Raw genomic sequence first — 144,179 nt, 5'->3', positions numbered from 1 at the left:
GATTCAGCACACACCAGGTATTTTTTGATCGTGTGTATGCAAACATCCTTCGGATATACACTGTTTCTGTTAGCAAAAAGAACTTCAAAGTTGCCACATTGAGCAGCTCTTGTCGTGACGCACGTAAAGCAGGAGATGTGAAATTATGTGATCTTGTCATCTGTGTAGTACCAAAACGGTACGTTTCCGGACATGGGTTACTTATCAAAACTTGATCTACTAAGTTCCCTCTACAACCCCTAGAAGTGTGTAATAGGAATTCTGAACCAACCTGAATATTGCAGTAATTCACAAATATAACATATTTGGTTCGAAAACTTAAAATATGTAAATTATGTTATTACCTGATAATACGAGGGGGTGCTGAAAAGTTCGTAGCCCAACCCAGAAGGAGTGCACGTGGAATGATGAAACTTTACAGTTTTAAAGAACATATCTTGGTATGTACACATGCAAATTTTCATATTAATAACGGAATTGGTATTGTGGTTTTCAGGCCCCGGAAGTGATCATGTGTGCCCAGTCAGCGATTTTCACAAACATCGAGATCAGAGCAGTCATCAAATTTTTGTTCCACCAAGGAAAGTCGTCAAAACAAATTCATGAGGAAATCAGTGGAACACTACGGGACTCTCTTCCATCATATGCAGTTGTGAAGAAGTGGGTGGCACATTTTAAACGTGGCGATTTTTCAACAGATGATGCTTCACGTGCAGGAAGATCAAAAACAGCGACTGTCCACAAAATCGTGGATGAAATTCATTACCTTATTCTTAAAAATCGCAGAATCTCAGCAAAACGTGTGGCAGAGATTATGGGCATTTCTCGGGAACACGTTGGTACCATAATTCATAATGACTTGGACATGCGCAAGCTCTCGGCAAAATGGGTTCCCAAAAATCTGCCAGCAGATCAAAAACGTGAAAGAGTGAGGACATCAAGGTTAGTCATTGCCCATTTTGAACGCAATGCCGACCAATTTCTGTCACGGATATTAACCATGGATGAACCATGGTTTTACCACTACGATCCTGAAACGAAACAACAGTCAATGGAGTGGCGGCACTCAGGTTCCCCTTGCCCCAAGAAGTTCAAGATGAAGAAGTCGGCTGGGAAAGTGTTTGCAACATTCTTGTGGGATAAGGATGGAGTCGTACTCATAGACTACCTGCCCAAGGGTCAGACATTTAATGCAGAGTATTACTCTGCATTACTCACAAAATTGAAAGACAAATTGAAAGTGCAACACCGCGGAAAAATGAAAAAAGGAATTCTGTTCCTGCAGGACAATGACCCTGTCCATCGAGCACTGCAAACACAACTGACGTTGCATGATCTAGGGTTTCAATGTCTAGATAATCCCCCTTATTCCCCAGATCTAGCTCCGTCAGACTATTTCCTATTCCTCAAACTCAAGCAACACTTGAAAGGACGCCATTTTGGATCTGATAAGGAGGTGATAAGCGCTACGGAACAGTGGTGTGTGGAACAACCTTCAGAATTTTTTTTCACTGGTCTGCAAAAATTGGAGCACCATGCAAGGAAGTGTATTGCACTTCGGGGGGAGTATGTAGAATAACTGTAAAATTTCATCATTCCACGTGCACTCCTTCTGGGTTGGGCTACGAACTTTTCAGCACCCCCTCGTATGATATCTATCTATTTAACTATTTTCCAAAGGAAGGAAACAATTTACCTCATTTGTGTTATATCTTATAAGTAATTTATGTTTTTAAAAGTATAGTGTTGTGATTTCCATTTCTATTGAAAAGGTACTTAAAAATAGTGAAGTGTTAAAATTTGGGATTTAGAAACCTGAAAGAAATAACATTTCCAGCTTACATTAACAAAATAATACATGGAATTTTAAGACCAGACTTACGGAGCACCAGCAACTGGGGCGGCGAGAGGAGCAGCCCAAGAAGCGGCATAAGGAGCGGCGAGAGGAGCAGCCCATTGAGCGGCATAAGGAGCGACTACTTGAGCGGCGATGGGGGCAGCCAGTGGAGCACCAAGGGTCCTGTAGGTGGCGATTCCTGGCAGAGCAGAAATCAAACCGCCTGCAGAAGCGGCGGCCACGACGGCAAGGAGGACGATGAAGAACTGTAATAAAATTAAAAGATGCATTATGTGAAACGAAATTATTATGGATTTGTTGGCATTCACAGTCACTATGAAACCATATAAAATGTAAATATGTTGCTTCTAATTTGAAGTACAGAACGATATATTTGAATACTAAAATTGGTAAACGCTGTAAGTGCTACAATAATTCAAAAAACCGTTTTCCACCGTTGGCACTTACAATGTTTACCAATTTTAGTCCTCATTTCATGAAAGAGAACTGAATTAATTTTCTTGCATGTTGTGTGTTTTTATTATGCATTTCATGTTTATCGTCGTTTTCAATCTCTTTAGACTAATTGCAACGATGATGGTGAGTGATAATTAGATTAAATTCTTATGAGACATTCACAAATGAACTCTTACGCTTGATCTGGCACTTGAGATACTGTTTATTCGTGATAGCATTCTCTACATAAAGTGTGCCAGCCCCGTTGCGGAGTGGTTGGCATATCGCGCTACGACATCAAAGGTCCCAGGTTCGAATCCCGACCTGGGCATAAATGTTTGTGAGTGTCCATTCATTAATTGCATCATATCATCACTCACCTCCATCTTTGCACATTAGCCAAAAGTGGCACAAAAGCGAATTAAAATGAAGCAAACCAATCAATCAATCAAATTTAAGTACGTTAAAGTGCTACTTGAAGGTGACGAGAAAGAATTTCTATTCTCTAGTAACATAATCGCCGTTCTGGTTGCAAATATTTGCCATTTGGGGAAGCACTATAAAATTTGAATAAGTTTATGATGGTTCAAAAGTAAGTTATTGGAATATCCACAGCACGAAAAAAAATCCACAATCCTCTAGATATGTACGAGTGAACGCTATTACTCGTAAATAATGATGGGAAACAGCTTTCTCTAATCTTGTCGCAGTAATTATATTATTATAGTTATGATTCCTGTTACAATACAATTAGCTAATGCTATGGAAGTGTGCCTTAAACTGTGTTGGAACCGTGGACTTCTTTAAAAGTACACGGATACAACGTTAAGTGAGACAAATGAGGGCTTTTCCTTATAGAACTTGCATCTATATGCAAGAAAATTTTATATACAGAGCTTCCATATCAAGAAAACAAATAAAATATATGTTTTCGCGGAGGAGGATGCAAAATGAAGTAATTCTGTCACAATCAGAATCTTCATGAACATAGCTGCAATTTAAATTAAAAGTATTTTTGAACTTCAAAGAATCAGACCTGTTCTTCTAAGCTATTTTCTGTAGAGTACGTATGATCATATTCAAGAAAATACATCGGCAGATGGTGTAAATGTAACACTCAACGCAACTCTTACCTTCATTGTAAGTTTGATATTTTCTTCTATGTCCTGCAGTAGAACTGAAGTAGTGATCTTGTGTAATGCAACGTGTATATATAGGTGTTCAAAGAGAGTGTAAGAATGGCAAAGACCTTCAAAGAGCAAAACGCTCTTTATACAATCTAGTACACACCCGTTAGGGTGTTAAAGAATACTTGAAATAGCAGGAAGTTGTGGGTGTGGTCACAAAATAATTCATTCAGGAATGCAAATCATTGTTTGTTTCCTAGTAGAATTCACTTGGTTACCTCCACGATTCAGTGTATATCGTGACCACAGTAACTGATTTTAATGTTCTCCAAAAGCATGGTCAAGTTGTTGACTGATCTGAGAAAAAATAGATGAAATTAAATTATAATAATTGTTGCAAATTACAGTAAATAATATTTAAATTTCATATTTTTCCTTCTAATTGACCATGTTAGTTCGTTGGTTATCTAAGTTGTACTAACTTTGATACAGTGATCCTAATACTTTCGGTACTGTGATATCCAAACGTGGTGTCGCAGACCTCCGTGGGTGAATGGTTAGCACAGCGCGCTACGACACCAGGGGTTCTGGCTTCGAACACCGGACAGGGCATGGGTGTACTTAGTGAGTGCCCCTTCATCAGTTTAATCATACCATCATCAATCATCTTCATTAGCCAAGAAGTGGATGAAGAGAGACGTAAATGACCTAATTCAATCAATCAATCAAACCAAACTTTGTATCATTATTTCTATTATTTTATTTCGGTTGCTGTACGTTGCTTTATTTCATATTGGGTTACTCGCAACTATAAGAATGAATGATGAACTGATAAAACAGACACAATGATACGTACATTCCTAATGAGATTTCGAGCCTGGAACCAGAACTGGATGTTCTTCGTGTGTTTCCCTTCATTAATTTCATCCTATTATCACTCTTCCACATCGTTACGATTAGCAAAAATAGGCAGAAAGGCGACGTAAAATAACCTATTTCGTTTCGTTTAAGTGGTTAAGAAGAAATAAACACTCAAATTTAATGCACATATCTTTGTGTGAAAACCAGAGGGACGTAACTACAATTCATCAAATTTACAGGAGAGAATAAATAATGTATTCTTAGGAATATTTACAACTCTTAAGAAAGAGTCGGTAAAATAGAGATACTTGACTCCACTTTACTCGTAATAAGATTAGAAGTGGAGATATGTTGACATGATTCCAAATTCAGCTCTTCAGAGGACATATTTAAACAAAACTGAAAACCATATTTTTGGAGTTAGGACGAAATACACTACAATTAGAGAATACAAAAGATGAACAAAGTATTAATATATTGTAAAAAAAAGGTAAAGTGTTCCCCTGTGCATAGCACCACGCCATGAAGGCGTATAGGGGGTGTGGGGGTAACGCCCCACAATTTCTTGATCCGGTCGTGAGTGGGGGTGATGTGATCAGCATCACGCCCCTGACCGCCTTTACCCCCCAGGGTTTCCCCCAGGTACCCATGTTATTCGACGCTGGGTGGGCGCCGGGGCCGCTTCCATCGTTAGAAAAGTTCCCGGATTTGAACCGGCCGGGGATTAATATATTGTATATGTTGTAGAGATATGGAGACTATTAATCCGAGAAAACCTCGTCATGTTAATATTCACACTTGTTTATTTCCTGAACTTGTCCGACCAGCGAGTGATCCCAAGAATGCGCTAACTTGTAACTTCCGTTAAACCAGGAACTGGAAGGCAAACGCGTGGATCTAAACAAGATCCATCGTGTTCGAAAGGTTTAACAACCTTTCGACGCCTGAGATTATAAAAGCAAGCTCCTACCCGGAGCTCGCTCTCATTCGAACTACGCTTATCATCGACGCTACTCTCTATTAGAACTTGACACTCATCGACGCTACATGGATAATTAGTCTAATACTTTACAACACATTACACTGCTGAACTACGACGATGGAACACGGAGTTACCGCTGCCTAGCATGCTACAAGTCGCAAGGATCGCTCGGTCTGGTGAGCTGAGGGTCGCTGGATAGAACCTTGGCAACTGTCACGATTCGGTCTGCGAGAAGCATCAGGACAAGAGAACACACACACCTACCAGGTATGAACAAGCGTGAATAACCTTACACCAACTTTCCATATCTCTACCCTCCTAACGGAGCAGGTTCAGCCAACAGATATTATTAAGCTCTACCTAAATGTTTAAATGAAACTTCCCTGTGACCCAGAACAATATGTTAATTCGTATCAAGCTGTTTAAAATTCGAAGAAAATGGCTATATATAATTTTTGTGAGTGATTACAAATATTAATCTAATCTGTGCTTCAACAATAATATTTTAATTTTTTATCACATGTGGATGAGAAAAGGTGGTTATATTTCCATCACGGTTCCTAATAATTTTCACGTCATCAGCCATTTTACGAAATACACCGTAGATCTGGAACAGTTAATTAAAATTCATTCTAGGTTATTTTAAAATATTGTACAATTTATTAGAATATACCTCCGGAATAGACAAATAATTACGCATGTGATCGACCTTCATTTTTAAATGCTTCAACTACTGGAAAAATGTGAACGTTATACCACACTCAAGTTGTAATTTATGTTCTTCTCAAACTCTAAATGGCATTGAGAGTGATCATCTTGCACAGAGGTACAAGAGAATTTAACAAGTTCTTATTACATCAATTTGCAATTATAATGACATTCCCCTTTAATTTGTATTATAATGTTAACCCAGCTGGCCAAATTAACGAACGCAACTGGTGAATACTGGAAAAACAGGTACTGGCCAGCAATAAAACACACTACCTCAGATAAGAAAACATGCAAAACACTTGTGGCTTAATACAACTACCAGCAGTGGCAAAATAGAGTTGTGCGAAGCAAGATATAGAATTGAACTCAACTTGCTACTGAACATGTTAACAACTGTAGAGGTCTAGGCGAGACAGTACGAAGCCATGTTTATTTAGACAACACATTTTGCAAGACATTTCAAATGAAATGACAAAAAAGTTATATATAGACAGTATCACGTCGGGTTTTTTTCAACGGGTTAGACTATAAACTCAGCTTCATCATTTTCTTTGAACTTTATAGACTGTCTTTCTTACAATTGTGAGAATGTGGCTAGCTTGTTCTTCCGCTCAGGCTTAATGGCCTTTCTTTGTCAATATGTATTCCCAATATTCGTAAATTTTTTTCCGTAGTCTTATTAAGATAACTATACTATACATGTAGGTTCGTATGCTCATAACATGAACGTGGCTATTCGTAGGTTTTTCTTTCCTTTTTTCTTCTTCTTCTTCTTCTCCAACATTTACAGAGAAATATCTTCCGTTGTGTTTTCATCAAATGGATAAAATTAGGAAAGAAGATAAACTAAACCAAGCCATGAGTGGAAACATGATTTGAAAAACATTAATGCTAGATTTTGGAAGGTAATTTTCGTTTGCTTGTCCAGTAGATCGGAAATATTTCTTCATATTTCAGCACAATTGTTTCTCTTCATAACAAATTTCAGGTTCAGCTGAAGACAAGAAAAGTCTCTCCCGAAACGTAGTGTTAGAATAAGTATAGTTATAAGCACTACACAATGGTCAATGTTCAATTAATATTGCATGGTAACTGCGAAGGCGTTTGCGTAATGTTCAGCATCTCTTGCCATAAGATGAACGTCTCGAGTTCGAGTCCTGTCATGTTTGAAACTTTCTTCTGCATATTACGTGCTGAAAACAATCGCCAATATTTAACGATTAAATTAAAAAATGTAAAAAACCTAATTGTCATGTGCATGTATACAAAACAGGCTGAGAACATTGACCCGAACAATATAACATTGCGATACGCTACATAGCTTTGGTGGAAGAACGATAAATTTCCAGTGTTCCTAAAAAAATATGCCAAGATCTCTAAGATTATCGTCTAATGTGACAAAGTATGATAGTATATGAGCATAACGCGTGTTTTGTGTTTTTTGTTTTTAATAATGTCACTACATTGTTAACTTGTTTTCAATATGTCTGCACTATAAATTTTATTCGCAAGGATTTACTCATCTGGCAGTTCTATACCGTAAATTAAATGTGTTATAGTTTCAATTCTGTGATTAACCCTTGTTTGTTATAATTCCATTCTATATCCCGAGAGACTATTAGGACTGAATCTACAGTATCAAGTTTCAAGTATGACTAGTATCGTTTGGTATATATTCCCTTCGTGCATTCAACTTGGACCTACAGGATGATTCAATAAAAAAAAGTAACTGAACATGGTGTGTTTTGGATACTTTCAATTACCTTTTTAAAGCTTAAACTCAAAGTGAGATCCGAACTGCTATGTCTCTCCACTGTATATTGAACGCTTGACTTCTTGATTACAATGGGGCGATGTAAGCACTACACCATCGAGGAAGTACCCTGGACCTATTGATTACACTGCAACAACATTAACCACAACACTCTCAGGAAATTTGTGATTAGATTAATGTAGTGGATAAAAATGAAGTCCGTAAAACCAGTTACTTGCAATTTTAGGTATGATGCAACTGACATGATTTGAGACATGTATGTGTAAGGGGAAACGGAGATACTTGGTACTTTGGAACTGACAGTTTTGCAAGTTACTAAGATTGCACAAAGTTATCTCCTATCCTCTCTTCCTGTCACATTTCAAACCACGAGATTTTTGCTATACATCCTAATTATTATAGGATTAAATATATATCGATATAATAAATCCCCTTGGGAGCACGAACCTGCACCAATCCACATCACATTTGTACTATTCAGATGGTTTAGGGTGCCCTAATTTTCTACTGCAAACAAATGCGGAGTTGATACCTATAGTGTAAGAAACAGGCACTTCCTCCAAATACTTTGTCTTTTTCTCCCATTGCTATGTAACATATTCGTTACTGTTAACATGATAATAAAAAAATCTATATCAGTCCATCATCCTTATTGAAATTCAGAACAAGTGCAAAAAAAAAAAGGACTAACTATTCTGTATAATAGCTAACTTCATCGAGTTACTCCACGCCCATAACTTCCTACTATTCGAAACAAATCCTGTGTTCTGTATGCCTGGAAGCAAAGAGAAGGTCATTCATTACCTCTTTCAATGCCGTTTGCCTTTCGCACAGGTATATAAATGATTTCGCCAACTGGGATCGTTACTTTAGTTGGTTTCAGGAACACAGAAGACAATTTACTCATCAACAATGAAGGTAAGAAGGATATCGAGTATAGTTTGTTCGGCAAAAAATTGCAGACTTCCATTGGTGATTAGTAATCACAGAAGTCCCGGGTTCTTTGTGAGCATCATTTCATCAATTTCATCATATCATCACCAACCCTTATCGTCGCGATTAGCCAAAAGTAGCAGAAAAGCTACACTAAATAATAATAAAAAATTAAACTGGCAAAAATTAAAGAGAAATTCCTTAAAAGTTACGGACCTTCACTAGAGCTTTAAATTATTTTACAAAAATAATAATTTGTCAATAGCAATTAGACTGATGTGTCTTTCCTTGTCATATTATTGCAGGATCGTGATATCAAACGATTCTCCTTTATTTAGATAATTATCTGACTTATGGAAATACAGATGATCCAGACTTAGATGACCGAAACTCATAAAAAACATATATGTAGCGAGATTTTTCTTATTCTGGTCAATTCAAAATTGAGCAATTTTCTCTTACTTATACGCCTATTGAGCACACAATAAGATGCAACACACTTATATTTCCTTCTTGTAACAGGAACAGATTGAAACACAGGATTTCTTGAAGGTCTCGCATTTTAACTTGCTCTCTAAATAACACCCCAGAATACTTGCATGGGTACTTCCATTACTATGTAGTTCTGAACTTTCTGCCAACATTCAAATTTAATGGAAATTACTAGTAATATTTTCGATTACAAGTTATTGCAATTAAATTCATCAATCAATTATAGACAGTAAGTGAGAAACTTAAGACAAAATGTTCAAGTAATTAAACTTAAAGGAAGGTTATGATCAATGAGTCAAACTAACTATATTACACGAGTATAAAACAATAAAACTTAAACTGAAATCATAATAAGTCTGCACGTTCCACACGATATACCAAAACCTTAAGTAAATTGTATTACTGTATCACGTTAATCAGTGTAAAATGAAACAAAGTGCTGATATAACATTGTTCCATGCATGCATTTATTAATATTTAAATGCTATGCTTGTATAATTAAATATTCTACTGATACAACAAGAGAGCTTCGAAAACTTATTACTACGTTCTTTCTCCTCTTTACTTTCAGTTCTTGATTGTTCTTCTTGCCGTCGTGGCCGCCGCTTCTGCAGGCGGTTTGATTTCTGCTCTGCCAGGAATCGCCACCTACAGGACCCTTGGTGCTCCACTGGCTGCCCCCATCGCCGCTCAAGTAGTCGCTCCTTATGCCGCTCAATGGGCTGCTCCTCTCGCCGCTCCTTATGCCGCTCAATGGGCTGCTCCTCTCGCCGCTCCTTATGCCGCTCAATGGGCTGCTCCTCTCGCCGCTTCTCTTGCAGCTCCAATTGCTGCCCCAGTTGCTGGTGCTCCGTAAGTTTGTGTTGTTCATTTTTGATTGATAATATATTGAAAATATACAGAAATATGCAACGACAGTTATAGAGAGACTTATGAGGTATCGGTTCTACAGTTAATTTTGATAAATGTGTTTTCCAAGGAGGATAAAAGAGAAACCTAATCAATCCAAAGCTTCTTAACAGAATGCTAAAATACAGTAATTCATTTAGAGGAGAAATGTATACAGGTAAAATGTTATTCTTTGCCTCAACACAACAGTTGACTCAGCTGCTTAATTGAATTTTAAATAGACCCTATCATGTAAAGAGTTGTATTAATGATTTCCACTCCTAATCATTCCTTATTATTATGATCATAGAAATCGGTGGCCTTTGTCATGATGTAAGTATGAAAGTTATATTACAATTATCTATTTATTTACTATTTCCAGATACGTAGCTGCCACTAGAGGCGCTGTCCACACTGCTCCTCTTCCAGGACATCTTGTTGGTAGCACACACATCAACACTGCCCCTGCTCCAGGAACTATCTAAAGTGTTACTTTTGTTCTCTGTAATTGAATTGCAGTTGTAAGAACAACAAATATTCAGTGTGTAAATAAATAAATTATCGATCCCAAAATACTTCTATTTTCTTTGCATCCTTTCTTAAGTTGTAGATAAGCCAGAGATTTACGAGTAACTTCACTCTAAATAATTTCGGAATTTCTGAACTACCATTGAATGAAATACATAATGGATTCATTTCGACTCAATCACATTTTAGTGCATTTTTTGCACTGTCCATGTTATGATATTTATCAATTTTGAGTTTTAGTGTACAGGTATATATGTATACTCTCTCTCTCTCTCTCTCTCTCTCTCTCTCTCTCTCTCTCTCTCCCCCCTCTCTCTCTCTCTTAGACACACACACACACACACACACACTAAAAAGACAAACCCTAAAATCAACTTTAAATAAGAGGAGATCAATTATACTAAACTTAACTTTGGCCTAAACTCTCCTAATTTTAGAAAAGAAGATTTTTTTACAACATTGAAGAGAAGTACATTTTAGTTGAAAAAATTTCCATATCAAGAAAATTACGTATTTGTTCTGTCAATAAACCCTGAAAAGTATATTTTTTCAGATAAGTACATTGAAAAAACACATGCATATATATATTTTGGTATTACTTTCTACATTTTTACTTGCGTGCAAGTTCAAAATTAAGTGTCGAAACTGACAGAATTGGGATATCATTTGGTCATCATCTTGGTGTGTGAAAGATTCCAAAAATTTGTGTAGCTTAGGAGGCGTGTGGAACTTAAAATGTCAAATTCCATGTTTGTGATAACGATAGGTGACAAAAATTCAGATAATTTAAAACTTCAAGTGTCACATCTTAAATATAAGTGTCAAATAATATTACCAGCAAAATTCCATATTCAGAATGATGTGAATTAGGTAGGCTTTTACATGTGGAGAACATATAAAACAATTTAACTCGAATGTGATACCTGGGAATGTTTCAAAGAGAAAAGTGTCTCAATTTCGAAACCATACCATCAATAATTATAGTGATACACATGTTTAGATCGGAGCCTCCCCGATGGCGCAGTGGTAGCGTCGTAGCCTTGTAATCAAGGTGACCCGGGTTCGATACCCGGTGGAGGCACAAGTGGTTCGGATCCCACTTTAAACTGTAGGTCCAGTCCCGATTAGCCTAACTGTGCATAAAGTGGACTTAAAACAACATATCAATCAATCAACATGTTTAGATCAGCCTTTCATTAAAAGAAATTGCCAAAGCCAGGAAAAGAACCCATATCTTTTATATTATCAAGGTGAAACTCTAGCGCTGCACTACTATGTTCGTGCTTCAAACACGTATGTACGAAAATACTAATCCCTGACAACCACACGAAGCACAAGCTTCCAGAGACTTTTCAATGCATTTAACATATTTTATATTAAGATGATCTTTTTCAGTTAAGATTGCCTTAGTAAGTCGTAATCGGTGCATCTGTCAATTGTTAACACTTGTGGCCAAAAAAAAAAAATGCTCATTTTGAAATTTTGAAATATCAGTACATTTAGGGGTAGTCCCTGCCCTAAAAAAGTTCGAATAATTTCATATTCGTCAGCTACACCATCGTTTCAACTTCAGAGGTGTTAAGATGACCTTCCGACATCATGAAAAATATCAAATTTGTTCCCAAAAGTCGCAATAGAAATGTTTGAAAGAGAGCAAAAAACGTAGCGTGGCGCACGGGTGATGAGCTCATGCCCCGGCACGAGCTGTCTGCACTCAAACCATCACAACCTACGCAGCTCTCTCTTTGCTTTACGCCAAATTGTGTGTAAAACAACCCAGGGGCACTCCACGAGTACGTGACTGCATATCGTTTCCCATTCCTGACCATTCAACCACTGGGACACAATCTCTTTATGAGAATATTTATTTTCTTAGTGTAAAATTTTGATATGGACTTTCTGGATTCAATTTTAGTCGGTGTCGTGCCCTGTCAATCCTCATCTTTTACTATTACATTCCAGAACTCCGTAACAACCTTTATGTGGCAGGGCATGTCACAACGGATAAGGGCCTTTCCCCTCGAAATCATAAGTTTTCCCAAGTCTGGTGTTCGTCATAGGAAGCTTAGAAACAGAAAAAAAACTTATTTTTTCTGTGCCAAGACACCATACCATATTGGGTAGTCATTTGAGGAAAATTAAAAGAGAGTGTGACACACCCTCGAATATCTTCTTGTGACACTCTTCCTCCCGTCTAATATCTTATTTAGAGCCAAATTTCTTATACATTCTCTGTCATAATTGAGCATTACTAGGATAATATTCCCTGGCTTGGCACAATATACACTTTGCATACATTAACTTATGAAAAACCACAAGCGGACTTCCGTGGCGGAGTGGTTAGCATGCCTTGCTACGACGCCAGGGTTACCGGGCATGGGTGTTTGCGAGTATTCCTTCATCACTTTCATTATATCATCACTCATCTTCATGTTAGCAATTAGCCAACAGTGGTAGTAAATTGAGAAACAATTAAGCAAATCAATCAATCTATGAAAAACCACACGAAGCACATACGTACTGAAAGGGACTTAGAGCTCATTTTTCGTAAAGTGTTTTTGTTCCAGATGCGTTAATGTTAATGTTACCTTGAATCCTGTAGTTATCGTCTCAGATTGAAAGATACATAAATTTTGTGTTCACAGTTTGCAGGAAACTTTTGACAAATCCTTTGTATACGTGAGGCAATGTTTCCAACTGCGTGCTCCCATCGATTTCTTACCTAACGCACACGATGCATAAAAGGCTTCAAAATGTTGCTGACGCAATTAAATGTGACGCATTTTGCTACAATCTCTCTATAATTCGTACTACTATTTGTGTGAGGGGGTTAGCATTACTTCGACATCTGTTGCAATAATCATCAAGAATGAATTATATCATCAAGGGGATTTGCAATAAAACATTTTGCCAATCAGAATTTTCCTTCATGCAGAAAATATATGCCGCTGATTCAATAGGATTGTGGCTTTATAATAACAGACTCGGGAACACATAGTGTATATATAGATACTACACCTCAAAATCGAATAATGGCATTACATGTATAGTGCTACAGAAGGACTAAAATGTAATTCAGTCGAAATGATCCTTAATGTGTTTCATTAATGAAAAATCAGAAACTCGGAAAATCTTAATACATGGGTTAATTCAGTCTGTGGCTGTTGTACCACTTAAGGAAGGAATAAAAGCAAAGATATGATTCGATAATTTATTTATTTACATACTGAAGATTTGATGGTCTTACAACTCCAATTCAACAGCAGAAAGCTAATTTCACCATTTAAATGGTTCCTGGAGCAGGGGCAGTGTTGATGTGAGTGCTGCCAAGAAGATGTCCTGGAAGGGGAGCAGTGTGGACAGCGCCTCTGGTGGCAGCTACGTATCTGGAAAAAACGAATTAATACATAGTATTAGTACAATTTTCACACTGATAGAAATTGCGAATACTGACAATCTCTTGTTACTCAAAATAATTTGATATCCTCAGAATTGGAAATATACCTCCAAGTTGAACGGCAAAGTAAACTATCGTATTGCTGCAAAATATAAAAACTTGTATATTTCTTTCATAAATGAAATACTTTAGCATATTGGTAAATTTGCTTCAGATAGATTGAGTTTTTGTTTTATTTCTACTTTGAAAATATATAAATCATAATTAACTGCAGAACAGGAACGTCTCAACGCTCTCTTCATAAATTTCGCTGTATATTTCACACAATACAAAGAAAAATATATTAACGTAAACTTACGGAGCACCAGCAACTGGGGCAGCAATTGGGGCTGCAAGAGGAGCGGCGATGGGAGCGGCGAGAGGAGCGGCAATGTGAGCTGCATAAGGAACGGCGAGAGGAGCAGCCCATTGAGCGGCATAAGGAGCGACTACTTGAGCGGCGAGGGGGGCAGCCAGTGGAGCACCAAGGGTCCTATAGGTGGCGATTCCTGGCAGAGCAGAAATCAAACCGCCTGCAGAAGCGGCGGCCACGACGGCAAGGAGAACAATCACGAACTGAAAGTGAACAGTAAAAATGGCGTAGTTATTTATGCCAGAAGCTCTATTGAGAACACATTATATCAATACAATATTTTATTCTACAACCAAAGTAGAGCATTTATATATTAATAATTGCATGCAAGTAACAATGTTACAACAGCACTTTTTGTGAATTTATACTGAGTATCATGCAACATAGCAATGATTTCAGTACCAGTTTTACACTCATACACGTATAGTACAGCTAGTTGAGCTCATTTGATCATTATGGCCTTCCCGATGGCGCAGTGGTAGCGTCTTTTCCTTGTAATAAATGGGTGCCGGGTTCGCTACCCGGTGAAGGTACAATTGGTTCGGATCCCACTTTAAACTGTAGGTTCAGTCCCGATTAGCTTTTCTGTGCATAAAATGGACTTAAAACACCAAGTTAATCAATCTAATAAACATTCATCTTCATTGTAGCGATTATCCAGATTGGCAAAGAAGCAACATAAAGTAAGACAAGTACATGATTTTAAAATGTTTTAAAATTAAGAAATTGTATTGTCTTTTCAGATAATAGTAGTAAAACATTTCACAAACAACAGCTATTTTGAGAAATTTTCTCCTACCCCGCTAGCCTTTCTCTATCTTCGACTATGTTTATAAACTACCATTTGATCATTATCTTGCTCTAATTTTCTTTGCTCAAATATTTCGTCACAAGTTCCACACTAACCCTCAATGATTGATCAATGGATTTAAATTACTGCTTTAACATTGTCAGAAATATTAGAACTATATGCTATCATGTGTAATTTTGTGTTCCTGAACACATGCAAATATTCGGAGGAATTATTTATAGAAGGAGAGTTAAACTTGAAGATGTTCCTGAAATGTACTTTTCGATCTACTTATGTTGCATGGAGGATACAATGAAGTGAGACTTATTACGTGCTTAGTAGCGATATCAGTAATAGAAAAATTGTTGAATTTTGAGTTATTTTGAATTAGAAATGTCGCCATAAGTTAAATGTATTACTTTCAATTTTGACATCTTGGAATTCAATATTTTAATAAATATTATTAGTCAAAAGTAAATGTTAATAAAACAAACCGTGAAGTATTCATTATAATGTATTATATTATTTCTTATATGTGCGATAAATGAAGTCTGAAAAATGGAATTGAACGTTGAACCCTTTGTAACGAAATTTATTATTGTTTTTAAGGTATTTCATCATCTTCACTCATATAACTCTGAATCAATCATAATTCAATAAATCAGACAATTATGTATATAAAAGCTAATGGTTAAAAAAGTAGTTCCTTGTAGATACAAAGAAAACCACATCAATCTAATTGCTACTTACAAATTTTAATTAATATGTGTAAGAATTTGTAGCTCCAGTGAAGGTATGGTACTAGTAAAGAACTTCTACGTAATTGTTACTGGAGTGGCAAAGTATACTCAATATGTTTCTTACCTTCATGGCTAGTGAGTAAATTGTCTTCTGCGTTCCTGAAATGAACTGAAGTAATGATTCCAGCTGGCACAAGCACTTATATACCTGTTCACCAGACAAACGGCATTGAAAGAGGTAATGACCTTCTCTTTGCCTCCATCCACACGCTGGAGACAGGAGAATTTTTTGAATTGTAGGAAGTTCTGGGCGTGGTATTACGGCCGTGAACTTGGTTATTATACAGAATAGCCTCTTAGTTGCACATGTTCTAGAATTTCTATGCGGAAGATAGATTTGATAGAGATTAGCGAAGCGATAACGTGCTGAGAATATAACTATGTGTGTGAGTTAGCAAAGCCATTGTAAGGTAAAGTTCGTCGTTCATACAGTACCGTGCCACGAAGGCACATTTAGAGGAGGGGGTTATTGCCCCACATATTCTCGATCTCGGCCATTTTGGAGTTGATGTGATCAGCAGCAGGCTCCTGCCACTTTTATCCCCTAGGGTTGCCCTCAGGTACCCATTGATTTGAGGCTGGGTGAGCTCCAGAGTGCTTTATGCGGGGACAACGCCGGAAAAATTCCGACCTTAGGAATTTAGACACCCACCCCGGGAATCAAACCTGGGTCTCCCGCGTGGCAGCCAGACGCCCACCGCGGCTCCTGTTAGCAAATTCATGATTGAATTTATTTAATTTTGTACTATCATTGTAAGAGAGGTCAAATTACAGAGCTATGGAAAAAAAAGACAAGGCAGTTGGAGACGGTGTCCATTGCCATCCCCAACACCATGTAGTCACTTAAGACTGGAAATACTTAAAATTGAATTTTCTTGACTCCAAGCGAAATATGAAAATCGCACTTCGAAACGAGCGAGTATTAATCAGTGAATCTTCACACCATGAGAGCGGTACGAAAATATAAACCTGAAATGGATTAACTATTATTTGTACATTGTATTTGTATTAAAGTACACTGAAAATACAGTATCCTGAAAGAAACAAAAAAAAAAACAGTTTGAACATCAAAATCTTAAGTGATAGCAATGACGAATTATGACGTTCTCTTGCAGGACAGAGCAAGAGCGAAGAGGGGGAGGGGAGGGCAGTAAACTTTTTTTTTAATTCATTTGTTGTAAGTTATAATTTGAAGTTGCGTTAATTTACAAATCACTAGTTTAAAAAGTTTGGCTTGCGGCCAACTGATCATTTATGACCAAAAAGTAACTTAATTTCTACTTTTATGTGTACACATCGTCGGCTGAATGCAGTATCGTCGTATCTCCACTTTTCTTCGGAAATGAGTTGACATTGTGTTCCGTACATGTTAATGCATCACGTTCCGAAACGACGTATCTGGATGTCAAGTGAAGTGAATTATCAGCAATAATACAATGTTTGCGAAAATCGTATACAGCAGTGTTTTGAGAAAATGGCCACAAAATTTTCCTTACACAATCTTCAATTGTTTATTTTACCCTATAGGAATGTAATATCTCGTGTGAATGAGCCCTTCAAGACCTTTCTAACGCCGTCCAGATCACTTCTAGAGATGACCTGATTGCCGAAATATTACATTTCAAAATTAATAAGATGTTGAAAGAAATTGCCAAAATCAATCATTTTGCACCACTGTAATTTCGGAAATACAAAAGATATGGATCTACAACTGTGCAAATTTTCCTACCTCAGCTGACACGTCCAGTATCCCAAATTTCAAATGAATCAAAAAACGTAAAGAGCTAAATTATTTTGTCTGTATTGAAACAACACTGCAATCATTGCATCTATATGTGTGGGGAAGGGCAGTGAGGGGACGATGCGCGATTCTTTAAGGATTATCCATAATCAGTGCCGAGGTAAACGCACTCCACTGGTTATAACTTGCTATTGTCCAAATATGTTTATTATTGCTTTAATTTCAGTTAAAATATTAGCAGGAGTCTTTACAAATTATCCCCTTATATTATAAATTCTATACAATTAGTCCAAACAATACAAAAATCTGGAAAAACTATTGAGTTTACTTGTGTTAAAGCACATAGTAATATTACAGGCAATTACCATGTAGATGAATTTGCAAATAAAGCAGCATGCCTTTCAAATATTACGAACTTATCATTATATTAATACTATACTGATCTTTTCCCTAGAGTAAAGGAGAAAATTTTGAATGAATGGTTTGATTGTTGTCGAAATGAACTTACAACAGTTGTAGAATCATACAGACAGACCATTTGCTGAACTCAAAACACAAACCATGGTTTCATCATGTTCGTGATACGAGAAATGTAATTAATTGTATTAATTAATAGACTGAGATCGGGTCATTTGTGTAGAGTCACTCGGTGGAATACGCCCAATTTTTTTGGGCGGTTTATAGCTTCGCTGAATAAACGAGTGTCGCAATGAAAAGGATGTCAAATGAAAGCTATATGTTTTGTTATTGTTACCTATAAGTTTTATTACTGTAAGTCTTATAGCAAAAGAACCATAGAAAAATAAACAGATGAATGACAATTTAGGAAAATCACCCCCTGTTTACCATTAGGGGTAAAATGCCCAATACAAGAAACAATTGTTGTAATACTTGACATGACATATTTAAAGGAAAATAATACACAGCAGTAACTGGAAGATTATTAACGAATGTTTCGTAAACAGAACGTCATTTGTACAGACAAGCATAGCGTTTCTAACAAAAATTATTAATTTATTTTGAATTTACCATAGCATCTTTTACTGTTTACATTTGTGAGAAATTGCATTGCACGTTGGACACATGGACGTGAATTTGGTACATATTTCATGCATCCACATACTACAACGAATACACTGATCCAGTCACATTGTGGTCCTTTCTTATCATAATTATACCCATGGGCATATTGTATTTAATTTCTGTGGGCATATCACCCCACAGCTACAAGCAGAAAATTGAATCACTGGGTTGCCAACTCTGAGCACCATTTTTCAGATATGTTTCCCTGACTCTTGATATTTACACCAAATATAATTCAGTTTCTTTCTCTCTTGTGAATATTATTGCACACTGTTAATACAGCAACGTCCAAAAAATTATTACCTCAAAAATTGTCTTCTTACCTCATGAAATTAACCCTGGATGGCTTCAGATTTTCCTCACAAGCTAGAAACTTGCTGCCTCGTCTCACCACGGAGGGCGCTTTCAAACAAGAGTCGGAGAGTTGCTACAACATTATCGTTGCGCGAGATACGAGGGGGTGGGCATATTCCCCCGAGTGACTCTACTAGGCAATATTTATCCTGAATTGGAATAACGAACAATAAGAAATGTGAATGTAATGTAAAAAAGGCCCATTTACTCATATTCAACACGCTCAACCTCAACTGCATAAAGCAGGATCTACCATACAGAGGCACAGTGAAACCAAGCTGTTATCAGAGTCCATTATTCTAGGAAATTAGTTACGAATTCAAAACCAGAAACTTAGATCTTTTCCTTTTTATTTTAACAGTGCAAAGTACTTTTATAGAATTGTAACAATCAAAAAGTAAATAAATTCCCTTTCTTTATATATCCATAATCACACAACTGTATGATATGCAACTGAAATTTATATTCTACAACTTAAATTGACAAGTAATTAGGGGTCAATGCGTGTATAGTGAATGCGGCCATACGACCGAGAATTCTAAGAATAGGTTCCTCAATACCCAAACTAATATTAATTTAATTAGAAGTTAGAATAACAAAAACCTAATATAGGGTAAAGAAATGAACAAATAAACTATAGAATTTTAAAGGAACCACACTACGTAAATTCCCCATCATATCGCCACACTTACCATACACGTTTACAGTCAGAGCTACACCGCTCTTTCCCCAGTGACCGTCGCCTCAAGACAAACCGTGCTCGTTTTCTCCTGGCGGCTCTGAGCATAACAGCCAATCAAATCCAGGCATGACATCAGTTGCAATGTTACCAGCACATTCAATGCATTTGTGGGCAGAGGGTTATAACATGGCTGGGAAAGTGCAGATGCACAACATATAATACTGGAATGCCCAAAATATAATAGAGAGAGAAATATCTTGTATAAAACTTTAACTAACTCTCTAGCCTTCTTGCTCCCTAAGGTTCATGGCTGCAGCAACACAGGCCTTCAATCTATCCACTCTTTTCCATCCCTACCAATTTCCTTTAGGTCAATTTCAACATTATCCCTCCATCTTCGTCTTGGTCTTCTTACTGGTCATATACGGGTGGGCCATAAGTCAGTTGTCAAAAATGCATTTGGTTAAATAACACTAAACAAATGAAAATACAAATGGAAATACAAATGTAATTTACAACATAGGTATTACATCCTATACATGTAGTGTTCAATGAACCTACAAAAGGTGCTCAAAGTGGTTTCCATGCTGTTCTATGCAAACATTGCATCTGTTCAACACTGATGTAGGCCTACAAATTTTGTCGGAAATCTTCCTGGACTGTAGGTTTTCAAATGCTGATTGGATTCGTTCCTTCAGATGCTCAACATCACGAACCTTGCCGGGAAAACTTCATTTTTTAGTATTGGGATCGGCTTTTGGTCGGATTGTGTACAACTCGCAAAATTCAATACGCCTATCCGGATCATCTTCATTTAGGTCTTGCAGTAAAATTGGCCTATATGGTTTCAATTTCAGTGTTTTCTGCATCCTTCGTAGGCTTGTTCTTGCAATTCCATACTCATTGGACGCTTTCCTTTGAGATTTAGTCGGTGATTGCACAAAACATTCTCTTCTGTAGTGACAGACTTTGGCCTACCTGATCGAGGAAGCTTCGCTACCGACCCAGAATCTTCAAATCTTGAATTCAATTTGCGTACATCTTGTCGAGATGGAGGATTGATGTTTGGAAAATGTTCCACAAACATATCATAAACATCACTGTAATTATGGTTATGTTTCCACCATGCTTGCAAAACAAAAACACGCTGTTCTGTAGCTAACTTTCTATTCATTGTTTCTCAGATAACAACAAACAAAAACACGACACAACAAACAATCAATGTCACACAAAAACTCACACAAGACTCCAATAACTGCTAGTGTCGACTGACTTATGGGTAATACGCACTAGTAAAGTTCACAACTGACTTCCACTAGGCTAGGCAAAACAAAGTCTAACGATTGCTAGCTAGTGACAACTCACTTATGGCCCACTCATAAAACTTTATGTAATCTAAAGGTTCAATTTTCAACAAATTTGTCAAGTTTGGTTGTTAATCCAGATGTGGGGATGGGTTAAAGTTTGTTGTCATTTTTAAGGAAGTGTAGCGTACAATTGTAATGGGGGACGTTTATTTGTTATGGTTGTTTCTTAATCTAATATCTATGAATTAGAGGGGGAAAACGGATATTTTAAAATGTAAATTAGTAACGAAGGTTTCATATGGATATTGTAATGGACAAAAAACGGCATAAAAGCTGTTAGGTCCAAAATAAAGGAATGAATGAATAAAAGAATGAATAAAATATTAGCTCAACAGTTTTAAAAATTCCCGCTTTTAAATGTTTCTTTTAGTATTAAAAGAGATATTATCGATATTATACATGCATTTGCTACTCTGTTTTTAATATCTTTGCATTGTACCCACCTACGTAATTTAAGATTACTTGCTAGTTGGATGATTTTAGTTACCTCTGTGACTAAGACAATAAGCGATTAGCTTCCGATCTCACCACAAAACTCTTCTTTTTTAGTCCTGGTTTGGGTGTTCTTTCATGTTCTTTCATCCAGTTCATCTAATCAACAATTGTAATGAAGGGGTCCAGGGTTCGATACCCGTTGGAGGCACATAAGTGGTTTGTTCGGATCCCACTTTAAACTGTAGGCCCAGTCCCGATTAGCCTTACTGTTCTTAAAATGGACTCAAAACACCAAATCAATCAATCTAATAAACATTCATCTTCATTGTAGCGATTATCCAGATTGGCAAATAAGCAACATTGAGTAAGACAAGTGCATGATTGTAAAATGTTTTAAAGTTAAGAAACTTTATTGTCTTTTCAAATAATAATAGTAATACATTCCAGAACCAACAGCCATTTTGAAAAATTTTCTCCTACCCCGCTAGCCTTTCTCTATCTACGACTATCTTTCTAAACTACCAGGAAGGTTCGCTATGTTAAAAACAATCTTTCATATCATTTATATGTTTTAAAATATCGACTTCATATCTACGAATTTACGTCACTTATCGTTATGACAAAACTTTAAACCGGCCACTTAGATCACCTACGCCTCTCGAACTAGGCGCTTTATTCGAACCTTTCATTTACCAAGTTGGAGACAAAGTGATATGTTAATATTTTCTGTGAGTTTAGCCACATAAATTTAGAATTTGTACAATGGCAAAACTGTAAAAGATGGATTGTAACAAAAAAACTTACATCCTTTTTTAAAAGTTTGCTGTTTTTCAATAAATAAAGTGTTTTTCTGAGATTAATGAAAATACGTATATTTCCTGATTTAAATTTTCTCACGTAAATTATATTTGTAACTGCGGTATAATTATTTCTTAAACATTACGGAGAATATTTTAGGCCTAACTTAACTAAGCCCAAAATGATCGATTACGTATTTCATGAATGAGAACTCATGGTTTCTCTACTACTTAACGAAGGATATAAGGAAGAGAAAAAAATATGTGACTGGATATGTTATTTATTTATATTCTGAAGATTTTGTGTTTATACAATGCCATTTAGACAGCAGAAAACTAAATTAACCCCTTAGTTGGTTTCTGGAGTAGTGACAGTGTTGATTTGTGTCGTGCCAAGATGTCTCTAGATGTATAACTGTGACGTCTTATCATAAGTCGAGGGACTTACGAATATCGTGACAGCTCTGGAAAAAGTAAATAAATAGATAGTGGTAACATAGCTTTCACACTTACATAAATGACAAAGATCACCGGCTATTTGTCACTCATAAGAATTTGAATTCATTTGAAGTGGAAATCATTATTACAATTATTGCATACTAGTAGTGGGATTTACAATAGGTTGAGCACCACTTATAAGTGTAGAAAAGAAGAGGCTATTTGATTAAACAACCCGATTTGCCTACACTTAAAACAATGCCAAGAGGGGCTTATACCCCAATTCTTTAAGTGTGATATGCTTTTTATTTTAAGAAATTTTGATATCTAGTGTAGAAAAGATGAACCCTCCTCAGACAGATTTGCTTACACTTAAAACTATGCCAAGTTCCTATATCATCTTATTGTTTATAGTTTGTTTTTCTGTCAAAATCCCAGGAATCTTGAATTGATATAAAGCTCATAGCTATTGGGTTCTGAGACCCAGTAGAGTGTGGTGCATAGCTCCATGGTTTTTATTGGCTTGTAATCAGGAGGCTTCTGGGTTTGAGTCCTCATAAAATGTGAAGCCTCCCCTGATTGCAAAGTGTTAATATTGTTGCCTTGTAAACAAGAGGCTCGGGTTTGAGTCCTGATAAAATGTGTAAGATTGAAATACATGTGGCAAAATAATATCTCCACACGTGAGATTTTGAGAATAATTACTGCTAGTTGATATACAACTGATAGCTCCCAGATCTGAAACCCCCCCCCCTCTCCTCAGACAGATTCGGCCATGTGTGTAAAAGCTATATCTGTGTGATTGTTGTTTATAAACTTGTCAAAAATATGGCCCTTTTGATATTGTTTTTGGCCATATTCCTATGCTCTACAACTTACAGATCTAATTCAATACAAAATGCAAGCAAAATTTGAGCTGTTGCCTGCTTTTTTTCTAATCTCTGATCAATTCCATTGCTCGGGGTAAGCAATTATTTAGCTCGGAAATGCATGAATTGATATTAATCTATCAAAAGACTATTGTTTTGCTTGCATGCCTTGCCGGCACACAAGAGATATAATCTACACAGCTAGAAGGGAGCATTAATAATATTTCTGTGTAATTCACTGAAGGGGCCATTAATCTTTCTGTGCGACAGGGGAAAATTCTTAGTCATGCAAAAAAACACGTAAAAGTGTAACAAAGATCATTGAGATAGAGATACAAATTTTCTGACACAGTGGCAATGAACTGCCTTGCATGCTGAAACCAATTCTTATTCTGATAATACGAGCATAGGCAAGGCTTAGAGAATATTATGACAGTTCAAAATCCAATTTTGTCTGTATTAGGGTCTCAGAACCCAGTAAAATGTGGATATATTCCATATGGAGAAGTGTTAATATTGCTGCCTTGTAATCACGGGCTCTGGGTTTGAGTCCTGATAAAATGTGTAAGATTGAAATACATACAACAAAATAATATGCCCACGCATGAGATGTTCACTGCTAGCTGATATACAGTTGAGGTTTGAAACCTGGCAAAGTGTGTTGTACAACAGCATAATAGAGCAAATATCTTCTAGAATTGCTCCGTGACTCTCTCATTTCTTACATCATAAACATATGATTTTTCACCTAAGAGAATAACACTACATATGGTGTCATCAGGTAATGCCTCATGGAATTCACAGATAATTTTAATGTTTGTCCTGTCATTAACCACAACTTGTTTCCTTTTTGAAGTGTTGATTACAAACATGGGTCTCTGTGCTTTGAATTCATCTGGTGTGTAATACATGTCAGTATTGCCAGTAGTGACCCTTTTGAATGCCGAAAATGCCTCATATAATTTGAGGAAATCATCCTTGGACATGTCTAAATTATAATTTTCTCTAGGAAATACCTCATTTCTGCCATTTTTAAGATATATGTTTTTGATGTTGCAGTTATCAAATTTACTTGAATTTTTTTCCTGATTATTGTGTCTTCCAGTCTGAAACAATACCACCACAAAATCAGGCATGTCATATTGTATACTGGAGAATGAATTTGTAGCATCAAACTCATAATAGGTACCAGTTGCGGGCTTCTGTACACATTGATATGTATAAAATTGTAGAGGAATCTGTGGATTTTTTATTATATCAGCTTTGTATTTAAGAGCATAACTGGCCTCATATTCAACAACAGGAATTCTTAGCTCCATAGTCTGAATAATGCATTTGCCCTCATCAGGTAGGGTATTAGGCAGAGCTTCCCCTGTAGAGTTTAATGTGCTGTACCTCATCAAAGCATTATTATCATTTGCAGCTCTTCTAAATGTAATTCTTAAACCACCCTTCCACATAATATCTTTGTAATCTGAGAAGAATCCTGGCAATAGGCGCATGGGGAACAGCACTGTGTGGTTCTTAGATAATATCTTATCACCAGCCTCAAATCCACCTATTTTGTAGTAAGAAGCCTCGGTCTTGGATAATTTTAATGTGGCCAAAGCTGTGGAGGTAATGCCGGGATAATCCACTCTGTTTATAACAACACCATGTTTTCTGACCTCAATTTCAGAGAATAGATGTGGCACAAAATTGTCCACCAATCTTATATTTGAATTTGCCGGATAATCGGTACCATCGAGCTTTACAACATCAAATTTGATATATAGATCTGCTCTGTGGGGGTGTATAAAGCCATCCCCTACATCAAGATCAACCTCAATCTCTGTGTTGGGTTGATTTAAATTTGCAAATGTCCTCCTGTTTGGAGGGAATGATTGTAGCTCATAACTCTCAATATTTTCCATTTTCTTCTTGTATGTATTTTTATTTAAATATTAATCTCTATGATTGCAGTTGTTGTGGCTCCAGCAAAATCAACTAATTCTTGTTTTTCATTAGTGACCATCAATTCAATATAATCTATTCTATTATGGCACACAGGAAAATATAATGTTGGGGATGGATTGTAGATGATGGGCTCCATAAATTCAGAATTAGGTTTGAATGTTGCAATGATGCCAGTTTGTTTGTGAGTGCCTATGCCATTTGATTTGGTGATCATACCCTCAGCCACATTGCAGTGAATATTCAGAGTCTCTATGGCTAAGAATTTAGGTATATTAATAGCAGTGTGTTTGATGGCCGCTTCAAGTTTTGTGTTGTTCTCAAAGCCTAACAGCTCTCCTATAGTACCCAGATCCACTGTTTCTGTAGCAGATGCAATCTCTACTCTGTGAGTGACAGAATTTTGACTTAACACTACACCTCTGGGTAATTGAGCATTTAGAGTGGACAGATTATACTGCCCTGGAGTGATGACAATTTTTTCATCACCAACTGCAATTGTGTTGTTGTGGTGTGTAATATTAGGGATCAAGTACATGCCATAAAATGCTCTGAGAGCTATTGTTTTGGGATACACTATGTCATCATGTAATTTGAGTTTCAATATTGAATTTTGGCTGGTGAGATGGAATACCCCCATGATGTTTTAAATACCACAAGGCTTTTTGAAAATTTTCAATTGATGGTTTATTTATTTGAGACATATATCTAAGAACAGATAAACACAAATGTCCGCAATTAACATCTTTGAAATTTTGAACACGGGCATTATTGTAATAAAGATTAGCTGAATTTAGATATTTTATTACATTTTCAGGTGGAACACCTCCAAATGAATCAAACACAAATGCCTCATTGTTTAAATATTTAAGATAACAGATCCAGTGAGTGCCCTGATTTTTGTACTTATCCAAATTAACAATGCCACACTCTTTGTTGAGTGGTTGTTCCGGTAAAGAATCAGACATGTACACACCTCTAAAATGTTTGATGCCCAGTGGCTTGATTAAAGCTTCAATATCTTGGTTTGTAAGCGGCTCTTGTTTTTTTTAAACTTATTCATGGCTCTCTTAACACCTTTGCCTTGTTTCTCCATGGCCAGGTTGTGGCGCTTCAATTCATCTAATTCTGCCCTATTCTTCTTGGCATCTATTACTGTTTTTGCTATGGCAGCTGATCCCCCGGCCAAGCTCCCCACAGCCCCGAGAGCAGCTAAGATGGCAGGGATGGTAAATATGAATCCCCCCACATGTGATTTTTTTCTTGATTGCTGTAATTTTTTTAATTGGGGTGTACTAAGTAACAATTTCATACCATGTCCCTTGGCAAGACAAGAGCTTTTTTCGTGCGCTGCTTTTTGGTCAAAAGGCTATCAATAGGCCCAAGAGATTTGAGACCTGCATAAGGTATTTGATACATAACACCCTTGGCCTTCATTGTAGGTTTATTATATACATATTCACAGCCCCCACCCCAGTTTTTGTTTGGTGTTCATAGCTATGGTGGTCCCCAATGCTGCTATTTTTCACTTAAAGAAGCATCTTTGCTTACAAATCTACCAAATGCAGCCTCTTCTAATTTCTTGTCTGCAACATGTCTCTTGTCAAGATCAGAATGTGTGTTGTATGCTATGTCATGGTCTCTACAAGCAGCATCTAGGGGATTAACACCAGGATCCCCTCTGTTTAATCTATGGTCCAATTTTGTGCCTGGACCACAATACTGATAACCTGGAATATGTAATTCAAATGGCAGCTTGTTTATAATATCATTAACCAAGCCCCGACCCTCAGAAATATTCCAAAATTTGGGTGGTAGAGTATTAATAATTTTTATAAGATATCCAATCCCCTTAGTGTCATTCACTATAAAATTAGACAATTTGGTGCTTATCATGTCCATAATTCCAACCTTTTCATTGTAAAAATTGTGGTTGCCAGCATTTTCCTCCCCAGCTATCACCAAAAACCTATCTACAAGTTTCCTGACATCATCAACCCACATAAATTCTTTAGGCAGGGTGTTGTATTGTTTGATTCCACTCTCAGTCTTGATCTGAGACCATATGGGTTTGATTAAATTGTTGTATTTTGCTCCACTGCTAGACTTGACTCTTTTTTGTGTGGGATCATTGTTCTGGTATAGAGCATCTGATTTTATTAATATTTCTTTGTAATATTCATAATCTTGATCTGTATAGCTGCCAGGTCTCTTCCTAGTTATTAGTTCCCACAATCCAGGTGTTCCGGGGTACTTAACAAAAGCACCTTTTCCTCCAAGACGAGATTCTGAATATACAATCAGATCATCTCCCATAAATGTTACTCTGAAATTGCCAATTCTATGTATGACGCTACCATCACGCTCTGTGTCAGCATATAAGCCAAAAACCTCATCTTTATTGTCTTTAGGTGTGGTTAAATATTTTTGAGCAAGAAGACCCAATTCAATAGGATCCTGAGTAGCTTCAATTCTTCTAGGAGCAATAGGACTAGGTGTATGAATACTGGAAAGTGGGGTGAATGGATAATCTAATATGTTTCTTGCAGCTACAGGTACAAGCTCTGTGATCAAATTTTGATTTTGCTCTGTAACAGTTTTGATATTTTTACCTAATTCACCAATAGCATCAATTATAGGCTGTTCTGTTTGTTTGTGTTTTTCATAAATTCCTCGGTTCTCTGATTTCCATCCCTTAAATCTTTTTACAAGATAATCTCTTAATTTAAGATCATCAATGATTGGCCTTTTCATGGTTATTTATTTATGTTTCAATGTCTAGAAAATTGTTGATTTTATTTCTGTATTTGCCACTATTGGGTGTTCTTGTCATATCAATTGTGACAAACCCATAACTGTCCTGGTTCCAGCACCCACTGCAAAACTTAGAAAAATCATTGTAGCTCAAGTCCCCACCTACATATTCATCATGTATGTGTTTGAGGTTGGTATGATCTTGATGAAACACACATATAAAATTGCTGTTGTCTCGGATCAGCTGCTTGGGTATTTTTGAAAAAGTCTGTGCCAGGTAGAAGCAATCAATGTTTTTGTGTCGGCCCTGTGTAAAGAAATTTCTAACCTTGTTTTGATTATCCAGTATAATGTCATCAAACACAACAACAGAATTATCGAGACATTCATGGAGTGGCTTAACATCTGGTTCAAAAGTGGCTATATCTAATCCATCATATAGCTTCTTCAGCTGCTGATATTTTAATTGTTCCAAGCTTTTAGAGAAGATATACAAGTGCCTGTTTTTCCAGTCTAACCAGTTGGGTGCCAATAAAAAATTATCAACCATTAGTGTAGTTTTACCACAAGCAGATGGCCCAACAATAAGACATCTAATATTATCAGGCAGCAAGTTGCCATTTCTCTTATTCTGCTGTTCAGGTTCTGGCAGCCTCTTTATAACATCCCAGGCGCTCATATTATTATTTTGTTTGCATCGATCCAGCTGTGTTTTGGGAGTCCTAGCTATTTGACAAATAACTTGTTGCCTTTTCTGCGGATGATTTTTTCTATGAGATATGTGTCAGGCTGTTTAGTTTTGCTGAGCTCTTCTTCATAAAACCTGCCTTTGAGAATTTCTCCTCGGTGGTCTTTTATTATATATGTGTTAAGGGTCCCAGGTTTAACTTGAACCACTGTAAATAATTAAGTGCTCCAGTTTCTTGTAAAACCTCTTTTGAATAAGTGCTTATATTTGCTGATTCTTACTTGATCACCCACCTTGTATTTGGCTTTTCTTGTTGTTGGCTGATATTTAGGATAATAAACAATGCTGATCAATTTTTGCTCATCAGATGAAGTCACTTCAGAGGGTTTCATGTTGATTGTGGAATGGACCGAGTTGTTATATTTATGTAGAAGTTCTGGAAGAATATTAATCCATTTATAATTACCTTGGAGGGTAAATTGTTTATACATAAGATTTTTTAAGGTTCTGTTGAATCTCTCTACAATTGAGGCCTTGAGATCACTGTAACTCGAGTAATGTTGTATTGCCTGGCTTTTAATAAATTGTTGAAACACTAAATTATAAATTTCTTTGCCATTATCTGTTTGCAAATAGCGCGGTGATCTTCCACTCTGATTGATGATTGTTCTGATGGCTTCTGTAACACATTTTCCAGTCTTGGATTTGAGTGGCACAGCCCAGGCAAATTTTGAAAATGTGTCTATTACAGTGAGTAGATACTTGTAGCCCTTGTTTATTTTGTCTAAGTTTTTCAACTGTCCACTTGCCATCTCAATCAAGTCGCTCTGCCATAAATCATCTATGCCTTTTGTGACTACTGGCAGTCTCTTAAAATTATGTCTGGCTTGTCTGTGTAATTCATCAACAATAATTTGTCTAGACATAATATGTAAACAAGAATATTGCAACTATAGGGTGTTCAGCAGCTGACACTACAGGATTTTCTAAATATAATTTGTCCCCTATTTGTATTTTAAATTCCAGAGAGCCATCATCTTCAACATATGATGTTTCTAATGTATTGGGGTCTGTAAAATCCTCCAATTCTACACTGGTGATTTTTATTTTGTTATCAGCATTTGTTATTGATAAGGTAGGGTAGTGGTGTGCCTGTGGTTGAAGCCAATATTTGATCTTGAATGGTCTAAGTGTGCCCCCAACAAAAAATTGGTAATAAAATTGTGGAGGGGACAGCATATATATTTTGCCTCCTGGTGTAAATGGTGAATCATATTCTTTGTTGGGGATGCTGTACAATTCAAGAATTACTGTATGTTTAGGATTTTCAATTATGCCGGTTATTTCTTTTTCTGCTGTGAGCAATCTACTTGTTACAGATTCAAGGTGCTCATTGATAGTCCTAACAACATCATCATGGTCTGGCTTGATTTTTATGTCCACAACAAGTTTCTTGTATTGTTGCACAATTTCTTGTAGCTGGGTGGCAAAAACAGACAGAGCATTTGCTTGATTGGATTCCATGGTCCCTAGCTGTTGCTTGATATTAGCAACAATTTGCTGTAAATTTTCAACAACTGCCAATTTTGAATTTTGAGCAGTAAGATCATGGACCTGTCTTCTGATATCCTCAAACAGGGCATGCAGTTCATTAATATGTTGATTAGTTGGAAGAGTGGCCACTGTCTGAGTAAGTTGTTTGATCTCTGCCTGGATATTCTTGATATCTTCTGATTTCAATATGCGATTCACTGCTCTCTTAATATTTTTAAGTTCCTGTGATGTAGGCAGATTTGATACTGTATTTTGCAAAGATTCAAGTGCCAATTTTACATTGTTTAATTCAGAAGCATCAGCCACATTTTGCATAGCATTTTGGAGCAGGGCTATATCTGCCTGAGAGGGTGTTGATTGTTGTAAAATTTCAAGCTTTGTTTGGATATCATCAATCAAGTGATGAAAATGAGATAGCTCAGATTCAGTGTTGAGGTTTTCAAGCTTTGTGATTTGTTGCTGGACACTGACAAGGGTATCTACAATCCCAGGCAATCGGGATTCTAGAGATTCTTGTACATTTGTCAAATCACTTTGCACTGCTGCTATTGTACCTTCAAGATGGGTTATGGTACTTTGAATTTTTCCAAAATCTTCATGTTTCAAGTTGCAGCTTAATATTGGCAACATTCCGAGTTATTGCACTCAAAGCATCAGAAGATGGCAAATTGTTCATAAAATTTTCAAGTGTCTCAATTTTTTCTTTAACCTAGGCTATGGCATTGTTCAGAGGATCCAGATTAGGTATCTGGAGTGACTGAATCTGTTCCTTTAGAGTGGAAATCACTAGATCAAGATCTTCTTGTGATTTTATGCTTTTGACAATTGTTTGGAGCTGTGTCTAGACATTATTTATTTGCTCTTCCAATTGTTGTTTCAATTGCTCAGAGTTGGTGGCCTGGGTCTTAAATTTGACTTGAAGAGCTGCTACAGCCTCTTCCAAACTTTGAAAATTATCCAATGTGGCCAAATCAGTATATTTCTGAAGCAACAATTTGAGTTCAGAATCAATTTTTAGAAGAGGGTCCATGCATTGTGATTGCAAATTTGTAATTTCTAATTGAAGATTGGCATTGAGTGTAGTTTGTAAAGCTTGTAAATCACTTCTTAATTTCTTGACTCTGACATCAAGCATCAAAATCTCATCACTGTGATCTTCATGCCTTGTATGGCCAAATATATCATTGGGCATTTTTGTTTTAGTGGTTATTTATTATTGAATATCTGATTCTTAATTCTATAAAAAAGGGTATAAGCTTGTCATAGGATCCAGGGACCTCAATATATAAGCAGTCACCAGCAGAAACAGTATATACAGTGCCAGAAATCATGTTTGAGTGCTTAATTCTATAAATATTTCTCCCTACTGAAATTTTAACATCACCCTCAGGAGTTGTAATAAATTGTAATTGCCCACCTACAGGTAATTGGTAATGATTTAAATTATTGTTAAATATGTACAATATTTTGCCTGTTTCATCATCAACATCTGTGAGTATGCTGTTCAGATGAATAATTAACAAAGCACTTAGTTTAGATATCATATCAGAAGAGGGTTGTGGTGTTGGCAGCTCCATAATAGCCTGTTTTTTGAACCCAAATAAGTTCATAGGCATGTTTATTTATTTCAAATCATGCTCTGTGTTTGGGCATTGATTGCCATTTTTCAAATCACAATGACCCCATGGTAAAGTATGTATGCCACATGATAAAATGCATCTCTTATCATCATGTGGGTCCAGAGCCACTTTTCTTACAATATTTGTAGTCAACAAGTGATCCACACTCTGAATTCTGGATTCTGATGTTCTGATGGTGCTACATGATTTGAGGCAATTTTTGTAATCTTCAAATTGGAGCTCTTTTTCCACAGTTATTTTGCCAATGCCCTTGGCCTTTTTGGCAACAACACCACTACATGTTTCAAAACTGTACATCTTGGCCCTTAACCCAGCAAATGCCACAATAACATCACCAAGTGTCTCATCTTTTAACTTGCCAGGCATCTTTTTGTTGTGGGGTTGAATTTTTGAATGTTCACTGGTATCAAAATATTCAAGCAATGCAGGCTGTGACATATCTTTATAAACATCTTCTGTTTGAATATCAAGAACAAAACTATCAGTGTCCATGTACATCAATTTTACACGATCCTTATAAAAAGGCTTCAACACATCATAATACAATTTTAACATGTGTAATTTGGCCAATTCCAATATCACAGCCCCTACATAAATAGGTTTATCAAACTTAATCTGTGTTTTTTTCATGTTGAAAAGTGCCATATTTTCATCATAAATTCTTCTATAATTGAAATTGGGCTTTGCAACCAATTTTTTACTCAGGCTGGGGTCAGTAATTATTTTAACATCGGTATGTTTTCTGACATTTTCAATAGTTTTGCCATACACAGAATTGACCATCAATTTAAACAAGGCCTTATCAAATTGGCTTTTTGCAGATGTTCGAAGCTCTGTGTTTGTATCAATATATGGCTTCAACCATTTTAAGTGCCTGAACCTCAAAACGTTGCCAATTTTGCTCACTTGAACACCATGATTCATCAGGAACTGGAGGTTTTTGTAATATATGATATAACCCTGTTTTGGCTCCAGTGTCATCATCAATTTCTTCTGTTTAGAGCCAGGTGAGCACTGAACCTCAGGAATGGGGGGCAGATCAGAAAATGTGTTGTGTAAATTATCTGGCATTGTCAGATCAACCTCTAAGAAGAGGCCATAGTTACTGTCATCAAAATCCTTAAGATTCTCAATATTAAAATCTTCGACCCATTCAAGCCCTGCATATGGCAGTTTATCCATCATGGCATAACCATAGAGGCTGTTGGCATCTACATACAGTATATAATTTGATGGCCGTGCTGGATCATAATCAGGAATATATTTGTTATTTGCTCTGGCATATCTCTGAGAGCATTGCACCATGCCCCCTCTTATACATTGCTCCATAAACAGGTACATATCTTGATCCTGGATCAGATCCAATTGCATTTTAGTGTTTAAAAACATTGCAGCCCATGCTAGGCCCGGGGCACTGTAAAAATACATTGGATCCAGCTTATAATTTTGCATGGAAGATTTTCTGAATGCCTGCAATATATCAGCTAAGAGGGTCACATCAAGTTTTAAATATGCCATGTGATAATCACCAAATGTCTGGCATTTAAATTGTTCCACATCAACTGGGCATGGTGATAATCTTCATCAGTGATTCCAGATCCTCTGATTTTGCTGTAAAACTCTTGTTGTGGTTGCAGAGAACACTCATCAAATTTAGAAAAATCTGTTACATAGTCATATGGATATACACCCTTCCGCCTAATTAATTTCAGGTCCTGATTTGGAAACAAAGCACATGTGATTTTGAATTGATCATCAGATAATTGAGTGGCCAGTGTAGTCAGGCTAGCCGATAAAATTCTGTATGAATCAAGAAATCTTAAGTGAATAGGAACACCATTAACTTTAATTATTTTGCTAATAGCTATATATTTCTCATCATTTTCAGCTAAAATATTTAAATTCTGCTTTTCAAACCCCTCGTATCTGATCAAATGATGAAAATCATAATTGGATGCTCCATGGCAAAATATAGGGATAAATTTTGGTCTCTGGATCTTAATATTACAGCTATTACACAGTGCCATTTTGAATTTACCATCTGTATGAGAATGGTGTTTCACCTTGATTTTTGTATCTGAAAATTCAGAATCACATACCGGGCATTTTTCTGCATTGTTGAAATCTTCAATCTGTTTCTCTGTTAAAGGCAACATGGGTTTTGATTTTAATAAGATATTAGATGCTATGTTATGGCACTCATTTTCTATTCTATGTGCAAATTTTTTGATGGCATCTGCTCCCATGTATGAATCTTTTTTACTAACAACACCATCCTGTACAATCACATAACAAAAGCTGGAAGGTTCATGTAATTGATATGCTGTAATTGAAGATTCCTCAGGGTCTGGGCTACAGAATGCAAGAGGTTTGAGACTTGATTCAAAATCACAGACTATATATGCTGGGTGTTCCAACAAGGCTTCAAACTTTTTGAATTCTGTATTTTCACTTGGCATTGGCATCACCATATGAACAGGTTTATAATTTTTACAGTATTTTAAATGTTCAATTAACTTGTTTTTAGCAATTTCTGCATTCACTTCCCGAACCCCATTCACCATTTTTTGACCATCAAATACAGTTAAACATCTTCTGCACAACTTGAATATTGTATTGGATTTGTCTAGTTGTGTTCTCACTAAAGCTTCAAGATTATGTATCAGAGTGTAATGATATGTTCCATCCCCTTCAATTAAGAGCAGATCAATCGGAACAGTAGAATCATCATCAAATGTACTGATTCTGAGAGGTGCTATCGAGCAATTGCCACGGCCAGTAGAACAAGTTAATACATTAATAGATAATTGTTTACCATTAATATCCCGGGCCTTTTTTTTCAAATTTATCAATATTCTGAACAGACATTGGATATTCTAAACCCTCCATTGCTTCATTAAAAATATGTTCATGTTGTTTGTAATAATTTATTCTCTGAGGATTCCTTGAAACTGGAAACAAAGCAGCTAAAATACACCACAAAAAGCATTTATCATCATTATTTTCAATATTAACCACGGCTCTTTTGTTTTTAATATTGGCAGGTAATGGCAGATATGTAGATCCTTGTAATGGGCTGAATTCAGAAATATTAACATATAACTTGTGTGGAGAACCGCATAGGCTCCACCCAGACTCTTTTGCTGCAAATTCAGAGTGTTTAATGTTCAGTTGATCTATCAAACTGCTTATTATTTTGTCTGAATTTGCATTTGAGTATACAGGTACAGTTTCTGTTATGTGGGGCTGTGTAAATTTTGTGCCATTTGGTTTCTTATATTGTGTAAACAATTTGAGGGAGAGCTTATAAGAGCCGTTTTGTGCATTTAGAATTGCCTGCACATCAGGATTTACACTGTTCAAAAAATTCTTAATACCACATCTTGGCTCTGATACAAACCGATAATCTCTTAATTGGCCATTAAAACTGCTATGGATAGGTGGTGCATAGCGTGGCTGCTTTGCTGCTCCAGCATTAACAGGTGCTTCATGCTTTCTTTTCAGACCAGATGTAGATGGTTGTGAGGGCAATGTTGATGACTGTACATAAGAATTACACTTATGCCATTTGTAATATGCCTTGCTTAATATTTTACGGCATCTTGGACACATTTTTGTGGTTTTTCTGCATTTCTTAGAGTCACAAATATGCCGGTGCCTAGACCAATTAGAACTAGATATATTTTTATTACACTGATTGCAATATTTTTGTTTTGGCATTTTTGTTGTTTATTTATATAAAATTTCTTGGTCCAAGAAAAAGAGAGCTATGCCAAAAGAATTATAACAGCAGTTAATGGCTGAGCTGGTGCTTTTATACCCAAACAACAGCAATAACTAGGCTCGGGTGATTCCCAATATAAAATAATTTTGCTTTTTTATGCTGTTGTACAACACTCTTTACCAGGTTTCAGATTTGGGAGCTATCAGTTGTATATCAACTAGCAGTAATTATTCTCAAAATCTCACGTGTGGAGATATTATTTTGCCACATGTATTTCAATCTTACACATTTTATCAGGACTCAAACCCGAGCCTCTTGTTTACAAGGCAACAATATTAACACTTTGCAATCAGGGGAGGCTTCACATTTTATGAGGACTCAAACCCAGAAGCCTCCTGATTACAAGCCAATAAAAACCATGGAGCTATGCACCACACTCTACTGGGTCTCAGAACCCAATAGCTATGAGCTTTATATCAATTCAAGATTCCTGGGATTTTGACAGAAAAACACACTATAAACAATAAGATGATATAGGAACTTGGCATAGTTTTAAGTGTAAGCAAATCTGTCTGAGGAGGGTTCATCTTTTCTACACTAGATATCAAAATTTCTTAAAATAAAAAGCATATCACACTTAAAGAATTGGGGTATAAGCCCCTCTTGGCATTGTTTTAAGTGTAGGCAAATCGGGTTGTTTAATCAAATAGCCTCTTCTTTTCTACACTTATAAGTGGTGCTCATCCTATTGTAAATCCCACTACTCATACTATATAAATTTCTATTGCACTGCTGAGCAAACTGTTGTGTTGAGGAAAAATATAAAACTTTATGCAGTTCTTTCTTAAATGAATTTTTTCAGCATTCTGGTAAAGTGTATTTGGAAAAATATATATTTTTAAATTCTTCCTAAAAAAGATTTATCAAAATTAACCATAGAACCGGCATCTCATGATTCTCTATTTTTGCATTAAAAATGTGTGTATTTTCAATGCATTACAAATAAAAAATATATTAACATAAACTTACGGATCGCCATAATCTGGGGGAATCATTGGAGGGACGATGGGCGCACGGGGAGCCAAGTGAGCGGAGATAGGGGCACTGGGTAGAGCAAAGTTCTCAGTGTCTGCATAAGCGGCGGCCATGAGGCAAAGGAGAACAATGACGAACTGAAAATAAAGAGAAAAGGTAAACAGTATTAGTGCTGGAAACTCGCTTGAGAACAAATTATATAAAAAAATATATTTAGGTATACTACCACAAAAGAGAATCTAAATAAATGCATGCGTGTGGCAATGGCAATGTTATATCAGCACTTTACTTGAATTTCGCTCATTAACATGATACATTGATATTAATTACAAACGTTTGGATGAATTGTGAGAATCGTTCAGCATTATTATGATTTCAATGCCGATTTTATACTCAAGCAGTGCGGTTTAATGTAACTCATTTTATCACCATCTATATCTAGATATATATTCCATAACATTTTGTCTTCCATGATCGATGATTAATGAATTAAGTTGCAATAACGTGTAATGGAAAATTGTAATGAATGATGTTCAGCGAACATCTTCCTCCACACATTATGAGCAAACAGATCAGATTCTGAGTGGTATGCATTGTGCGTATGGTGCTGAAGTGATTCAAGTTATGTTCATCGTAATCATACAGGTATTAGGAATGTGTATATATATCTTACCTTTTCCGAATCCCTACAGAAACTGTTAAAAGTGTGCAAAGTGGTGAAATGCAAATACAATGCGTGATGATGTCAAGTTGAATATCATCCATTTCCATTAAAGTTTCAATATTGTCAGAAAATTAAGACTTCGCTTAAACACATGCAAGTAAGTTAATTTTTTTTAATTTAAGTTTTAAGAAATATTTTTTTGAGAGAACATTTACATAAAAAACCATTAAATTGATTTCCTAATTTTACTTTTATGTATGGAGGATAACTGAAGTCTGAAAAAGACTATAAAGGGCAAAGCTCTTGCTAAAAAAAATGTTCTTGTTTTTTAGTATTTTATCTGCTTCAGTCATACAACTCTGGATCAACTATTTTTTCCATAACTCAGATAATTATGTAAATAAAGTTTAATGTTTAAAAATGCTGTTCCCTGTAATAGAGAAACATACCAGTATAGTTACTATTGACAAATTATTATTTTCGTGGAAGAACTCCAGTGAAGGTTTGGTACTTCTAAATAATTTCTCTCTAACTGTTGCCGAAGTGCCAAACTATCCTTCTTACCTTCATGGCCGGTGAGGAATTGTCTTCTGTGCTCTTGAAATGAACTGAATTAACCAATGCAGTTGGTGCAAGCTCCCACTTCACACTTCACTCCGGATTATCCTATCAGAATATATAGCCTAGTAGAAATAAAAGAAACAAAATATGCATAATAACACAGTTCAAACCAAAACAAATTTAAATCACGATGTGGCACTCACTTCCAGGAAAAGAGCAAGCATATTGGAGTGATATTTGGAAAATTAACGCCATAAAGGCACATTAAAAATAATATAAAACACTTTACTATCATCGGCACAAGAGTGTCACACGCGATAATCTCAGGAATTCTAAAAGGAATATCCGTGACTATATTTTCTTATAGATTTGTCTTGGCTAATTCATGAGAAAAGGTGAATTATTTATTCTTGAATCCCAACACCATGTTGTCACGTAAGACTTGAAATACTTAAAGGGAGAAAATCAGGGAATTTGACTTTCACTTCAAGTATGTTACGTCGTTGCCTTCTAATCAAGGGGTCCCGGGTTCGATACCCGGTGGAGGCACATAGTGGTTCGGATCTCACTTTAAACTGTAGGTCCAGTCCCGATTAGCCTTACTGTGCATAAAGTGGACTTAAAACATCAAATCAAACCAAACCAATCAAGTATATGTGAATAACACACTTCAAAACGAGGGAGGACTATTCATTTAATATACCATGCAAGAAGAGAAACTTTAAATGACAATGTGTATTATTTCTTTTACAGATTAAATAATAATAAAAAAAGGAAACGGAGTAATCACATTGACAATTGGAACAAATATGCGGGTTCAATTGAAACACCGTAACAGGCAAACATTATCCAAGTGTTAGCAGTGACAAAATATGAAATTCTCTTCCAGAACAGGACCGGGTAGGAATACTAGCTTTTTATGTCATTCATTCACCTTCACCTCCTTCGCCACATTTTGAATGAAAATTTGTTGTACGTTGCAAATTTAAACGTCGTATTAATTTACAAAGTTTCGCTTACCGCCCCTTGGCCACTTAGGTCAAGAATAATTGAGTTAATTTGATATTTTATGTGTGTACGTATTGAATCAATGGACAACAAACATCGGACATTGAAACTTAGAAAGACCTGACATTTTATTCAACCCAGTTGCAGGTAGCAGATTGGAACAAAAGATAAATGAATGTATTCAAATATATTTTTATCTTATGTTCAGAGAAGGACAGGCAGATAAAATTATATTACCAATATTCGCTACAGCTCAAAAAAGAAACGTTTTCGAGATACTGGCTAAGCACACGAAAATTACCATTAAACATCTAGTATTCTTGTGGTTAAAATTACGTTCCCAAGTATTACTTAACATAGATTATCTTCTTTCCTAATTGTAGCTAATTATCAAAACACAGCGAAAAATATTTATCTCATAAATGTCGAAGTACTAAAATTCTTCGAATATTCATGTGAATTGTGCACGGACGAATCTACTTTAGTAGTATTGTTAGGTTAGTGAGAAGCGTGAAAGAAAAGTATTTCGATTATTGGAAAAAGACGTTGGCAGGGAAAGCGCATTTTAAAATAAAATCCAGAGTTTAAGAATTTTCTGTAGCTTGAATATATTATTTATTTTTTTAATTTTCGTTATTTTACGTCACTTTAGTATGATTATGATTTTGTTATTTTAAAGTCGTTTTTCTGTCACTTTTGGCTAATCGCAAGGATGAGGATGAATAATGATGTGATGAATTGATGAAGGGACACACAAATAACTCCCAAGTCCATGGTGGGACTCGAACCCGAGTTTTCCTGGCGTCGTAACGCGCTGTGCTAGCTACTCTGTCACTGAGGTCGGCTATCACTTTACTACATCTCTAGTTTAAATTACAACATTGTGGGTGAATGATGAACTGATGAAATAGGTGACACACAAGTTCACGTCCATGCCTTACGTATAACACTGAATGGTAACAGATCTATAATTTTGTGTAATTATTGTTCATTAGACAACTTTCTACTCTTAGCAACATACCTAGGTACACGCAAGTATACTGCAGAACTTTCAGTTATACCGTGCTATTGTTCAAATATGTTTATTATTATTTTCATTTCTGTTAGAATATTACTTCGATGATTTTGAAAATAAGCTTCTGGGTAGATTTGCGCTGATGCCACATGTTAGAAAAGAGATGCGAGAGCGGCACAAAAGTAGCTGGTCCCCCCCCCCCCCCCACTGTGTGGCAACGTCAACCGGGCTGCGTTTTTTAGTTTGAGCGTCAGTCCGACCTCTCTCCTGGCACTTTTGTTTCATCCCTGATCTTTCTAGCAAATACTGTCAGTTTGTATCATATGGATTACAAAGACCAACTCTACAACGAGATTTTCCATTCTCTGAAACCTCCCAACACATGGGGTTGTGCTCCGACGTGGAAACAGCGCAAACTTCTGCCACCCGCCTAATTTCGTAGCCGTGCGTTTAGTTGCATGATTGAGCGGTTGACTTCCTATCTCACTAACAAAGTTTACAGGTTCAAGTACTGGTTTGAGCCTGTGTGTATTTTCCAGTGTCCTATTCATCAAGTTCATCAGCAGATAAGCAACATAAAGTAAGACAAATTGTTGCATAACTTTTTGTATTAAAATTAATCAACTTTTAAAATAATAGCAGTGTGGGAGTACTTTATATAAGACTGTCAAGATTTCTTCATAAAAGGTAAGAAGAATTTTCAATGAACATATTAGAAATTATTATGAGGAAACCAATAAGCACTGTTTTACCTCTTTCTTGTGACAGTTTTATGTTTTCTTGAGTTGTTGCGATTGAAGTGAAGATACATCCTTGTTAAGGTATCTGTAAAAAACAGTAGACTATCGAAAAACGTACTATGTTCTTTTAAAAACACATAGGGTTTCAAAATTTGCATCATAGTTTAAAATCATTCCATGACATAATAGTGAATTTAAAAGATTTTTGGTTTAACATACAATGGCTGCATTTCTTGTATCTACAACTATACAGAAAGAGTAGTAAATCGCATCTGTTCGCTTTGGAGGACATTGTAACCTCAGGTTTTGATTTAAACTGAGAGATTAACATTGCTTCTACAAGTAACAAATATTTATAGACTACATATGTGTGTGTGTGTGTGTGTGTATGCGTGTTCGCGCGTGTCTGTGTATTCGTAATTTGGGGGTTTAAGGGGATATAGTAGACAAGAAAGTTTTACCCTGGACCAAATTCTCATGCAAATTCCACGACATATGGCTAATTTCTAAAAATGCCAAGCTTGTAGCTCTTTAAAAATTTTGCATGAACTAAAATTAATTGAGCCAAATGATACTTTCATGATTGCAAACTCTGAAATTCTGTACTTATGGGCGAAGCTGGTTTCTTCACCAATTGAGAAAGGAAACAAGGAATAGATAATTACATTAGATTGAATATTTTATTTATTTACATACTGAAGATTTTGTGTTCTTACAACTCCAATTCAACAGCGGAAAATAAAATCAACCCTTTAGATGGTTCCTGGAGCTGGGGCGGTGTTGATGTGTGTGCTGCCAAGAAGATGTCCTGGAAGGGGGGCAGTGTGGACAGCGCCTCTGGTGGCAGCTACGTATCTAGAAAAACGAAATAATACATAGTGTTAGTGCATTTTTCACAATTATGGAAATGTCAAATATTGAGGATTTCATGTTAAAATAATTTAATATCTTCAGAAGTGGATATCATTATATTCTATCTACATTTATTTTCAACCATCGGAACAAAGCATTTTATTAAGGCAAAATAAAATAAAAACTAATGTACACTTCTCTTCTAAATGAATTACTTCATCATGCTTGTAAATTAGAAAAATCAATTCTACTTTAAAAATACATTTATCAAGATTAAATGTAGAACCGCTCACTCATAATTCTCTCTTTATAACTGTCGTTGCACATCTGTGTATATTTTTAATGTATTAACAATAGCATAAACTTACGGGGCACCAGCAACTGGGGCAGCAATTGGGGCTGCAAGAGGAGCGGCGAGAGGAGCAGCCCATTGAGCGGCGTAAGGAGCGGCGAGAGGAGCAGCCCATTGAGCGGCATAAGGAGCGACTACTTGAGCGGCGATAGGGGCAGCCAGTGGAGCACCAAGGGTCCTGTAGGTGGCGATTCCTGGCAGAGCAGAAATCAAACCGCCTGCAGAAGCGGCGGCCACAACGGCAAGAAGAACAATCAAGAACTGAAAGTAAAGAGGTGAGAGAACGTAGTAATAAGTTTTCGAAGCCTTCTTGTTCTATCAGTAGAATTTTTAATTATACAAGCATAGCATTTAAATATTAATAAATGCATTCATGTAACAATGTTATATCAGCACTTTTTTTTTTTAATTTACGCTGATTAATGTGATGCATCCATAACAAATACATAAGGTTAGAGTGGATTGTGAGGAACATGAAAACATTATTATGATTTCATTGCCAGTTTCATACTCTTGAAGTGCAATTAGTTTGACTCATTTGATCACCATTTACCACACCACTACTTTCATTAACTGATAACATTTGTCATTATTTCCTCAATTGCTGATGATAGTTGGTCAAATTTTGAGTTACAAGAACTTCTAATATAAAGTATAAATTCCAACTATCTTACAACATTGGTTGAAAGTTTTAAACTTCGTGCTAACATATACGGTATATCTAATTTCTTGTTCCTGTACACATGCAAATAGTATGCAGGAGTGTTATATATAGAGATAGTAAAACGTTAAGTGGTTCGAGAAATGCTTTTGTTGCAATCTGTTCATCTTACATGAAGGAGAAACTCATTAATATTTATGAGGTAGAGCTTTCATTGTGCGTTCAACAGCCATATCAGAGACGCAAAATGGCTAAGTTATTAATTAACCAGAATTTAACATATCTCACTAAGTTAAAGATACTGTATTATCCCCAATTTTGACAAGATCGTGGAATTCAATATGTTGGAAATAATTTCATTTGAAGTAAATATATAACACAAACATTGAAGTAGATTTACTCTTTATAACTGGTAATATGTACGAAGAAATAAGTCTGAAAGTAGGAAGCCTTTGCAACAAAATTTGGTATTGATTCTTAAGGTTATTTGCATGTTGCTTAGACAAATAACTCTGCACTAATTGTATTTCTATAATTAAAGGGCAAATGGTAAAGAAAGTCGATCTCTATATTGTGTATAATTGGGATTGGCAAATTTTTATTTTACTTGGAAACATGTAAAGTTCCTCTGAATGTTTTAAGCTTCCAAAATAATCTCTCTAATTTTGCCTTAGTGACCAATTATCCTGCACAAACTATACTCGATATCCTTCTTACCTTCATGGTTGGTGAGGGTATTGTCTTCTGTGTTCCTGAAATGAACTGCAGTAACGATCGAAGTTGGTGCAAGCATTTATATACCTGTGCGCCAGGCAAACGGCATTGAACGAGGTAATGACCTTCTCTTTATTCGCAGACATCCTGCAGACGCGAAGACAGGATAATGTTTCAAATAGTTGGAAGTTCTGGGCGTGGTCTAACTGCAGTGAAGGTATTTATTATACAGAATAGTTAGTCTTTTGTCTTCCCTTGTTCTACAATTTCCATGCGGAAGATAAATTTGATTTGGATTAGAGGAGTGATGACGTGCAGAAACTAGAATGTTGTGTGTAAAAATCACGGGTTAGAGACTCTATGATTGAATTGGCTTTGTCATCTTTCTTTCCTATCATGTTAACAACGTCGGTTAGATTACGGACCGATGAAAGCAAAAGAGAAAGCAGTTGGAGGTGATGTCCGTTCCTTACCTTAAATGTACAGCCAAAGGCATAAGAAAAGTGATACCTACATTCTGAAATGCTTGCTAGCCAGCATGGCGTTATGTGTATTGCCTATCTATTGCCTATCAATGTGTGAACTTCGGTACAAAGACTACGACCGTGATGTTTAATGCAGCGTTCTCTTTACATTTACGGGAAAATCTAATATGCAGTGCGTTTCAAAAGTCACGCAATTCTAACTCTGAAAACTTCTAAATCGAAAGTTGTAAAACATATTTACCTTAGGTTTTCTATGTTTCGACGTATTTGTAGTAGTTTTAATTGCCAACGTGTGCCGTAGAGAAAACTCTAAGATGTAATTAATTAATGGAGGAAAATTTAGGATAAATATTTGTCCAGAATGATAATTTCGGGAGAGAAGAATAAATTAGCAAAAGGCAGTAATTCGAATTTGTGATTGACTTTATGGGTTCGGGAATAGCAATTTCATGAGCAAAGTGGCCACATTCCGCCATCTTGGAACTATTATAACGAATTTCTACGTCCCTTTCCACTGAGAAACACAAATTATATATAATTTTCTATAACGGTGCCTATTGAAATTGACCCATGTTTTGCAGATATTTGACAATTTACCCCAAATCTTGGGCGTTTAGCATCCCCCTTTCCAGTCTCAGTATTTTGTCAGTTTATTTTATGTTTAATGTCTCTGTTCTTCATCACAACCTACGAAGAAAATGGCACCAACTGCTGCTATATTCTAACCCAAAAGTGCACAAGAAAAAACGTCATAATTAGGAAGCGGAATTTTAGTTAAAAACATTTTTTTTTCACTTGCTACAGAAGTCGACCACATTCGGTAGGATTGCAGACCAATTGGCTGCAATGTAATATGCGAAGTCTTATTTCACATAAAAATGCATCATTTTACCTTCAGCACGTAACACATATTTTTAGGGAAAGAACTTAAAATGTACATATTTTAAACATTACAGACCTAATAAAGTTTCCGAATTACTTTGTGTAAACGCACATGTTGGAGTTAATGCATAAAATATGAATTATTTTGCGATACTTCAAGATTTATTAAAATATGGTTGTTTACAAAATGATTTGGGGGTTCTTATCTGCAAATCCAGAATTACTGGAAACTTTCACACAACTGCCTTGCAAAACAATGAAGAATCTTTCAGATATATAATCTGCGTGGATTTTGAATGGACTATTTGAAAATATGTTTGTTGTTGTTCGTTATAATCAACAGAATGCAACTAGCAACTAACGTGCCAGTGTCACTGGAATTTCACCGCGAATACGGGAAGACAGGAAGCGGCGCTTAGAGGGAGGAGAACCCGACCACCACGTCTACCTGGAGAAGACCACTAGCGTTACATTTAAAGGATTCGGCCCAGATAAAACTAACTAAAACTTAAATAAATTAAACTAACAAGCATGTTTGAAAATTTAGAGTTTCTTGGGATAAAAATGATAAATTAAACAAAGTAGCCACAAAAGTAATACAAATACATACAGACCCTCTATTTTTTCGTATTTAAACAAACCTCCCTCTTACTCCCGGGAGCTTAACTCCCGAAGAACCACAATACTTTTTCAATAGTTAGCACACTAAACTGGCATAAAACATCCCATACCTAATTGCTGCTGGATACCAGTTTTTTCCCAATACACTTAAACGCAAGTTATATAATGCTCGAATCTTATTGAAATACTTATCTAATTGAAAATGTATAATTAAACTGAGTAACCAACTAACAGTAACTTAATGTGTGTTCGTTGTATTTAATTCATGTAATTATTATACTGTAACTATTTAGTGTGATCATATTCTTTGTGTCATATCATTCTGCAATATTAATTATAATTTTATCTATTTAAAATCAGATGTTAATATCTTATGGAAAATGTACGTAAATAACATACACCCTTAATATTAAAAATATATAATATCAATTTGCAAATGACATAAAACAATAAATACGACTTGTTCGGGACACCGGAATGGTCTGGACAATCTTGGAGAGAAAGAAGAGACAGATAATAACTAAATAATATAGCTATGTAACTGAATTGTCTATTCTTATTATATATATATATATATATATATATATATATATATATATATATATATATATATATATATATATATATATATATATATATTTATGTTTTTCTTTGTTTGATGTACATGTATGTAATTGTATGTAATAAATAAGAAAACAATAAAGAAAGGAAAACAAAGTGGGGAACCGATAAATTCAGAGCAAAAGACGTCCTGGTCTATTTAAAGGCACCAGGACATAAGCGCATACCCTCGAATGTAGGCGGGTGGAGGCGGGCTGCTTCGGGGGTTCCCCTCTTTATTTATTCTATCGTTGCACATGTAATATTAATTATTTTTGAATTTGAATTTGAATTTAAAATTTTGGGTGCGTGAGCACTAACGCTATTTTGCACCCGTCACATTATACGGGGTCCAGCCCCTTATCGTTACAAATCACAACTCTAACGTTGCAGAACTAAAATCATAAAATATTAAAATGTTCTGACTTTCGTTAAAAGCTGAGGCTGCAAAGGGGCACTCAACACACATAAGGACAAAAGAAGAGAACAATACAAACAAAATTATACTAGCCATGGGGCCAGTCGCCAGAGCATCGTTAGTCTTCAGTCCAGGGTGTACTAACGTGGAAGTGAGGTTGACATTTGGGTGTTCTACGTGGAAGGTCACCCCTTACACTCCGTAATATTAATTAATAACAAAATTAATTAATTGTTGTGTAAATTATATTGATATAAACGTTTATGTATTCAAAATGCTTAGAATAAATAAAGATTATGTGTCACTGGTATCTATTTATTTGCTTCACAGGGATTTTGAATAAAAATAGTTTTGTATTTTAGCTACATAATATTTCCACTGTCTTTACAACATAAAAAGGTAATATTTTTCAGTTTTTTAGATCCTAAAAATCCGTTCCCTAGTCATTATAAATGCCACGAATATGCTTAGGATTAGGTAAAGTGATTATCATTATCATATGATTATCATCTGAGAGAGATACAGAGAGATATAAGAGATGCATTCCGCCGTTGTAGGAGCGGGTAAGGCCTGTCTCAAAAGCACGAAATACATTTTATACATTTTAAGGATCTTTCCAGTTGTGTTCATATATTTCTTCGTTGTTTCAAAGACAGGACGAAAATACTGATGAAATCTAAAAGTTTCAAACAGTGCGGTGTAGCGGTTTCGGAGCATTACTCTGATCGTGTGCGTCAGATTAGAAACGAGCTAAAACCTCATCTCGAAGAAGCCAGGAAGTGCGGTGACAGTGCGTTCCTTCGTTACGATCATCTCGTTGTTAACGGTGTGCGTTATTCCTTGCAACAGTGCGAAGAATATGCAAGATCGCGTTCCGTTGAAAGAAATATGGCAACGCAGGAAATTCCTGGAAATGCATCTGTGAATGAGAATATAAGTGTCGAACGTGAATCACGAGTGTCTGCTGCTATCCCCACCCCAACACCACGTCACCCCCGGCTATCGAACTGCGAGGATTCCAGGATGCAGCTGAGGAACCGAAACAAGTGAGTCCTGTGGAGTGGGAGATCGGGTGAAAGGGGAGGTAAGAATCCGTCGAGCAGTGACCTAGCATTAGAAACTATCACCATATTTCATAGCAACGTTCAAGGTTTGATATCAAAAGCGTCAGAGATAGATATATTTTTCGAGGAACAAAAAGAAAACAACAATGAAATTACTATTTTTTGTTGCACTGAACACTGGTTAGCGAAAGATGAAACAAAGTTTAATTATATTGATAATTTATGTATTGCATCTAGTTACAGTAGGCAAAATATAATAAGAGGCGGGTCTTTAATTTTCACTCAGAATGAACTTAAAAGTAACGTAGTTGAAATAAAACAAGCTGTTGAGTTCTCTGTAGAACAAGACTTCGAATGCGCAGTAATTGAAATAGCTATTTACAACTTATGCATAATATCAATATATAGAACGCCTAGTGGAAACATGGATGTCTTCTTAAATAAGTTAACATTATTACTAAATCTCGTAACAAAAAGCTCCAAAAAGAATATTGTTGTTTGTGGAGATTTTAACATTGATGTAGCTAAAGACACTGCAGAAAAAAATAGTTTTCTGGATGTAATGAACTCTTTTGGTCTGTTTCATACAATTACAACTCCAACTAGAATCACCAAAAAAACAAAAAGTACAATAGACAATATTTTTACCAATATAAACGTTAATAAATATTCAGTAGAAACTTGCATAGGTTTTTCTGACCATGATTCTCAGCTTATTAAGGTAAACGTAATAGAAGACAAGCGAAATCATAAACCACGCGCAAAATTCAGATTTGTCAGACCCACAAACAATGATGAGAACATTTCAAAATTCAGAAAAGCGCTTATATCAGAAACATGGGATTTTATAAACAATATGGCTGTACACGTAAACGAGAAATTCGAAAAATTTCTTGATACTGTAAGATACCATTTTAATAAATGTTTTCCCATAAAAAAAGCACGAGTTCACAACAAAAACAATTGCCTATGGATAACCAAGGAAATTAAAAATCTTAGCAAATTAAAGCGATCATTGCATAAACAGAGTAAATATGCAAACAGCCCTACCCTTAAAGATCATTACAAACAGTTCAACAAAAATTACAAGAAAACATTAAAACATTGCAAACAATTATATGTTGATAAAAAGTTGAATAATTCAGAAAACAAAACTGCAGAACTATGGAAAATAGTTAATCATATTACAGGTAAAAAAACGAACACGAATCAAGATATCATATTAGAAACAGGTAATGTAATAGAGACAGATCCGCAAAAAATAGCTAATACTTTTAATAATTATTTTGTTAATGTAGCACTTAACCTGCAACGTAACATCAGCGTAACGGACACATACAAAGAAAAGTTAAATAACGTCAAAAGATCTTTCACGCATTCTTTTTATATGACCCCTACTACAGACGAAGAAATTTCCAACATAATTCGAAATATGAAAAACAAAAAGTCAACAGGGCTAGATTCAATGCCGATTAACGTGATCAAAGAGGTTTGCACGTACATTAAGGAGCCCTTGGCTAAATTAATTAACGAGTGTATGGAAAATGGCAGCTTCCCAGATTGTCTAAAAATATCAAAAGTAATACCCTTGTATAAGAAAGGAAATAAAACAAAAATTGAAAACTACAGACCAATTTCCTTATTGTCAATTTTTTCAAAAATTTTCGAAAAATTAATCTATAATAGGATAATAAAGTATGCAGAAGATAAAAAGATACTCATAAAGCAACAAAATGGGTTTGTGAAATCGAAAACAACAAAAAATGCCATTTTTTATGTAATTGATAATATTCTTTCCTCCATAAACAAAACGTATTCTGTTGTTGCAATTTTTTGTGATTTATCAAAAGCGTTTGACTGTGTGAATCATCACTTGCTACTAGAGAAATTAAAATACTACGGAATCCGCGGTCTATCAAACAAATTAATAGAATCCTATTTATCGAATAGAAAACAGAGCGTTGCAATAAATAGCATATCCAATAATGGGACGCAAACAACATATTACTCCGAATTGAAAGATGTGGTTATTGGAATCCCCCAAGGATCGATACTAGGACCCCTGTTGTTTTTATTGTTCATAAATGACCTTCCAGCAAATGTTGATACCGCCCAAATTACTCTTTTCGCTGATGATACTACGGCTTTGGTAGATTCTGTTAACGATGTAACATTAATTCAAAAAACGGAAGAAGCTCTTACTGAACTACAAAGCTGGTTTTCAGCAAACAAACTTTCTATGAACAACGAAAAAACTAATATAATAAAATTTGGTGTATCTAGAGCCAAAAACTCTTCTATTAAGCAATATAATTTCACAGTAGGGAATGCCGTTATAACAGCTACTAACAATACAAAATTTCTTGGAATATTTATAGACCAGTGTCTAAACTGGAAAGTTCACATAGATCATTTATGCAAGAGGCTAAACACCGTATGTTACAAATTAAGAACCTTAAAAAATAGTTTCAATACAGTATGTTTGCTAAATATCTATTTCTCAAACTTCGAAAGTATTTTGAGGTACGGTATCCAATTTTGGGGAAACTCGGCTCAATCGCAGAGGATTTTTAAAATTCAAAAAAGAGCATTGCGTATTTTGGCAAATGCACATAAAACTGATACATGTAAACCGCTTTTCAAAAAATTACGTATATCAACACTTCCAAGTCTGTACATACTTGAAACACTTACTTTCATACACGAAACAAAATCGAACTATCCAAGGAACATAGACACTCACGATTACAATACCAGACAAAAAGATAACTTCCACATTCCAAAAGTTCGGCTAACTGCATTCCAAACAGGACCTTTTTACTCAGGCATCCAGTTATACAATATATTACCAAAAAGTTACAAAAATTTTGAGAGAACCACAATCTTTAAAAGTAAAGTGAAAAAATTGTTATTGGAATACACATTATATTCAGTTCAAGAATTTCAAGAATTAACTAACTTTATAAAATAAATTTAGATTGTATACACTATATAACATGTACTTTTACAGCACTAGTTCACTTCAACAAATAATTTGTCATTGTGTGTTTTACTATTATATTATGTTATATTATTATTAAAAAAATTGCCAAATTGATGTATAGATATATATATGTGCGATGTCAACATGTCTTTTGTAATGTACATGCACCAATGCCCCCAGGGGTACTATCGGTGTGAAAATTGCTCAATAAACTTAAATAAACTTAAATTAGTTTATGCCGCTGTAATAATTAACTATTTTTTCAACTCGAATAATCATATTTATACATTACTGGTTTCTGATATACTGTATTTACTATGTAAGTACGTACGTAATGCTCCGTGGTCTACTAACCAAATGTGGGTATCAGGAGGTTTATTGGTTATAGAATGGGAAATACTTTAGGTTTGAAACTATTGCCAACTCAACTTGTACATTTTTGACAAGAAAATTAGCATCCATGGAAGTTGAGCTCCACTCCAGTCTCATTCTCAACAAAATAAGATATTGGCCCTTTTAGATTTAAGCCTCAGAAATATTTGTGTGTGATTGAGTGTGAGTTAACATAGGCTTGTGCACGGGACGCAAGGGTGACAATTGCCATCCCTAATCATGGACGTCCGCAGATTTTTTCCAGGAAGGGACAAGCAAAGTATTCTTTCCGGGGTAAACGAGTCATATTGCCCCCATTAGAGTGTTGTCCCCTTAAAAAACACCATTTGAGTTGGAAATTATCAAGTTCCCGCATCCTCATTATAATAAAGTGTGAATTATGTACTTTTAGGTTGACGTTCATCCTTGCCTCCCCCTTCCGGACTTCCATGCCCCTATACACTTTCACCCAGAAAATTAGTGAAAAGGAATCTTATCCCAGTTATAAAATGATTATATTCTCTTAAAGAAAATGTAGTATTTTTAAGCCGGTAAAAGTTCCAAATATCTACGGGGGAGGGGTGTGAATTATTTCCTACAAAATATAACTATCCCGCTTCGTTCTCTAGCAAATTTCTTGATAATAACACTCTCAGATGCTTTATTCGTCAGAGTTATGCTCCTTCTATGTTCCTGTACTTATATATATACAATACGCCTAAAATTGCAAATCATGATTCTCGGTGTGTCTGGACACACACTACATACGCCCCTGTTTTGTACCCATCAATGCAATATCATAATGTGATGGAATGAGGTTTTCCTTCACCCGACTGAATTTTCATCAAGGTTTTTGATCTACGCACGCCTATGAGTGAGTGAGTGAAAAACATAGAACATAGAAAACGTACGTAGAACTTTGTAAGAAACAAATGGAACTTCCTTTGTGAAGCTTGCATTTAATATTCTTGTTGAAATCGTACGTATATGCCTATTTGTAAAGAATAAACACATTGGTACAGCGTGAGGAGTTGAACATATTTTTGCAGTTTCCAGTAGCTAAATGAATGATTAAATTCATATCCAAAAAGTAAAGATGAATGAAATTAAGAGTTAAAAAGCATTGTAGACAGTCTCGCATCCCTCCCCCTCCTCAAACCAGCAACAAGCACTCGGGTAGAGCAGGCTGTAATTTTCTGCTCGTCTGCTCATCAGCTGGAGAATGAATCATGCACCTTTGTCTCACCTTTCTGGCCCAGCGGGTGCTACATCTGACCAAGCTGCATGGACATGTTAAATTGTGGTTGCCAATTTCGTGACAAATTAAAATTTGTCTTTTGTAATCGTGTTTAGTTAGACCATGCAAAAAGCATGAGCCAAAGTAAGATTTGCTAGAGTTGCGAATTCTTGTTCAGTCTTTGAGAACACTTTTCTTCCTCCTTGTGAATCCGACTTCAGCGGCGCAGGGTAGTATGGTAAATCTTTTCGAAAAGAGATTTCCGATAAGCGGAAACAAGAGTGTAACAAAACAAACGCTGCGTGCATATTATTACACCTGGTGTTTAACACTTTTGATTGCTTTATTGAAGTTTACTTACTCTCTATTAATGCGTTGTCCGTATGTGAACGTGTAGACAGTTAAAATTATTTTGAAAGAAGATCTTACCTTCGTATATTTTCTTCGATGGTGATGATGGGGTAATTTTTTTAATACGGCGTGAAATATGAATATTATTAAATATATAAAATCTTAAGTTTTATATTTATTAGAATTGGAAGTGGTCGGAGAAAACCGTGTATTTTTAGAAAAAAACGGGAGTTTTTTCCGCGGCTTTTTTGCCTGGGCCTTTTTCGACTTTTTCCCAATTTTTTTCAAATCAATGAAAATACATTACTTGGTTACATTAATCATATTTTATAGCTTTCATTTATCTCTCTACTGTAAAAAGAAGACCATATCTAAATTTAAAGTACAACTTTCGATATGGAATTCATAGCTAGACATAGCTCGGATTCCTTTCCGGAAATCACCTGGCTGATTGCCAGAGAAAACCTCTTCAATAGACAAAGCAGTTTTCAAAAATTACTGCTTTTTTGAATGTATAGTTTTTACCAAATCTTATCTTCAAATTTCAGTGGTTTTCTTTTAAATATATCAACATACACACTCATATGACTTGAGTAGTGTTGAACGTATATTTTGTAAATACTTCTTTTAATAGTATATTATAATTTTCAAAGTTTGATTTTTTTATTTGAATTGTTGTTTTAATTCTACTTTATGCATGGACAGGATCATCGGGACTGGTATCGAACTCGGGACTTCTTGTTTATAATGGAACTACAAGCAAAAAAAGTCTGCGCAGACCCGCGACTCCTGTGCACCATACTCCCAGGTGGAGGGGAGGGACAGAGTGGAACATGCTTCCTTATGGGCCGAGTTGAACGGCAGGAGGAGGAGGCGCGCGGAGACTTTTCGCCGAAGGTGTGGTCGCTCTATACAAGGCCACGACGTTATCACTACACCATGGGGGAGACATGTTTGAATTTGCACATAAAGCAAAAGAAAAATAAGAAATTTTGCTACATCTTTTAACACAATCAAATGTATTCTTGATGAGACAGTTTCTTCTTGAACTATGACTATGAACGAAAATCTAATATCAAACTCCTTGACATTAGTATTAGCATACAATATTTGTATTCTGGCTTTCCAGTGTATTATGTATAATTTGACTTAATGGCCACTAAACTTGGTCATGGAACAAGATGTGGTGTATTTTGGCCGTCTAGTGTAGTGATTCTCAACTGTAGTTGAGACCACAGCATGGTAAATTCAGAAAAATTCTAATTTCTATAATTTTTTAAACTTTTACAATAATGTACACCCTTAAACTTAAGTATTAATAAACAATGGAATATGGTATGTGCCTAGGCTTGTTGACAAATATAAAATTGGGTTCAAAATAGTTGGCAATCATTTGATCAAATGAACTCTTATGGCCTGGTACAATTTATGCCAGGGCCCGATACTGGGCCACAGCCTGGCACTTGAAAGGCATTGCAATAGTGCATGGTGGCAACAAAACTGAGGCAGAAACTGAAATAGATTGGCCACAAGTGGCAATTAAAAAATAAAATCTGGCTCAGACACGTTAATTGGGATTGGATCTACAGCTTAAAATGGAACCTGAATCACAGTGCCTTTATTGGGTATTGAACCTGGAACCCCTTAATTACAAGGTGACAACATTACCTTATGCCATCAGCATTCCTGTTCATGGGGCCATGCACCCCTTCGAGCCATGAAAAATTTAAATGCGAGCCTATAAAAGCCAGAAAAGTAACCGGCGATTTTCCACATTTGTAAAAAAATTCGATTTTGTCCTTGCATAAGTGAATAGGTTTATTGTGTAGAGAGGCATGTTCCAGAAGTCTGCAGTCTGCAATATTGGTAGTTTTAGTTTTATAACCATTGATGCAAGGCTACCAGATGCCCCAATTTAGTTGGGACAGTCCATTCATTTTATTTCCTTTTCTGGCCTTTTCGTAGCAGTCATAATGATAAAACATATCTTTTTTTGGTTAACTCACATTTAGACACATTCTTTGTAATAATAAAAATTGTTATTACGTATAATTTCATTTTTATATATATTATTTTATAAACAAAGAATTATCATTGCAGGCCCCCGTGGCGGAGTGGTTAGCACATCGCGCTACGACATACGCCAGGCGTTCCGATTCGAATCCTGGTCTCGGCATGGATGTTTGTGAGTGTGCATTCATCAATTTCATGATATCATCATTAAGCCCTATCTTCGCAAATTAGCCAAAAGTGGCACAAAAAGCGAAGTAAAATAAAGCAAATCAACCAAATTATCATTGCTGTTCAATTATAGTGGTATAAATATTTTAAGGAAATTTAAAACCATTGTTAATTTGTGGAACACAATACTATTTGAAAACTTCTGAGAATTGAATGTAAACAATAAGCACCTACTCCGTGTGACAACCTTTGTCAGTAAGCGACTATATGTTGTTGATGATTGTTTGGTAGGGGGAATCGATTTCTTCTGTTTCTTTGGACCATCATGCTGCAACTATACAATTTTATGTCTAGCTCTAGTACCAACTCCAACAGAATTTTGTCGACCGCTGTGGCAGAGTGGTTAATAAAGTATGCTACAACGCCAGGGGGTTCCCAGTTCGAATCCCGGCCTGGGCATGGGTGTTGTTGTGAGTATGTTCCTTCATCAATTTCATCATATCGTCACTCATCTTCATCGTCATGATTTGACGTGGCAGAAAAATGATGTAAAATATCCTAACTCAATCAATCCTACAGAATTTTGGATCTTATCTTTGTTCCACATTGTAGGGTCTCCCCCCTCCCCAAAGGTCGTATTTCAGACCTATAGAATCCACCAACCCCAGAAAGACTTACCAAATTCTAAAATGAAATAATGAAAATATACTTGTTTAGCATTTGTTGTATAATTGAGGGTTATTTTCTTGCGTTGAATTTATTGGAAGGCAAGGAAGGACAGTATCAGATTTATGACGCTACTATTTATGCATAAAATATTAATCAGAAACTTTGCATTTCATCAACTGGATCTAATATCCTTATTTTGTTATTAAAAAAAATATTCAATAATATGTCTTTTTGACATTAAATTTCTTAACTGTACTGTTGTTTCATAGTACAAATTTTGGTGGTCTTAACCACACATAAGCTAGGTAATGAATATGTACAGTTCTATCTCTATTCATTAGCACATCGCGCTACGACGTCCCGGGATCGAATCCCGGCCTGGGTATGGATGTTTGTGAGTGTCCATTCATCAATTTCATCATATCATGGCACAAAAAGCGAAGTAAAATAAACAAATCAATTAATTAATTAATTAAAACTATTCTCATATCTTCTTTTTACCTAGTCACATAATAATAATAATAATAATACAATATTTATTAATTTATGCATTATGAATAGACCAATAAATTATGTTAACGTATTAATTACATATATAACATTCAATAAAAAATCTGGCCATTTTCCAACAACAGTACTTGCATTTACTCGTATAAGTAACTTTGGGCTCTAAATCTCCCTTGTAGTAGCATACTGATTTTAAATATTAAATGGAGTGTATATGCATGTAGTTGTTCTGCATACGTATTGTGAATAGTAAAGTTTTTAATTGTCCTTAAACATCTAATAGTTTAACATTAACATTTGCTTCATTTTTATGACATCACAGGAAAGCAACTTGAGTATAACAAAATTATTTTAAGTTTTTAAACGGTTCATGATATGATGACAATGGCACAAACACGTGAAAGTTTGTATTATGTTCATTTTGTGCTCAGATAGGTTAATAAGGACTGGGTCTACAGTTTTAAAATTGAATCCGAATCACTATGCAATATGTCCACTGAGGATCAAACTTGGTACCCCATGATTATAAGACAGTGTTACCACTATGCCATTGGGTAGGAAATACACAAACTCATATATGGCAAAAACAAATTAGTAACTAGCAGAAATGGCTAATGTGTGTCTCTTGCATGTAAAATTATTTAGGTAGTTCCAAAATATAACATTAGGAACCTCTAAGACTCTAAATTGACATTGGAAGTGAAATAGGTTAGCCGTAATTAGTAACAAGCCAAAATTTCCGGCTTTCTTGGAACTCTAATATTTATCAATCAGAGTTTTCATCAAATGCGAACATGGGAATAATGCCACTGCAGTTCTTGCTTTGTGCGTCATGCATTTAGATGAGAACGTTAATGTGAAAATTCTTAACAACCACGTCAGAAGTTGAGCTGTTATTAAAAGAAATATTCATTAAATTATGAATAGAATTTGTGCATGCATTTCGATGTTTTAAAATACATATCGAAAAAATATAGTGGGTAAGAACATATTAGGTTATGTAAGTCGAACGAAGTGGACAAAATGCTGACATTGAAATTTTGTTGTTAAAGGCGCGGTGGTCCAGTCGGTAGGGCGTCTGACTGCCACACGGGACACCCGGATTCGATTCTAGGGGTGGGTGATCTAATGTCGGAATTTTTCCGGCCTAGTCCCAACATAAGCGCCTCTGGGACTTACTCAGCCTCAAATAAATGGGGGTACCTGGGGGCTTTGAAATCATTGTTAATATGGAAATACAGTACTTTTCGACAGATTGATTGATTGATTTGTTGTTTTAAGTCCACTTTATGGACAGTAAGGCTAATCGGGACTGGACCTACAGTTTATAGTGGGATCCGAACAACTATGTGCCTCCACCGGGTATCGAACCAGGGACCCTTTGATTACAAGACGAGGACGTGGTACTTTTGAGATTGAATGTAAATAAAAACCACAAACTACGATGGTCACTATTTATATTTTGAGCCTTGGCAACACTGATTGAAGTTAGGCGCGATTTGACGTTTGCACGGAATCGTCAGGCATTATTGACCATAACGTACTTCAAATGTTTTGTCAATAGCTTCATTTGTGTTGTTTATGTTGCCTTGGAGATTGCGCGACAGCAATAAAATGGAATTAACTCGTGAACATTTTCGTGCGATGATTTTTTACGATTTCCAACGTGGATTATCAAGACAAGAGTGCATCGATCAACTTACTTCCACATTTGGTGATGAAGCCCCATCCTTTGCCACTGTGAAACGCTGGTATAACGAATTTAATCGTGGCAACCATTCGCTCACCGACGAGATTCGCGAAAGTCGTCCAAAATCAGTTATTGTTCAAGAAAACATTGATGCTGTGCAAAACCTAATACTGCAAGATCGTCATGTGACATACTTTGAGATTGAGGCAACCATAGGCATTAGTTCCACCAGCATATATAAAATATTACATGATCATTTAGCTGTGAGAAAGGTATGTTCTCGTTGGATCCTACACAATTTGACAAAAACTCAAAAAGACGCTCGCGTCAATTGGTGCAAACAAATGCTCAACAAATACAATCGTGGTGCTTCAAAAGACGTATATAAGATTGTAACAGGTGACGAATCATGGATATATGCATATGAGCCGGAACGTAAACAGCAGTCGACTGTATGGGTGTTTCAAGATGAACCCAATCCAACAAAAGTTGTTCGCGCTCGAAGCACATCGAAACAAATGGTCGCCTGTTTTTTCGGGAAAACTGGTCATGTGGCAACTGTGCCTTTAGAGGAACGTAGAACGGTCAACTCTGAATGGTACACAACAATTTGTTTGCCAGAGGTCTTCGGTCAAATACGGAAAACAAACAAACTCCGTCGGATCCTTCTTCATCAAGACAATGCTGTCACACATCTCGTCTAACAACCGACTTTATGAACAGTCAAAAAATCGAATTGATGGGTCATCCGCCGTACAGTCCTGATTTGGCACCCAATGACTTCTTCTTGTTCCCGAATGTCAAGAATAAATTGCGTGGACAACGATTTTCGTCGGCGGAAGACGCCGTTGATGCGTTCAAAAACCATATTATGGAGGTGTCTTTGACAAATGGTTCGAACGAATGCAAAGGTGTATTGACCATAACGGAGAATACTTCGAAAAACAATAAAGCAGTTTTCAATGCCAAATTCCTTTTTTTTCATTGTTAGCCTCAAAATATAAATAGTGACCCTCGTATACGCCGTGTGACAGCTTTTGTCTGCAAGCGACTGCGTTGCTGATGGTCGGGTTGGGGGAGCGGACTATAGCTGAGTTGAATATTTACCTTTACTTTGGACCATAATATTGCAACTCTACAATTGTACTCCCAACTGCAATACTACTTTAGCGTTAGAGTACGAAATCCCAGGGGGAACGAAGGGACTCCTCCCACCACGATCTTCTTCTAAAATTTTCCGGGGGAGGAGAAGTTTGTGTTGTGACAAGGGAACGGATTTTTAGGTGCTAAAAAAAGGGATTTCGGACTTTATAAACTCCATTTTAGGACTTTTAGGTGCTTACAATAAATTAATAGGCGTAATTATTAAATAATAATAATTTTATGAAATAACTGGTTTTAGATTCAATTTGTACACAAAAGTTACTATTTTAATGCAATAAATTATATTCTTTGATTATAAAAATACAAAATTTGTCCAGTGTAAATATCATATTTTGAAGTACTGCACCACCGTATGTTTTTCAATATTCTGGTGAAGTTCTTCCAGTTGTCCTCGAGTAGGCGCTTCTACAGTCACGAACACTACTGGGTTGTAACAATCCCATTAACTTTCAATGCGATCGTTACAACCCAGAAGTGTCCATGGAGAACCGTCTCTTCACTCCGCAGGAAGTTATTGTTTCAAACTTCATAAATGCAACTGCTGCTGATTGCTAAGGCAGGTTTGGTTCTCCCCGAGGCGTAGTGATAACGTCGTTGCCTTGTAACGAAGAACAGGCTCGATATCCGTTGGAAGCACATAGCAGTTGGGATCCCACTTTAAACGTTAGGTCAAGTCCCGATTAATCTATCTGTGTACAAAGTGTGCTAAAAAACACTGAACCTCAAAACTCAAACCACAGGCAGGTTCGCAGTAGTCTTCCCTCCTTGATGAACAGCTTCTATCCCAGGGCAATTGTAGTCAGGGTTGTTAAAGGTCCAGAAATTTTAAATAAATTCAATTCCTGTCCAGGAGAGAAAATCAGCAAGCGTAAATGGGTTCTGGACCGTAAAGAACTTTTTTATCTGTAAAGCATTTCAATTCGGTCCCGGAACCTTTATTCCGGAAGAATTTAAATACGGTCCAGGAACCTTTTTTCTAGATGAATTTAAATTCGGTCCAGGAACCTTATTGTCCAGATGAATTTCAATTCGGTTCAAGAACATTTTATTCTGGATCTATTTAAATATGTTCCAGGAACCTTTTTTCCGGATCAATTTAAATGCGGTCCAGGAACCTTTTTCCCGATCAGTTGAAATAGGGTCCAAGTTTCGTATTAAAAAAAAAACCGAAATTTTGCCGAATTTAAATTATGCGAGAAAAAAAAGTTTCGGGTACTGTTGCGTAACTCAATAGAACCCATTAGAATGTACCGTACCGTTAACATCCCTGCTTACCATTACGGACCTGACGAAAAACAATTATACACTTGTGAGCATGAAAGACTAATCCAGGTACTGGCTGTTTTGAGAATCTAAGGAGCAAGGTAGAAAAGGGGAGAAAGCAAGTGGGCGCTTGTCCATAATCAGTGCCGAGATGAACGCACGCCACTGGTTATAACTTGCTATTGTCCAAATATGTTTATTATTGCTTTAACTTCAGTTAAAATATTAGCAGGAGTATTTACAAATTATCCCCTTATATTATAAGTTCTATACAATTAGTCCAAACAATACAAAAATCTGGAAAAAACTATTGAGTTTACTTGTATTAAAGCACACAGTAATATTACAAGCAATTCCCATGTAGATGAATTTGCAAAGAAAGCAGCATGCCTTCCAAATATTACGAACTTATCATTATATTAATACTATATTGATCTCCATAGAGTAAAGAAGAAAATTTTGAATGAATGGTTTGATTTGTGTCGAAATGAACTTACAACAGTTGTAGGATCATACAGATAGGCCATTTGCTGAATTCAAAACACAAACCATGGTTTTATCATGTTCGTGGTACGAGAAATGTAATTGTATTAATTAATAGACTGAGGTCGGGTTATATGTGTAGAGTCACTCGGGGAAATACGCCCAACTTTTTTTTTTTGGCGGTTTATAGCTTTGCGGAATGTAGGAGTGTCGCAATGAAAAGGATGTCAAATGAAAGCTACATGTTTTGTTATTGTCACCTATAAGTTTTATTACTGTAAGTGTTATAGCAAAGAACCATAGAAAAATAAACAGATGAATGTCAATTTGGGCAAATCACCCCGTGTTCAGGGTAAAACGCCCACAGATTAGGGGCAAAATGCCCAATACAAGAAACAATTGTTGTAATACTTGACATGACATATTTAAAGGAAAATAATACACAGCAGTAACTGGAAGATTATTAACGTTTGTTTCGTAAACAGAACATCATTTGTACAGATAAGCATAGCGTGTCTAACAACATTTATTTTGAATTTACCATAGCCTCTTTTACTGTTTACATTTGTGAGAAATTGCATTGCACGTTGGACACATGGACTTGAATTTGGTACATATTTCATGCATCCACATACTACAACGAATACACTGATCCAGTCACATTGTAGTCCTTTCTTATCATAATAATGCCCATGGGCATATTGTACATAATTTCTGTGGGCATATCACCCCACAACTACAAGAAGAAAATTGAATCACTGAGTTGGCAACTCTGAGCACCATGCGGCAGTTTCAATCTGCAAATATGTTTCCCCGACTCTTGATCTTTACACAAATATAATTCAGTTTATTTCTCTCTGGTGAGTATTATTGCACACTGTTAATACAGCAACGTCCAAAAAATTATTACCTCAAAAATTGTCTTCTTACCTCATGAAATTAACCCTGGATGGTTTCAGATTCTTCTCACAAGCTCCAAACCTGATGCCTCGTCTCACCACGGAGGGCGCTTTCAAACAAGAGTCGGAGAGTTGCCATAACATTAACGTTGCGTGAGATACGAGGGGGTGGGCATTTAACCCCGATGGGCATATTCGCCCAAGTGACTCTACTAGCCAACATTTATCTTGAATTGGAATAACGAACAATAAGAAATGTGAATGTGGCTGGGAAAGTGCAGATGCACAACATATAATACTGGAATGCCCAAAATATAATAGAGAGAGAAATATCTTGTATAAAACTTTAACTAACTCTCTAGCCTTCTTGTTCCCTAAGGTTCATGGCTGGAGCAACACAGGCCTTCCATCTGTCCCTATCTTAAGCAAGATCTATCCACTGTTTTCCATCCCTACCAATTTCCTTTAGGTCAATCTCAACATTATCCCTCCATCTTCGTCTTGGTCTTCCTACTGGTCATATATGCAACTTTATGTAATCTAAAGATTCAATTTTCAACAAATTTGTCAAGTTTGGTTGTTAATCCAGATGCGTGGATGGGTTATAGTTTGTTATCCTTTTTAAGGAAGTGTAACATACAATTGTAATGGGGAACGTGTTTTTGTTATGGTTGTTTTTTATTCTAATATCTATGAAATCGAAGGGGCAAAACGGATAATTTAAAATGTAAAGGTGTAATGAAGGTTTCATAAGTATATTGTTATGTACAAAAACGGCATAAAAGCTGTTAGGTCCAAAATAAAGGAATGAATGAATAAAAGAATGAATAAAATATTAGCTCAACAGTTTTAAAAATGCCCGCTTTTAAATGTTTCTTTTAGTATTAAAAGAGATATTATCGATATTACGCATGCATTTGCTACTCTGTTTTTAATATCTTTGCATTGTACCCACCTACGTAATTTAAGATTACTTCCTAGTTGGATGATTTTAGTTACCTCTGTGACTGAGACAATAAGCGATTAGCTCCCGATCTCACCACAAAACTCTTCTTTTTTAGTCCTGGTTTGGGTGTTCTTTCATGTTCTTTCATCCAGTTCATCTAATCAACAATTGTAATGAAGGGGTCCAGGGTTCGATACCCGGTGGAGGCACATAAGTGGTTCGGATCCCACTTTAAACTGTAGGCCCAGTCCCAATTAGCCTTACTGTGCATAAAATGGACTCAAAACACCAAATCAATCAATCTAATAAACATTCATCTTCATTGTAGCGATTATCCAGATTGGCAAAGAAGCAACATAAAGTAAGACAAGTGCATGAATGTAAAATGTTTTAAAGTTAAGAAATTTTATTGTCTTTATAAGTAATAGTAGTAAAACATTCCAGAACCAACAGCCATTTTGAAAAATTTTCTCCTACCCCGCTAGCCTTTCTCTATCTACGACTACGTTTCTAAACTACCAGGAAGGTTCGCTATGTTAAAAACAATCTTTCATATCATTTATATGTTTTAAAATATCGGCTTCATATCTACGAATTTACGTCACTTATCGTTATGACAAAACTTTAAACCGGCCACTTAGATCACCTACGCCTCTCGAACTAGGCGCTTTATTCGAACCTTTAATTTACCAAGTTGGAGACCAAGTGATATCTTAATATTTTCTGTGAGGTTAGCCACCTAAATTTCGAATTTGTACAATGGCAAAACTGTAAAAGATGGATTGTAACAAAAAAACTTACATCCTTTTTTAAAAGTTTGCTGTTTTTCAATAAATAAAGTGTTTTTCTGAGATTAATGAAAATATGTATATTTCCTGATTTAAATTTTCTCACGTAAATTATATTTGTAACTGCGGTATAATTGTTTCTTAAACATTACGGAGAATATTTTAGGCCTAACTTAACTGAGCCGAAATGATCCATTACGTATTTCATGAATGAGAATTCATGGCTTCTCTACTACTTAACGAAGGATATAAGGAAGAGACAAAATTATGTGATTGGATAAGTTATTTATTTATATTCTGAAGATTTTGTGTTTATACAATGCCATTTCGACAGCAGAAAACTAAATTAACCCCTTAGTTGGTTTCTGGAGTAGTGACAGTGTTGATTTGTGTCGTGCCAAGATATCCTGAAAGGGGAACATAGAGTCTCTGGATGTATAAGTGTGACGTAGCATCATACGTCGAGGGACTCTAGAGGAATATCGTGACAGGCTCTCTGAAAAAAGTAAATAAACAGATGGTGGTAACATAGCTTTCGCACTTACATAAATGACAAAGACCACCGGCTATTTGTTACTCATAAGAATTTGAATTAATTTGAAGTGGAAATCATTATTACAATCATTGCATACTATATAAATTTCTATTACACTGCTGAGCAAACTGTCGTGTTGAGGAAAAATATAAAACTTTATGCAGTTCTCTCTTAAATGAATTTTTTCAGCATTCTGGTAAAGTGTATTTGGAAAAATATATATTTTTAAATTCTTCGTAGAAAAGATTTATCAAAATTAACCATAGAACCGGCATCTCATGATTCTCTATTTTTGCATTAAAAATGTGTGTATTTTCAATGCATTACAAATAAAAATATGTATTAACATAAACTTACGGATCGCCATCATCTTGGGGAATAATTGGACCGGCTATGTGAGGGGCGATGGGCGCACGGGGACCCATGTGAGCGGCGATAGGGGCACTGGGTAGAGCAAAGTTCTCAGTGTCTGCATAAGCGGCGGCCATGAGGCAAAGGAGAACAATGACGAACTGAAAATAAAGAGAAAAGGTAAACAGTATTAGTGCTGGAAACTCTCTTGAGAACAAATTATATAAAAAAGTATATTTAAGTATACTACCACAAGAGAGCATCTAAATAAATGCATGCGTGTGGGAATGGCAATGGCAATGTTGTATCAGCACTTTACTTGAATTTCGCTAATTAACATGATACATTGATATTAATTATAAAGGTTTGGATGAATTGTGAGAATCGTTCAGCATTATTATGATATCAATGCCGATTTTATACTCAAGCAGTGCGGTTTAATATAACTCATTTCATCACCATCTATATCTAGATATATATTCCATAACATTTTGTTTTCCGTGATCGATGATTAATGAATTAAGTTGCAATAACGTGTAATGGAAAGTTGTAATGAATGATGTTCAGCGAACAACTTCCTCCAGACATTATGAGCAAACAGATCAGATCGTGAGTGGTATGCATTGTACGTATGGTGCGGAAGTGATTCAAGTTACGTTATTCGTAATCATATTAGGAATGTATACTTCTTACCTTTTCCGAATCCCTACAGAAACTGTTAAAAGTGTGCCAAGTGGTGAAATGCAAATTTCCTCGCGGCTTACCCGAATCTGTTTACCCGCTATCTTCCCAGATTACACTGCGTGATGATGTCAAGTTGAATATCATACATTTCCATTAAAGTTTCAATATTGTAAGAAAATTTAGAACTTCGTCCTAACATATATATAATTATCCACGCTTAAACACATGCAAGTATTTAGGGGTGTTATTTACAGAGAGAGTACAACGTTAAGTGGTTCAGGATATGCTTTTGTTCCAATCTATCCATGTTACATGAAGAAGGCACTCATATATATTTATGGGATGGAATTACCATTATGTATTTAATAGCCATATCAGTAATAGAAATAATTCCATTTTCAATGAACCAAAATATTGATATATATATATATATATATGTATGTATGTATGTATGTATGTATTGGTAAGTTAAATGTAGTGAATTACTTCCAATTTTGACATGATCTTGGAATTCAAGTTTTAAGAAATAATTTTTTGATCGAACATTTACATAAAAAACAATTAAATAGATTTCCTAATTTTACTTTTATGCATGGAGGATAACAGAAGTCTGAAAAGGACTATAAAGGGCGAAGCTCCTGCTAAAAAATATTGTTCTTGTTTTTTAGTATTTTATCTGCTTTAGTCATATAACTCTGGTTCAATTATTTTTTCCATAACTCAGATAATTATGTAAGTAAAGTTTAATGTTTAAAAATGCTGTTCCCTGTAATAGAAAAACATACCAGTCTAATTAGTATTGACAAATTATTATTTTCGTGGAAGAACTCCAGTGAAGGTTTGGTACTTCTAAATAATTTCTCTCTAACTGTTGCCGAAGTGTCAAACTATCCTTCTTACCTTCATGGCCGGTGATGAATTGTCTTCTGTGCTCTTGAAATGAACTGAATTAACCAACGCAGTTGGTGCAAGCTCCCACTTCACACTTCACTCCGGATTATCCTCAGAATATATAGGCTAGTAGAAATAAAAGAAACAAAATATGCATAATAACACAGTTCAAACCAAAACAAATTTAAATCACGATGTGGCATTCCCTTCGAGGAAAAGAGCCAGTATATTGGAGTGATATTTGGAAAATTAACGCCATAGAGGCACATTAAAAATAATATAAAACACTTTACTATCTTAGGCACAAGAGTGCTTCGTCACACGCGATAATCTCAATAATTATAAAAGGAATATCCGTGAATATATTTTCTTATAGATTTGTCTTGGCTAATTCATGAGAAAAGGTGAATTATTTATTCTTAAATCCCAACACCATGTTGTCACGTAAGACTTGAAATTCTTAAAGGGAGAAAATCAGGGAATTTGACTTTCACTTCAAGCAATATGTGAATAACACACTTCAAAACAAAGGAGGACTATTCATTGAATATACCATGCAAGAAGAGAAACTTTAAATGACAATGGGTATTATTTCTTTTACAGATTAAATAATAATATAAAAAAGCAAACGGAGAAATAACATTGACAATTGGAACAAATATGCGGGTTCAATTGAAACACCGTAACAGGCAAACATTATCCAAGTGTTGGCAGTGACAAATTATGAAATTCTCTTGCAGAACAGGACCGGGGTGAAGTAGTAGCTTTTTATGTCATTCGTTCGCCTTCACCCCCTTCGCCACATTTGAATGAAGATTTGTTGTACGTTGCAAATTTAAACGTCGTGTTAATTTACAAAGTTTCGCTTACCGCCCCTTGGCCACGTAGGTCAAAAATAATTGAGTTAATTTGATATTTTATGTGTGTACGTATTGAATCAATGGACAACAAACATCGGACATTCAAACTTAGAAAGACCTGCAATTTTATTCAATCTTTTTCAGTTGCAAGTAGGATATTGTAACAAAAGATAAATGAATGTATTCAAATATATTTTTAACTTATGTTCAGAGAAGGACAGGCAGATAAAATTATATTACCAATATTCCCTATAGCTCAAAGAAGAAAAGTTTTCGAGATACTGGCTAAGCACACGAAAATTACTATTACTTACTATTAAGTATTACTTAACATAGATTATCTTCTTTCCTAATTGTAGCTAATTATCAAAACACAGCGAAAAATATTTATCTCAACAATGTCGAAGTACAAAAATCCTACGAATATTCATGTGAATTGTGCACGGACGAATCTACTTTAGTAGTATTGTTAGGTTAGTGAGAAGCGTGAATGAAAAGTATTTCGAATGTTGGGAAAAGACGTTGACAGGGAAAGCGCATTTTAAAATAAAATCCAGAGTTTTAAAATTTTCTGTAGCTTGAATACATCATTTCTTTTTTTAATTTTCGTTATTTTACGTCACTTTAGTATGGTTATGATTTTGTTATTTTAAAGTCGTTTTTCTGTCCCTTTTGGCTAATCGTTAGGATGAGGATGAGTAATGATGTGATGAATTGATGAAGGGACACACAAATAACTCCCAAGTCCATGGTGGGACTCGAACCCGAGTTTTCCTGGCGTCGTAACGCGCTGTGCTAGCTACTCTGTCACTGAGGTCGGCTATCACTTTACTACATCTCTAGTTTAATTACAACATTGTGGATGAATGATGAACAGATGAAATAGGTGACACACAAGTTCACGTCTATGCCTTACGTATAACACTGAATGGTAACAGATCTATAATTTTGTGTAATTATTATTCATTAGACAACTTTCTATTGTTAGCAACTACCTTGGTAAACGCAAGTATACTGCAGAACGTTCAGTTATAACTTGCTATTGTTCAAATATGTTTATTATTATTTTCATTTCTGTTAGAATATTACTTCGATGATTTTGAAAAAATGCTTCTGGGTAGATTTGCGCTGATGACACATGTTAGAAAAGCAAAGCGAGAGCGGCACAAAAGTAGCTGGTTCCCGCCCACTGTGTGGCAACCTCAACCGAGCTCTGTTGCCTAGTTTGAGCGTCAGACCGGCCTATCCTCTGGCACTTTTGTTTCATCCCTGACCTTTCTAGCAAATACTGTCAGTTTGTATCATATGGTTACAAAGACCAACTCTACAACGTGATTTTCCATTCTCTGAAACCTCCGAACACATGGGGTTGTGCTCCGACGTGGAAACAGCGCAAACTTCTGCCACCCGCCTAATTTCGTAGCCGTGCGTTTAGTTGCATGATTGAGTGGTTGACTTCTTATCTCACTAACAAAGTTTACAGGTTGAAGTACTGGCTTGAGCCTGTGTGTATTTTTCGGTGTCCTATTCATCAAGTCCATCAGCAGATAAGCAACATAAAGTAAGACAAATTGTTTCATTACTTTATGAATTAATATTAATCAACTTTTAAAATAAAAGCAGTGTGGGAATACTTTATATAATAAGACTGTCAAGATTTCTTCATAAAAGGTAAGAATTTTCAATGAACATATTAGAAATTATTATGAGGAAACGAATAAGCACCGTTTTACCTCTTTCTCGTGAAAGCTTTATGTTTCCTGGAGTTGTTGCGATTGAAGTGAAGATACATCCTTGTTAAGGTTCCTGTAAAAAAACAGTAGACTATCGAAAAACGTACTATGTTTTTCAAAAACACAGAGGGGTTCAAAATTTGCATCATAGTTTAAAATTATTCCATGAAATAATAGCGAATTTAAAAGATTTTTGGTTTAACATACAATGGCTGCATTTCTTGTATCTACAACTATACAGAGAGAGTAGTAAATCGCATCTGTTCGCTTTGGAGGACATTGTAACCTCAGGTTTTGATTTAAACTGAGAGATTAACATTGCTTCTACAAGTAACAAATATTTATAGACTACATATGTGTGTGTGTGTGTGTGTGTATGCGTGTGCGCGCGTGTCTGTGTATTCGTAATTTGGGAGTTTAAGGGAAGATAGTAGACAAGAAAGTTTTACCCTGGACCAAATTCTCATACAAATTCCACGACATATGGCTAATTTCTAAAAATGCCAAGCTTGTAGCTCTTTAAAAATTTTGCATGAACTAAAATTAATTGAGCCAAATGATACTTTCATGATTGCAAACTCTAATATTCTGTACTTAAGAATTTGAGCTCAGTCTGTGGTTTCTTCACCAGTTAAGAAAGGAAACAAGGTAAAGATAATTACATAAGATTGATTTTTTTATTTATTTAAATACTTAAGATTTGGTGTTCTTACAACTCCAATTCAACAGCGGAAAATAAAATTAACCCTTTAGATGGTTCCTGGAGCTGGGGCGGTGTTGATGTGTGTGCTGCCAAGAAGATGTCCTGGAAGGGGGGCAGTGTGGACAGCGCCTCTGGTGGCAGCTACGTATCTGGAAAAGCGAATTAGTACATAGTGTTAGTGCATTTTTCACAATTATGGAAATGTCAAAAACTGCGGATTTCTTGTTACAATAATATAATATCTTCGGAAGTTGATATCATTATATTCTATCTACATATATTTTCAACTATCGGAGTAAAGCATGGAATTAAGACAAGACAAAAATAAAAATTAATTTACACTTCTCATCTAAATGAATTGCTTCATCATGCTTGTAAATTAGCTTCAGAATTATTTTTTTAAAATAACTTTCAATTCTTCTTTAAAAATAAATTTATCAAGATTAAATGTAGAACCGCTAACTCATAATTCTCTCTGTCATTGCACATCTGTGTATATTTTTAATGTATTAACAATAGCATAAACTTACGGGGCACCAGCAACTGGGGCAGCAATTGGGGCTGCAAGAGGAGCGGCGATAGGAGCGGCGAGAGGAGCAGCCCATTGAGCGGCATAAGGAGCGGCGAGAGGACCAGCCCATTGAGCGGCATAAGGAGCGACTACTTGAGCGGCGATGGGGGCAGCCAGTGGAGCACCAAGGGTTCTGTAGGTGGCGATTCCTGGCAGAGCAGAAATCAAACCGCCTGCAGAAGCGGCGACCACGACGGCAAGGAGAACAATCAAGAACTGAAAGTAAAGAGGAGAAAGAACGTAGTAATAAGTTTTCGAAGCTCTCTTGTTCTATCAGTAGAATATTTAATTATTCAAGCAATGCATTTAAATATTAATAAATGCATTCATGTAACAATGTTATATCAACACTTTTTTTGAATTTACGCTGATTAATGTGATGCGCCGATAAAAAATGCATAAGTTTATTGTGGATTGTAAGGAACATGAAAACATTATTATGATTTCATTGCCAGTTTCATACTCTTGTAGTGCAATTAGTTTGACTTATTTGATCACCATTTACCACACTACCACTTTCATTAACTGATAAAATTTGTCATTATTCCCTCAAATGCTGATAATAATTGGTCAAATTTTGAGTTACAAGAACTTTTAATATAAAGTATAAATTCCAAGTATCTTTCAACATTGGTTGAAAGTTTTAAACTTCGTGCTAACATAATTATATATCTAATTTCTTGTTTCTGTACACATGCAAATAGTATTCAAGGGTGTTATTTATAGAGATAGTAAAACGTTAAGTGATTCGAGAAATGCTTTTGTTGCAATCTGTTCATCTTACATGAAGGAGGAACTCATTAATATTTATGAGGTAGAGCTTTCATTGTGTGTTCAACAACGATATCAGAGACGCAAAATGGCTCAGTTATTAATTAACCACAATTTAATATATCTCACTAAGTTAAAGATACTGTATTATCCCCAATTTTGACAAGATCGTGGAATTCAATATGTTGGAAATAATTTCATTGGCAGTAAATATATAACACAAACATTGAAGTAGATTTTTACTCTTTATAACTGGTAATATGTACGAAGAAATAAGTCTGAAAGTAGGAAGCCTTTGCAACAAAATTTGGTCTTGATTCTTAAGGTTATTTGCATGTTGCTTAGACACATAACTCTGCACTTATTGTATTTCCATAATTAAAGGGCAAATGGTTAATAAATTTGATCCCTATAATTGTGTGTCAAAGAAAAATACATAGTTTCTTTGGGATTGGCAAATTATTATTTTTCTTGGAAACATGTAAAGTTTCTATGAAGGTTTTAAACTTCCAAAATAATCTCTCTAATTTTGCCTTAGTGACCAATTATCCTGCACAAACTATACTCGATATCCTTCTTACCTTCATGGTTGGTGAGGGTATTGTCTTCTGTGTTCCTGAAATGAACTGAAGTAACGATCGAAGTTGGTGCAAGCATTTATATACCTGTGCGCCAGGCAAACGGCATTGAACGAGGTAATGACCTTCTCTTTACTCGCAGACAACCTGCAGACGCGAAGACAGGATAATGTTTCAAATAGTTGGAAGTTCTGGGCGTGGTCTAACTGCAGTGAAGGTATTTATTATACAGAATAATTAGTCTTTTGTCTTCCCTTGTTCTACAATTTCCATGCGGAAGATAAATTTGATTTGGATTAGAGGAGTGATGACGTGCAGAGAGTGGAATGTTGTGTGTAAAAATCACGGGTTAGAGACTATATAATTGAATTGATTTTGTCATCTTTCTTTCCTATCATGTTAACAACGTCGGTTAGATTACGGACCGATGGAAGCAAAAGAGAAAGCAGTTGGAGGTGATGTCCGTTCTTTACCTTAAAGGCACTGCCAGTGGCAAAAAAAGTGATACCTAGATTCTGAAATGCTTGCTAGCCAGCATGGCGATATGTGTATTGCCTAACTTTACGACAATGTGCGAACTTCGCTACAAAGACTACGACCGTGATGTTTCATGCAGCGTTCTCTTTACACTTGCAAGAAAATCTAATATGCAGTGCGTTTCAAAAGTCACGCAATTCTAACTATCATAACTTCTAAATCGAAGGTTCTAAAATGTATTTGTAGTACTTTTAATTTGCCAACTTGTGCCGTAGAGAAAACTCTAAGACGTAATTAATGGGTGAAATTTAGGATAAATATTTGTCCAGAATGATAATTTCGGGAGAGAAAAATAAATTAGCACAAGGCAGTAATTCGAGTTTGTGATTGACTTTATGGGTTCGGGAATAGCAATTTCATGGGAAAAGTGGCCACATTCCGCCATCTTGGAACTATTACGTACTAAAGGAATGTATTTCAGTACCCACCACCTTAAGTATTTTGATTATAACTTTTGTTAAAGTGAAAGAACTGTGAATTCCAAAACAATTTTCTATTCTTCCAGAATTCCTTTGCTATAAAAAATATATTATATGTTTTATACTTACTTATAAATAGATACAAATTGAGAAAAATAAAAATGTATTATTTTCGAAAGACTGTAAAATGTCGTCCAGTACCGACCACCAAATATGGACGACAGTGAAATACAAAATAATTATTAAAATCAATAAAACGAGAAACCTTTTACATTAATAATGTCTGCCCAATAACTAATAACTATATTTTGTAATACTGTGATATGCAATAATTAAATTGATGAGATAGCTTTAGATGCTCTGCCAAATCATATGCGAATGTTAGGAATTCCTTCACCTACAGCCGCCTTCATAACTGGTTCCGCCCAATTTCCTATTTTCCTGTTCTTCGGTGTTGCCATTTTCCTCTGTAATGATTAAAAGAGGCTCTGACCACTATCTTCAAATTAGACCACATTTTCTTCTACAATTAATATTGGCCGGTACTGGACGACGATGGGGTGGTCGGTACTGGACGACACACTTGTTACCTTGCAGGTGATGGCTCACCATGCACGCGTAGTGAATATATTACATAACTTTTACCATAAACATTGACCTAACACATGTATCTTTCACAGGCATTGCAAAACACATGATGGTGTCCTAAAGATAACTTTTCTCACTCAAAATATCGTGAAACTTATTCAACGCCTCGCAGTTCCCTCACTACTGAACAAAAGACATCGCGCCCGAACTATGTGCGGTATGACTACAGCATCCCTCCACGTGTCAGTGTAGTACCCTGCAATCTATCAGTGGAAGTGAGAACTGTAAGCCGGTCGGTACTGTAAGATGGTCGGTACAGTAAGACTTTCCTCTACGTCCCTTTCCACTCAGAAACACAAATTATAATTTTCTATGACGTGCCGATTGAAACTGACCAAGGTTTTTAATAAATAGTTTTGCAGATATTTGTCAATTTACCCCAAATCTTGGGCGTTTAGCCTCCCCCTTTCTAGTCTCGGTATTAGTTTATTTTATATTTAATGTCTCTGTTCTAAGTCACAACATACGAAGGAAATGACACCAACTGCTGCTATATTCTAAGACAAAAGTGCACAAAAAAGAACATCATTATTAGGAAGCGGATTTCTAGGTATAAAACATTTTTTTCACTTGCTTCAAAAGTCGACCACATTCGATAGGATTGCAGACCAATTGGTTGCAATGTAATCTGCGAAGTCTAATTTCACATAAAAATGCATCATTTTACTGAAGCCACGTAACATATATATTTTTAGGTAAAGAACATAAAATGTACATATTTTAGACATTCCGGACCGAATAAAATTTTCCGAATTACTTGTTGTAAACGCACATTTTGGAGTTAATGCATAAAATGTGGATTATTTTGCGATACTTCAAGATTTATTGACATATGGTTGTTTACAAAATGATTTGGGTGTTCTTATCTGCAAAGCTAGAATGACTGGAAACTTTCACACAACTGCTTTGCAAAACAACGAAGAACCTTTCAGAGATATAATCGGCGTGCATTTTCAATGGATTGTTTGTAAATCTGTTTGTTGTTGTTCGTTATAATCAACAGAATGCAACTAGCAACTAACGCGCCACTGTCACTGGCATCTATTTATTTGCTTCACAGGGATTTTCAATGAAAATATTTTTGGGTTTTAGCTACATATTTCCACTGTTTTTAGAACATAAAAAAATATTTTTCAGTTTTTTCAAACCTAAAAATCCGCTCCCTAGTCATTATAAATGCCATGAATATGCTTATGATTAGGTAAAGAGATTATCATTATCATATGATTATCATATGAGAGAGATACAGAGATAAATAAGAGATGCATTTCGCCCTTGAAGGAGCGGGTAAAGCCTATATACATTTTAAGGATTCTTCCAATGGTAGTCATATATTTCTTTGTTGTTTATTGAATTAGTTTCTACCTCTGTGATAATTAACTTTTTTTCAACTCAAATAATCATATTTATACATTACTGGTTTCTGATATTCTGCAGAGTTGTAGCTGCATTTACTATGTAACTAGGCACGTAATGCTCCGTAGTCTACTAATCAAACGATGTTCATATAACCAGGTTTATTGGTTATAGGATGGGAAATACTTTAGGTTGGAAACTATTGCCAATTCAACTTGTACATGCCTATTTGTAAAGAATAAACACATTGGTACAGCGTGAGGAGTTGAACATATATTTACAGTTTTCAGTAGATAAAATGAATGATTAAATTCATATCCAAAAAGTAAAGATCAATGAAATTAAGAGTTGAAAAGCACTGCAGACAGTCTTGCATCACTCCCCCCTCCTCAAACCAGCAACAAGCACTCGGGTAGAGCAGGCTGTAAGATTCTGCTCGTCTGCACATCAGCTGGAGAATGAATCATGCACCTTTGTCTCACCTTGCTGGCCCAGCGGATCCTACATCTGTCCAAGCTGCATGGACATGTTAAATTGTGGTTGCCAAATTCGTGAAATATTAAAATTTGTATTTTGTAATCGTGTTTAGTTACACCATGCAAAAAGCATGAGCCAAAGTAATGTTTGCTAGAGTTGCGAATTCTTGTTCAGTCTTTGAAAACACTTTTCTTCCTTTTGTGATCCGACTTCAGCGGCGCAGTGTAGTATGGGAAATATTTTCGAAAGGAAACATGATTTCCGGTAAGCGGAAACAAGAGTGTAGAGAAACAAACGCTGCATGCATATTATTAGACCTGATGTTTAACACCTTTGATTGCATTATTGAAGTTTACTTCCGGTCTGTTAATGCGTTGTGCATATGTGAACGTGTAGACACAGTTAAAATTATTTTGAAAGAAGATCTTACCTTCGTATATTTTCTTCGATGGTGATGATGGCGTAATTTTCCTAATACGGCTTGAAATATGAATAGTATTTGAAAGGTAAGTACTGTTTTTATACCTAGTGTTTTGTCAATTTGGTACTAGTTTACTATTGTTCGGACAGATTTCTTCATTTTTACAGAAGAAACTACTTACCGTAATAAGTTCCTGTAGTACTGTCTAACATCGGGAAGGTGTTTTGTGTGATGTGGGAATGTATGATAGGGGAAACACATGTTCTTTGTTGAAAATTAATTCTCCGACGGACAATAGCCTTTAGCGCGTACACGTTCGTAAATCATCACGCGTCGTGATTGTGTTTTGTTCATGTTCATTGGATATCCAGTGTTTCGAACTGTCTGTGTTTGCAACAAAAGTTAGAAACATGACGTGTCGTGGATGCGTGGTGAAATTTGTACCGGGTGTGGAAGATCCAGTGTTTTTTTAAATTTAATTGAACACGGGATCGTGAAGAAAGGAAAGGAATGTCAGAAATGTGGCAGTGAATGTAAGCTACTCGTTAGAAGGAATGGGCTGTGGGTGTATGCCTAATATGACGTGTCGTGGATGCGTGGTGAAATTCAGGTAAGTTTTCGGTATCATGGAAACGGATTTCCCCAAATTTAAAAGTTTGGGGCTCATTTGGGGGCAGGTAACTCCGGCCAATTTCTAACATGCCTTTAACAGGGACTCTATAGATAAATCCGGGTAGCCGGAGCGGAGCGGAGACGGGGCCGCGGTAGCGGTAGGGGGCGGTAGGTCAATTACCCCAGGGGCGGAGCCCGGAATCGGTGGAAAATTTAGACTCAAAAATTTCAAACGAAAATATTTTTTTAGTTTAAATTTTTCACCGATTCCGGAACGGATAGCCCCAAAAACCATTCACGGATAGCGCCACAAAACATTACAATTTTCTTCGTAAAACAATGCGAAAAAGTTAAAAAAAAAAATTGGTCAGATCAGCTTTCTTTACGGGTATTTCTTAGGTTCCGAAGGTTGAAACACTGCATAACGAATGAAAATCGACAAAACACAAGCACGACGCGCGATTATGTAGGATGGTGTACCCGCCATATTGTCTCAGGCAAGCGAAAAGACTACGAGAAAGAAGTACTCGTAATGTGAAAAATTGCAATTACATTGATGAAAAATACATCAGTACACCTTAAGGAATGTTCCGCGAAGCAGATAGGTAAGTACGAATGTCAAAAATTGACGAAACGAAGAAGTTATAGGTGTCCGAAGGATAGTCAATTTTTACCCTAAATTTAAAGTACAACTTTCGATATGGAATTCATAGCTAGACACATAGCTCGGAAGCCTTTCCGGAAATCACCTGCCAGATTGTCCGAGAAAACCTCTTCAATAGACAAAGCAATTTCCAAAAATTACTGCTTTCTTGCATACATAATTTTTACCAAATGTTATCTTAAAATTTCAGTGGATTTTCTTTTAAATATATCTACATACTACGATATATACACACTTATATAACTTGAGTGTTGTTGAACGTATATTTTGTAAATATAATTCACAAAATATAGATTATAATTTATAATTTAATAGTATAATTTTCAATGTTTGATTTTTTTAATTTGAATTGTTGTTTTAAGTCTACGTTATGCATGGATAGGATCATCGGGACTGGACCTACAGTTTAAAGTGAGATCCAAGCCACTGCACATTGTTCCTCCACCGGGTATCGAACTCGGGGCGACCTGATTATAGTGGAACTACAAGCAAGAAAGTATGCGCAGACCCTCGACTCCTGAATGTAAATAATAAGCACAAACTATACGCCGTGTGACAGCTTTTGTCTGCAAGCGACCGCATTGCTGATGGTCGGGTCGGGGGAGCGGACTATAGCTGAGTTGAATATTTTCCTTTACTTTGGACCATAATATTGCAACTCTACAATTGTACTCCCAGCTGCAATACTACTTTAGCGTTAGAGTATGAAATCCCAGGGGGAACGAAGGGACTCCTCCCACCACGATCTTCTTCTAAAATTTCCCGGGGGAGGAGAAGTTTGTGTTGTGACAAGGGAACGGATTTTTAAGTGCTAAAAAGGGATTTCGGACTTTATAAACTCCATTTTAGGACTTTTAGGTGCTTACAATAAATTAATAGGCGTAATTATTAAATAATAATAATTTTATGAAATAACTGGTTTTAGATTCAATTTGTGCACAAAATTTTCTATTTTAATGTAATAAATTATATTCTTTGATTATAAGAATACAAAATTTGTGCAGTGTAAATATCATATTTTGAAGTATTGCACCACCGTATGCTTTTCAATATTCTGGTGAAGTTCTTCCAGTTGTCCTCGAGTAGGCGCTTCTACAGTCACAAACACTACTGGGTTGTAGCAATCCCATTAACTTTCAATGCGATCGTGGCAACCCAGAAGTGTCCATGGAGAACCGTCTCTTCACTCCGCAGGAAGTTATTGTTTCAAACTTCATAAATGCAACTGCTGCTGATTGCTAAGGCAGGTTTGGTTCTCCCCGAGGCGTAGTGATAACGTCGTTGCCTTGTAACGAAGAACAGGCTCGATATCCGTTGGAAGCACATAGCAGTTGGGATCCCACTTTAAACGTTAGGTCAAGTCCCGATTAATCTATCTGTGTACAAAGTGTGCTAAAAAACACTGAACCTCAAAACTCAAACCACAGGCAGGTTCGCAGTAGTCTTCCCTCCTTGATGAACAGCTTCTATCCCAGGGCAATTGTAGTCAGGGTTGTTAAAGGTCCAGAAATTTTAAATAAATTCAATTCCCATCCAGGAGAGAAAATCAGCAAGCGTAAATAGGTTCTGGACCGTAAGGAACCTTTCTATCTGTAAAGCATTTCAATTCGGTTCAGGAACAGTTTCTCCGGATGAATTTAAATACGGTACAGGAACCTTTTTCCAAATTAATTTAAATTCGGTCCAGGAACCTTCTTTTCCGGTTGAATTGCAATTGGGTTCAAGAACATTTTTCTCCGGATCTATTTAAATGAGTCCAGAAACCTTTTTCTTCCGGATCAGTTGAGATAGGATCCAAGTTCCGCATTAAAATGAAAAAAAAACAATCGAAACTTGGCCGAATTTAAATTATGCGAGAAAAAAAGTTTCGCGTACTGTTGCGTAACTCAATTTAACCCATTAGAATGCATGGGTTCTTCGTTCTTGTACCTTTAACATCCCTGCTTGTCATTACGTACCTGACGAAAAACAATTATACACTTGCGAGCATGAAAGACTAATCCAGGTACTGGGTGCCTTGAGAATCTAAGGAGCAGTGTAGAATAAGGGGGATGCAAGTGGGCGAGACGTAAACGCTGCAGTCACGTTACTCCTCTCCATGTAGCCCCATTCTTTCTCGCGCGTTCCTTCCCTTGGTTGAGATCTCTCGAGTCACTACTTGCGCACGCACTTCTTTTCGCTCGCGACAGAGTGCAGTATAATATGCCCTAAACCTGTCTTGATTTGTTTTCTAAAACAGCCACGTGTGAGCAACAGTTAATATAGAAAACAATTGCAGCCGTCATTGGCGTTCGAACTCACTGGCCACTATCTCAAAGCCGAGTGTTAGACCAATGACTAAGGCAGATTTCATACCGATGCGTCAGGCGACAAGCAACACGTGGAGCTTGGAAGCTAACCCTCAGTATTTATTGCAACCTTTCGAACTAAAGAGAGACGACAAGCTGCACGTGCCGCTTGTCGCTTGCGTATCACTTGGACTGGGCCGTTTCCTCAATACCGTGCATCGTGTAGCTTCGTTCTGTTGTTCAAGCATGCGCAGTGAATGTTTTGCTTCAGACTGAATGGGCTCGTTACGCTTGTCGCTTGGGTGTGAATACTTCGTGTCGCCTGCAGTTTGTCGCTTTGTCAAAGCTCTTGAACGAACGACTTGGACAGCAGAAGAATATTAGTTATGGATCCTTCAGCACCTACAAACATATCACCAAGAAGCCGGCAACTAGCAGCGAAACTGGGTCTAAGACCTCTTGACTTCGTACGGAAAATAGTTCGATACCCGGTGGAGGCACAAGTGGTTCGGAACCCACTTTAAACTGTAGGTCCAGTCCCGATTAGCCTTACTGTGCATAAATTGGACTTAAAACAACAAATCAAATCGTACGAAAATATTTCCATTACGACCCCAATAACAAGAAATCAAGATGCCTATTCGAGGCTGCAATGCCGTAATTCAGATAAGTGGATTATTGTATGTCACTCCCCTTAATCGGACTTCTTTGAGCTTAGCAACGAGAACCAGCACATTACCATACTTTACAAGCGTGTAAGAAAGCTTAGGTTAATATTCCTAGTCTAACTATAGGTTAGTCGTTAACCACGGGCTCTCAAAAATGCGTCATATAGTTGAACTCTTTGTGATCAATGGCACGGCATTGTATTGTGTTGCGACCACGTGTCTGCTTTCCCCCGGTTTTCGTGTTTTTTCTGTCAATGTGAAATTAAAACTGTTCAGTACAATGAAGAAAGCGATAACTCTGATCGATAGAGTGGTTTGTTGTTTTATGTCCACTTTATGCATAGGTAAAAAAAGCTAATCGGGACTGGACCTACAGTTTAAAGTGGTATTCGAACTACTGTGACATATGACATCGGCTGGTAACTCTGAGAATTAGAGGTTGATTGTGGAAAAATGCTGTACATGGGAATTTCCGTGTAAATGAAATCACAACTCAAGGCTTGTTTTTGTTGGTTTGTACGCGTAAGTAGTTTTTGCAGCGAGTAGGAGGATGCTATTCTCGCAGTTAGGATAATTTGCATACTGGATTGCCTCCATGTTAATCCACACAAGCATCCTCCCTACTAGGAACTTATAGTTCAAGCACTGGATACGAGGTGTTTGTTTTGCGGAGCCACAGTTAATAGTATTCCAGAAGAGCAATACATATCACACGTTTCTCGACAAGATTAAGTCAGCAGTTCACTTAGCACTCAATATTCCAACAGTTTGACTAGTGAATCATTCAGGCGTGCATCCTACAGGGCCAGGCAGCATTCAACTAAGGCTGCCTATTGTCATGTTCCTACCCTGCACCAGCTCTCTCTGAAGCAAGGCGACGCTAGCGGTAGAGAAATGGGGGCCATCGAATAAGCAGAGCGAAGCAGTACACGCTGCTCGAGGGCTGGCAACTGCAGTCGCTTTCTTATGCCCCCCCCCCCTCCCCTTCACGCAATACCGTTCCATCTCGTGTGTTCAATGGTAGAGCCGTCTCGCGTCACTACTTGCGCACAGACTTGTTTTAGTTCGCTTGCTCCAGAGATTACCGGAACATAGTAGGTATACTTACATAGACAGACGCTGTGCACCAACCACGTGCCCGTTTTTATCTTTTTCTTGTTTTCTTTGTTCATGTTACATACTTTTTTTTTTTAACGTGCGTGCCTCATGAGCCAGTGCCCTAACCACCGATGATTTTTTACGTTCCATTATTTTCGAAAACTAAAGCTTTTCTAAACACATTTCTATTATCGATTTACACGAGAAAATGTTATCTTCGTTGAAAATAATGTTTGACTAGCCATCCCATCGCGCTGCAATGTAAAGCTTAGGGTAACGAAGTAACGAGCGAATTCTTCAGGGACACGACAGGGGCGGAAAGTTTGGTATTGAACAGCTCCATTTGCTCCGAATTTCCATGCATAAAGGACAATTTCCCTTCATGTAGCAACACTGCCTGTACCTGCTGTGGTAATTTAGCAGCTGGGAGTACAGCAGCCTCACGTGACCTCATCGACGGCTCCTATTGGCTGCGGTTCCTGAATCGGATGCCGGAGGAATAAGACTCGGCTGGACCTTTGGCATGCGAATGGGTGAATTTTTTCAAATTTTCCTCTCCAATCGAAAAACCTCTTGGATATTTCAAAACATGAAAAATTACATACGCTTAGAATCCCTTCTAGAGCATTGACGTGAATTTTCGTGTAGTTGTCTTTCATTGTTGTCTAGATATTATCAATAGTTTCGCGATTACGTAAGTCTATTAAACTCGACAACTTTTAATCGGTCAACCCTGGTCGAGGAATTGTAAATAAATCCAATCCCGCACTGGGAGAGAAAATCAGCAAGCGTAAATGAGTTCTAGACAGTAAAGAACATTTTTATATTTAACCCTAGAACACTAGCGTGTTCCCATATTACAGTTTAACTAGCGCTACGTAAATTTTACGTACATGATTGATTTTCAACACACCTCTACATCATGAAAACAAAATGACAATTCTTTTTGAACATTATGTTGTTTATTTTCCTTATATTGGGGTTTTAATCTTCATTTTTAAATGTATAAACGTGGATTTATTAAACATAGAAAGCTTTAAAAGAATGTCTTGATTCACAAGCCTGTACGTACATTAAGAATGAAGACAAAAAGTTCAAACAATGAAAATCAAACAATAATAATATTCATAACACTGTAAATAAGGAACGAATGTAATTTTAAAGTCTGACAAGAAAATAGTGCATGCTTCTAAACTTTTTTCAAAATCTAACTATTCAAGTCGAATTTACGAACGTCAAAATAACGAGAAAGATTCTTTTCGTGTTACTAGAGCTACGTAAAATTGACGTACAGTGCACAACATAACAAACAAAATTAAGACGATCGGCGCTTGCACCCTCCTTTCCACAGTGCTGCCTTATGGTTGACAGACTGCTCCAGGCACTGCTAGGTGGACGGGTGAGTATAGGTGAGAGGTTGGAGGTAGGGAAGGGAATTAAGGGCACTCTTGGAGATTTATCTATAAAAGTAACCATGTTTATTCTTTCTTTATATATTTTATATTGCATATAGCTTCAATTGTTTATTTGTGTATTTCAAATGCCTTAAGTAACCTGCACTCCCATTGGGTAATTCAATCTTAGCGCGGTGTCTAGTTGCCGCCATTTTAGCGCGGTAGTTACTTCCAGCCAGTGTGCGTAGAGAGGCCACTCGGGACACAGCCAGAAACCGTCGCGTACAATTATGGATACAGTAAGCCCAACGTGGCTACGTTTCATTAGTGGCGCGTTGTTGTAACACCAGCTGCAACTTCGTGTAAACAGTTTTCCCTAGACGGGAGTGCATGGGAAGTGTAATCAAGTGTTATGTGCATATACCTTATAATACATAGTTATAATTATCAGTGTGTGTGCCTGTGTTTTCTTTACAACTACCAAGAAGATCGCGGTGAACTCAGCTCTATGGTGATACCATCCATACCAGAGAGATGTAAGTGGTACCTACCATTTCACTTACATTTAGATCCTACCGGTTCGGATCATCATTCATTTCTGGTCCTTCACAGCCGGACAGGTTCTACATTCAGTTTTGGTCCTGTACGGTCCGGAACGCAAACATTTTGGTCCTCCGCAGGCCGCGATCTCCTTTGTATTGAACATGAGGTACGTTACCATCAGTGATTTTAGTGACATTGTGTTGTGCAAACTTTATTTTCAAGTACAGTAACTACAAGTTATTGACAGCATTACGTCATTCGTTGTAGCGCGCGAGATATTTTCCACGTGGCTGAAGGACACGCCCGGTACTTCCCCGATCGAGAACGCTCGCGCTGTTCGCTTGTCAGCGACGTGACACACTCCGCTCCCTTCTCCCCTCCCGCTGTGTGAGGAACAGTCGGCGACCAGTGACATGACGTCATACACCGGTGGTGTGTCGCTGAGTTATTTTTAGACTGCAGTTTTCTGTTCCCCCGCGGGGTTGGCTTTTTCGTTCGTTTTCGTGCGGGAAACTCCTAGCGAGAAAAAACGTATCGCGGAGAAGTGCATACTGCATAGTAGCCCACGCGTGCAGACGTGACATCACTATAGCAACCGTGCATCAGCTGTTCGAGTACCCGCAGTGTTGCAGCCTAACCAGGACTTCAGATGCCCAGATGGTCCAGTGAATGCCAGATCGGTGAGTACAACAGTGTTTGGTTCAATATTTCCTCACTTTTTCCTTTCATTTCAATACGCATTGCTTGTCCCTCCCTCCTTGAGGCATGGCAGACTTAGCACATCTTCTAAAGCAACGTGCCGCCTATCGGGGGCAAATAACGAGATTGCAGTCGTACATTAGCAGTGTTGATCCAGAGGCGCCGAACGTTCAACAGATCAAGGTTCGGCTGGAGCAACTGAACACATTATGGCCCAAGCTAGAAGAAATTCAGGTTTGCATTGAATTTGAAGCCACAGACGATGAACACACGGCAGTTCGAGAGACAATCGAACTTTCATATTTCGATCTCAAGTCGCAGATGCTAACATTAATTGAGGGAAATCATTCAAATACAGACGGCGCGGAAAATGAACACAGGGCTTCGTGCAAGTCTCAAGTCAAGTTGCCATTAATAGAACTTCCACATTTCAGTGGAAATTACACCCAATGGGTATCATTCAAAGACACATTTTCTTCGCTCATACATGATAATTCGGATATTTCAGATATTCAGAAATTCCAGTATTTACGTGTCGCACTGAAGGGTGAGGCATTGCAGATCATTGAAAGCATACCAATTACAGCATCCAACTACGGTGTAGCGTGGAAACAACTCCAAGAGCGTTTTGACAACAAGCGTCTCATAGCTGCTTCACACGTCAATGATATTTTGCATATAAAACCAGTGTCGAGAGAAAACGCAGAAGAGTTGCGATCGTTCACAAACACAGCAATCAGTTCCATCTCAGCGTTAAAATTATTAGCAGGAGATAGTTCACTATCAGATATAGTGTTAGTTCAACATCTTACCTCTCAGCTTGATGCCACCACACGGAAAGCTTTTGAATTAGAAGTGAATGATTCTGAATTCACCACTCTTGACAGTTTGTTTCAATTTCTAGAGCACAGAACCAAGGCTTTAGAGAAATTCAAACCAATTTCCAATGAAAGATCAACATTCAAATCACAGTTTAGTGGCAACACCAAACAACAAAGTTACAAATCTGCGCATCCTTCTCCTTCAAGATCGTATGTTTCTACTGTATCTCCTTCATGCCTGTATTGCAAGGATACTATGAAGAATAATAAGCATCCGCTGTTTGCGTGCAGTTCATTCAAAGCAGCTACGATAGCTCAGAAGTACAAATTTCTTCGAGAAAACCAGATCTGTTTCAATTGTCTTGGACAGTCAGATCACCAGGGATTTAGGTCAGGATGCAAGGCAGGATCTTGCAAGTATTGCGGCGAGAAACATAATTCCCTTCTTCATGAAGATAAGAACAACAGAGAACGTCAAACACAGAAGCAGCCCAGTAAATCCAGAAGTAAATCGGCAGTAGGCGATGATACTCGTTTTCAGGATAATGATGCCCAGACTAAAGCAACATATTGTTCTGTCAAGAACAGAGAAACTTCGCAAGTTCTCCTAGCCACAGCAGTCATAAAAATCAAGAACGCATACGGCGAGTGGCTCCCATGTCGTGCACTTTTGGATGGAGCCTCGCAGAGTAATATTATGACAGAGCATCTTGCTCAGCAGCTACGCATCAAGAAACAAAAACGCCGAATTCCAATCCAAGGGATAAATGAAGCTACAGTGCAAGCCTTTCACACCATGGAGACGCAGATTAAATCCAGCATAAGTGGATTCACCATGGATATATCTTGTTCCATCTTGCCAAACATCACAGGTTCGATGCCAGCGCAGAGGCTCGAAACTTCCACATGGGGAATTCCGAGTGACATACATTTAGCAGATCCTAGCTTCCATACACCTGGCAACATTGACCTACTTCTGTCTGCAGATGTGTTCTACACGATTCTCAAGCCAGAAAAACTTTCAAGAACAGGAAACTATCCAGCGTTGCAAAACACTGAATTTGGGTGGATTGTAGCAGGAAGGATTCCCAATGCACCATCTACGAACGGACCTTCGAAGTCATTCTTTGTTCGCACAGAAGATACAGTCAATTTCCATTTACAGAGATTTTGGGATTTGGAGGAATTCCATGATAAGTTGCCTTCGCCAGAAGAAATCGCCTGTGAAAAACATTTCCAGGAAACTACATCTCGTGATCGAGAAGGTCGATACACAGTCAAACTACCCTTGAAGAAGGACAGATCCGTTCTTGGGGATTCTCTGCAAACAGCGATTTCACGATTTAACCAATTAGAAAGAAGACTTGATCGGAACATGGAATTGAAAAGAGAGTACACAGAATTCATGGTCGAGTACCAACAACTGAAACACATGCAACCAATTGGCACATTGGAAGATGTATCCAGAGACAAGGAGAAAAGGTACTACATTCCACATCACTGTGTGATCAAGGAATCAAGCAAAACTACACGTTTAAGAGTGGTTTTTGATGGAAGCTCGCCCACAACTACGGGGGAATCGTTGAACAGTATACAGATGATTGGTCCCACGATACAAGAAGAATTGTTTTCAATCCTGCTCAGATTTCGTAGTCACAAAATCGCACTGACTGCAGACACGGCTAAAATGTATAGGCAAATTAACATGCATTCAGAAGACAGACCACTTCAATGCATCTTATGGAGAGCATCACGTGACGAACCGATCCATGTTTACAGTTTGAACACAGTCACTTATGGATTAACTTCAAGTTCATTCTTGGCCACAAGATGCCTCAAACAGTTGGCAGAAGATGAATCATCAAATTTCACAGTAGCCACTCATGTCTTGACACATGACTTCTACGTTGACGATTTTCTGGGAGGAAATCATTGCATTGAAGGTGCAATAAAGCTGCGTGAAAGTCTCACAGAATTAATCCAGAAGGGAGGATTCAATCTACGTAAATGGTGCTCCAATAGCAAGGCAGTGTTGCAATCTATTCCAGAAGAATTGAAGGCAGTACAGGATCTAGTGCAATTCGACACAGAAGGCACAAAAACATTGGGAATTTCATGGCGCCCATCCACGGACGAATTTCTCTTGGACAGCAAGGTCGCCACAACAGTGGATGTAGGCTCGTTGAAGATCTTCTCAAAGCGCCAAGTTGCCAGCATAATTGCACAAGTGTTCGATCCAATCGGACTAATATCGCCAGTGGTGATAACATACAAGTCATTCCTGCAGCAGTTATGGCTCCACAATGTAGGATGGGATGATCCGCTTCCTATAGATTTGCAGAAAACATGGCGTCGTCTTCATTCGCAGCTCACATGTATTAACGAAGTAAAAGTACCACGCTTCGTTTTGGCTCCAGGAGACATCCATAAAGTTCAAATTCACGGTTTCTCTGATGCATCAGAGAGAAATTATGGCAGTGTTCTCTTCGTAAGATCAATTGATTCAGAGGGTCACATAAGTGTGAACTTATTGTGTTCAAAGTCCAAGGTGGCTCCGGTGAAGAGAACCACTCTTCCACGTTTGGAATTATGTGCGGCAGTTCTATTAGCCAAACTGGTACACAAAGTATTGCCCATACTGCGTCTATGTATAGACACCATTCACCTATGGACAGACTCAAAAATTGTCCTAGCTTGGCTGGCGTCACCAGCCAGTAAATGGAAACCTTTTGTTGCCAACCGGGTTGCTATGGTACAGGAACTCACACAGGTCAGTGATTGGAAGCACGTTCCGTCAAAAGACAATCCTGCAGATCTGATCTCACGAGGAGTCGATGCAAAAACTATCAGATCACTTCAGCTTTGGTGGCACGGACCCACCTGGCTCCAAGAAGATGAGACACAGTGGCCATCATCCAGTTTAGCATTCCGTCCAGACGACAACACTATTCCAGAGCAGCGTAAGGTAGCAGCTACCACATTGCTCGCTCATGTAACAACTGAAGAAGAAATCATATCTAGATATTCAAGTTTATCCAAGCTACTGAGAGTAGTGTCACTCTGTAAAAGGTACATCAGCAATTGCAGAAACTCAAGAGAGAAAAGGAGTGAAGACCTTACCACCTTTGAAATTCAAGGCGCCACACTTGCCTGCATCAAGATAACACAACGTGCATTCTTCTCTCAGGAAATCAAAGATTTGTCTGACAAGCAGCAAGTACACAACAAAAGCATTTTGAGGAACCTTCATCCATTTCTCGACAATGAAAAAGTAATTCGTGTCGGAGGAAGATTGGAAAACAGTGAATTGGAGTTTCAAAGCAAACATCAAACTATTCTTCATCCGAAGAGTCATTTCGCGAAAATTCTGATAGCATCAGAACACAAGAGACTTATGCATGCTGGTCCACAGCTTCTCATATCATCACTTCGTGAGAAATACTGGATACCTCGCATACGACAGGTGGTCAAACAGATCATTCACCAGTGCAACATATGCTATCGTTTGAAGGCTTCAGCTGCCCAGCAGCTGATGGGGCAGTTACCCTCCAGTAGAGTGAGACCCAGCAAGGCATTCCATCACGTAGGCGTTGATTACGCAGGGCCATACCACATCAAGAGCGGAGCCGCAAGAGGCAGATCCACAAGAAAATGCTACATTGCAGTTTTCACTTGTCTTGCCACAAGGGCAATTCATCTAGAGATTGTCTCAGACTTGACATCGCAAGCCTTCATCGCAGCTCTACTACGCTTCACCGCGAGAAGAGGAAAGTGTGCAAGTATTTTTAGCGACAATGCTACCACGTTCCATGGTGCTAAAAATGAATTGCGGGAATTACGTAAACTCTTTCAATCACAAGAGTTCAACAAGGACATCAACAGATTTGCAGCAGAAGAGAATTTCCAATGGAAGTATTCTCCACCACGCAGTCCGTCATTCGGCGGGATTTTTGAAAGTGCAGTGAAGTCTATGATATACCATCTTCGCAGAGTAGCAGGAAACGCCGTGCTAACATACGAAGAACTAGTAACTCTGCTATGCCAAATAGAGGCCTGCCTCAACTCCCGTCCTCTTTCCACACTCCCTGATTCTCATGATGACTTCAGCTACATTACCCCTGGTCATTTTCTTATTGGAGGTCCTCTAACCTCATTTCCTGAACCAAACATTACAGATCTGGCTGCCAACAGATTATCCAGATGGCAGCGCATACAGCAGTTCCAGCAACGAGTGTGGAGGAAGTGGTCTCAGGACTACCTGCATAGTCTGCAGCAGCGACAGAAATGGACAGCCGTTCAGTCGAATTTGAAGCCTGGCACACCAGTGCTATTGAAGGAGGACAATATTCCACCACTCTCGTGGAGAGTCGGCGTCATCCAAGAAGTGTTTCCGGGAAGGGATAACCTAGTGCGCGTAGTCACCGTTCGTACTAGAGACGGAGTCTACAAGAGAGCATTAAGCAAAATTGTGCCTTTACCACATTGGGAAGAAGACGCTCCATGAGCTAAAACCTTGACAATGTATCCCCTAGTGTTAGGTTGGATGTGAACATTCCAACGGGGGGGAGTATGTTGGAGATTTATCTATAAAAGTAACCATGTTTATTCTTTCTTTATATATTTTATATTGCATATAGCTTCAATTGTTTATTTGTGTATTTCAAATGCCTTAAGTAACCTGCACTCCCATTGGGTAATTCAATCTTAGCGCGGTAGTTACTTCCAGCCAGTGTGCGTAGAGAGGCCACTCGGGACACAGCCAGAAACCGTCGCGTACAATTATGGATACAGTAAGCCCAACGTGGCTACGTTTCATTAGTGGCGCGTTGTTGTAACACCAGCTGCAACTTCGTGTAAACAGTTTTCCCTAGACGGGAGTGCATGGGAAGTGTAATCAAGTGTTATGTGCATATACCTTATAATACATAGTTATAATTATCAGTGTGTGTGCCTGTGTTTTCTTTACAACTACCAAGAAGATCGCGGTGAACTCAGCTCTATGGTGATACCATCCATACCAGAGAGATGTAAGTGGTACCTACCATTTCACTTACATTTAGATCCTACCGGTTCGGATCATCATTCATTTCTGGTCCTTCACAGCCGGACAGGTTCTACATTCAGTTTTGGTCCTGTACGGTCCGGAACGCAAACAGGCACACAACACGTAAATTTGACGTACACAAGTCTTCTAGTGTTAAACCATTTCAATTGGGTCCAGGAACATTTTTTCAGAACAATTTAGATACGGTCCAGGAACCTCTTTTCAGGATGAATTTAAATTCGGTCCAGGAACATTTTTTCCACATGAATTTCAATTCTGTCCACGAACCTTTTCTCCGGATTAATTTAAATTGGGTCCAGGAACCTTTTTTCCGCATCAAATTAAATACGGTCCAGGAACCTTTTTTTCAATGAAACAATACACAACTTGGACCGAACTTAAATTGTGCGAGAAGAAAAGTTCCGGTCCTGCAGCGGAACCCAATAGAACCCATTAGAATTTATGGCTTGCTGGATCTTTAAAAACCCTGGTTGTAGTTTCTGGCGCAACCCCCCCCCCCCCTTTCACATAACTGTTGTGTCAATGGGGGAAATAGTCGACGTGATTCGTCGCTTGTATGGTTGCCTTTCCTACTCGTCACAGCATGCACCCGAAACAGTCAATCAGACGGGCATATTCTTCAAATCTTCCCGCGCTCTTACATTGTTTGTGGCCGCGAATAATGCAAGCCCTGTTTTAACAACTGAATGATTTTGTAGCTACAGTCGGGTCGCGGTGTTAACCGGTGTGCAATCACAGCACAGAATAGTTATTTTGACAAAATCCTGTTTCCCTACTAGCTGGTTTGGGGAGGGGGAACCTTAACGTTGTCGGTTCTTGCAAAAGCGGTGGGCCTAATTGGGTGTTTGACCGCGAGTTCCTTCGCAAGTAGACACGGCAACACAGGGTCGGTCATTGCCATAAAGGCTGTCTCCGCGCCGGTTCCTGGCCCGGCGTACTCAAAGTAAGTATATATATAGTTGAGAAAGTAGCGCAGTCTTCCCTCCCGAAGCTGAAAAAAGAGGGTCGTGGGCGGTCCCAACCCTGACGTCACTCACAGGACAGGGGTGACTCTGTCACTGACCTTTCCGCTTGTTATAGGATCTGCATTTGTGCGAGAGAGTGTGAAAGTGCCTTGTTTTTCCTTTTTCTGTAGCTTGTGTGATAGTGGAGAATTTTTTTTTTGCAACAACAATAACATTTAAGGAAGATGCCGTGCAATTGTGCTGTTGCTTTGTGCCCGAACAACGCAAGAAATACTGTAGGTGTAAGCTACTTTTCGTTCCCAAAGGATCCGATTACGTGCAAGATATGGGTTTCAAAGTGTAAGAGGTTAGATCCTGTTAACGCCAAAACAGCGACAGTGTGCTCATCGCATTTTCTGGGTGCTGATTACGAACGGAACTTAAAAGCAGAACTGCTGAGCATTGCCTGTAGACCGCAACTTAATAAAAACGCTGTACCAAGTTTAAATTTGCCTGGTTGTGTGGTGAATTGTAGTAGTGTGCAACAGCCAAATGACATAATTGATCGAAGTGGACGTGCCAATAAACGTCAGATTAGAAAGCGAGCATTGGAAAAACTTGAAGAGTTGTCTCCTCGCAAAAGAATTTGCATGGCACATAATTCAGAGACTTTGAGTACTGGAAATATATCCAATCTGCAACAAGATAGTGAGTTCGAAACGCTGACAAAGAAATTAAAATGTGCTGAAGAACAAATAAAGAAACTGCAGACACTACATGATGAAAGTGCTAAGAAAGTAAACAAAGTAAAGAAACAATGCAATCGTTTATTACATAAAGTGAAGAATTTACAAATTAGCAATAAAAGTTTGAGGCAACAGTTAGTAAAACTTCACAAATCAAAGCAATCTGCTTTCAATGTGTCTAAGAAAGTAAGGGAAATTCTTCGACCAGTGTTTTCCTCCAACCAAATCGAATGTCTTCTTAGCCACAAAAGCAGACCGAAACTGTGGTCGAGAAGTGATATTGTAAGTGCATTAGCACTTAGGCATGTGTCAAGAAAAGCTTACACCTACATGAGGAAAAATATGAAAATCCCTCTTCCAAGCATTTCCACTTTGCGTCACTGGACAAAAAGTTTCAAGTGTAGACCAGGCCTTCTGAAAAATGTTATTGATGTTATGAAGAGTTATGGAGAATCACTTCAACCACACCAAAAGTGCTGCGTATTATACTTCGACGAAATGAATATATACTCCAAAGTTGCGTACGATGCTGAGAGTGACACTGTCATGGGACCGTTCAAGACTGCACAGGTAAATAATTTATTACTTTACTTACAAGTAGAATTAACAAGTTATTTATATAATGTTAGAACGTAGCAGAAGTCAAATTCTAGCATAACGAATGAGCAAGTAATCATTTTCATTCATTCATCATTGAGAGCCTTTCAGATGGCGCAGTTCTGGAGTCGTCACCTTTCAATCAAGTGGTCCCTGGTTTGATTCCCGGTGGAGGCACATAGTGGTTAGGATCCCACTTTAAACTGTAGGTCCAGTCCCGATTAGCCTTACTGTGCATAAAGTGGACTTAAAACACCAAATCATTCATCATTGACTGCGGAGTTTTTCCGCTGCAACCTTCATCTTTTTCTATCTTGCGTTAGCGTGTGCGCGCGTGTGTATTCTTACTGTGTTGGAAATATGAAAAGATATAAGGTAAAATATGAATAAAATTGCTAGGGTGTGTACACCAAAACTCAGCGTTAATTTTTTGACTGAAGTTTTTCTAATAGAAGTAAACTACTTTAAAGTCCTTAAAAAAGTGTTACATAGCATAATTAAGAATGAAAAATACATATTAAAATTTGGAAAGACACATCTCGATAGACTATGTTATCAGGATGAAGTACTAAATTTATTAGTAGTTCATAATGAGATTATTATCAAGTATTAATACCGTAATTATTATTGCTCGAAACTCAACATTTTAATGACAAGATTTTAGAAAGTTTTTTTTTTTTTTCTTTACAGGTCATTCTGGTTCGCGGGTTGTACGCCCCATGGAAACAAACTGTATACTACAACTTCGACACACAAATGACTAAGGAGATCTTATATTTAGTAATATCAGCAGTGCAAAGTGCGGGCTATGAAGTTGTTGCGTGTGTTTCCGACTTGGGAGGTGGAAATATAAGGGTTTGGCGAGAATTAGGTGTCGCTTCGAGTCATCCTTCGTTTGTGAATCCGAATGATAAGGGACGGAACATTTGGGTATTTGCAGATACTCCACATATGCTTAAATTGCTAAGAAACCATTTTATTGATAAAGGTTTAGTCTTGCATCGCAGAATGTCGTAACAAAAAAAGTCATACAGTCAGTGTTAGATAAAAATGAAAGTGAACTTCATTTGCCTTTATCGATAACGGATGCACACATTTGCGTATCAGGTCGCGAGAGACAAAGAGTATTCTATGCCGCTCAGTTATTTTCTAGAAGGACAAGCAGTGCTATATGTTATTTATTCCCAAATGAAGTTGAAAGTGCAGAATTTTTCGCATTAATTAACAACTGGTTTGACATAATGAATTCACATGTTAAAGAGAATTTTGATGTTAAATTAAAAAGTGCTTTTGGAGTGCATCTTTGACATAAAACCAAGGTGTTAAATGAAATGAAGCAGGTCATCGAAAGTGTTCGCGTGAAAGGACATGGAAAATTGTTGCCTTTTCAGCAAGGAATGATACAATCTATCAACGCATTATTTGGGCTCTATCAGGATATGAAACAGAAACACAATATGAATTTTTTACTGACTGCAAGGTTGAATCAGGATGTAATTGAAAATCATTTCTCGCGTCTTCGTGGCATGGGAGGTTTCTATGATCACCCTCTCCCTACAGAATTTAAAAACCGACTTAGGCTGCTGTTGTTAGGAGTGAATATAGGACAACTTCCCCTAAAAATGCCAACCAGGGATCAGTGCGAGAATAATGAATTACACAGTAGGACATACAATAGTGTTTTTAGTACGATGGTGTCTGACCTTTTACTTGACAAAGAGGAAGGCGAATCAAAGACGAAGGATAACACCGATGGCAGCGAACTCCAGTTTCCAACAGAGTGCAGTGACAACGAAGTCCACGACTGTTCCAAGGAAGGTTTATATTATATCGCAGGTTTCATTGCGCAAAAGTGTCGGCATTTAGATAAAGATTTGGGTTCTCGTACGGACAGTCTTCCTCCCGTTCGTCAAAAAGAGAAAAAATGGGTTGACATAGTGTCGCGTGGTGGACTGTATAAACCTACTGAAGAATTTTTCCAAATCATTGAACAAATGGAAAATGCATTTTGTTTATACAATCCTCCTGGTGATTTAAGCAGGGAATGTGGAGTAATGAAAGCAATGAGGAAATTATTACTTTTCAGGTTTGCTATGATAAAGAAGGAAATTATAGATTTATTTGTCAAAACTCGGACATACATTCGTATCAGTCATTTAAATTCGAAAATTAAACACAATCGAAGTCTGCTCAAGAAAGGTAAAAAATGGTTGTTATCTAATTAATGCCAACCTGTAGTCAGGTATGACTAACTTTGGAGCGGGAACTTGTGATCTAATTTACATTAATGTATATTTGACTTTGAGAACAAATGAGAAACAAGTACTCAATATTTTGTGTGTGTTGACGCTTCACGGGATATAAAAAGCCATCTATCCAGACTCTGAAATGAAGCATGAACAGAGTGTGAAGTGAAATAACAATAGTGTTTGGATTATTTATGTTTGCTACATGTGCGCAGTGCAGTGTGTGTGAGTAGTATCGATCTGAGATAAGGACGGTCGCTATTTAATATTCGCAATTTAATTTGCACGTACTTATAACTAATTTGCACGGGTTTTAATTAATTTGCATGTACTTAGAAATCATTTGCACGTACTTAGAGTACTTTACATTTATGTATTTGCTTATTTATAACTTTTGATAAATATATAATTATTTATTTTATGAAAAATATGTATATAGAAGGTAATTAGAGGTAGTAAACGCTATGCATATGGTTTTATATTCATTACTGCAAAGTATGTAACGTATCAATCGATAATATTAATGTCTATAATATTGACAATAAGAGTTTATGGTTCATGAACCGCTATGAACGGTGGTAATGGTACGAAAGTAGTGTAATTGGGGCGGTTCAAAGTAATACTTTGTAGGTATGCATTTGTAGCCTCTTTTTTTATCAATTGAATATCAGTTTTTGACATATTTTGACAATTTTTTGTCGATGTTTTAGCGTTTAGCGATGTTTTAGTAAAATTTCCCTTTTTTTCCCTATTTTCCCACTCATACTTGGTAGGTATATCACGATCTTACGTGATACAACTTAACCTATCTTTTTTCTCTTAAGATTTTTTAATTTTTTTACGATCCTAAGTGATATAACTTAACCTATCATTTTTTTTATATTTACGCATCGAACTAACCTACAAGGGACTCTATTTGTTTTAATATTTCAGTATTTTAAGGTTTTCACAAATTTTATGTAACCTAAAATGTGTTGGATGTTGATTTTTTTTTTTTAGTATGTGGCAATTTTTTTATCAATTTTTAAAACTGCTCCGTCACCCTCTCGTTCTTCACGTCTTACGCGAAGGACTTCTCTGCAATGAGGATGACGCTGCACAGAGTATCGGCAGGCAGCGCATCGTGGAACTCGCAGACGACCTTGATGTTGGTGCGATCGTTGACCACCACCTGCTTCCTTTTTGTGGTATTGATGACGAACATGGGTCTGTGGGTTTTGAATTCGCTGGGCGCGTAGTACATGTCCACGTTTCCCTCTGTTACCCTTTTGTAAGCCGTGTAAGCTTCGTAAAGTTTTAGGTAATCGTCTTTGGTCATGTCGAGGTTGTAATTCTCGCGCGGGAACACTTCGTTCCTACCATTCTTCAGATAAACGTTCTTGATCTTGCAGTCGTCGAATTTGCTGGAATCTTTTTCCTGATTCTTGTCCCTCCCGGTCTGAAAGAGCACTACGACGAAATCTGGCATGTCGAACTGTATGTTGTTGAACTGAGTCGTGACGTCGAATTCCATGTGACTTCCCGACGCTAACTTCTGCACGCACTGGTAACCGTGAAAGTGAATCGGCACCTGCGGACTCTTCAAGATTTCCGCTCTGTACTTGAGGGCGTAGTTCGTTTCGTATTCCACCACCGGCATTCTCAACTAAATGCTCCGGATGACGCACTTGGCTGCTTCGGGTAATGTGTTGGCTATCGGCGTGCCGTCTGCGTTTAAGTTGGTGTATCGCATCAGTGCGTCGTTGTCGTTGGCCGCTCGTCGAAACGTGACGCGCAATCCTCCCTTCCACATGATCTCCTTGTAGTCCGAGAAGAATCCCGGAAGCAGACGCATGGGAAAGAGCACCGTGTGACTTCTCGTCGATATTTAGGTTCCCGCTTCGAAACCCCCCGCTTGATAGTATGCTGCGTCCGTTTTGGATAATTTCAATGTTCCCACTGCCGTCGACGTGATGCCTGGATAATCGATTCTGTCGATGACGGTACCGTGTTTCCTCACCTCCACTTGCGAGAACAGGTGAGGCACGAAGTTGTCCACGAGTTTCAAATTGGCATTGGGCGGAAACGCTTCTCCGCTTTCCTTCTTCACCACGTCGAATTGAAGGTAGAGGTCCGCTCTGTGAGGATGAACGAACCCATCACCTACGTCCACGTCGTATTCGATCTCCCTGTTCGCTTCGTTGAGATTGGCGAACGTGCGACGGTTGGGAGGAAAAGATTGCAATTCGTAACTTTCGATTTGCTCCATTTCACTATGCGTGTTATTTATTATACGTTGATCTCCACGATGGCAGTGGTCGTTGCACCTGCGAAATCCACCACCTCTCCTTTCTCGTTCGTCACCACCAACTCTATGTCGTCTATGCGGTTGCGACATACTGGAAAATAGATCGGCGAAGAGGGTGTGTAGATGATCGGTTCCATGAATTCGGAACTGGGTTTGAACGTGGCTATGATTCCCGTCTGCTTGTGACTTCCCAACAACCCCCCTTCGGATTTCGTGATCATGCCTTCCGCCACGTTACAGTGTACGTTCAAAGTCTCGATGGCCAAGAATTTAGGAATATTGGCTCCCGTGTGCTTGATGCCAGCTTCGAGTTTTGTGTCGTTCTCGAAACCTAAAAGTTCTCCTATGGTGCCCAGGTCCACCGTCTCCGTCGCGGATAGGATTTCCACTCTGTGCGTGACCGAATTTTGAGAAAGGTACGTGCCTTTGGGTAACTGAGCTTGCAAAGTAGAAAGATTGTATTGGCCTGGCGTGACGCCGATATGTTCGCTTCCGACGCTAATTTTGTTGTTGTGCTGCGTGACGTTAGGTATGAGGTACATGCTGTAGAATGCACGCAGAGCTACGGATTTAGGATAGACGATGTCGTCGTGCAGCGTGAGTTTCAAGATCGAAGATTCGCTCGTGAGATGGAACACGCCCATTGTCGTGATGCTGTTTCAGGTTCCACAATGCTTTCTGGAAATCTTCGATCGTAGGGTTATTTATTTTAGAGAGAAACGCCAGCATGGAGAGGCAGAGATGACCGCAATTCACTTCTCCGAAATTTTGAATGCGTTCGTCGTTGTAGTATAGGTTGTTCGTTTTCAGATAATGAACTAAATTTGTAGGTGGAATACCTCCGAAAGAATCGAAAACGAATGCTTTAATATTTTTGTGGTAACATATCCAATGCGTGCCTGGATTTTCTTGACTGTCCAAGTTGACTACTCCACATTCTCTATTTTTAACGGTTGAAGGTAACGAGTCGGACATGAAAACTCCTCTGAAGTGTTTGATTTGTAACGGTTCGATCAGAGATTCAATGTCTCGGTTGGTGACTGCTGCGGTTTCTTTTTTTTAAACTTTTCTCATCACGCCCTTCCCCCCTTTCTTCTCCATGGCCAGGTTGTGACGTTTCTGTTCTTCCAATTCCGCCTTGTTCTTCTTCGAGTCGATGACGGTTTTCGCGATGGCGGCGCTACCCCCAGCCAAACTTCCAACGGCCCCCAATGCTGCCAGGATGGCCGGGATGCTGAATATGAAACCTCCGATCTTTTGCTGTTTCCGCGAACGCTGCAAGCGTCTCAATTGTGGAGTGCTGAGAAGTAATTTCATTCCGTGTCCTTTCGTCAAGCAAGAACGTTTCTTCTCGCGTTGTTTCTTGGTGAGTAACCCATCAAGGGCACCTAGATTTTTAAGATTCGAATATGGTATCTGGTACACCACACCCTTGGGCTTCATGTTGATGCTCTATATGTTATTTTCACGGTATGTTATTTATATATATAAATGTTCTGAGATTTTTTTTTGTTTCCCTCTCGTGTAACTTTTTTTTTTCAAGGTATGTTATTTATATATATATGTTCTGAGATTTTTTTGTTTCCCTCTCTCGTGTAATTTTTTTTTCAAGGTATGTTATTTATATATATGTATGTTCCGAGATTTTTCCCTCTTTCGTGTAATTTTTTTTTTCAAGGGATGTTATTTTATATACACTCCGCGCAGCCCCGTTAAACAAATTCTATTACGTGCTTTGATTTCTTACCAAGAAGTTCCTTTGTCCCCTTGTACACGATTCGAGTTTTGTTCTCGATTAAGATAGATAGCTTCTCGTCGGATAACATGTTAGCGTATCGATCTGGTAAAAATAGACTGTATTGTCCGTCGAGCAACAGACGCACCTTGGGACCATACTGGGTAGAAACGATTGAACCGGAAGTTATCGTGTAAGGTTTGCCGACTTCCAATTCCTGAATTTTTACATACTCGACTGACAAATTTAGCATTTGTTTCAATGCTTGGAGGTCACTCATTTTTTCAGTCGTCATATCGAAGAGAAATTTCAGGGTGTTAGAGAATTTTAAATTTTTCACAATGTGTTATTTATATATACCGAAGAATTTTTTTTTTGATCTCGTAGATTTTTTTCACGATGTGTGTTATTTAAATATCAAGGTTTTTTTTTACTTGTACATTTTTTTTGGCACGTACATTTTTTGTCTTGTACATTTTTTTTGACACGTATATTTTTTCTCATATATTTTTTTGACGTATATTTTTTTGACACGTACATTTTTTTTTGTTGCACATTTTTTTGACAACTTTTTTTGTCATATTTTTTTTGACACGTACAATTTTTTTTGACGTATATTTTTTTACACCTACATTTTTTTTCACATTTTTTTTGACAGGTATATTTTTTTAACACGTACTTTTTTTCTTGCACATTTTTTGACAACTTTTTTTTTGACGATAAAAATTTTTTACGATAAGGCAACTTTTTTTCTGACGGTGATAATTTTTCCACGTTAACTTTTTTTGACGAGACAAATTTTTTTTGACGATAAAAAATTTTTACGATAAGGCAACTTTTTTTCTGACGGTGATAATTTTTCCACGTCCTTTTTTTTTGGCGTGACATTTTTTTTTGACAATAAAAAATTTTTACGATAAGGCAACTTTTTTCTGACGGTGATAATTTTTCCACGTCAACTTTTTTTTTGAAGACAATTTTTTTTTGGCGATAAAAAATTTTTACGATAAGGCAACTTTTTTTCTGACGATGATAATTTTTCCACGTCAACTTTTTTTGACGAGACACATTTTTTTGACGATAAAGAATTTTTACGATAAGGCAACTTTTTTTTCTGACGATGATAATTTTTCCACGTCAACTTTTTTTTGACGACAAATTTTTTTTTACGATAAAAAATTTTTACGATAAGGCAACTTTTTTTTCTGACGGTGATAATTTTTCCACAACTTTTTTTTGGCGTGACAAATTTTTTTTGACGATAAAAATTTTTTACGATAAGGCAACTTTTTTTCTGACGATGTCCACGTCAACTTTTTTTTTGACGAGACAACTTTTTTTGACGATGAAAAATTTTCCATTGCAATTTTTTTTGACATGTACATTTTTTTACGTATATTTTTTTTGTCTCATTTTTTTGACACGTACATTTTTTTTACATGTATAATTTTTTCACGATTTGTATCGAAGATTTTTTTGTGTGTGTGCGTTAGAGGAAGATAGTTCGTGCTTCGGAAAACGCGATCATGTGCGTGATGATATCTTCGGTCTCCTGTTTAGACTGGTGCCAATCATCCGTGTATCGTCTTCTCCCCTGCCTCGCCTCGTGCAGTTCGTCCATTCTCTCGTTTAATTTTTCCCCTGCGGCCGAAAGAAGTGTGTCGAGATCACCGCACCTCATTCCACTGATCTCCCGAAGATAATTCTTGATAAGCGTTTCACAAGGGATACGAAATTTCGGAGTTGTTCTTGCTATGTTTAAAAGTTTCCCTACATCCCCACAATCTCTGTTTACTGCGTGTTTGAATATGATGCATAGCAGTTCGGGCGGTAAGTCGGTTATACAAGACATGATGTTTTTTTTACTGTATGTTATTTATTTATACACCCCACCCAAATTTTTGTTTCGTGTTCATGGCGATGGTGGTGCCCAGTGCTGCAACTCTTTCTCCCAGCGATGCGTCTCTGCTGACGAACCTCTCGAAAGCTGCGTGCTCTAACTTTCTGTCTGCTTCGTGACGTGCATCCAGATCCGTCTGCGTGGTGTTGTAGGCGATGTCGTGATCTTTGCATGCGGCGTCCAACGGATTCACACCCTTGTCTCCTCTCTCCAATCTTTTCTCGAGTTTGGTACCCGGTCCGCAGTACTGGTAGCCAGGTAAATGCATCTCGAAAGGTAACTTGTTGATGATGTCGTTCACGAGTCCCTTTCCTTCGGCCACGTTCCAGAATCTCGGAGGCAGGGTGTTGATGATTTTAATGAGGTAACCTATGCCCTTGTCGTCGTTCACGATGAAGTTGGAAAGTTTCGTGCTGATCATGTCCACGATGCCAACCTTCTCGTTGTAGAAATTACGATTGCCTGCATTCTCTTCGCCGGCTATCACCAACAATCGATCGACGAGCTTCCTCACGTCGTCCACCCAAACGAATTCTTTGGGTAACGTGTTGTAGATTTTGACGCCGCTGCCTGTTTTGACCTGGTTCCATATCGGCTTGATGAGATTCCTGTACTTCTCGCCGCTGCTGGATTTGACGCGATTCTGCGCAGCGTCGTTGTTCTGGTACAAGGCATCCCTCATGATCAAAATTTCCTTGTAACTCTGGTAATCTTCGTCGGTGTAATCTTTCGGCTGCTTTTTGGCAACGAGTTCCCACAGTCCCACCGTACCCGGATACCTGGTCCAACTATCCTTCTCTCCTTAATTAACTTTAATGTCGTTGCCTTCGAAGGTCACCTTCGATTTTCCAATCTTCCAAACCACACCACCGCCTTCGTTGGTTTCCATGGTGGGATACAATCCGAACACTTCATCCTTGTCGAATTTTCCCGTGCTCAGGTAGTCTCGTGCCAAAGGTCCCAACTCGATCTTATCCGAAGACATGCTGCTTATGGCTTGACGTCGTGGTACGTCCTTCAGTTCGAACAGCGTCGAAGGAATGCTCGAAATGGGCGTGGGTACAATGTAACTTTTAGCTGCGAGTGGTACGAGTTCGTTGATCAAATTTTTATTTTGTTCCGTGACACCTTTAATTTCTTTACCTAGATCGCTGATGGCATCGATCACAGGTTGATCTTGACGTTTCTTCTCTTCGTAGAATCCGCGATTCTCGGATTTCCAACCTTTGAAGCGTTTCGCGAGGTAATCGCGAAGCTTAAGATTTTCGTCTTCGATTTTTCGTTTCGTCATAACGTTATTTATACACGTCGTTTCTCACAACGTTGCAACGTTTAGAAAGTCGTTGATTTTGTTTCTGTATTTTCCGTCGTTTGGTTTCCTCGTCATGTCGATCGTCGCGAATCCGAAATCGTCACTGTTCCAACAGTGGGAGCAGCGTTCCGAAAATTGATTGTAGTTCATGTCTCCGCCTACGTAGTCATCGTACGCGTGCTTGAGGTTGGTGTGATCTTGACGAAACAAACATATGAAATTAGCGTTGTCGCGTAGTAACTGTTTTGGAATTTTGGAAAACGTTTGAGCTAGGTAAAAGCAATCCATTCCTTTGTGACGACCTTGCGTGAAAAAGTTGCGAATTTCATTTTGATTTTCCAGGATGACATCGTCCAACACAACGACTGAATTTTCACGACAATCGTCGAGTGTTTTTATTTCCGAAGCGAAAGTTGCAATGTCCAGACCATCGTACAGTTTCATCAGTTGCTGGTATTTGGATTGCTCCAAACTTTTCGAGAACACGTACAGGTGCCTGTTCTTCCAATCTAACCAATTAGGTGCGAGGAGAAAATTGTCCACGAGCAGTGTCGTTTTCCCACACCCCGAAGGACCTACGATTAGACAGCGGATGCTGTCGGGAAGCAACTCGCCGTTCTTTTTTTCCGTTTGACTTTCCGAATCCGGTAGACGCTTCACCACGTTCCACGTGCTCACAAGATCACTTCGTTCGCGTCGATCCAACTCTTTTCCGGAAGTCCCAGCCATTTGACAAACAGTTTGTCACCTTTCCTACGCAATACTTTCTCGATGAGGTACGTGTCGGGGTTTTTCGTTTTAGAGAGTTCCTCTTCGTAAAATCTTCCTTTCAAAATCTCGCCGCTACTATCTTTTATTATATACGTGTGTCGGTTTCCGGGTAAAACTCGAACCACCGTAAAAAGTTCCGTGCTCCAATTTTTTGTGAATCCCTTCTCGAAGGTGCGTTTGAATTTGCTGATCCTCACCTGGTCTCCAATTTTGAATTTTGATTTTTTGGTAGTCGGAGTGTACTTTGGACAGTAAACGGTAGAAATTAAACGCTGCTCGTCAGATGTCGTAACGTCAGCTGGCTTCATGCCTATCGTTCTGTGTACTGTATCATTATAGGTGTCGACGAGTTCCGGCAGGATGTCGACCCATTTGTAATTTCCCCGAAGCGTGAATCGTTTCCACATGTGTGTTTTCAAGGTTCGATTAAATCTTTCCACGATGCTGGCTTTGATGTGACTGAAAGTCGAATAATGTCGAATGTCATGTTTTTGAATAAACTTTTGGAATACGGCGTTGTAATATTCTTTACCTTTGTCTGTTTGCAAAAACCGAGGTCGTCTGTTGCTTTCGCGAAAAATTAATTTGAATGCTTCCGTGACGCATGTTCCCGTTTTGGCTTTTAAAGGTAGAGCCCATGCGAATTTCGAAAATGTGTCTATGACGGTGAGGAGGTACTTGTTGCCCTTGTTCAATTTATGTACATTTTTCAAATTTCCGCTGCTCATCTCCACGAGGTCACTTTGCCAGAGGTCATCGATTCCCTTGGTTACCACCGCCAAACGTTCGTAGTTGCGGCGTGCAGGTTTATGCAATTCTTCGACGATGGCTTGCCTAGACATTTTTTTTAGAGATTACGTTTGAAGAGAAGCACCAGCGTGATGGGATTCAAAGAGGGTGGCACCTCGCTCGTGTTTTGAACGATCAGCTTATCGCCGGCACTCACGTCGAAAACAGTAAGATCTTCGTCTTCGTGTATTTCATATATGTTGCGCGTTTCGTTCCAACGTGCCAAAGGAATGTTTCCTGCTTTCTGGACACCACGATTCGATATCAAGGTCATGGTGGGAACGCTAGCTTCTTCTCTGCTGATTGCGTACGCTGTTGATTTCGATGGCTTGCAAGGTGAACAATTTGGCGAATTTAGTATCGACGCCGAGCAGATTACTGTGAACGTGTCCGAGTTTATTTTCGATGGGCAACAAATGCTCGACTATGGTATCCGTTACGGCAGAAAATGAAGGTTTGATTTTCACCTCCACGTTCAACTGCTTGTAGTTTTCGTTCAGTTCTTGCAACTTGGCACCGAAAGAGGCCAGCGTCGATTCCTGCGTGGATTCCAGCACTCCAACTTGATCTCTGATGTTGACAATGTTCTGAAGGTTCTCGACTTGATTCAATTTCGAACTCTTCTCGGTAAGATCGTTCACGATGCTTCGCATCTCGGTAAACTGCGTGTGAAGGTCGGCGACGCTCTGCGAAGAGGGCAGCGTCGACACCAGCGAAGCAAGTTCGTCTCGAATCTGTTCCACGTTCGCCGTTTCCGTTTCCAGTCGTTTCAGCATACGTGATATGTTCCTTTTCAAAGCGTGCAATTCTTTGGAGGTGGGGAGATTGGCCACCCTACTCTCGAGATCGCTCAACGAACTTTTGACGTCGCTCGAATCGGATAATGCCGTCACCGCCGTTTTCTATTTTTCCAAATCTTCGCTCGAAGGCACGCTCGTCAGTAAAGATTCCAAGTCACCCTGTATGTTGTCCAGCACGTGATGAAAATGAGCAAGGTTCGTTTCGACGTTCAAATTTTCCAAATATTGGATCTTCTGCTGAACCGTGCTTAACGTGTCTTGAATGCTCGTCAACGCACTTGCTTGAACTCTAATATTTTTAATTTCTTCGTTGATCAACTCCAGAGACGCCTGAAGCGTAGCGATGGTGGTTTGAATGTGTTCGAAATCTTGATAAGCCTCCAATTGAATTTTTATGTTCGCGACGCTTTTACCGATGACCTGCAGTTCGTCTGACGATGGTAGGTTCGTCATGGTATCTTCCAAAGTTTGTAACTTGGATTTAATTTCTTCCAACGTGCCGGTGAATTCTTCTTGTAATTTGGAAACGACGACATGCAAGCGTTCTACATCAATATCCTTCACGACAGTTTGAAGTTCAGAGAAATTCTTTTCGATTGCGGAAGTTCGTTCTTCGATTTCGAGTTTCAATTTTTCCAAATCTTCATTTTTCGATTGAAATTGCTGTAATTTGAGCAAATCATTTTGAAGCGAATCCACGCTCAACTGTATATTTTGAACGTTGTCGTAAGAAGGTACGTCGACGTAATTTTTTATTAGTGTTTTCAGTTCGGAATCGATTTTCAGAATGGGATCGAGACATTGCGTTTGGAGCGTAGCGATCTCGGACTCTAAACTTTTGTTTAAGGTCTCCTGCAAAGCGATCAAATCGCTCCTCAACTTTTTAATTCGGACATCCAACATGAGAATCTCTTCTGCGTGGTCCACACGCTTGGTGTTGCCGAAAATGTCGTTAGGCATTTTTGGTTAACGGTTATTTATTAAAGGATAGACGATTCGTAATTCTACGAAGAGAGGAACGAGTTTGTTCCACGAATCTCCGAGGAGTTCCACGTAAAGACAATCTCCTGCTGAAACATCTTACGCCATATTAGAAAGCATCTTGTCATGCTTCATTCGAAAAATGTTCTTGCCGGTAGGTATTTTGATTTCGCCTACGTTTTCCGGATTCACGGTGATTTGAAGTTTCCCGTCGATCGGAATCTCGTAGAAATGTAAATTGTTATTGAAGACGTAAAAGTTTTTGCCCACATCCTCGTCCAATTTCATCCAAATGCTGTTGAGGTGAATGATCAACAGACCGTTGAGTTTAGGTAACACGGAAGGTAAGACTTCATGATCTGGTATGGTTTCCATGATGATCTGTTTTTTTAAACCGAACAAGTTCATAGGCATGCTGGTTATTTAAGGATACGGTCAAAGTTTTATTTTGTAATGACAGTTTTTTTTTTACTGAGTAACAATTTTTTTTTTTGAGTTAGTGAAAATTGTTGTGTGTGGTGGTGAGTGCTAATTATTTGCACTGTGCGCAATTCTTATTTATTTCTAAACGACGATGTCCCCAAGGCAATGTGTGAATACCACACTCGAGGACGCACCTCTTATCGTCATCGGGATCCAGCGCAATTTTTCTAACTTTGTTTGTGGTGATGATATGGTCGACGCTCTGGATTCTTTGTTCTATACTTAGTATCGTCGATTGTGAGTAAAGGCAATCGATGTAATCGTGGAAGGTGAGTTTGTTCTCCACCGTATTTTTGCCCACACCTTTTGCTTTCTTCGTTACGCTACTCTCTGTTCTCATGGCATACATCTTCGAACGCAAACCCGCGAACTCGACAATAATATCACCGTTACATTCATCTTTCACTTTACCTAGGACTTTTTTGTTGAGGGAAGGAATTCCAAATCTGTTGGGTTGAGGATACGCAGAAGTATCGAAATACTCAAGCATGGAAGGATTTTTTATGTCTTCGTATAGGTTAGGTGTTTGTATGCTGTAAATAAATCTGTCGGTGTCCGTGTACAAAAGTGATATTTTATCATTGTAGAAGGGTTTCATCACGTCATAATGAAATTCGAACATGTAAAGTTTTGACAAGTCGAGAACCGTTGCGCCAACGTAAATTGGTTTTCTGAATTTCATCAATTTTATATCTAAATTGAAAAGTGCCAAATTCTCGTTGTAAATTTTTCTCGACTTGAATCTAGGATCGGCTATCCACTTCCGACATTTATTCTTATCGGAAATTATTTTCACGTCTACGTGCTTTCTAACATTCTCCATGGTCTTTCCGTACACCGCATTGTTCATTAATTTAAAGAAGTCCTTGTCTAAATCGGAAGTGGCAGCTGTTCTATGTTGTGTGTTAGTTTCTATGTAAGGTCTTAACCACGTGGAATGTTTAAACTATAGTATTCTTCTAACATTTACTATCTGAACACCCTTCCCAATCAAAAACCGGAGATTCTTGTAGTGGACGACGTATCTCTGTTTAGGGTCCAATGTTAACAAAAGCTTGTCTTGAACCGAGTCGGGTGGACATTTGATTTCGGGAGTCGGAGGCAAATCCGAAAACGTGTCGTGCAGGTGGTCGGAGAATTGGAGATCTACCTCTGCGAAGAAACCACACTCGCTATCGTCGAAATGAATAATGTCTGTCGAAGTGGGATCTAACCATTCGAATCCCCCGTAAGGAAGTTTCTGAACCATGGCATGTCCGTAGAGATTATTAACGTCGGCGTAGAAGATGTAATTCGATGCTCCATTTGAATCGTAATCTTCTTTCATGTGTACGTTATTAGCTTTTGCATGTCTCTGTACGCATTGCACCATTCCACCTCGTATCCCTCTTTCGATAAATAGCAACATGTCAACGTCCGATATCAGTTCCAGCTTGACCTTTGTCTGGAATAACATTGCCGACCACGCTAATCCCGGTAGACTGTAGAAATACGCTGGATCTAATTTATAAATATTCGTTGCCGTTTTCCTAAACGCTTGAAAAACATCCGCGAGTATCGTCACGTCTAATTTTAAGTATGCGTCGTGGTAGTCTCCGAGTGTCCTACATTCTAATTTCTCCCACATGAGTTGCGCGTGTTGGTATTCTTCGTCCGTGATTCCTTTCTCTCTGAGTCTGCTGTAAAATTCTCTTGGAAGTGGAAGAGCGTCGTCGTTAAATTTAGAACCATCACTAACATATTCGTAAGGATAAACCCCTTTACGTCTAACGAGTTCTATGTCTACGTTGGGAAAACTAGCTCTAGTTATTTTAAATTGATCGTCGGTGAGTTTGTTCGCTAAAGCATCCAGACTTGCAGAGAGAAATCTATACGAATCCAGGAAGCGCATCTCGATTGTATTTTTCGTTCCCGGAATCGACACTTGCTTGCTGAGACTAATTTAGCGTTCTTCATTCTCGGCCAAGACACCTATACGTTTCGGATCGTAGCCAAGATGTCTCACCAGGTGGTGAAAATCATATCCGCTTCCGTTGTGAAAGAATATGGGGATGAATTTAGGTTTCTGGATTTTAAGATTGCACGTGTTGCAAATTCCACCTATGTAGTTTCCGCTGAAATGATCGTGGTGGAATATTTTTTTGTTCTCATCAGTGAAACTTTGATCACATACCTGACACACCTCAGTGGAATTGTAATTTTGAAGTTCATTTTCAGTTAAAGGTGCCATCGGTTTTGATGTAAGCAGTACGCTACCAATTACCTCAACCTCCTCCACCATTTTTTCCAGGAAGTGTTCGATTACATTTGGTCCGCGGTATATATATGCTTCATTTATTTTATCACGTCGCACAACAACATAGCCGAAACTATTAGGTTGATGAAGCTGGTACGGCGTTGTGGATGAAATTTCAGGATCCGGTTCGCAGTAGGAGAGTGGTTTGAGGAACGCCTCGAAATCTGCGACGATGATTGCGGGATGTTCTAACAATGCCTTGTGCATTTTGAATTCTTCGACTTCGTTCGTTTCGGGCATCAACATTCTAGCCGGTCTGTTGTCACCGCAATAAATTTTATGTTCGGCAAGTTTCTCGATAGCAATTTGACGACTATGAAGATTTTGATGATCACGTCGGTCACGATCGTCGAACGTGGTTAGGCATCTCGGACAAACTTCGATGCAATGTTCATGCTTGGTAGTTTGACTTCTGACCAAACGTGGTAGAGAACGAATTAGCGTGTAGTGATGAACATCCTCGTTGGAAATGAGAAGGAGATTTATTACACAAGCATCGTCATCGTCGATATCGCTTATCCTGACGGGATGCACGAGATATTTATCTGACGTGAAGGAATATACATTAATAGCGATGCGTTTTCCTGCACGATTTTCGAACTTTGTTATATCCGACAATGTCACCGGGTATCCGATGCCAGACATTACACTTTCAAACTCGGACTCGTATTGTTTGTAATTAGAAACCTGTTCTGGATTATTTGACCAATGAATAGGATGCAGTGCAGCCAATATACACCAAAGGAAACATTTTTATCGCTGTTCTGTATATTTAACACAGCCCTCTTGTGTTGAATGTTCGGTGGAAGTGGAACGTAGCTGGAAGCACGAAGAGGCGAGAATTGGTTCACGTAAACAGTTAACGTGTGAGGACTTCCACACAGAGACCATCCCGACCCTTTAGCCTCGAAATCGTCATGTTTCTTAACCAGCTCGTTGGAAACTTTATAATAGAAGTTGTCCAAATTTTCGACGTCAGCGAAATAAAGTGTCTGGTTTTTTGTACGATGATAAAAAATACTCGTTGTACCATCAACTTTCTCGTATTCAGAAAACAGAACAACGTATACTTTTATAGAGTTGTTTTCAAGTTTATCTTTCAAAATAGTTGGTACAGATGTTTTCGTTTCGTCCAAGAAACTAAGGATGTCACGGCCTGGTTCTGACTTAATTGAAAAATCCTGGAGTTGGTCGTTGAATGCAGATCTAATTGGCTTGCGTTTATTAGATAATTTAATTTGCTTGGAAGTGGAAGCTTCCGTATCTGCATTATCGATTTTCCTTTTCGATGCTTGTCCGGTCGATGGTTTGCAAATTTTGAGGTGTTTACTTAAATTTGCAATGCTGATCATCTTTCCGCATCGAGCACAAGGCTTAGAAGGTAAGGAACGATTAATTCTCGAACCTGTTTCGCTACATCTTGCCCTGTGTACCGATAAATTGTTCCTTGAGATTAGCTTCCCACAAGTGACACATTCAGTTTTATCATTTTTACGATTGAAACTGGTGGTGGATGCCATTGCTTTTTCGAAAATCACAGAAATCAAAAAGTCTAGTATATAGCGATACAATTTTCAGGTATGTTATTTATATATAGAATTTTTTGGGGCAAATACAAAACTCAAAAATTCAATGTACTGTGAATACAATTTTCAAGTATGTTATTTATATAGAATTTCTTGGGGGTGAATACAAAACTCAAAAAATTCAATCTACTGTGAATACAATTTTCAAGTATGTTATTTATATAGAATTTCTCGGGGGTGATTACAAAAATCAAAATTCAACTTAACGTGAATATATTTTTCAGGTATGTTATTTTATATAGAATTTCTTGGGGTGATTACAAAAATCAAAATTCAACTTAACGTGAATATAATTTCCAGGTATCTTATTTTATATAGAATTTCTCGGGGCGAATACAAAACTCAAAATCCGAGACAGTTCAGTTTTAACGTATTCATATTTGAAAAAAAAAATGCAAAATACCCCGACAACGTTTCAGCTACTAGGACCTCATTACCATGAGCCTAATCCTAGTAAGCCACATACACACCTGTTCTTCGTATCGCATATGCTAGTAAGTCAGATGACATCATGGAAGAATCACATCAAGATCAACATATACATTACACAACCCCGATCAGAATCCGAAGATTCAACACTTGAGAAGTAAATATACACGCTGATCAAGACTCCTAGACACGCTGAAAAACTTTCGACCACGACCGGGTTCGAACCTATAGGCCACACGTAGAACGAACAATGACAAGAACGAGTGAACGCCTTAACAAGCACGGCTACGGAGGAGGACCGAGAGAGGTCGTGTATAATTGTTCTTTTATGCATCCACGCAGTGTTGCCACATGCCGAGATTTTTAGCCAAAAAGGAAATTTCGATTAAAAATACCACAATACCGCAACTGCACCACCGCTAGTAATGCTGCTTTTACTACCACAACTAATTATTATTCTATTATGTCATTTGCTTAGGTGAAGGGAAAAAATGGTCCAAAAAGGGAAATTTTGCCCCTTGGGAAGGCCCTCATAGTGTGGCAACACTGCGTCTACATCGCCGGTGGCGACATCTAGTAGCAAACACTAGAACATGAAGACAATACCTGAGGAAATAATTCTAGTGTTTGCTACTAGATGTCGCCACCGGCAATGTGGACGCGGTGTTCTACTAGAACTATTTCCTCAGGTATCGTCTTCATGTTCTCTATTTTTCTCGACTGAAATATTAAAAAAAACAGAGTCCCTTGTAGGTTAGTTCGATGCTTAAATATAAAAAAAATGATAGGTTAAGTTATATCACTTAGGATCGTAAAAAAATTAAAAAATCTTAAGAAAAAAAAGATAGGTTAAGTTGTATCACGTAAGATCGTGATATACCTACCAAGTATGAGTGGGAAAAAAGGGAAAAAAGGGAAATTTTACTAAAACATCGCTAAACGCTAAAACATCGACAAAAAATTGTCAAAATATGTCAAAAACTGATATTCAATTGATAAAAAAAGAGGCTACAAATGCATACCTACAAAGTATTACTTTGAACCGCCCCAATTACACTACTTACGAAAGAAGACGGTCCCGGTATTCGAACCCGCGATATGTAATATTATTAATTAGTACTATGTAATAATTTCATTATATTATGAAACACGGTGGTCTCAGACGCTAGACAGAATACTGTCTCAGAATCTCGACTCCGCTCTGATGCCAGACAGAGAGAATGAATTAATATTCAGCGCAGGTAGAGGAGAAAGGAATTTGGGGAGTGTGCGTTCAAGGTCAAATGACGTCAGAACGCCACAACAAAGAAAGAACGCGAGAACCCGATTGACCAATCAGAACCGGTTTTTTCAAGGTTAACCAGTACGCAAGAACAGGGGAAAGCTATGCAATACTGTAGGGCAGGGGAGAGATTCAACCAGACAACAAAGGATGTCTGAGAATGCGCAGCAAGGGTCAAATCTCTGAAGCTATGCGTCGCTTGTAGAACCGGTTTCCGCCGCCAATTAATATTCCGCTCAGGGTTGCCCCAAGGCACAGGACGCTTTAACGCAGGTTTTTTTTTTATCTGTACTATGAAGAAGGGAGAGCTATTAGGGACGGGGCCTACAGTTTTCACCATTTGCTTTTATCACGGGGTAACGAACCTAGGACCCTTTGATTATTGATTTAGGTAGTAAATGTATGTTACTGTGTGCTATTTAATTTAATTTTGAGTTTATTTTTTACCAAACTTTGACTTTATGTCAAACATTTTCACAGCTTATCCTTATTTTTACAAAAATAACACTATTTGTACTATTCAGGCAACATTTTTTTATTAAATTTTGGACTCGCAAAGATATTTTTACAACTTTTTAACTTATTATTTTACAATTTTATATTAATTTTTTACCAAAATAACACTATTTGTACTAATCAGCAACATTTTTTATTAAATTTTGGACTCACAAAGACATTTTTTTCAACTTTAAACTTATTATTTTACAACTTTAAGTTAATTTTTTACCAAAATAACACTATTTGTACTATTCAAGCAACACTTTTTATTAAATTTTGGACTCACAAAGACATTTTTTTTCTACCTTTAACTTATTATTTTACAACTTTATATTAATTTTTTACCAAAATAACACTATTTATACTAATCAGGCAACATTTTTTCATTAATTTTGGACTCACAAAGACATTTTTTCAACTTTTAACTTATTATTTTACAACTTTATGTTAATTTTTTACCAAAATAACACTATTTGTACTATTCAGGCAACATTTTTTATTAAATTATGGACTCACAAAGACATTTTTTCAACTTTTAATTTATTATTTACAAGTTTATGCCTATTTTTTTTACTCAAATAACACTATTTATACTATTATGGAAAGACTTTTAGTTATATCTTCGACACACAAAGTATGTGTTCTCAACTTCTATCTGTTTATTTCACAAGTTTAGGCTTATTATTACCAAAATAACACAATTCAATCTGTTCAGGAAAGACTTTTAGTTACATTTTCGACACACAGAGTGTGTGATCTCAACTTCTATCTGTTTATTTCACAAGTTTAGGCTTATTATTACCAAAATAATACAATTCAATCTGTTCAGGAAAGACTTTTAGTCGCATTTTCGACACACAGAGTGTGTGATCTCAACTTCTATCTGTTTATTTCACAAGTTTAGGCTTATTATTACCAAAATAATACAATTCAATCTGTTCAGGAAAGACTTTTAGTCGCATTTTCGACACACAAAGTGTGTGTTCTCAACTTCTATCTGTTTATTTCACAAGTTTAGGCTTATTATTACCAAAATAATACAATTCAATCTGTTCAGGAAAGACTTTTAGTCGCATTTTCGACACACAGAGTGTGTGATCTCAACTTCTATCTGTTTATTTCACAAGTTTAGGCTTATTATTACCAAAATAATACAATTCAATCTGTTCAGGAAAGACTTTTAGTCGCATTTTCGACACACAAAGTGTGTGTTCTCAACTTCTATCTGTTTATTTCACAAGTTTAGGCTTATTATTACCAAAATAATACAATTCAATCTGTTCAGGAAAGACTTTTAGTCGCATTTTCGACACACAGAGTGTGTGATCTCAACTTCTATCTGTTTATTTCACACGTTTAGGCTTATTATTACCAAAATAACACTATTATGCTATTCAGGAAAGACTTTTAGTTACATTTTCAACACACAAAGTGTGTGTTCTCAACTTCTATCTGTTTATTTCACAAGTCTAGGCTTATTTTTACCAAAATAACACAATTCTATCTGTTCAGGAAAGACTTTTAGTTATATTTTCGACACACAAAGTGTGTGTTCTCAACTTTTATTTGTTTATTTTACAAGTTTAGGCTTATTATTACTCAAATAACACTATTTATATTATTCAGGCACCATTTTTATTACATTTTGGACTCTCAAAGACACACACACACACACACAGAGAGAGAGAGAGAGAGAGAGAGAGAGAGAGAGAGAGAGAGAGAGAGAGAGAGATATCTTTTCCAAGTTTACAGGATTATTCTCCAAGTTTACTCAAATAACACAATTTAATCCAGTCAGGAAGGATTTGTTATTATATTTTGGATGCACAAAGAGATGTTTTCTTGCGTACTTCCTCAGAAATATAGTTCTTGCTACATTTATATAAATCGAAGTCTAGTTAGAGTTGGCCTGTAAGTACTTCTGGTACATGTAGTTACTTGAAAAGCAAATATTGGGTGTATAAAAGATAGCATTCTTGTGAAACAGTAAAAAATCAACCTCATTTCCTCGTAATATTAGCTGTAAATGCTTCTTGCAGATTAACAAAGCTCTGGCGTGTGGGCCTACGTCACCTATAATCCTTTGTAAAGTTCGTGTTGTCCTATAAATTGTCGATATACATACTAAATCCCTAGTTACAGCCTAAGCTTTTAGTTTTAATCAGAGGATTTCAGTGTTCACGTAGTGATTGTAGCCTCGTATAATAAACAAATGGAAATAACCCAAGTGTTGAGGCACCCAAAAACCAGTAATACTTCAAAAATACCTTGAAAAAGGCTATAAGGCTAAATTATTCTTCTAGCATAGAAAAAAAAATAGCAAGTGGACCTATGGTTCATATAGTCAGTCGTCTGTGAACTTCGTCCTGTCCAGTGAATTGTCAATATATTGATAAATGGTTATATATTTTTTTTAAAAAAAAATGGAGTAATGTTGGTAAGCGTCCAGTTGTGGACCCTTCGGTAAAGGGATTTCAGTCTTGATAGACACACAATAATTTTCGTTACACTAAAAATTTGGCCTCGTATAAAGGCAAGTAGTCGAAATGATAAACATTTCGTGTACTTTATTCAGTAAGCCTTAGCTAGAAATACAATAACAGCGTTACAGATATAAAAATTAAGCAAGCTTTGATATTCTAGTGGCACATAATAAATATAAAATATCCTTTAAAATACTCTGACAAATAGTTGTGGGTTATCTGAGATCAGAATTTTCAAGCCCTCTCTCCTGCATAAATAGGCTCTAGAATTCACTAAGCCTTCAAATAATATTGGGTACATAAAATAAAAAGCAGATGGAGAGTGATGCTGATCACATCATCTCCAAACATCAAAAACAAAAGTATATGGATGGAGCCCTACCTGATATATTTAGGAAACATTACCTAGTATAAAAGTAACAAAATACTCATCAAACTCTAAAATAAACAAACTTTCCTACGTAGCAGGCGTAACCTGACCTAAATAAATACATATAGAAATACAGAACCAAAAATAGCATAGTGGAAATCAGTAAACCCTAATAATAATAATAAAAATAATAATAATAATAATAATAATAATAATAATAATAATATATTCTGTGGCTTACATTTTAGCTAAAAGTACTTTTTCTTTAGTGTTTTTGAAAAGATTTAAATAAATACTAAACTCTAAGTTAAAAATTTGTAAATATATATATGATACAAAACAAAATAAATAAAAAATAATACATACCCTGCAAAAAATCAGTAAAAAAAATTGAAAACATCTCTTTGTGCATCCGAAATATAATAACAAATTCTTCCTGACTGGATTAAATTGTGTTATTTGAGTAATATTAAGCCTAAACTTGTAAAATAAAAGGGTAAAACTTGACGAAATACACTTCATGTGTACAAAATTTAATTCCAAACACATCTAAATTGTGATATTTGAGTAAACTTGGAGAATAATCCTGTAAACTTGGAAAAGATCTCTCTCTCTCTTTCTCTCTCTCTCTCTCTCTCTCTCTCTCTCTGTGTGTGTGTGTGTGTGTGTGTGTGTGGATGTGTGTGTGTGAGTGCGTGTGTGGATGTGTGTGTGTGAGTGCGTGTGTGTCCAAAATGTAATAAAAAAACACGTTCAAATCGTGTTATTTGAGTAAATATTAGGCTAAACTTTTGAAATAAACAGATAAAAGTTGAGAACACACACTTTGTGTGTCGAAAATGTAACTAAAAGTCTTTCCTGAATAGTATAAATTGTGTTATTTTGGTAAAAATAGGTATAAAATTGTGAAATAATAAGTTAAAAGGTTGTAAAAATATCTTTGTGAGTCCAAAATTTAATAAAAAATCTTTCCTGAACAGATTAAATTGTGTTATTTGAGTAATAATAAGCCTAAACTTATGAAATAAACAGATAGAAGTTGAGAACACACACTTTGTGTGTCGAAAATGTAACTAAAAGTATTTCCTGAATAGTATAAATAGTGTTATTTTGGTAAAAAATTAACATAAAGTTGTAAAATAATAAGTTAAAAATTGAAAAATGTCTTTGTGAATCCAAAATTTAATGAAAAAATGTTGCCTGAATAGTATAAATAGTGTTATTTTGGTAAAAAATTAACATAAAGTTGTAAAATAATAAGTTAAAAATTGAAAAATGTCTTTGTGAGTCCAAAATTTAATGAAAAAATGTTGCCTGAATAGTATAAATAGTGTTATTTTGGTAAAAATTAACATAAAGTTGTAAAATAATAAGTTAAAAGTAGAAAAAATGTCTTTGAGAGTCCAAAATTTAATAAAAAATGTTGCCTGAATAGATGAAATTGTGTTATTTGAATAAAAATAAGGATAAGCTGGAAAAATGTTTGACATAAAGTCAAAGTTTGGTAAAAAATAAACTCGATATTATGTTAAATAGCACACAGTAACATACATTTACTACCTAAATCAATAATCAAAGGGTCCTAGGTTCGATACCCCGTGATAAAAGCAAATGGTGAAAACTGTAGGCCCCGTCCCTGATATCTCTCCCTTCTTCATAGTACAGATAAAAAAAACCCTGCGCTAAAGCGGCCTGTGCGTTGGGGCAACCCTGAGCGGAATATTAATTGACGGCGGAAACCAGTTCTACAAGCGACGCATAGCTTCAGAGATTTGACCCTTGCTGCGCATTTCCAGACATCCTTTGTTGTCTGGTTCAATCCCTCCCCTGCCCTACAGTATTGCATAGCTTTCCCCTGTTCTTGCGTACTGGTTAACCTTGGGGAAAAAAACCGGTTCTGAAAACCTACCGACGCGATCTCTGATTGGTCAATCGGGTTCGTTCTTTGTTCTGACGTTCTGACGTCATTTGACCTTGAACGCACACTCCCCAAATTCCTTTCTCGTCTACCTGCGCGGAATATTAATTCATTCTCTCTGTCTACCGTCAGAGCGGAGTCGAGATTCGGAGACAGTATTCTGTCTAGCGTGTCTTACCATCGTCTTTCATAACATAATAACATACATTATTACATAGTACTAATTAATAATATTACATATCGCGGGTTCGAGTACCGGGACCGTCTTCTTTCGTACCATTACCACCGTTCATAGCGGTTCATAAACCATAGAAAACTTATTTTCAATATTATAAACATTAATTATTATCGATTTATACATTACATACTTTGCAGTAATGAATATAAAAACATATGCATACCGTTTAGTACCTCTAATTACCTTCTATATACATATTTTTCATAAAATAAATAATTATATATTCATAAAAGTTATAAACATGCAAATACATAAATGTAAAGTATTCTAAGTACTTGCAAATGAATTCTAAGTACATGCAAATTAATTAAAACCCGTGCAAATTAGTTATAACTACGTGCAAATTAATTGCGAATATTAAATAGCGACCGACGTTAGCTCATTCAACTTCTACTTGTGTGCTTTTTGTGTATTTCCTGGCGTTTTGTTAATGCTTCTTTCCTGGACATGGTAAGTCACATTTATCAATTAATTTTAACTTGTGCATGGTAGTATATTTTCTTTCATTTGTATTTACATTTTGGTGTTTTGATATTGTAATGTCTCGGCCCCAGTGATTTATTCACTAACTTCGCCCTAACACTCCACACAGTTTTTAAAAAAGGACAACTTTGTGGTTATTTTGGCTCTAAGTATACCTTTTCACCCCCATAAACACGAACTTACACCCCTAAAAGAGAAAATTCTGAATAGACCTCTGCTCCACCCCCGAGCCGGCTTTCCCTCTTTTCATTACATGTTAATTATATTGATAGTTAACCTTCGGCGACACAGTTTACTAGATATAGTCTGCTCTATACATATACATTTACTTACACACACACGCTAGAACATTCAATCGATTTTTAAGACAAATTTATTTCCAAAAACACGGAAGAAGTACATATGAATTCCTATGCCGTTGCTTGTACAGCGTTTAACAACAGTCTGTCCGCTCCACATTTTTCCATTTTCGTGATGCAAGCTGGAACATGGCGGAAATTTGCACAGACGCTGACACCCATTGCTGTTGCATTGCTTTTTTTGGAGCTCGGATTCGTTCAAGGTCTCAAAGTTCACCTTTATGGTGGAAATTAAGGGTGGTTCTTAATAAATGTTACTTTTAAACTTAAGCGAGTGGTTTAAAAGGTGTGTTTCAAGTCAAAATAGGGCTTTTGGGTATTTATAGAAATTTATAGTTAATTTAGAATTTCAGTAGAGGAGAACTGTGTGCATAAAACGCAAATATTTCTAAATAGCATACGTCTAGGATGTAGCAAAAAAAAAAAAATAGGTAGGGACCTAGAAATTCGTTCCCTAGTTATAATAACAACCAGGGCCGGATTAGGGTGGGTGCTATTTATGCTGCAGCATTAGGCCCATTCCTGAAATAGGCCCAGATGAAAACAGGCGAGAATTTTCCGAAAGCTGAACAGTTTTCTTTTGCTATATTACCCTGAACATAAATATTAGAATAAAATTTGGAGCTCCAATTTCGGACGCCTAGACACAGCGTTACTTATTATACAGTTACTATTATTCTTTGCGCTGTGACGTAACTATAACGTCGTTGTGTTTATTGTTCACCGAAGATTTCAAGCATCAGGCCCAATTTCGTCTTAATCCGGCCCTGATAACAAGTACGACTTCGAATATAATTTACTAAAAATAATATCAGAAGATGAAAGAATAAAGAACAATGCCTGTCTCTGTGTAAGTTTTACATGCATCTCATGCTCGCTCTCTCTCTCTCGAGCTGGTAATAGCATGGGGTTAAAACATAGCACTATAGTCATAGATTATATTTCAAAATTAAACAAAATTGGACTAGTACAGTAACGGAGCTGTAGCTGCGAAGAGGGTGAAGCGAGGAGGCAAGGGGACGGTCACCGAAAGTGCTGAGGCGAGGAGCCCTATCTGTAAGGGTACTGAACCCAGCAATCCCTGGAACACGCACATTAGCCACTCTTATTTGTTCTTCGTTTCTCATCTACTTTCCTTAGCTACCTATAATTATATAAATGAAACATGCAATAGCATTTACATATTAATTTTATACATGGGAAATTAATATCTTCTTAATGTCTCATATTTTTCACCTAGTTATGTAAAATATTGTTAATTGAATTAGTATGTTAGAATCTTCATTTTGTAATCGCAGATGTGAACAATACCACACACCGCTTGAAACAAGATGCATAGTAGAGTGTCAGGGGTGCCTGAGCACTCCCCTCCCCTCTGATGTGTTTTCAAAAACGTAGAGAGTACCATTAAAATAATGGAAATAATATCGGTGTTTTAGGAAATAAGATTGATTGATTTGAGATGCTACCCTCTCATTCTGTTTACTATAATAATCAGCAGGCTTGCAGTAAAAAAATAAGTTTTTCTCTTTATAAATCGCACGGAGCTTATCAACGAAACGGCCCTCACTAATTCCTCTCACGGGCACAGTCTCGATTGCTAACGCAACCTTCCATAACTCAAATTACTTATTTGGTTAACATACAAAGTCAGACACAAATGCAAAACCAAGTATGAAATCTTATTGGCCATTATTAATACATATATAGTGTGTGTGTGTGTGTGTGTGTCTCTACATGAAGAACTTTCTCGTCTTACCAACCTGGTCAAATACTCCAAGAGCATTTCAGATCTAGTCCACTCCTTTAAAAAACCCTGGATATGGGTCTGCTCCTATTCTAGGATTGCAGAACAAATCTTATGCTAGTATCTCTTTAGATACAGATTAAATTTAAACATACTAGGTGACAAATAAACTTATGCCAACAAACTCGAAATAATCTACCGACCTCTTTGGCGGAGTGGTTTGCCAACCACGCTGTGAAAGTCCCGGGTCCGGGTTCAAATCCCGACCTGGCCATGGGTGTTTCTTGTGAGCGTCCCTTCATCAATTTCATCATACCATCACTCATTCTCATTTCGCGATTAGCGAAAAGTAGCAGAGACCGGGATTCGAACCCGGGACCCAAGGTATCGTAACGCGATGTGCGGTATATTTTCAGAAAGAAATACGTGTATATGAAAATCTTCATGACAACAGTTAACATTAGCTGTGAAAGAATTGGATAATGTAAAGGCATTGTCGGATATTTTTAAATTTTCCTGTATTTTAATGTATTTTTCGGGTGTCCCCAAGAGCGTATCGGTAACGTCGTTGCTTTGTAATTGAGGGAGCACCTTATTACAGTAAAAGTTCTCAATAACGGACAGACCTGGGGGGAAAATAAATGTCCGTTATTAAGAAGTGTCCGCTATTCAGAAAAATGTTTAAGATGTTACACAATAGGATAAGCATAATCCAGTACACACTTAACTAACATAATGTTTCTTTTTCGTACATTCAAGGAACAGAATACTGTACTACATACAGTGAATTCAAATTTACAAATCTCAAAAAAGAAAATATAGTACACGTACTGTAATCCTTTGTTAAATTACTACATTCAGAATACTCTTTCATTTTAAATAGGCTCTAACTATTTCTGACCAGACCCAGATTGTCCAAAATAATCATCTATATTTTTTTGACGACTTCAACTTTTTCCTTTAAAGTCAATCATTTGCGTTTCTGCGACATCGTAGCAGAAGTGACACACACTTCTCAATATAACCACAAAAAATACTGTCTACTATCTGCACTTTTAAAAATAAATACGTTCGGTGCTATGGTTCGGTGTAACATGAAACAATGCACGCTAGTTCGAAATACTGGCCATTATTGTGTCGAATTCCAGGAATTGCAACCGTTTTCTTTCAGGCTGTCCGTTATTAAGGAGTTTTATTTGCGTTGGGGAGGTAGTTTTCAGTGTCCGCGTCCGTTATTAAGAATGTCCGTTATTGAGAAGTAATATTGCCATTAAACCCCATGTATTTCTGCCGGGGAATTTAAAAATGTCCGCTATTCAGAGGTATCCGTTACGAGAAGTTTTACCGTATATTCTCGCCCCGGTGAAACAATGATTGGATCGGTTACAAGAATAAGCCAATTTTGGTTAACAGACAAGTGCAGCACGATTTTTGGTTTGCCTATTTTGAATTTTCTCTTTGTCATTAGTGTTGCCCACGAGACGAGACTTTGGCCTGTCTCGTCTCGTGGAAATGCTGTGAAATGCTGTCTCGTCTCGAAAATATTCGTTTGTCTCGGGACACATGATCAATCTCGTCTCGTCTCGAATTTTTAAAAGCCTGTCCCGTCTCGTCCCGTGGGCAACACTATTTGTCATGCCTGTTTGGAGATGACGACCGAGTTTTATATCAAATGTTTTTAGCTTTTGCGAAGGGCTGGACTCGTCCACTGTCTGTGAGAAAGCTTCTAGTTTATTCTTACTTTTTAATGTGTTTAGGGTGACCAGATATATGTTGACCAAAAAGAGTATAATCTATAGGTTGAAGGTGCGCATGCATTTTGCTCTTTCACGGGGTCCGCAAAAATCCCGCGCGACTTCTTGACAGTCTAATTATCCTGGAAATTATGCAAAATTCAAACTTCCTTTTTATTTTACACTAATTTTGCACAATAAACTATATTTTGTGACTACATAATATCTATTTTAATATTCTGATGCAATTCTTGAATATTCTAAAGCAAATGTCTTGGTATGTTGATGCATATAATTGGAGGAGAATATTTACACACCAATATTGATCAATATTTTGAACAAATTTTAATTATTGCAATTTTCAAGTATCGGTATCGGTGGGAATCAGTAAGGGTATCGGTATCGGTTCAAAGTGGTATCGGCTCAGCCCTAATCATTATCATTAAATTCCTATGAATTTTAAATATGTTTTGCTTGTTGATGGAATATGAAAATGACACTTGAAATTGTTCATAGGAAATTCTTGAGTCAGAGAGTAAATACTTCAGTTTGTTGACATCTTGAAGTTTTCCGTTCTGTGGATTTTAAGGCATTTTTACGCGTAAATTAATGAATGAAAGTAAATAGCAAGGGAAATAGTATATTTGGAGATTTTTGCAAATTGAAAAGAGTATAGAGTATATGAACCTCTAAAAGAGTATAATACTCTTAAAAAGAGTATGTCTGGTCGCCCTAAATGTGTTTGTTTTGTGCAGGTAGTAGAATGACAGCATTTTGTTCCTACGCGTCAGCAAAAATTCGATGCGACAGGTGTTATGTTACATCCGGTGTAGCAGGGTACGAGCGATTTTATTGTTGAGTCAGCAGAACGTGTCTGATCACCTTGAAGACATGGGAAGCGGTGGGGGGAGGGGGGTCAATGGATTTGTCACGTTGTTTCTTGATGTATGCTAACCCAACACGTGTGTGTGTGTGTGTCTTTGGAGGAAATGCGCGCGCAACCATTGCCTATGATTCAAAGACATGAAGAAATGATTTAAAGATGGCGCCGAAGGAGTTGTACCCCGAAAGTTTAGCGGCTAAGGTTATTGCTCTGTAAAACAAGAGGCGTCGAGGGTTCGATTCCTGGTAGAGTCAATATTGATTGATTGATAGATTGAGTTAGTTTTTTTTTAAGTCCACTTTATGCACGGCAAAACTAATCAGGAGTGGACCTACAGTTGAAAAGTGGTGATTCGGACCACTATGTGCCTCCACCGAGTATCGAACCTGGGACCCCTTGATTACAAGGCGACGATGTCAATATTGAATGGTCTCGATTAGCCTGTGTGTAAATAAAGGCAACAAAATGGTTGAGTTCGAAAATCGAGTTGGGTTAGTGGTTAATGTTGTCACCTGGCAATGAAGAGGTCGCGGGTTCGATTCTCTAGGTAGTTAAATTAGGCCAATTGTTTAATCCCGCCATTATAGGTTCCGATTAGTCCATCTGTGCATAAATAGTGATTGAATAAAATCAATATGGCGGCTTTGGGGGTAGTGGTTAATGTTGTCGCCTGGTAATGAAGAGGTCGCGGGTTCGATTCTCTAGGTAGTTAAATGAGGCCAATTGTTTTGTCCCGCCATTATAGGTCCCGATTAGTCCATCTGTGCATAAATAGTATTTGAATAAAATCAATATGGCGGCCGCGTTTTGTGTTTAGCGGCGGCGGCGGCGACCGGGGCGCGGCGCGGGGCGGAGCGGGGCGGCGCGGCGCGGGCGCGGGGGGTGTTTTTTATTCCGCGAGATGTTTCAACCAAGTGGTTGAGGGTTCGATTCCCAATGTTGGTGAAAATTGGATATTCAATTGTATTTGTTTAAAAGTTCCGATTAGCTTTTTGTGCACAAAGAGAAAATGAACTAATTGGAAATAGGATGTTTATGCTGTAATGAAAAGGTCCCGGGTTCGATTCACAATGTCAAATTGGCTGATAATGATGTTGTTTTTTTTTTTAAAAAAAAAGAAGTGTGTTGAGTCCCCATTAGTATTTAGGCAGGAACAGATATTAAAAATCAAAACAAAATGCCTTTTGATTACAACGCAAAGACTTTACCGCTAATGTATAAAGATAAATTAGAATCTGTTGTTTTTGCCTTGTGGGGCCCCAGTACCGATTAGCTTAAATGGATAAACAGTAGGTAAAATAAGCAAGATGGCCGTCACTATTGTTTTGTGATCAAAGAGGAGTCACAGATTCGATTCAATCAAAGGAGGCAAGATTCTATGTTTCAATTCCATGTAAAAGTCTAAAGTTATGTTTCGATTAACCTCAATGCATAAAGAGGAATTAAACAAAAACAAGCAAAATGGCGACAGATGTGATAAAAGAAAAATTGAATTAGTTTTTTATAGTGACAAGAAAAAATAGCGAATCATTGTTAGAAATAGAATGAAAATAAAGATACTTGCCTTTGCGTGTCCAGCGCTGTGCAGAAAAGCTCTCATGCTTTATCTCCGACAAGTCCACAATACACATTTTTTTTATTGTATAGTTAATTATTAATGTTGTTATTAACACAGATTCTTACCAGTGTGAAGAAAAGCTCTCATGCTTTATCTCCGACAAATCCACAATACACACTTTTTCATTATATAGTTAATTATTAATGTTGTTATTAACACCGAGTTTTACCAGTGTGAAGAAAAGCTCTCATGCTTTATCTTCGACAAGTCCACAATACACACTTTTTCATTATATAGTTAATTATTAATGTTGTTATTAACGATTGTTACCAGTAAAAATATAAACCATGAGGATTTTTAAAGGGGTGATAAGTGAAAAAAAAGCCAAGACATATATTTTATCCCTGTTTATTACCAATATTTACAAAATTCAAAAGAGCCGCACACACACACACACACATACATATGTAAAATGTTTATATTGTGTCACCAGTTTATCAGCATGTTATTTAACAAGTTTTTTTATTCTTCAAGTTTGTTCACTCACCCACATATGGAATTGTGTCACTATCATATCCATTTTCTGCTGCAACCACTGAATTAAAATGTTTCACTATTTTTTCCACAAGCATGTTCTCGCAAAAAACAAACACTTCTTTGGAAAGTCTTTTTCCGTCGATGTTTTGTATAGACAAAGGCTCAGGTTTTGTACATCCATGTAGATGGGAAAGCACAAACTTCTCCTTATTACATGCATGGACAGGGGAAATATCTGTGCAACCGAAACATTGTTCGCGAAGGTCGAGAATGCAAGATTCCACACAGTTTCCAAAATATGATTTCAGATACGGCGACACTGTTTCACACATAACTTTCGCATGCTCGATGCACACAAATATCTTCATAAAGTTCCGCCACGAACTTTCTGCGATGAACACTATCTCCAGGGAACCGTAAGCTGGTTTCTTCCTTATAATGATCTGACGGCGATTGTACAGTGTGGTTATCAGCAATTCATGTTGCTCACTTAGTGGGTAGGAAACACGAGGCTGCTCACCTGGAATAGCGATGTAATTGTCGATTACTGGAAACAATTCCTGAAGAGCGTGCCACTCCTGCAACTGTAGTTCAACACCGGCCGCCCCGCTTCTGTGTAGCCTGACCACAGGTTGGAAATCCAGATGAGAGGAAAGTCCGATTGAGATAACTTTTGTTTTCGAAGCATTCAAATAGTAGACGTGATCAAATAATATCGACTGGCGTATAAGACTAGTTACTTGTTTTTGTTCTTCAGGTAAATGCTGATCGCTCTCTTTCTGAAGAACCCCCTTGAAATTAGTGTACGGTTGAAATCTTTTTTTCAGCGGCATCGAAATAGAGGATTCCATGACTAAGAACTGCGAGATACTGCATGTCGCAGCGTGCAGGTATACATTTGAAGAAATGCGTGGGTGTGTTTTTGAGACGCATGCGCGCGTAGCAAACCAAGCATGTGCTGGACAAAAAAGGTGGAGGGGGCGGGGCATTACAGAGATCAATGGTGAGAGAAAAATCAGCAGAATATCATAAACGTCATATTGAGGAAATATTGGATAACAAATATTAATTAATTTAATTAAAGCATCAACCGCATTGTCGATCTGAAATTAGGTTTATAGACAGGGGGCAAAATGGAAAATATCGACGATGTTCTAGTATTGGATTGTTTCTGTATTTCCATCGGTATAATCCTCCACCACATTTGAAGCATACTGTTTTATCCTCTTTTTGAATGTAAAATAATCCTGCTTCGGACAGAGCTTCTACAAACGGGAATTCTTTTGATTGCCAGTTTCTGAAAGAGGACAATCTAGCATTGAAAGATCCCATCTCTGGATATTGCGTCATTGTTCTGTAAAGACACAAAACAAGATAAATATTATAAGTAAGCTGTTGTAAACTGTAACGCTACAAAATTATTAATATACTATTAGGACTATATGTAACTTGTATAAAATTTCAAACAGTATTTACTGTCAATATTTTCTAGTATACGTACCGAGTATTATAAATTTAATTTACGAGTCAGCAAATAAGTTGTTATAATATTGTCGTTTTTTATCGGTACTGGGAATAAAATTTGAAATTTATGCATGGGTTTACCAGAGGCTCTATGGAATAAATACAGAAAACAGTAATGCCCACAGTACACAGACCCGTAACTTTGTATCTGATGAGTGTTGTACGTATAGAATTTAGAGTTATTTTCCAAAAATCGCAAATGGTTATGCACATGTGGAGGTTTTCCGTAACTATCAAAAAATTCCCCCCGGGAGTTACTGTCTATGTAAATTGCTACCCAGTGCTTCCCGGGGCTATCTTTGGGATCTGTATTTACAATCAACGCTGCTGGTAGTTCCACATGTACAGGTAATTCATTAGCTGCGAAAACCCCAACATGATGATTGTCAAAGGCTCTATTTGATATTAACCCGTGAAGCAAATTTAAAGTCGACAGCATTGCTGGACACTAAATAGTAATATTGTGCAACTCACCTTGTTATACAATTAATCCAGATGAATATCTCTTTGATTATTAATTTCCATGAGAGCGTCAAATTCAGAGTAGATAACACAAGTCACAGTAGATTCCAAAGCCGATTTGAAGTGGACTTCCAAGCTAACAGCCCCTTGCCGTTGAAGACTGCAGTGGGATATGGCACTTGCAGCTGCGTCTGGTGTTATATCGAAAACAAGTAATGCGTATCCCTGGGGGTATTCTTCACGCGATATATTGTTTCCTTCATCCATATAGTGTATCCCTGTTCCAGAGAATAATGTGTGATATGCTGTTATGTACTTGTTGTTTTCAAAGTCTGGTTGAAGTGGTTTGCCGGGAATTTGGACTCCATCAACATATAAAGTAAAGAAGTTGTAATTGAAATGTTGAAAATTGAATGGGTTTGTAGACAGAGTGCCGTTGAATGCATCGTTGGTAACAAACCCCACAACTAATCGTTTCGGAAGACGTCCAAGTATCACATTGTCAATTGTTTTTGAAACAATATCTTTTGGAATAGTTACAGCTTTAAGTTGTACTCTTGTTAGAGGGTATTTTGCTGTATGTTTTTGCAATATGCGATTGTGACTAAGTTTGATGGATGAACTGACCGATACTTTCCTCACATATAGTGTAGCATCCAGAATTTCCACTTTGCCTTCACTGTCATCTAATCCCATCAAGCAGAAAGTGTTTTTCGAAGGAATCAGTTTTATTCGCATTTCCACTCCATTGATCAAAAATTTCTCTTGATTGAAAATATCAGAATGCAAGTAACCAAACATATCAAATGTTTTACTCTGTTTTGTTAGTTGGTTACGTTTTGTAAAGCCTTTGTTGTCTTCCGAAACGTTATCAAAAGCGCCTGCTGTATCTTTGTACCACAATGCACTTTGGAGATGAGATGATTTTGCAGATATGTCATAGTTCAGTGCTTTTTCAAAATAAGACCTGTATGGGTGCATGTGAGATGGAAACGAGATGAGTTTGTTATTTAAGTAGATTTGTACTTCGCTGAACATTGCATTGAGAAAATCATTGACAGGTCCAATTGTTTTATCTGTGGGTAGCAATAACTGACCATTCGCTTTTACAATTCTGGCATCTATATTCAACATTGTGTGTGCTAAATCCATATAATCATCACCATGTCCAGGTATTACAAACTCGGTGGGGGCATTATCTGCCAGAGAACTAACAGGTTTGTATCCGATGGTGTGGTGTTCTAAGATGCTTGTCTGAGTAGGTTTTACCGAGAAAATATCCAATTCACTTTTAAAACACTCACATGATTTCTCCCTAATTAGCGCCATATCTAATCAAAAATATCTGATGTTATTTGAATTTTCTTACGGTTGCGTTTGGTTGTTTTCTTGGTGTTTGTATTGGCACTGGATCTCTTCTTTCTCTGAGCGATCCTTCCAGTTCGCTGTCCCGAAGCAGAGTGATTCCTTTTGAAATGTTTATGCCCCTGATAACCTGAACCAATCATTTCCTTTAGCTTTGTTTCAGCTTTTCTTTTAAGATTTGATCTGGCATCCGAAATTCTGGATTGTAGTGACTGTTTTAGGGGTGTTTTGTCTACAACATCACCTAACACATTTACCCCTGTTATTAACATTTCTTTCCTCACAGCTTTCGCTCCTTTTTTGATAAGAGGCAAAGCTAACCGAAAAAGTCCTCCAAGAAAACTTCCAATGCCATGTCCTTTTTGATAGGCAGCACCGTAATATATGTTACCCACACCAGATCCAGCTTGTTGATGGTAGTATTGAAAATATGGGTCATTCATAATCAGAGCTTTTCACCACAACGTCTAAAATGAAGTTTCAAACACACTAGTCCGAAGGAGAATGGGATGTGTGCACCAGTGCTATCCCTTAAGTCAATTTCTATTTGTTCGAAATTATGTTTCTGCACTGGGATGTAATGTGGTGAATCGAAAATTTGCACACCATCACTTCCAAAAGTATGTTCCATAGGATTAATGTTTATAATACGTAATAGAGGGGCGACAGCATCTCCCACCATATGTGATTCCGCAATATCTGTGTAAATATACATCTGGGAAGGAATTTCTCTCACAACATTTGGAGGCGAGCGTCCAATTTTTACTTCTGATAGATCATCGGTCGGTTTAAAACCTAATATCCGTGCCAGTTGAGGTGACAATCGTACATTTATGTTTCTCTGCTTGGTAGATATATCAACAGTCACATGTTTGTACGCAGGATGATTTCGGAGACTAAAATTTAATGTTTCAGAATATTTATTGATTTCTGCAACAATGCTGTTTATAGATGCGTAATAGCCTTCGGATATTCGAAGTTCGTTCCATTTGACATCATCCATAGATTTATATTGAATATAGTTGTTAAATCTTGTAATGTTTAGTATTGAATAAGGATAATGCACTTCTACCAATGCCATCTCCCATTTGTTGGTGTCCAACTCCACACGGTTCTGAAGCTTTGTGGTGTAATTAGTTAGAGTATTACTTGGGAAATATTTCATGGAACTGTTACTAGGCAAAGTAAGGTAGAAAGCGTTTGCTTTTCTCATGATGTGTTATGAAGGTTATTTGTACCACTGATGAGAATACCTACAAAAATTTATGCCTCTCTCTCTCTTTTTTTGACTCCAAAAACGATGCGCTAATCCAACTGTCAAATAATCTGGAGTAACCTTTCCAATGAACTAACAACTTTTTACTGGCTCCTCTACCTTTGGTCGCAAGGATTTTATCAATTTCATGCATATCCGGTAAGCGGACCAATTGCAACTCTTCCGTATAAAATGTTCCATCGATTTTATGTCCTTGTAGATCTTTTAATTCATACACTTGAGGATTTCTTTTCAAAATACGTTCCACCACAAATATTTCTCTTGTCCAATTTTCCATGTAACCTTTGTCAAAGCGTTTTTTGGTTTTTGTTATTCTCACTGTATCTCCTATTTTGAATGGCATCTTCAATGACAATAGTGGAGATGAATCAGATTTGAGTTTTTTGTCATACATATTGTGCCATACTTTCAAAACCTTCTCAGGAGTAACATCTGCTGGTGCCATTTTAATACTCGAGTGAATTTTATGATTATAAGCTTTCAAAAGCTTTGGGAGTATATTAACATAACAGCTGGTTCTTTGCTTAGTAAAATACTTCCACATGCGTTCCTTTAAAGTTCTCTTGAATCTTTCAACAATACTAGCTTTAATATCAGGATTCTTTTTTGTAAAATAAATTACATTTTGTTTTTTGAGATATTCCTGCACAATACTGTTGGTAAACTCACGGCCTTTGTCAGTTTGTAATTTCAAAGGTTTTCTTTTGCTTTGTTTGAAAATTTGCTGGAAAGCCTTTTTTATACATACACCAGTTTTATTTTTTACAGAGACAGCCCAAGCATGCCTGCTAAAAATATCGATAACTGTGAGTATATATCTGTACCCTTTGTTGTGATTCCGCAAACTCTGCATGTCATTCAAGTCAGCCTGCCATTGGTCATCGATATTATGCACAAAATAAAAGTTTCTCGGAAATCGACGCTTTACAGGTCTATGCAAAGTGTATGCAGTTTGCTTTGTCAACCAATGTTTGATTGTTGACAATGGTATGGATTTTTTTACAGCTTTCCATAGTGTTGAAGCTGTAGAATAGGATGCTGGATGAGATGGATTGTACCAGATATTCTCTAATATTTTTTCGCTCATGGTTTGTATCTTGACCAAACTGGAACAGTACGTTTACGTTTGTGCCCTGGAAATGATGATACAAAAGAAATTGGTTCCTTTTCTTCTTCTTCTTCTTCTGCTTCTGTTAATTCTTGTGCCTCTTCTTGGTTAGCTCCGGACAGCGGAATATGGCGTCCGGGGTTGCCAAAAACAATCTGTTGAATAAACTCCTGTCTCCGGGGGTTTCCAATATATTCTTGAGGAATATTAGATAACGCCAGAGCTCTATTGAATAGTTGCCACCCAACAGGATTGCTTGTTTTTCGTGGTCGAATTATATCCGATACTAGATCGACAATATTTGAGCCTTCAATTTTATTATTGTTAATAAAAACTGCCCCATATTTATCCCAATCAATATTACTATTATGTAAAAGACGTTCATACAACAGTTCGGCTTTTCTACGATACATGCTAGGTGTAGCAGCTAGAATTTCTTCTTTCATATCAGTCAACTTCTCAGTAGATTCTGTAATCGGTAGCGACACAGGTTCTCTTTGTTTTCGAGTAATAGACAGAAATTTTTGGAGCACAATACTGTAACGATTCCATTTTTCATCATCCGAAAGACCTTTGAGATTCAAAATTACTTGCATATCCTGATCCAATTGCGATAAGGATGTAGACGGTGCAGACATAACAGGATGTCTCATGTTATCCATAAATTCTTGAGGTATTATAACCATTTTTTTGCCATGCTCCATGTTCAGATTTTTTTTTTCACTTAAATAAACTTGATAACACACCTCCTATTAAAGGGGCTAATAACGCAGGTAGAAATCCTCCGTGTTGCACTAGTATCTGTTTCTTCTGCTTTGTAGAGTGTCCTTTGGCAGAGAGATTACGTATCACCTTCTTGTACCGGCTCAATCTTGTTTTCTGAGGTGTTGAAAGAGGAACATTCCCTTTTAGAACATTGTAACAACACTCACAGATTGAATTAAATAAGGAAGAATCAGCAGCTTGTAATATCGCTGTGCGAAGAGCTGGTTTAGCATCCGTCAAAACTTGGAGCACTTTAGCGTGTTTCACTCTTGGAGCCATGATGACAGAATAAACGAATAGTGATTATGCTTGCTTTTTTTGTAGGAATATATACATAATTGATACCATCGTCGGGAAATATCCGCGACCGAAAACGTACTTCTTCCGGAGTGTTCTGCTTCAGATCAAACAGCAAATATCCATGGGGTTCAGCGGTGGCATTGTAATATGCATCTTTTATAAAATTTGGATTCTCCGGGTATACTTGTCTAGATAAATAATTAATTTGGGTTCTGTCTCTTGGATTTTTGAAGCATACAATATAATGACTATTTAAAGATATATCCCTATTCCCTTTTCCCTGATGGAATAGATTTTGAGTGATAAAGAAAAGACTAATATCACGATGATGACACCCTTTTGTAAATAAATCTGTGACTCTTTGATCGCATTCCCTCATCTGATCATCGATAATAATAAGATGAGGTCCAGAATTTGGCACAAATTGGTCAATATTAGGCATTCCTTCCCGAAATTGTACAAAACCAGGGAAATCATTGTATGCAGATTGCCATTCCCCGTAGCACACCAAAATATTGTTGAATTTTACATTTACCATTTGGGGTAAACACTGGAGAAAATGCTTCACAAAATATGTCTTTCCACATCCTGATGGACCAGCCAATATTGCAGAGAACGGGTGTTTCCACAAGCACTCCATTTCTCAAACTGTGAAGAATGTTTTAAATTACATATAATATAAAAGTCGAATGTTATGAATATTTTTCTAGTTGTTAGATTTTACTGATATGTTGTATCTTCAAATTACATATATATATATATTATATTGTATTATATATATATATATATATATATACACTTCATCAATAAATAAATATGCGTGTGTGTCTGTATATATATATATATATATACACACACACACACACATACAGACAATTTTCTTATAGTACAAAATTCATTTTACAACAGCACAACAAATGCCTGATAGCATTGTACGCATGCGCGTTTGTAAACCCCGCCTACATATTCCGAGCATCAGCGTTGTGTTAGATAGCTCTCCATTGTTTCAACAACAATAAACAGCTTGGTGGCCCAGATCAAATTGGTTCTGGAATCTACTGTGACGTGTACCGTCTACTTTGAAGTATAAAAAGGTGAGTTGCACAATATTACTATTCAGTGTCCAGCAATGCTGTCGACTTTAAATTTGCTTCACGGGTTAATATCAAATAGAGCCTTTGACAATCATCATGTTGGGGTTTTCGCAGCTAATGAATTACCTGTACATGTGGAACTACCAGCAGCGTTGATTGTAAATACAGATCCCAAAGATAGCCCCGGGAAGCACTGGGTAGCAATTTACATAGACAGTAACTCCCGGGGGGAATTTTTTGATAGTTACGGAAAACCTCCACATGTTCATAACCATTTGCGATTTTTGGAAAATAACTCTAAATTCTATACGTACAACACTCATCAGATACAAAGTTACGGGTCTGTGTACTGTGGGCATTACTGTTTTCTGTATTTATTCCATAGAGCCTCTGGTAAACCCATGCATAAATTTCAAATTTTATTCCCAGTACCGATAAAAAACGACAATATTATAACAACTTATTTGCTGACTCGTAAATTAAATTTATAATACTCGGTACGTATACTAGAAAATATTGACAGTAAATACTGTTTGAAATTTTATACAAGTTACATATAGTCCTAATAGTATATTAATAATTTTGTAGCGTTACAGTTTACAACAGCTTACTTATAATATTTATCTTGTTTTGTGTCTTTACAGAACAATGACGCAATATCCAGAGATGGGATCTTTCAATGCTAGATTGTCCTCTTTCAGAAACTGGCAATCAAAAGAATTCCCGTTTGTAGAAGCTCTGTCCGAAGCAGGATTATTTTACATTCAAAAAGAGGATAAAACAGTATGCTTCAAATGTGGTGGAGGATTATACCGATGGAAATACAGAAACAATCCAATACTAGAACATCGTCGATATTTTCCATTTTGCCCCCTGTCTATAAACCTAATTTCAGATCGACAATGCGGTTGATGCTTTAATTAAATTAATTAATATTTGTTATCCAATATTTCCTCAATATGACGTTTATGATATTCTGCTGATTTTTCTCTCACCATTGATCTCTGTAATGCCCCGCCCCCTCCACCTTTTTTGTCCAGCACATGCTTGGTTTGCTACGCGCGCATGCGTCTCAAAAACACACCCACGCATTTCTTCAAATGTATACCTGCACGCTGCGACATGCAGTATCTCGCAGTTCTTAGTCATGGAATCCTCTATTTCGATGCCGCTGAAAAAAAGATTTCAACCGTACACTAATTTCAAGGGGGTTCTTCAGAAAGAGAGCGATCAGCATTTACCTGAAGAACAAAAACAAGTAACTAGTCTTATACGCCAGTCGATATTATTTGATCACGTCTACTATTTGAATGCTTCGAAAACAAAAGTTATCTCAATCGGACTTTCCTCTCATCTGGATTTCCAACCTGTGGTCAGGCTACACAGAAGCGGGGCGGCCGGTGTTGAACTACAGTTGCAGGAGTGGCACGCTCTTCAGGAATTGTTTCCAGTAATCGACAATTACATCGCTATTCCAGGTGAGCAGCCTCGTGTTTCCTACCCACTAAGTGAGCAACATGAATTGCTGATAACCACACTGTACAATCGCCGTCAGATCATTATAAGGAAGAAACCAGCTTACGGTTCCCTGGAGATAGTGTTCATCGCAGAAAGTTCGTGGCGGAACTTTATGAAGATATTTGTGTGCATCGAGCATGCGAAAGTTATGTGTGAAACAGTGTCGCCGTATCTGAAATCATATTTTGGAAACTGTGTGGAATCTTGCATTCTCGACCTTCGCGAACAATGTTTCGGTTGCACAGATATTTCCCCTGTCCATGCATGTAATAAGGAGAAGTTTGTGCTTTCCCATCTACATGGATGTACAAAACCTGAGCCTTTGTCTATACAAAACATCGACGGAAAAAGACTTTCCAAAGAAGTGTTTGTTTTTTGCGAGAACATGCTTGTGGAAAAAATAGTGAAACATTTTAATTCAGTGGTTGCAGCAGAAAATGGATATGATAGTAACACAATTCCTTATGTGGGTGAGTGAACAAACTTGAAGAATAAAAAAACTTGTTAAATAACATGCTGATAAACTGGTGACACAATATAAACATTTTACATATGTATGTGTGTGTGTGTGTGCGGCTCTTTTGAATTTTGTAAATATTGGTAATAAACAGGGATAAAATATATGTCTTGGCTTTTTTTCACTTATCACCCCTTTAAAAATCCTCATGGTTTATATTTTTACTGGTAACAATCGTTAATAACAACATTAATAATTAACTATATAATGAAAAAGTGTGTATTGTGGACTTGTCGAAGATAAAGCATGAGAGCTTTTCTTCACACTGGTAAAACTCGGTGTTAATAACAACATTAATAATTAACTATATAATGAAAAAGTGTGTATTGTGGATTTGTCGGAGATAAAGCATGAGAGCTTTTCTTCACACTGGTAAGAATCTGTGTTAATAACAACATTAATAATTAACTATACAATAAAAAAAATGTGTATTGTGGACTTGTCGGAGATAAAGCATGAGAGCTTTTCTGCACAGCGCTGGACACGCAAAGGCAAGTATCTTTATTTTCATTCTATTTCTAACAATGATTCGCTATTTTTTCTTGTCACTATAAAAAACTAATTCAATTTTTCTTTTATCACATCTGTCGCCATTTTGCTTGTTTTTGTTTAATTCCTCTTTATGCATTGAGGTTAATCGAAACATAACTTTAGACTTTTACATGGAATTGAAACATAGAATCTTGCCTCCTTTGATTGAATCGAATCTGTGACTCCTCTTTGATCACAAAACAATAGTGACGGCCATCTTGCTTATTTTACCTACTGTTTATCCATTTAAGCTAATCGGTACTGGGGCCCCACAAGGCAAAAACAACAGATTCTAATTTATCTTTATACATTAGCGGTAAAGTCTTTGCGTTGTAATCAAAAGGCATTTTGTTTTGATTTTTAATATCTGTTCCTGCCTAAATACTAATGGGGACTCAACACACTTCTTTTTTTTAAAAAAAAAAAACAACATCATTATCAGCCAATTTGACATTGTGAATCGAACCCGGGACCTTTTCATTACAGCATAAACATCCTATTTCCAATTAGTTCATTTTCTCTTTGTGCACAAAAAGCTAATCGGAACTTTTAAACAAATACAATTGAATATCCAATTTTCACCAACATTGGGAATCGAACCCTCAACCACTTGGTTGAAACATCTCGCGGAATAAAAAACACCCCCCGCGCCCGCGCCGCGCCGCCCCGCTCCGCCCCGCGCCGCGCCCCGGTCGCCGCCGCCGCCGCTAAACACAAAACGCGGCCGCCATATTGATTTTATTCAAATACTATTTATGCACAGATGGACTAATCGGGACCTATAATGGCGGGACAAAACAATTGGCCTCATTTAACTACCTAGAGAATCGAACCCGCGACCTCTTCATTACCAGGCGACAACATTAACCACTACCCCCAAAGCCGCCATATTGATTTTATTCAATCACTATTTATGCACAGATGGACTAATCGGAACCTATAATGGCGGGATTAAACAATTGGCCTAATTTAACTACCTAGAGAATCGAACCCGCGACCTCTTCATTGCCAGGTGACAACATTAACCACTAACCCAACTCGATTTTCGAACTCAACCATTTTGTTGCCTTTATTTACACACAGGCTAATCGAGACCATTCAATATTGACATCGTCGCCTTGTAATCAAGGGGTCCCAGGTTCGATACTCGGTGGAGGCACATAGTGGTCCGAATCACCACTTTTCAACTGTAGGTCCACTCCTGATTAGTTTTGCCGTGCATAAAGTGGACTTAAAAAAAAACTAACTCAATCTATCAATCAATCAATATTGACTCTACCAGGAATCGAACCCTCGACGCCTCTTGTTTTACAGAGCAATAACCTTAGCCGCTAAACTTTCGGGGTACAACTCCTTCGGCGCCATCTTTAAATCATTTCTTCATGTCTTTGAATCATAGGCAATGGTTGCGCGCGCATTTCCTCCAAAGACACACACACACACACGTGTTGGGTTAGCATACATCAAGAAACAACGTGACAAATCCATTGACCCCCCTCCCCCCACCGCTTCCCATGTCTTCAAGGTGATCAGACACGTTCTGCTGACTCAACAATAAAATCGCTCGTACCCTGCTACACCGGATGTAACATAACACCTGTCGCATCGAATTTTTGCTGACGCGTAGGAACAAAAGGCTGTCACGGTCTTCGAGAAGGGAATGAGCACGCACCCCTGTTTAGAGAGGAGGGCGGGTCAAGTACAGTGTTAAGTAAAGCTAAAGAAAAACATATTTTCAGTAGGCACGCTGTCGTAATTAAAAACTTTATGGGGATTATGATCCGAGGTGGTCTAGTTGGGAGGGTGTCTGACTGCCACGCGGGAGATCCGGGTTCTATTCCCGGGGTGGCTGATCTAAGGTTGCAACTTTTCGGCCTTCTTCGTGACACCGCATAAAGCGACTCTGAGGCTCACCCAGCCTCAAATCAACGGGTGCCTGGGGGCAACTCTGGTGGTAAAGGCGGCCGGAGCGTGGTGCTGATCACATCACTTCGCAACTGGCCGAGATCGAGAATATGTTGGGCCTTATCCTCACGTCCCCTGAATGTGCCTTCATGGCACGGAGCTGTATGCACGGGGAACTTTACCTTTACCTTATGGGGATTATGAAATTATTTGGGGGGGACGCGCCATTGGGCTTGGGGGATGGGCAGCCTTGTGTTCGATAATGTAAGGACATCTCCTAAGACAAACTAAAACTTAAATTTTTGTCCATTCTGGGCGACTATAAGAGATAGCATCTAATATTTGAGTCTAGTATTTGCAAGTCTTATTGTACTTTTTATATATTTTGCATAAAATTTCTATTATTCCCTTTCACATACATTTTTTGCCTGAATTTCCAGTTACATTGCAACACTGTTAATGTGGCCAGTACGTCACCAACGTTCTTATCTTGAAATTCGGGCGGGCCAAACGTATTTCGTTTGCTCATGCGCCAGCTTGGCTTTCGATAGGTACAGTTGGTCAGTATCAAGCAGAGGGTGCTCAACCAGTTCGACACGACCAACAACGCTTGCACATCGTGGTCTGTCGAAAGGATCTTGTGCACCCAGACACTTGAAGCAACTTTTCGACCTGCATGCGAACCGCGAGCAAGGGTTGTCTGTGTCATTCCGGATTGCCTTACGTTACCATTTCACTGCAGTTAAGACTTATAGAGGCCAATCCTGTATTATAGGTGAGTGTAATATGTCTGCCCTGTTTAGTAACCTGTTCTTTTTATGTAGTAACAATGTGAAGAAGAAATTAAGCTAATTTTGATCTTGGAAAAGACGCTTATTTCAGTTGAATTGGAGTCGCACTAACTAAGTTTCTCGTATAGGGGATGAGGATTTTGACCATGCTTTTAGCTGCCTGTGCTGGTGACTGTACACCCACGAGCAAATGGAAAATTTTACATGATTTATGAAGATTGCATCTAATATGAACGCCTGCCATAGTATTTAGCTCGCGGAGATTAGTTATAACAGAGAAATATGCATCAGTTATGACACCATAACTTTATTCATTGTGTAGATCAAAATTTGCTATTGAATGACTGGTGCGGGACATGAAAATTTAAACGCACGCCTGTCACATCTGTGCTAAATATTTTGCTTATTTGTGGTTTCCGCATTAGGAAATAAATTTCGGGCTTTGTAAAACCTGCCTCCCGGATACATTTCACCCTCCAAACACTTAACGGGAAGATCATTTTTCACGGTATTCGTGGTTTTCTTACAATGATTTCCTTGCATATGATAGATTTATTTGGCAGGAAGTTACTTGAATATATTGGTAATTTTATATTGTTAGGTTAGGAATGTTCGTTTGATACCGATAGTAATTGTACGTTATTCTTCGAATTTTCCCGTGTTTTTGTGCGTGTAGAATGAAATTTGCGTAAAAAAGTGGTTAAAGTGGGCCAGGATGCGAGGAATTGGACGTACGCTGCGGACTTTTCGGTGCTAAATATACGTATCTATTTGTGGCTTCCGCATCTTGAAATAAAATTGAGACTTTGTAAAACATCTAAATCTGTAGATTAAGAAGGGATATTCAAGGGTATACAGTCAGTCACAGTCTACGCAGGCATTTTTTACATGATTCAATTTCTATTTATGCATGAAGATTAAATTTTCACCCGGTCGAAGTGGGTTTTTGCGGCCTTCTACTTTCCACCTGCAATCAGCAAGGTCGCCAGATGGGGCAAGCACTCCGAATAATATGAAATAAGGGTCTTCACTTCTAAAGCCTTGTCTACCGTTGATGTTTCGTCGTCCGCCTTGAATGTTCAAGCCAGAAACATCAAACAAAATTAGGTGTGGATGGCAAGTTTGACGTTTTGCATGAAGTGAATGAGGTTTGATGACCGCTCGAAATACACAAGAGCTGGAGATTTGTTTTAAAGCAAAACTGAAGACAAATCGTTGCATGTATACGTACGTTCGTCTAATCGGTCAAACTTGATTTTACGCTTGGTCTCTGTTGTAACGGTAATATTTTGGGAACGACTTGAGATGACCGGATCCCTCTATTTTCTTCATATTTGGCATACTCACTAATTGAGTCCTCCTAATCACGAATCTGATTTAAAATTTGTCTGAAACGTCTAGAAATTGCAAAATAAGCGAAAAAAAGGAGTTTTCGGAATGGAAACTGTCTATTTTTGCGAATTTTTTTGTTTCACAACCAAATGTATATATTCCTGATACTACCACGACACCAAATTTTAACTGTTTGCCTAACCGAACTAACCTAATCACGTGCCAATGGTTCGTGGGGCTAGCGCCAATGGTTCGCAATTATTTGCAATTTCTAGATCCTGATAATACCATGACACCAAATTTTAACTAAGTTTGCCTAACCTAACTGAAACTAACCTAACCACGCGCCAATGGTTCGTATGGCTAGCGCAAATGGTTCGCGAGGCTAGAGTCAATGGTTCGCAATTTCTAGAAGTTTCCGACAAATTTTAACTTCAGATTCGTGATTAGGAGGCCTCAATTAGTGAGTATGTCAAATATGAAGAAAATCTGAGGGGGTCCGGTCATCTCAAGTCATAAACCATATTTTGTTTTTCAATTTCGGGTTACTATAATTTGCAGTAGGTGTCCATATCCATACGCAAATAAATTAATCCAATTCTAATTTCCTGACGTAATTCACTGAGCAAATTGACGTGAGAATTTTACCCCTCTTAACACTATAACGACGGCTACAATGACTATACGTTATTGTCGGGTCGGGCCTATTCGACCCGGGGAAATATTATACTTTTTTTCAGGAGTTCAAATTTTCTAATTTATATCAATGACTGAAAATAATATTTCAGTTTATTTATTAATAACATTTAACCATTTACATGTTTCTAATATGTAACATGTTTTACAAAAGAAATTTAAACATTGAATAACATATGTTATAAAGAAACCCTTGAGTTTTGATTATAATAGTTTTCTTACATTTGGAACATTTTTATCATACGTTCAGTTATCATTAATGATTTGTAAGAATTTACATATTTTTATTATCTACTTTTTGTCAAGGATAACTTGCAACATCGATTAACATGTGTTACATAGAACACGTGAATGCTGAGTACAAACGTTTGAATACTTTTCGAGCACACTCTTCTTGTTTTCCGATCGATTTTTGATGGACAAATATAACACCTCCTTCTGGATTTCTTCTGTATACCTTGCTCTTCATTTGAACATCCGTTGGTTTGCTCGTCCATTACTAGTTTGCCACTGAGCTCCTTTCCCAGGTACTGCAAGAACCTTCTACGTCTACCCGATTTGGCTCCCAATTCTTACGGATGTACCGTTTGGTACAAAACAAAGGCATTTAGTGCACTGAAGTCGATCATGGCATGAAATATAACCATGGTCATCTCCGAGCTTTTCGTTTCACACTGTAGTTTCGTACCATTTTGTGTTATTAGCTGTGCTGTGAAAGCGTCGATTTTCGGCTGTTCATGGAACGTATAAAGTAGAATCAATACCTTGTTCTTCTTGGGGCAATCTGATGCTATCATTAGATCAACTTGAAATCCAAACAAAGTGGAGCAACACACTCGCTGTTTTGTGGCAGTAAACTTTGGCGGAAGCTCTCCTTTGTTCTTTCGCATCGTGCCGACCAGAGTAAGTTTCTTGGCAAGTAGATTCCTTGCAAAATATACACTCGTGAAGAAATTATGGGACGTGATGTTTCTTCCACTACCTTCGATTTCCTTCACTAAGTCCTTCACTACTCTCTCTACTTGATTTTTCTCCCTATTAACTCCAGCTTCCTTTCCTTTGTAGATTTGAGCCTTCAAAACAGAAGCTGTTTGAGAATCGCAAATCAGCCACAGCTTGATTCCGTATTGCCGAGATTCGACGGCATGCACTGCCTCAAAGGGCATCGCCCTCTAAGATTGACCAGTTGTTCGTATACAGTCATGATGCAGTCAGGAATGTACGCTTCTCGGAAGTAAACAGTCCAAGTCTCGAATACATCTCTTATAGGTTCGAGCTTACCTGGAGACGAGACACGAGACCTAAGCTTTCGAAGAATTTGGTACGTGAGCCATTGTATTTCTTCAATTATACGCAAGAACTCGTGAGAACGAACAAATTCGTCGTCCAAACTACACAGATGCTCTGCACCAAACAAAGGGTGCATGCAGATTCGTTCAGAAAGTTTCGGAAAATTGCGGTACCTCTGCTTTGAAACCAACAAACTGAAATAACCAACAATAGTTATGCAGACTTTTGTCGACAAACAAAAAAAATCCTTCTCTGCAGTATCCGTCTGCAACTTCGGATATTTGTTTTTCCTGGGTAAACTGAACAGTCAAAGGGTACTGTATACGATTTCAATTGATTGAATTGTTTTATTTTACTTCGCGGTTTGTGCCTCTTGGCTAATTTGCGAAGATGGGGATCAGTGATGAATTGATGAAATTGATGAATGGACATTTACAAAGAACCTTGCCGAGGGGGATTCGAACCTGGGATCATTGACGTCACAGTGCGATGTGCTAACCACTCAGCCACGGGGTCCAGGAATACGCTTTTCAAGGTTGTGACTATCTTTGAAAAGTCAGAGGCGAAGAGGGATATTTCTGCAATAGAAAACATAGGCCTATATATTTAGAAATTAAAATCGGGCCTAAAGGGCCCGTCCGTCCGCAACGCGAGTAATACATTTTCTGACCAAACTTAAAAAATAACCAAAGATTACAATAAATGATTTCAAAGGCCTTCCAAATTGACGAAAAGTCACGGAAGGAGAACACATTCATTTGCAGCATTAAAAAATTAGACAGGTATAAAAATTGAAACCGGGCCTAAAAGACCCGTCCATCGTTAGTGTTAAGTAACCACTCTCGCGACTAGAGTAAGCGTTGTGCAATTTTTTTCCTCGCCGCACACACTGAAATTATACATGTCAATAATGCTTCATCCATCCTGTTTTTGGAACGACCGAAGAAAAGACAGGAAGCATGAATAGTGTAACAGTGTGTTTTGCGTCAGTCTTCTCTGCCAAACTTTCCTTATGCAAGACTCACGACCAAACACTACGCGTGGACTAGGCTTAAAAGAATGGCGATTTAAATCTTTTCTAAGTGGTGTATTCTGCATGTTATCACCTTTCCTGTTTATAATACATAATTGACTCAATATGTGTCGTTCAAGATTCCAGAGCCGACCTGGCCATATGCTATTTCTATCATTTGTCCTGTAGTCGTCGCGATTAACTTGTTTTTATCAGTTTTAAGCTCTGGAAAAGAGCGAAGGTGTATTACGTTAAGTGCTTTCATTGTTAGGTGGGTTAAGGTTAAGTCTCTTAGATAATAAAGCATACCTAAATTCTTTAGATGTTAGGTGGGTCACCTTTATTTAAATAACTTCCCTATCTTCCAAATCAGATCACATACTATCTCGTCTCAAACACGGCCTCCCCGATGGCGTAGTGGTAATGTGGTCGTCCCGGGTTCGATACCTGGTGGAGGCACATTGTACCGTGGATCGGATCCCACTTTAAACTAAAGGTCCAATCCAGATAACCGATCTGTGCATGAAGTGGACTTAAAAACATCATTTCGTCTCAAGTACGAAACAACCACCTAACATTGAAAGTCTACTAAAACTTAGTGTCTGAGGTGACCGGAAACTGACAATGGCTACTCGCTACAAAGTGCACTCTCTCGTGTAAGCTACTTTTGAAATCATAATTTCTCCAGTAAATAATACTTTTAAAAGCTTTTAACTGTGCTGAGGAGTTTCTTAAAGCTTCGAACTTACTACCAAAATAGTTTCCAGTAGTGTAAATTGTTTCCTACACTTGCGAAAACCATTCAATATTCGGAACCGTTACAGTTAGACATGATAAATTTAGAAGTAAGGATTATCAGAATTTACCGAGTCGATACACACCAAAGAAAAAAAAAGTTCGCCGTGCATGTAGCACAGTGTCATGAAGTTCCATTTAGAGGATGAGTGTAGGAAGTTATCAACGAATAAATACCATAAATATGGCTTAACCATTTGACATGTGGAAGAAAAAGTAGCGTCGAAGTTTGCTCATGAATACCTGTAGGCGTCGTGTAAAATTAAGGGGGAGGGTCAGGCAACCTATAAAACTTTAATAATAGAAACAACAATAATTCATTACCATGCTTAAGATTATAAAATAAATTTAAAAAAATTTTCCACTATTTATTATACACATAGGAAGACTTTTCTACTAATCTGCCACATGAGTAATCATCCAGAGTAACTGTTTTATTGTTTTTTACATTTTACTCAGAAAGTGGACTAAAATGCAGTTATATTTTGTTATTAACTTTTGCACATGTCGTTCACGGAAAAGCTTTAAAAGCAAGGGATAAATTTTAGTCAGTGTTTGTGTGACCTAGCACACAATTCTTATTAGGAAGTTTGGAAAAAAAGTGCAGCCTGTGGCGGCGATTGGGAGGGGGGGACGAGGAGGCAGCTTTACCCCACTTGTTGCCTGTTTTGCCCCCGCACGATGCTATACCTTATCTATATGGACGTAAAGTTTCGTTTTAACGATAACACAGAAAAGTTGATAATAGCAAAATAGTGTCTAAAATGTATTTGGGTAGATTAAGGTAGTAAGTTTTCGGTGTTTCGGAATCGCGAAATAACTCTAATTATGCGAATTATAAAATTTTCCAGAATAACACAGAATTTTCCACTTTAACGCAAAAAACTCAGATATGCAATACCAACTGGGATAACACTTCTGTTAAAAAAGAACTACCTAAAGCGCTGTTAGATGTCATTTCTAGTCTAGTGTGTGAAAGTTCGATTTAAAATAATTGTCAAGCTTCATTTATTGCAGTTTGGTGCAGGTATGACTGACAGTGTTTAACCTCGTCCTGAAAAGGAATTAGCTGGGATGTTTCCAGAAGGAAACTTTCGTAGGAACGAGAACATTTTCAGGGAGAAATATGTTGTTGGAGGGGGTTAGGGGGCGTGTATGTGTGTACACAAATCTGTATTTGGAGGTCGCAGAGGGATTTTTTGACATTGTTAGGGAAATGTGATGTGTATGACTGTGTTCAAAGATTTGGGTGATATCATTCAATAAAAATTTCATATGTACTGGCTGATGAGTTGAAATAGTTTTCCAAATGGACGAAATCTAGTAATTTCCTGCAAAGGTAACTCCTAAATTTATTATTTTTGTCATTAAAACTGAAATTTCTCAAATTTACAGAACTAATACAATATGTAAATGTTAAGCATAGAAGGAACAGTAAAACAAATGCATGTAAAAATAAGATTCTAAATAACACCGAATTTTGCCATAAACCCCGAAAAGTAACACCGAATTGCAGTAAAAAACATCGAAATTAGGGGAAATAAAACTAAAACTTCGTCCCTATCTACCAAGGGAAAGTAAACTCCTTGCCTTCACCCAGTTTTGGCATCTTCCCCCCCCCCTCCAGTTTTGGAACCCAACCCTGTGCAACCATTTAATCTTTGGTTTATGTGGCACTCATATTTTTCGACTTAACGCATTATGTACTTCGTTATTCTGTTGGAATACTAAATTATTTTTCTTATTAACTATAAAAGCAACAAGATACTTTTTATAGCTTGAATATAGCTTGACATGGAGAAGGGGGATCGACGGACCTGTTCGACCCCTCAACTCTCGACGCATATACAGAGTCAATTCAGAACTCGAGCGCCAAACATTAGAACCAATCTGATCAAGAGCATCCAGATTGTTGGACTTTGGGCTTCGAATGTGACAACTTTAATATGAGCAATGGATTTGTCGTGCTTAGCGAAAAATTATTTTTATTATGAAGAACCTGGGCTCGAACTAAGTGAGCGGGGGGGGGGGGGGAGATTTGAACAAAACTATTTGTTTAACCAAACTTTTTTTGCTAATTCAAATTTTTGGTAACTCTGATGCTGAAATTGTTTAAAAGATATCACAAAGAACACCAATGCTCATGCTGGAACCACTGGCGTTGTAGCGCGATGAGATAGCCGGTCCGCCAGGAAGGTCAACAATTACTTGGTTAGGAACCATATTTTGGTTATTTGAAACATTTTTTCCTGTGTACGCAAAGCATCCGCTAGCTGACTGTAGTCTGGAGCAAACATCCTCCATAAGCACTGGCGTAAGCAGGATTTGGGGGAGGGTGTAAACTTGTAAAATTGGAAAGTGAATTTATATAATATGGGAGTATGGGAAATTCAGTTTATAATAGTAGCCTATATAGTTTATAATAATATAATGTATTCGATATTATCTCATACTAGGTGTTTCTCAAGTACCTTATTGAAATTTACTAAAACTGGTTTGCTTTACTTCGTTTCTTGTGCCACGTTTGGCTAATGTGCGAAGATGAGTGATATGATGAAATAATAATTCCCTTTATTACATTATTAAATTACATATTGAATTATCATATAATTATAGACAATTATCAACCATAAGCAACCAATATACACGTATTACATCTATTCAATAAATGTAATAAGGGGGGAAACCCCGAAGTAAGCCCTCCTCCTCCCACATACATTCGAGGGTATGCTCTTATTGTCCTGGTTCCTAAAATATACCAGGACGTCAGTTGCTCCGAATGTGACTATTCTCCCGACTTTATTTTCTCTTACTATTCGATTGAATTTTAAAATAGGTGTAATAATAAATTGTAATGCTATACAAGGGAATATATACATGACATATTTGGTCATGTATATACTTTGTGATATTTTCTGTTCTGGGATCCAGAACAGAGGACGTGAACCTCGTGAGTGACATTACATTACATGTACAATTTTTTTTTAAAACCAATTGTGAATAGTGTGAATATAACATTTTCCATTGTATGATGTATTGATGAATGGACACTCACAATCATCCATGCCTAGGCTTCGAACCCGGGACCCCTTGCATCGTAGCACGATGTCCTAACCACTCCGCCACGTGAGCCGGCTTTACTAAAACTGGGCCGCTTTTTTATGTAGGTTGCGTCCCTTCGTCATTTAATCCTGTTCTAGTGCTCGTTGAGAACTAGTTTTGTTGTCCTTATAAAAATGAAGTCGAGA

General features: G+C 37.4%; 3 protein-coding genes and 2 long non-coding RNA genes across 6 annotated transcripts; all 5 read right to left on the bottom strand.

The window, feature by feature from the left end:
* Positions 1 to 13,795: 13,795 nt before the first annotated feature.
* On the bottom strand, positions 13,796 to 16,092 carry LOC145987810 (uncharacterized). 2 transcript variants are annotated; one of them, XM_083122535.1, is made up of 4 exons: positions 16,053 to 16,092; positions 14,449 to 14,601; positions 14,345 to 14,412; positions 13,796 to 13,975 (listed from the first exon to the last, which is right to left on the bottom strand). In XM_083122535.1, exons 1-4 carry the CDS (start codon positions 16,056 to 16,058, stop codon positions 13,873 to 13,875), a joined length of 330 nt encoding a protein of 109 aa, XP_082978661.1. In that variant the 5' UTR covers positions 16,059 to 16,092; the 3' UTR covers positions 13,796 to 13,872. The 2 variants fall into 2 exon arrangements, with proteins under 2 accessions (XP_082978661.1, XP_082978651.1); XM_083122525.1 differs by having other exon boundaries at positions 14,345 to 14,601.
* Positions 16,093 to 22,850: 6,758 nt separating this feature from the next.
* On the bottom strand, positions 22,851 to 38,457 carry LOC145985476 (uncharacterized). Its single transcript, XR_014441424.1, has 3 exons — positions 38,331 to 38,457; positions 37,097 to 37,239; positions 22,851 to 22,911 (listed from the first exon to the last, which is right to left on the bottom strand). It is a non-coding gene; the product is annotated as an uncharacterized LOC145985476 (long non-coding RNA).
* A 3,301-nt stretch (positions 38,458 to 41,758) lies between these two features.
* On the bottom strand, positions 41,759 to 43,706 carry LOC145987802 (uncharacterized). Its single transcript, XM_083122512.1, has 3 exons — positions 43,673 to 43,706; positions 42,311 to 42,555; positions 41,759 to 41,945 (listed from the first exon to the last, which is right to left on the bottom strand). Exons 1-3 carry the CDS (start codon positions 43,676 to 43,678, stop codon positions 41,843 to 41,845), a joined length of 354 nt encoding a protein of 117 aa, XP_082978638.1. The 5' UTR covers positions 43,679 to 43,706; the 3' UTR covers positions 41,759 to 41,842.
* A 19,831-nt stretch (positions 43,707 to 63,537) lies between these two features.
* On the bottom strand, positions 63,538 to 65,874 carry LOC145987794 (uncharacterized). Its single transcript, XR_014441691.1, has 3 exons — positions 65,743 to 65,874; positions 64,165 to 64,319; positions 63,538 to 63,768 (listed from the first exon to the last, which is right to left on the bottom strand). It is a non-coding gene; the product is annotated as an uncharacterized LOC145987794 (long non-coding RNA).
* A 3,127-nt stretch (positions 65,875 to 69,001) lies between these two features.
* On the bottom strand, positions 69,002 to 70,988 carry LOC145987788 (uncharacterized). The gene is made up of 3 exons (XM_083122487.1): positions 70,953 to 70,988; positions 69,560 to 69,816; positions 69,002 to 69,178 (listed from the first exon to the last, which is right to left on the bottom strand). The coding sequence occupies exons 1-3, from the start codon at positions 70,956 to 70,958 to the stop codon at positions 69,076 to 69,078; spliced, it is 366 nt and encodes a 121-aa protein (XP_082978613.1). The 5' UTR covers positions 70,959 to 70,988; the 3' UTR covers positions 69,002 to 69,075.
* Positions 70,989 to 144,179: the final 73,191 nt, after the last annotated feature.

Source organism: Lepisma saccharinum, chromosome 1, assembly GCF_977018435.1.
Source record: "Lepisma saccharinum chromosome 1, izLepSacc3.1, whole genome shotgun sequence".
In the NCBI taxonomy this organism is placed as follows: domain Eukaryota; kingdom Metazoa; phylum Arthropoda; class Insecta; order Zygentoma; family Lepismatidae; genus Lepisma; species Lepisma saccharinum.
The sequence above is the reverse complement of the archived record's forward strand: the minus strand, read 5'-3'. Positions and strand labels throughout refer to the sequence as shown.

What these genes read in the sequence shown, in the direction of transcription:
- LOC145987810 (XM_083122525.1), bottom strand. An exon ending in GCCCCAGTTGCTGGTGCTCC is followed by an intron (nt 13,976 to 14,344) that starts GTAAGTTTACGT and finishes CGTTTTTTCCAG; the next exon opens with ATACGTAGCTGCCACCAGAG.
- LOC145987802 (XM_083122512.1), bottom strand. An exon ending in GCCCCAGTTGCTGGTGCCCC is followed by an intron (nt 41,946 to 42,310) that starts GTAAGTTTATGC and finishes TCGTTTTTCTAG; the next exon opens with ATACGTAGCTGCCACCAGAG.
- LOC145987788 (XM_083122487.1), bottom strand. An exon ending in GCCCCAGTTGCTGGTGCCCC is followed by an intron (nt 69,179 to 69,559) that starts GTAAGTTTATGC and finishes TCGCTTTTCCAG; the next exon opens with ATACGTAGCTGCCACCAGAG.